Source organism: Strongylocentrotus purpuratus, unplaced genomic scaffold (assembly GCF_000002235.5).
Source record: "Strongylocentrotus purpuratus isolate Spur 01 unplaced genomic scaffold, Spur_5.0 spur5_scaffold_9, whole genome shotgun sequence".
Taxonomy (NCBI): Eukaryota; Metazoa; Echinodermata; class Echinoidea; order Camarodonta; family Strongylocentrotidae; genus Strongylocentrotus; species Strongylocentrotus purpuratus.
The window spans coordinates 16,851,061-16,995,239 of record NW_022145615.1 but is presented as its reverse complement, the minus strand read 5'-3'; the positions used below and the strand labels follow the sequence as shown (position 1 = coordinate 16,995,239).

Sequence of the window (144,179 nt, the reverse complement as noted above, 5' to 3'; positions counted from 1 at the left end):
ATGGTAGGGCCCGGAAGGTTCATCATTCACAGGTCACCATCTCCCAGCCAGGACTTAACTATACTAGGCCCTTATCTACTTATATTCAATAAAAAAAAAACAAGTTAGCCTTATTCGTGGGCTAATCATTAACAGGAAAACATTTCACAGCCAAATATTAAAAAAACTCCATACTATAAACCTACATGCATTATAAAAAAGAGCATCTGACTGGGCGTGCCGTTTACCTACAAATTAAGGGGCAGGGCCAGGTAGGTTCATCATTCACAGGTCACCATCTCCCAGCCAGGAGTTAACTATACTAGGCCCTAATCTACTTATATTCAATAAAACAAAACAAGTTAGCCTTATGGGTGGGCTTATCATTAATAGGAAATTAATTCACAGCCAAATATTAAAAAAAACTCACTACTATAAACCTACATACATTACAAAAAAGAGCATCTGACTGGGCGTGCCGATTACCTACAATTTAAGGGTAGGGCCCGGTAGGTTCATCATTTACAGGTCACTATCTCCCAGCTAGGAGTTAACTATTACTAGGCCTAAATCTACTTATATTCAATAAAAAAAAAGTGGGCTTATTGGTAGGCTCATCATTCACAGGTCACCAGTTCCCAGCTAAACATCAACTACATTTAACTACACTCACCCCTACTCACCCCTAAGCTACATACATTCAATAAAAAACGAGCATCTGACTGGGCGTGCCGTTCACCTACATTTTGAGCGGCAGGGCCAGGTAGGTTCATCATTCACAGGTCACCATCTCCCAGCCAGGAAGTAACTATACTAGGCCCTAATGAACATACATTCAATAAAAAACGAGCATCTGACTGGGCGTGCCGTTTACCTACAATTTAAGGGGCAGGGCCCGGTAGGTTCATCAGTCACAGGTCACCATCTCCCAGCCAGGAAGTAACTATACTAGGCCCTAATGTACATACATTCAATAAAAAACGAGCATCTGACTGGGCGTGCCGTTTACCCACAATTTAAGGGGCAGGGCCCGGTAGGTTCATCATTCACAGGTCACCATCTCCCAGCCAGGAGTGAACTATACTAGGCCCTAATGTACATACATTCAATAAAAAACGAACATCTGACTGGGCGTGCCGTTTACCTACAATTTAAGGGGCAGGGCCCGGTAGGTTCATCATTCACAGGTCACCATCTCCCAGCCAGGAAGTAACTATACTAGGCCCTAATGTACATACATTCAATAAAAAACGAGCATCTGACTGGGCGTGCCGTTTACCTACAATTTAAGGGGCAGGGCCCGGTAGGTTCATCATTCACAGGTCACCATCTCCCAGCCAGGAAGTAACTATACTAGGCCCTAATGTTCAATAAAAAACGGGCATCTGACTGGGCGTGCCGTTAACCTACAATTTAAGGGGCAGGGCCCCGTAGGTTCATCATTCACAGGTCACCATCTCCCAGCCAGGAAGTAACTATACTAGGCCCTAATGTACATACATTCAATAAAAAACGAGCATCTGACTGGGCGTGCCGTTTACCTACAATTTAAGGGGCAGGGCCCGGTAGGTTCATCATTCACAGGTCACCATCTCCCAGCCAGGGGTGAACTATACTAGGCCCTAATGTACATACATTCAATAAAAAACGAGCATCTGACTGGGCGTGCCGTTTACCTACAATTTAAGGGGCAGGGCCCGGTAGGTTCATCATTCACAGGTCACCATCTCCCAGTCAGGAAGTAACTATACTAGGCCCTAATGTACATACATTCAATAAAAAACGAGCATCTGACTGGGCGTGCTTTTTACCTACAATTTAGGGGGCAGGGCCCGGTAGGTTCATCATTCACAGGTGACCATCTCCCAGCCAGGAAGTAACTATACTTGGCCCTAATGAACATACATTCAATAAAAAACAAGCATCTGACTGGGCGTGCCGTTTACCTACAATTTAAGGGGCAGGGCCCGGTAGGTTCATCATTCATAGGTCACCATCTCCCAGCCAGGAAGTAACTATACTAGGCCCTAATGTACATACATTCAATAAAAAACGAGCATCTGACTGGGCGTGCCGTTTACCTACAATTTAAGGGGCAGGGCCCGGTAGGTTCATCATTCACAGGTCACCATCTCCCAGCCAGGAAGTAACTATACTAGGCCCTAATGTACATACATTCAATAAAAAACAAGCATCTGACTGGGCGTGCCGTTTACCTACAATTTAAGGGGCAGGGCCCGGTAGGTTCATCATTCACAGGTCACCATCTCCCAGCCAGGAGTGAACTATACTAGGCCCTAATCTACATACATTCAGTAAAAAACAAAGTGGCCTTATTGGTTGGCTCATCCTTTACAGGAAAAAATCTCCCAGCCCAATATATTTAAAAAACTCAGTACTATAAACCTACATACATTACAAAAAACAGCATCTGCCCTAATCTACATTCAATAAAAAACGAGCATCTGACTGGGCGTGCCGTTTACCTACAATTTAAGGGGCATGGCCCGGTAGGTTCATCATTCACAGGTCACCATCTCCCAGCCAGGAAGTAACTATACTAGGCCCTAATGTACATACATTCAATTAAAAACGAGCATCTGACTGGGCGTGCCGTTTACCTACAATTTAAGGGGCAGGGCCCGGTAGGTTCATCATTCACAGGTCACCATCTCCCAGCCAGGAGTGAACTATACTAGGCCCTAATCTACATACATTTAATAAAAAACAAGTTGGCCTTATTGGTAGGCTCATCCTTTACAGGAAAAACTCTCCCAGCAAAATATTTTAAAAAAAACTCAGTACTATAAACCCACTTACATTAAAAAAAAGAGCATCTGCCCCAATCTACATACATTCAATAAACAACGAGCATCTGACTGGGCGTGCCGTTTACCTACAATTTAAGGATAGGGCCCGGTAGGGTCATCATTCACAGGTCACCATCTCCCAGCCAGGTGTTAACTATACTAGGCCCTTATCTACTTATATTCAATAAAAAAACAAGTTAGCCTTATTGGTGGGCTAATCCTTAACAGGAAAACATTTCACAGCCAAATATTTAAATAAACTCACTACTATAAACCTACATACATTACAAAAAAGAGCATCTGCCCTAATCTACATACATTCAATAAAAAACGAGCATCTGACTGGGCGTGCCGTTTACCTGTAATTTAAGGGGCAGGGCCCGGTAGGTTCATCATTCACAGGTCACCATCTCCCAGCCAGGAGTGAACTATACTAGGCCCTAATGTACATACATTCAATAAAAAACGAACATCTGACTGGGCGTGCCGTTTACCTACAATTTAAGGGGCAGGGCCCGGTAGGTTCATCATTCACAGGTCACCATCTCCCAGCCAGGAAGTAACTATACTAGGCCCTAATGTACATACATTCAATAAAAAACGAGCATCTGACTGGGCGTGCCGTTTACCTACAATTTAAGGGGCAGGGCCCGGTAGGTTCATCATTCATAGGTCACCATCTCCCAGCCAGGAAGTAACTATACTAGGCCCTAATGTTCAATAAAAAACGGGCATCCGACTGGGCGTGCCGTTTACCTACAATTTAAGGGGCAGGGCCCCGTAGGTTCATCATTCACAGGTCACCATCTCCCAGCCAGGAAGTAACTATACTAGGCCCTAATGTACATACATTCAATAAAAAACGAGCATCTGACTGGGCGTGCCGTTTACCTACAATTTAAGGGGCAGGGCCCGGTAGGTTCATCATTCACAGGTCACCATCTCCCAGCCAGGAGTGAACTATACTAGGCCCTAATGTACATACATTCAATAAAAAACGAGCATCTGACTGGGCGTGCCGTTTACCTACAATTTAAGGGGCAGGGCCCGGTAGGTTCATCATTCACAGGTCACCATCTCCCAGTCAGGAAGTAACTATACTAGGCCCTAATGTACATACATTCAATAAAAACGAGCATCTGACTGGGCGTGCCTTTTACCTACAATTTAAGAGGCAGGGCCCGGTAGGTTCATCATTCACAGGTGACCATCTCCCAGCCAGGAAGTAACTATACTAGGCCCTAATGTACATACATTCAATAAAAAACGAGCATCTGACTGGGCGTGCCGTTTACCTACAATTTAAGGGGCAGGGCCCGGTAGGTTCATCATTCATAGGTCACCATCTCCCAGCCAGGAAGTAACTATACTAGGCCCTAATGTACATACATTCAATAAAAAACGAGCATCTGACTGGGCGTGCCGTTTACCTACAATTTAAGGGGCAGGGCCCGGTAGGTTCATCATTCACAGGTCACCATCTCCCAGCCAGGAAGTAACTATACTAGGCCCTAATGTACATACATTCAATAAAAAACAAGCATCTGACTGGGCGTGCCGTTTACCTACAATTTAAGGGGCAGGGCCCGGTAGGTTCATCATTCACAGGTCACCATCTCCCAGCCAGGAGTGAACTATACTAGGCCCTAATCTACATACATTCAGTAAAAAACAAAGTGGCCTTATTGGTTGGCTCATCCTTTACAGGAAAAAATCTCCCAGCCCAATATATTTAAAAAAACTCAGTACTATAAACCTACATACATTACAAAAAACAGCATCTGCCCTAATCTACATTCAATAAAAAACGAGCATCTGACTGGGCGTGCCGTTTACCTACAATTTAAGGGGCAGGGCCCGGTAGGTTCATCATTCACAGGTCACCATCTCCCAGCGAGGAAGTAACTATACTAGGCCCTAATGTACATACATTCAATAAAAAACGAGCATCTGACTGGGCGTGCCGTTTACCTACAATTTAAGGGGCAGGGCCCGGTAGGTTCATCATTCACAGGTCACCATCTCCCAGCCAGGAGTGAACTATACTAGGCCCTAATCTACATACATTTAATAAAAAACAAGTTGGCCTTATTGGTAGGCTCATCCTTTACAGGAAAAACTCTCCCAGCAAAATATTTTTAAAAAAACTCAGTACTATAAACCCACTTACATTAAAAAAAAAGAGCATCTGCCCCAATCTACATACATTCAATAAAAAACGAGCATCTGACTGGGCGTGCCGTTTACCTACAATTTAAGGGTAGGGCCCGGTAGGTATATCATTCACAGGTCATCATCTCCCAGCCAGGTGTTAACTATACTAGGCCCTAATCTACTTATATTCAATAAAAAAAAACAAGTTAGCCTTATTGGTGGGCTAATCCTTAACAGGAAAACATTTCACAGCCAAATATTTAAATAAACTCACTACTATAAACCTATATACATTACAAAAAAGAGCATCTGCCCTAATCTACATACATTCAATAAAAAACGAGCATCTGACTGGGCGTGCCGTTTACCTACAATTTAAGGGGCAGGGCCCGGTAGGTTCATCATTCATAGGTCACCATCTCCCAGCCAGGAAGTAACTATACTAGGCCCTAATGTACATACATTCAATAAAAAACGAGCATCTGACTGGGCGTGCCGTTTACCTACAATTTAAGGGGCAGGGCCCGGTAGGTTCATCATTCACAGGTCACCATCTCCCAGCCAGGAAGTAACTATACTAGGCCCTAATGTACATACATTCAATAAAAAACAAGCATCTGACTGGGCGTGCCGTTTACCTACAATTTAAGGGGCAGGGCCCGGTAGGTTCATCATTCACAGGTCACCATCTCCCAGCCAGGAGTGAACTATACTAGGCCCTAATCTACATACATTCAGTAAAAAACAAAGTGGCCTTATTGGTTGGCTCATCCTTTACAGGAAAAAATCTCCCAGCCCAATATATTTAAAAAAACTCAGTACTATAAACCTACATACATTACAAAAAACAGCATCTGCCCTAATCTACATTCAATAAAAAACGAGCATCTGACTGGGCGTGCCGTTTACCTACAATTTAAGGGGCAGGGCCCGGTAGGTTCATCATTCACAGGTCACCATCTCCCAGCCAGGAAGTAACTATACTAGGCCCTAATGTACATACATTCAATAAAAAACGAGCATCTGACTGGGCGTGCCGTTTACCTACAATTTAAGGGGCAGGGCCCGGTAGGTTCATCATTCACAGGTCACCATCTCCCAGCCAGGAGTGAACTATACTAGGCCCTAATCTACATACATTTAATAAAAAACAAGTTGGCCTTATTGGTAGGCTCATCCTTTACAGGAAAAACTCTCCCAGCAAAATATTTTTAAAAAAACTCAGTACTATAAACCCACTTACATTAAAAAAAAGAGCATCTGCCCCAATCTACATACATTCAATAAAAAACGAGCATCTGACTGGGCGTGCCGTTTACCTACAATTTAAGGGTAGGGCCCGGTAGGTATATCATTCACAGGTCATCATCTCCCAGCCAGGTGTTAACTATACTAGGCCCTAATCTACTTATATTCAATAAAAAAAAACAAGTTAGCCTTATTGGTGGGCTAATCCTTAACAGGAAAACATTTCACAGCCAAATATTTAAATAAACTCACTACTATAAACCTATATACATTACAAAAAAGAGCATCTGCCCTAATCTACATACATTCAATAAAAAACGAGCATCTGACTGGGCGTGCCGTTTACCTACAATTTAAGGGGCAGGGCCCGGTAGGTTCATCATTCATAGGTCACCATCTCCCAGCCAGGAAGTAACTATACTAGGCCCTAATGTACATACATTCAATAAAAAACGAGCATCTGACTGGGCGTGCCGTTTACCTACAATTTAAGGGGCAGGGCCCGGTAGGTTCATCATTCACAGGTCACCATCTCCCAGCCAGGAAGTAACTATACTAGGCCCCAATGTACATACATTCAATAAAAAACAAGCATCTGACTGGGCGTGCCGTTTACCTACAATTTAAGGGGCAGGGCCCGGTAGGTTCATCATTCACAGGTCACCATCTCCCAGCCAGGAGTGAACTATACTAGGCCCTAATCTACATACATTCAGTAAAAAACAAAGTGGCCTTATTGGTTGGCTCATCCTTTACAGGAAAAAATCTCCCAGCCCAATATATTTAAAAAACTCAGTACTATAAACCTACATACATTACAAAAAACAGCATCTGCCCTAATCTACATTCAATAAAAAAACGAGCATCTGACTGGGCGTGCCGTTTACCTACAATTTAAGGGGCAGGGCCCGGTAGGTTCATCATTCACAGGTCACCATCTCCCAGCCAGGAAGTAACTATACTAGGCCCTAATGTACATACATTCAATAAAAAACGAGCATCTGACTGGGCGTGCCGTTTACCTACAATTTAAGGGGCAGGGCCCGGTAGGTTCATCATTCACAGGTCACCATCTCCCAGCCAGGAGTGAACTATACTAGGCCCTAATCTACATACATTTAATAAAAAACAAGTTGGCCTTATTGGTAGGCTCATCCTTTACAGGAAAAACTCTCCCAGCAAAATATTTTTAAAAAAACTCAGTACTATAAACCCACTTACATTAAAAAAAAGAGCATCTGCCCCAATCTACATACATTCAATAAAAAACGAGCATCTGACTGGGCGTGCCGTTTACCTACAATTTAAGGGTAGGGCCCGGTAGGTTCATCATTCACAGGTCACCATCTCCCAGCCAGGTGTTAACTATACTAGGCCCTAATCTACTTATATTCAATAAAAAAAACAAGTTAGCCTTATTGGTGGGCTAATCCTTAACAGGAAAACATTTCACAGCCAAATATTTAAATAAACTCACTACTATAAACCTACATACATTACAAAAAAGAGCATCTGCCCTAATCTACATACATTCAATAAAAAACGAGCATCTGACTGGGCGTGCCGTTTACCTGTAATTTAAGGGGCAGGGCCCGGTAGGTTCATCATTCACAGGTCACCATCTCCCAGCCAGGAAGTAACTATACTAGGCCCTAATCTACATACATTTAATAAAAAACAAGTTGGCCTTATTGGTAGGCTCATCCTTTACAGGAAAAACTCTCCCAGCCAAATATTTAAAAAAAAACTCAGTACTATAAACCCACATACATTAAAAAAAAGAGCATCTGCCCCAATCTACATACATTCATTAAAAAACGAGCATCTGACTGGGCGTGCCGTTTACCTACAATTTAAGGGTAGTGCCCGGTAGGTTCATCATTCACAGGTCACCATCTCCCAGCCAGGTGTTACCTATACTAGGCCCTAATCTACTTATATTCAATAAAAAAAACAAGTTAGCCTTATTGGTGGGCTAATCCTTAACAGGAAAACATTTCACAGCCAAATATTTAAATAAACTTACTACTATAAACCTACATACATTACAAAAAAGAGCATCTGCCCTAATGTACATACATTCAATAAAAAACGAGCATCTGACTGGGCGTGCCGTTTACCTACAATTTAAGGGGCAGGGCCCGGTAGGTTCATCATTCACAGGTCACCATCTCCCAGCCAGGAAGTAACTATACTAGGCCCTAATGTACATACATTCAATAAAAAACGAGCATCTGACTGGGCGTGCCGTTTACCTACAATTTAAGGGGCAGGGCCCGGTAGGTTCATCATTCATAGGTCACCATCTCCCAGCCAGGAAGTAACTATACTAGGCCCTAATGTACATACATTCAATAAAAAACGAGCATCTGACTGGGCGTGCCGTTTACCTACAATTTAAGGGGCAGGGCCCGGTAGGTTCATCATTCACAGGTCACCATCTCCCAGCCAGGAAGTAACTATACTAGGCCCTAATGTACATACATTCAATAAAAAACAAGCATCTGACTGGGCGTGCCGTTTACCTACAATTTAAGGGGCAGGGCCCGGTAGGTTCATCATTCACAGGTCACCATCTCCCAGCCAGGAGTGAACTATACTAGGCCCTAATCTACATACATTCAGTAAAAAACAAAGTGGCCTTATTGGTTGGCTCATCCTTTACAGGAAAAAATCTCCCAGCCCAATATATTTAAAAAAACTCAGTACTATAAACCTACATACATTACAAAAAACAGCATCTGCCCTAATCTACATTCAATAAAAAACGAGCATCTGACTGGGCGTGCCGTTTACCTACAATTTAAGGGGCAGGGCCCGGTAGGTTCATCATTCACAGGTCACCATCTCCCAGCCAGGAAGTAACTATACTAGGCCCTAATGTACATACATTCAATAAAAAACGAGCATCTGACTGGGCGTGCCGTTTACCTACAATTTAAGGGGCAGGGCCCGGTAGGTTCATCATTCACAGGTCACCATCTCCCAGCCAGGAGTGAACTATACTAGGCCCTAATCTACATACATTTAATAAAAAACAAGTTGGCCTTATTGGTAGGCTCATCCTTTACAGGAAAAACTCTCCCAGCAAAATATTTTTAAAAAAACTCAGTACTATAAACCCACTTACATTAAAAAAAAGAGCATCTGCCCCAATCTACATACATTCAATAAAAAACGAGCATCTGACTGGGCGTGCCGTTTACCTACAATTTAAGGGTAGGGCCCGGTAGGTATATCATTCACAGGTCATCATCTCCCAGCCAGGTGTTAACTATACTAGGCCCTAATCTACTTATATTCAATAAAAAAAAACAAGTTAGCCTTATTGGTGGGCTAATCCTTAACAGGAAAACATTTCACAGCCAAATATTTAAATAAACTCACTACTATAAACCTATATACATTACAAAAAAGAGCATCTGCCCTAATCTACATACATTCAATAAAAAACGAGCATCTGACTGGGCGTGCCGTTTACCTACAATTTAAGGGGCAGGGCCCGGTAGGTTCATCATTCATAGGTCACCATCTCCCAGCCAGGAAGTAACTATACTAGGCCCTAATGTACATACATTCAATAAAAAACGAGCATCTGACTGGGCGTGCCGTTTACCTACAATTTAAGGGGCAGGGCCCGGTAGGTTCATCATTCACAGGTCACCATCTCCCAGCCAGGAAGTAACTATACTAGGCCCCAATGTACATACATTCAATAAAAAACAAGCATCTGACTGGGCGTGCCGTTTACCTACAATTTAAGGGGCAGGGCCCGGTAGGTTCATCATTCACAGGTCACCATCTCCCAGCCAGGAGTGAACTATACTAGGCCCTAATCTACATACATTCAGTAAAAAACAAAGTGGCCTTATTGGTTGGCTCATCCTTTACAGGAAAAAATCTCCCAGCCCAATATATTTAAAAAACTCAGTACTATAAACCTACATACATTACAAAAAACAGCATCTGCCCTAATCTACATTCAATAAAAAAACGAGCATCTGACTGGGCGTGCCGTTTACCTACAATTTAAGGGGCAGGGCCCGGTAGGTTCATCATTCACAGGTCACCATCTCCCAGCCAGGAAGTAACTATACTAGGCCCTAATGTACATACATTCAATAAAAAACGAGCATCTGACTGGGCGTGCCGTTTACCTACAATTTAAGGGGCAGGGCCCGGTAGGTTCATCATTCACAGGTCACCATCTCCCAGCCAGGAGTGAACTATACTAGGCCCTAATCTACATACATTTAATAAAAAACAAGTTGGCCTTATTGGTAGGCTCATCCTTTACAGGAAAAACTCTCCCAGCAAAATATTTTTAAAAAAACTCAGTACTATAAACCCACTTACATTAAAAAAAAGAGCATCTGCCCCAATCTACATACATTCAATAAAAAACGAGCATCTGACTGGGCGTGCCGTTTACCTACAATTTAAGGGTAGGGCCCGGTAGGTTCATCATTCACAGGTCACCATCTCCCAGCCAGGTGTTAACTATACTAGGCCCTAATCTACTTATATTCAATAAAAAAAACAAGTTAGCCTTATTGGTGGGCTAATCCTTAACAGGAAAACATTTCACAGCCAAATATTTAAATAAACTCACTACTATAAACCTACATACATTACAAAAAAGAGCATCTGCCCTAATCTACATACATTCAATAAAAAACGAGCATCTGACTGGGCGTGCCGTTTACCTGTAATTTAAGGGGCAGGGCCCGGTAGGTTCATCATTCACAGGTCACCATCTCCCAGCCAGGAAGTAACTATACTAGGCCCTAATCTACATACATTTAATAAAAAACAAGTTGGCCTTATTGGTAGGCTCATCCTTTACAGGAAAAACTCTCCCAGCCAAATATTTAAAAAAAAACTCAGTACTATAAACCCACATACATTAAAAAAAAGAGCATCTGCCCCAATCTACATACATTCATTAAAAAACGAGCATCTGACTGGGCGTGCCGTTTACCTACAATTTAAGGGTAGTGCCCGGTAGGTTCATCATTCACAGGTCACCATCTCCCAGCCAGGTGTTACCTATACTAGGCCCTAATCTACTTATATTCAATAAAAAAAACAAGTTAGCCTTATTGGTGGGCTAATCCTTAACAGGAAAACATTTCACAGCCAAATATTTAAATAAACTTACTACTATAAACCTACATACATTACAAAAAAGAGCATCTGCCCTAATGTACATACATTCAATAAAAAACGAGCATCTGACTGGGCGTGCCGTTTACCTACAATTTAAGGGGCAGGGCCCGGTAGGTTCATCATTCACAGGTCACCATCTCCCAGCCAGGAAGTAACTATACTAGGCCCTAATGTACATACATTCAATAAAAAACGAGCATCTGACTGGGCGTGCCGTTTACCTACAATTTAAGGGGCAGGGCCCGGTAGGTTCATCATTCACAGGTCACCATCTCCCAGCCAGGAGTGAACTATAATAGGCCCTAATCTACATACATTCAATAAAAAACAAGGTGGCCTTATTGGTAGGCTCATCCTTTACTGGAAAAAATCTCCCAGCCCAATATATTTAAAAAACTCAGTACTATAAACGTACATACATTACAAAAAGAGCATCTGCCCTAATCTACATTCAATAAAAAACGAGCATCTGACTGAGCGTGCCGTTTACCTACAATTTAAGGGGCAGGACCCGGTTTGTTCATCATTCACAGGTCACCATCTCCCAGCCAGGAGTAAACTATTACTAGGCCTAATCTACATACACTCAATAAAAAACGATCATCTGACTGGGCGTGCCATTTACCTACAATTTAAGGGACAGAGCCCGTTAGTTTCCCCATTCACAGGTCACCATCTTCCAACATGGTTTCACCTACATGTACATTAACGATAAACTTGAGTACTGGTAATGCGATTGCATTGTGAAAGGAAAGGTGTGAAATGGATCAGAAAAGTTGATCATATAGCATGTAAGTAATGGTGTGTAATGCAAGGTTCTAGAGTTATCAAAATCATCATAAATTTGGCAGAGTCTTGGTAAAGTAACAATCACTTACACAGATAGATGTATATGGGACAACACACATGGTGTCGGAGCTAGTACTACCCTGATTTCCTTATCTTTCTATGCTCATTAATCAGCCAGTATACATTTTCTTCCAAAATTGTTTGGCACATGACATTTATTTGTAATCTCGAACATTCTTTTTTTTACCAGAACTCAAGTTTATCTTTAAAGGGAAAGTCCACCCTGAAATTAAGTTAGTTTTAATAGGAGTAGAAAAATGAGAGAAACAAGTCAGTGAAAGTTTGAGCAAATTCTGAATGAAAATAAGAAAGTTATGAATTATTGAAGTTGTGATCAATCAAATACAAATTGGCAACTCTGTGACTTATTATACGAGCTCTCCTTCATTTGCTTTGTGCATAATATTCCATAAAATCATGTTTTCTTCGTTATTGATGATGGAATATATATTTGTTCCTTGCAGGGGGAGTATAGAAACATATTTGCAATTATTATATTTAGGGTGCATGTACGGTTGAAATTTTTCTTGAGGGAAAATGAAAATTTTAGATTTTTTTAGTACTGAGCAAATGGATGTTGAGCTCGCATGATACGTCATAGAGTTGCCAATTTGTGTTTGATTGATCACAACTTCAAAAATCCTAACTTCCTTATTTTTAATCGGAATTTGCTCAAACTTTCACTGACTTGTTTCTCTCATTTTTCTACTCCTATTAAAACTAACTTAATTTCAGGGTGGACTTTCCCTTTAAATTCACTATAAAGCACGTATTGAAGCCAATTACATTGTTCAATGCCAGTAAAGAAAAAGGATTTTTGGAACTGTATAATTACGATTAACTTCAACAAGCGCCATCTGTATGAGATGTTATAATGTTTTTTGAATCGCAAACATGGATAGAAATTTCCAAATCAATTTGAATACGTATACTACTCCTCATAATAACATTCGGTTCTTGTGCAGCGCATATCGTATGTAAACGTCTCTATGCGTTTCAAATTTGGTTATTAACCGGGCTTTAGCCTAGCTACCACATCAAACCGAAACAGAGGCATTAGGCCGTATGCATAAAAAGTAGCAATTGCTTGTGCTAGCCTTTTACTTGAATCCGTATGCATAAACATAAGCAATTGCTTGCAAGCAAATGCTTTTGCTAGCAAGCACAAGCAATTGCTTGATGTCCGCAAGCAATTGCTTAAAGATCAAGCAATTGCTTAAAAACGTATGCATAAAACGAACCTTTTGCTTGTTCTTATAAGCAATTGCTTACGTTTTTTTCAAGCTCCGTCATAGCAGCTTGAGCTCTTGCTTAAACTAAACGGGACGTTTGCGGTTAAGCATCATGTTTATGCTCGTTAGAGAAAAACCAAAGTTGTACAGGAGTAGAATAAATCGAGAAGAAATTGCTCCCGGGACCTATCGGAAACTATTCCGTTTCGACAAAGAGAACGTTGAGTGGTTAGCACACAGGTTCATACCTGAACATGATGAAAAACGGGGAGGATGTCATGTCAGGAAAGGCTACCCACACGCATGACATTTGAATACACTACTAGTATGCAAAACCCGCCTTTGTTCTCCCATGAATGATGTTCTCACCGGCGTGACGTCGCTATTGTTGAGATCGTAAGCAATTGCTTGCTGGAGGCAAGCAAAAGGTTTGAGCACAAGCAAAATGTTATGCATACGGATTTAAGCAATTGCTTGAGCTTGATCTTTTGCTTGACAAGCAATTGCTTGTGCTTGAAGCATGCATACGGCCCAGTGGTATGTAGCTTCACCAGAGCTGACCTTCTATTTTCAATAGACCATGCAATACCAACATAGGAGTTGCTATTTCAGACGTGCTGTAAAATCACCAGGAAAAGAAAGGTAATGTGGAGGTATTATATGAAATAATGCATTTCTTCTGTGAGCATGTGCTAAGCTAGGGGAAGTTACAGTTAGCTCACTAATGATTGACAGATAATGTCACAAGATGAATGAGATCGGGAGCATTTATTTAGGGTGGAGCTTAATAGGCCAGAGCAAATTATTTATAAAAATGTCAAAAAAACTTATGAAATCTATTTAGATGTTTGAATAACAAAATATGAGTTGTATGCAGCCCAGGATTTCACCTGATATATAAATAAAAAACAACAATCCCGTGGATATACAACTATACCAAAAATGCACCCATATAAATGTTCAGAGATGGCCCTACCATAATTTTAAGAGCTAGAGTTCCAACTGGCAACAAATTATTTCAAGCAGCTGACGTTTTCTAAGGTTTCCCAAAAGAATCTACATGTGTGATGTTATCTTTGATGTTCGAGGTTCGAAGCCGCCACATCATTGGAAAGCTTGAGTGGTGATTTTTTTCACAAAGAAATATCATTAATATTTCACCTTTTTTGGGGAACTAACTTGATTAAATCGAAAAGATGATGAAATATGAATTCAAAAGCCTAATTGTATCAAGAAATGTGTTTACTTTGTATATCAGTTTTAATTTGTGAAAAAAAGTAAAATCCTAAAACCGGCAATTTGACACTTTTCCGATTACTTCCGGCATACGAAAATAAAAAAGTGAATTTGTTCAAGAACAGTTCTTTATGATGTTATATGTCAGATTAGTGCCCATGCACAGTCGATTAATTTCGATTAATATTTCAGGACAATATATATCGCACCATTTCCTTTCGCTTGCCTCCTGTAAAGGTAAGCACTGTGTACTGCTCGTATTATCAGACGAGTGGTAGCGAAAAGTAATTATCATTACAAAAGCATATTTCCCTTTGAAAGTGGTCTGTTAGTTTGCAGCTAGGCAGGAATCTGTTGTCTACGTATCTGCATAAAGAGCCAGTTAAGCACATGTCTGACATATTTTCTCATGGCGGCATCGAAGATAGTACAACGGGAATGAGCTATAGATATAAATAGATATAACTCCATCTCTTAAAACTCCTTTGCCCTACTGTAGTGTAAGCCTTATGCAATACAGCGAATGTTGCCTAAATTTGTTGAAGAGCCAAGAAAATCACAGCTATACCAAACATTAAAATTCTCCTTTTATATAACCAGTCTCTTTTGAAAAATGACATCACAATATGACTAGGTTTTACACAAACATTCATAAATTTTGAATTTGGCACCCAAAAACAAAATATACCAATCACACAATTACGAGGCTATCTATCAGATAACATCAGCAAGTACTATACAAAATAATACACTTACCATCAAATTCTGATCCTACTCAAGATGACACATATCGCACTTATATAACCACCGTTATCAAAATAGCCATATTCCAGTAGATATTAGAAACTAAATCACGTAGCTAAGACAGGGCCAAAGAAGCTGGTGTTCACTTACCGAAAACTGTGCAACAAGCCAAGGTGGAAGATCAGTGAAGATTGTTGGCTCAATACCAGATTTTGATGAGAGACGCTCTTATATTGAACACGACCAATGGTACTGGAGAAGAACAATTGTCATCTTAACCAGAAGCTCTTTGGTCTATTCTGATCTTGCTTGTCCATCTCTGAAAGACGGCTTTGTCATGTTGGACGAAGTCATTGTCCCCGTCAGCTCTGACATTGTCGTACCCTTTCACATCCCAAATGATTGACCGAACACTGAGCCTGGCACATACCGAAGCAGTTCCCCAAAAATCGGAATGAAAAGAAAACATTCTGAAACGATTCTTATGCTAATCTTCTTAATCGCTGCCCAATCTGTGTTATTTTTTTCACAATGAATGGTAGCTTGTTGCACTCGATATAAGGCAATAGGCCATTCTCGTAATGTAACCAAATTTAATGCATACGTCTTTGTGAAGTGCCTCAATACAAATTATTTCATTCACCTGATAAAAATAATAGTAATTTAATAGTCAGAATGCAAACTGCATATATTAAAGGGTTGCTAGGTAGGGCAATCCACAAACCTTGTCCTACCTGGCAACGACGAATGTATGCAGTTTCTGTCTATTAACATACTAGTATCCTTATCAGGTGAATGAAATAGTTTGTATCGAGGCACTTCACAAAGACGTTCGCATTAAATTTGGTAACATTACGAAAACAGCCTATTCCACGGTACAAGGGTGGCAATTCCAAGGGACGGAGAACAGGGGGGGGGGGAGGGGTTTCGTAACGCAAAAAATGTATTTATAAAAACTTAGGGGTAAAGGCTGTAATAAAAAATCTTCTTAATCGCTGCCCAATCTGTGTTATTTTTTTCACAATGAATGGTAGCTTGTTGCACTCGATATAAGGCAATAGGCCATTCTCGTAATGTAACCAAATTTAATGCATACGTCTTTGTGAAGTGCCTCAATACAAATTATTTCATTCACCTGATAAAAATAATAGTAATTTAATAGTCAGAATGCAAACTGCATATATTAAAGGGTTGCTAGGTAGGGCAATCCACAAACCTTGTCCTACCTGGCAACGACGAATGTATGCAGTTTCTGTCTATTAACATACTATTATCCTTATCAGGTGAATGAAATAGTTTGTATCGAGGCACTTCACAAAGACGTTCGCATTAAATTTGGTAACATTACGAAAACAGCCTATTCCACGGTACAAGGGTGGCAATTCCAAGGGACGGAGAACAGGGGGGGGGGGGGGAGGGGTTTCGTAACGCAAAAAATGTATTTATAAAAACTTAGGGGTAAAGGCTGTAATAAAAAATAGTATTTAGGGCTTGAATTGCTTCAAAATGTTCCTATGTTTTCTGTTTAATCCCCCCCCCCTCTCTCTCTCTCTCTCTCTCGCTCTCTCTCGCTCTCTCTTTGCCCTCTCTTCTTCTCTTTCACATTTCCCCCTCTGTTTTCCTTTAGTCGCTTCCTTTTTCAAGGCCGCCAAAGAGGAGGGGGTCACCGGGATCCGCCACTGTAGTAGGAGAATTGATACGCATAAGATGCATATTTTAAGAGAAGTTAGTAGTGAGAAAATGGCCATCGTGACTCTGTCATAAGCTCATTCAAGCCCCCCCCCCCCCCCCCCCACTCCGTGAACGGAGGGATACCATGCGTGTTCACAAACTCTCCGGCTCGTAACAAAATAAAAAGGTCTACCCGTATTGACTTTACACACCGGACTTTTGCTGAAAGTAGGAGGGGGGTAGCTGGGAACACGCATATGCATACCCTAAATAACACTGAGTGGAGGGGGGGGGGGCCCTGGCCTTCAAGCTCTTAATTCGTCGTGATTTTCCTTTCCTTTTCTTTTATCCTTATCGTTTTGTTTTCATTCCATGATAGAATGTGTTTACAGTTCGCTAATTTTGCGTTGCAATAGCGATCGATACCATCCCCTTAGCTTGCAAACTAACTTGAAACTGGACCATGACAATTTTACCTCGAATTACTATCCTTATCTACAACTAGTTATTATGTGTCGATACCCTCTTATATGATCTTTGTTTCCTCTTCTATCTCTCTTATGTTGAGCGTTGAACTGTTATGTTCGGCAAGGTTACATGCCGGTATAATAATTATTTATCCCTATATTTTTCTAGCAGACGATGCGTCGACGTTGCCAATCACAAAATACTAAATTATATAAATATATTTGTACTCATTTTTTTTATATACAAATTATCATTATATATTAAGAGCTTACGTGTAATATTTATTTTAAAATATATATCAAAAAAATAAATAAAGTGACATTATATAGGTTCTACTTTATAGTAAAGATGCAATATTTCTTTAAACGACAAACCATTCCCTTTTTTTTTTCTTCCTTCAAGCTCCCTCCCTTATTTATGACATAGAGGAAGCACATTTAGGGTAGCGGACAGTGCTAATAGGCTAGAACACAGCCGGAAAGATTTCAAGAGGGGAGTGAAGATCCGGTCTCTCCTGGGCGACGACAACATATTTAAGAAGAGAAAAATTACCATCTCTGGAGGTAGGCCAAAAATTAAATATAGGTAATGTAAATAGACGTAGTCTGTAAGGCCGGGTGAGCAAAATAGGGAGAACAAAATAATGTAAAAGCATAAAGAGTCGTGTTTAATTGTTAAAAGTGCCTGGACGCGAAGACAAACAAAAAAGTAATAATAAATTTGTAAAAATTGATTACAAAGTTAAAAATAAATGAAAATATGAATACACGAACGAGATAAATAGGAAATCAACCAAAAGTTGTAATAAGTGAATAAATGATTATAATTATAAAAATATATTTATTGAATAAATATTTTTTGATAATAAATGTAAAAACTAAATAATTTATTTTGATTAGCATGACTTCTAAAAAGATGAATGCTAGGATACTACAGAATGGGTTAAACAAAAAAGGGGGGAAAATGTTTTCAATTTGACATCAAGCTCTTAATGAGAAAGGAATTGATTCGTAATGGAACAGCCCGTGATCATGCAATACGTTTTATAAGCAACATAAGAAGGCTGCTTGTCAAAACAGAATTGGTCCCAGTAACTTTGTCCTTTATGTTTCCAAAGAGATTTAACATTTTACATCTCAATTTATAAAAAAAAAAAAGTAGCTGAATTAATAAAATCAGATCAACTTGAAACGAAATATCTGAGGTTAGGCAAAGTCGTGAATCGCTTGAAGAAAAATGACTAGGATCAATTTGATCCTTAGCCTTGCTACATGTTACCATCCAAAATTAGTTGAAGTCGGCTGCTCAACTTGGAAAAGCCGCTTTGAAAGGAGACTAGATGAAGTAGAGGGGCAATGATTCAGAATTCATGTTTGAAGTAGATCTTTAAATTAGGCGAAGTATGCTGAGTGATGGGCATGCCCCTGAAATGAATTGATTATTACAGAGTTGAGTGAGGCAAGGTACGAAGCGATATACGTGTCCAAAAGTCACATAGAAACTCCTTTTACATGTACTTAGCGATTGCTGAATGGATCCTGCTGATATAATCAATTTTAGGGAACGCCCTATTATATTCTCGGCTCCAAGGTAACCAGAAAGGAATACAACATCGTCTGTTCAGAGCCAGAAGGGTATTTAATCAGTATTCAAGTATATGAGTTAGTGCTCTTCTCGCTCAAAGCAGACAATATGAGCATTAACATAGGGCGCTCAGGTACAGACAACAGAGTACTAAATGCCCTTTTGAAAATTAATTGCGTATCCTTGCGCAATATTATCTTATGAAAATAGCTTTAGACACAAAGCCCAACAAGTCCGTCTTTATTTAAATGAAGGTTCTTTAATCCCATGGAGATCCCGTGTTTGGGATTCGTGTTGTAAGCTTTGTTCTTGATTTATATTTAGCTGTCATGTTGAATTGTAATAGTCCCAAGTAATAAGTTTGAACAAAAACCTTGAATGCTTGTTTAGCTCCTACACTACTGCTCTTAATACAGCATGAAATAAAAATGAGAATAACTGGATTCATTTGAGGCAATAAAGTATATGACAATGATTAAAAACACTTAGATGGACAAAAAAAATGAAAAATTGATATTATTAAACAGATTCTATAGATCTTGTGAAGAAGACTTCAGAAACCAAATTAATATTAGATGAAACATCGCATACCGATGTCTGGAATGAATGAGACAATTAGAATGAGATATTATATTGTTAAACTAGCACAGAGGGCATATGCATATTATATTAAAGGGGTCTGAGCGATATGGAGAAATGTTACCGAAAAACACAAACTTATTAAACCAATTTGATGTGCCAATGCGGATCGGAGGTATAACAGGAAATCTATAGAAAGAAAAAATAACTCTACCGTCCGTCCTAGGAAAAAGAAAACCGAGAATTATCGATGTTTTATCATAACTTAATCAGAATTATGATTAACAATTGACACATATTTCTAAAGCTTAGATCCTCCCCTTTCATTTGATGCAACTCATAACAAAGAAGACAAAAGACTTCAAGCATGGCTTATCGTCAACGAAATTGAGTTTGTTGTTTGTTGCTACGACAGTCAGCCGGTGAAAACGAATTTGTTTAATAAACAGAACTCTGTTATTCCTGGGTCAGTTTTCCTGATTGAGGTGTCATATGAAAGGACAGAAAATTATCTTTCTGGAAATGTGATTTTTTCTTTGAAATTCAGATACAGGTCGCCAAATGACTTTTTGGTAACCGTTCTTCAAATTGTTTGTAATCATTCATGCGTGAAATATGCATCATACGAGTTGCATAAAATGAAAGAAGGGGATGTAAGCTCTACAAATATGTGTCATTTATTAATCATAATTGATAAAACATCGATAATTTTCGGTTTCGTTTTTTTTCTGGGACGCACTGTATATCAGCAGTGAACAAAGCAAACTACATGTATTTTGTACTTCCAATATCTAAACATAACAAACATTCAAACGCATCCTTCCGCCTAAACGAATACGCCATCTGCATGACCAAATTTAAATGCATTACATCATGTCTCGTCATCATACATGACTTATTATATAGAACGGGATTTGATTAGATATGATTTTCAAGGATAATAGGTACCTCGAAATTCTGTTCATGATTGTGTCACTTCCGTTCGAATGTGAACCGATGACAAAACAGATTTATTTTTTCGCAGGAGCAAAATAAGCTGATCATATGGGATCCTTATTGGCCCTGTTTTAATACACAGATTTTAGGTATTTTTTTTCTCGAAAAATAGAAAATCCGTCAACAGAGCTAATCTTTGTGTCTGTTCCTATGTTTTTACACTGTTACTTCTTAGTCTTTAATGCAGTAAAATTAAATTTATTATCATTATTATTGTCATTATTATCATCAATATTACTATTATCATTATAATCATTATTATTATTATCATTATCATCAATAATAATCGTCTCTAATCAAATTGTCATTTTTACAGCTACATGTATTGAAATACACAAATATGTAGTGGAAAATATTTTAATTTCGTTTAAAACAGGAGGGAGAGAGAGAGGGGAGAGAGAGAGAGAGGGAGAAAGAGAAAGCGACAGAAATAGAGAGAGAGAGAGAAAGAAAGAAATAGAGAGAGAGAGAGAGAGAGAGAGCGAGAAAACATGGACGGAGAGAGGAGAGACGAGATAGACGAGAATGAAAATTAATTTGTCCGGACACGTCATCAAATAATGAATATTGTATCAATTAATATTTGCTTTAGTGAAAATATCCTTACTTATCACTGATTATTTCCATTGATTTTCCCCCCCCCCCCCCTCCCCTCTCACTCCATTCTGTTTACTCTTTTATTCCTCCCTCTCCCGAATTTTCTATCATATTTCTCCCTCCTTTATAATCACCATCTTCTTTTTAATCATCATCATCCTCATCACCATTACCATTATCATAATTTCTTTATGATACACATTATGCAGTTTTTCTCTATTCACATTCACTTTTTTAATTGATTGATATTTATTTTTCTTTGGTGAAGAAAACAAATATCCTTCCATATAATTTTCCCTCTCACTTTCCCCCTCTCTCTCTCTCTCTCTCTCTCTCTCTCTCTCCTTGAATTAAATTATGTTGTGGAGTCGACAATACTGCTGCCCAGGCTGCTGATAATAAGTTACCCCTCCCAATGCACAGTTCCTTTTCATATTTCTCCTTCTACAGTTTAAGGCGCCACGATAATCCCTCCCTCTCCCTCAAACCCGTATCGCCCCCTCCTTTATACCCTCGATCTCTGTCACTACATCATAGCCGCGAGTATGTTGTGAGTGCACATGCAGAACCGTACTGTTATCTATAAGTTGCAGGGGGCTTGTGCAACCTATTAAAAGCTCGTCCACGAATAATTACATGTTTATCAACTCTAATCATGTGGTCATGATTTGTCTTTGGGGGTGTAGGGATAAAATGAAGCGTGCAAGGAACATAAATAATACTCCACATTTACAGCGAACCAATTTATGTATCTGGACTGTGTCCAATTCAAAATCCACATTTTTAAAGCAATAGCTTGCCATCATATTTTGAGTGACAAAGAGCTTTCGTGAGAATATGACATTTTAGACCTAGTTTTCTAAAACTTTCTCCTTGGCCTTTAGGAAAAACATGATTAAGAATATCAAGCTTTACGATGATGCATACTTCGAACTACACAAAGAAGGTAAAAGATAATATAATTTAAGGTAGTTTTTACATTTGTGTCAATATCTGTAATGTTAACAAAACCCTTACTTAACTTGATCTATTCGATTATTGGCTAAAATCCCAACAAACAATACAGGGATTGATACGATTAGCAATTGTTGGTATTTATGTTCATTGATGAGTGCCTCCACTAAATGCAAACCAATAACAAGAAGCAGATTTTCCAAAAATTGTTAAGTTAAAAAAAAATGTTAAAGAGTCTATAAAACAGCCACCTTGTATGAAATGATTCTAGACGGAAATATCTTATGTGTTGACATATTTGTTTATGTGATCTTTGGTGCATGCATTTATGTGAAATTACATCTTACAATGAGGTTTAGATTTGATACGTTTGTAAAAGATTGTGAAAATAAACTGAAGATGTACTAAATGTCGATCCCGGTGTGTTGTCACCGGTACACTGAAAGTGATTGAGCAAGATTACTCAATCCTTTATTACGTCGTTGGGCATCACAATGACTATCAGGAAAAGTGAAAAAACAATTTGCTTGCCCAGGCCACTGTGTACTTTAAAATAACGTTTTCACCTCGATTTTATTTCACCCACAACAAGAATCCGCATCAACCAACTCACATTCAATCAATGTTACTCAAATAGGCACCGATTACCATCCAAATATAGATTTTGATGAGGCAGATTTCGTTTAAAACGATACCAATTATCCTGATTTAATTATTACCGTACTCCTTGAGATTAAATGCAGACAGGGAGCTGATCTTTGTGCTATTTTTTCCTCGTTGTGTTTATGGGGCTTGGTTGGCAGCCCCAGAGATCTTCCCGTAAAGGCAGCACGATACTGATGATGACTCGTGGTGTATTTCTAAGACCCTGTTAGATGCTGAGCATCCTTGACATTTAAAGAGGGTTTATTTTCGACTCCCTTATTTCCACACATGCATGACGCTGCGATGAAGTACATGATATCCATTAAAGGGAAATCCAACCTTGGTAGTAAACTGCACGAAAAGAAAGCAGAAAATCAGAGAAGCAGACTGGTGAAAGTTTGAACGAAATCGGGCAACAACAAAAAAGTTATGAAGTTTTTAAAGTTGTAATCGCTATGCGTATGGGAATTCCAAATTGGTAAAATCGACAGTGTTACTGTGACAAAGTGCTGGACAACTTTCCCATTTGTTTCAACAGAAAAAGGACTAAATGTTATTTTTCTTAAAATGTATCAATTTGGAGGGTCTTGACCCATAGACCTTTAGAGTAGTGTCCAAAGGGAGAAGGCACTTGGGAGAAAAACATGAATTAATGATAGCTTTTTTTAAACTTTCGCCATTCTGTTTCTCTTACTTTTCTGCTTACATACACATGAACGTATTTATACAGGTTGGGTTGCCCTTTAAAACTCTTCTAATCATTATAATCGTCGGAGCAGTCTCACCAGGGCTACTTACAAAATTAGACTTTGCGGTGGGGTCGGTTTTTTGGCACCTTCATCTTCTATAGAACCTATGTTTGGGTCTTTTTCTTCTATCTTTCATTACTTGCCGTTCCTCATCCTGGGCGTCTTTTCGTTTTGCAAAGATACTTTCAAAGTTGTTTCCAAAGCAAACAGCTACAATAATATTGTGGACTTCGCAATCTGAGAAGTTACGATCGATTGGCAAATATTGGTTTTCAAACCCATCCTTCAATATACTTTTGGAATACGATAGCTGGAGGTAACATATCTCAATAATTGAAACTCCATTTTAATCGCAAATTTGGGATAGTGGGGCCTCCGTATTTCTCCCTTAACTCCATCGCTACTTTTCTTTATAAACTTGCCTTAATAGCATGACATTAGAAACAATAAATAATAATAATTACCCCTTTTCCTCAACTCTGTTCTATTCTTGATTTAAATTCTCATAAGTGAAATCCTTTTTCTCTTTGCTTGCATCTTAAAAAATGTCTTGCTTGTATTGATGACTACCATGACTACCAAATACCTACCATACTCCCAAAATATCTAGTTAAATACTTTAACATGTTGTATATGTTCTCCTGTTATTGTTTATGTACAAATATGATATGATCGTCATGATTTTATGTATGTATTTTGTATTTTAATATGTAAATTTAAAAAAAACAATTGCAATTCGACCTCTTGCCGTGATAAATTATATTATTAAACCATTTCAATTATATGTATATATATTATATTGAAGTTCCTACAGGGTTTTTTGAATAATGAAACTTTCATAGGAAATGTGATAGTTCTTCGGAAAAATGGAGCAATTATAGGAAAATGGACAAATCACCACATTGCAACTTTTAATGCGAATGTTGGTTTGAATCCGGACCTAATATACTATTATGAAAGTTCATGAAAGATTCAAGCTTCCTAAAAACTGGTCATGGACAGTGTGCAATTTACCACGAATAAAAGGAAACTGTGAAATAATGCCCCAGGAAACCTGATTTGACAGAACAGGGGAGTGTTTCACAAAGACTTAGATCGACTTTAAGTTGGACTTAACTATGGCAATCCGTTCATGCAACTGTTTGCTCTCATCATTTACTGACATTGGTATCTCAAGGGACGTGTAAATCATGGTCACAAATCTACAGAATTTACAATTTTTTATAGTTCATTATTGAAGAAAAAATATTATCTAAACATCATAATTGTGAGATTAATAGCGAGAGCAACCAGTGGCATGAATGACCTGTCATAGTTAAGCCCAACTTAAATTCGATCTTAGTCTTGGTGAAGCACCCCCCTGTTTTAATAAGTTCAATCAGTACTAAGTTAATCCCAACACAATGGTTTTCAACAAAATACAATAAGCGGAAATCCAGCAAATTAATTTCAACGTGAAACTTTGGTTTAATTACATTATTAGACAACACATTTGACAATTAAAGTACAAATCGATCATGCTTTACAGAACAATATATTTCTATATGTTAGAACAATTTCATGTAAATAACAAAGAATAGGCCTGTTGAAAATAATTTCACTCAGTATCAAGAAAGGGCAGTATAACATTTTAAAAACGCATTACAAATATAAATATAAATATATTACAATCAGTAATTCAGTATCATAGACAAAGCTTAGTAGGTTCAAATCATAACTCTACGTTGCGTTTACATGGAGGAAAAGAGCTTACACATCATATTTTGTTTAAAGTGATAAATTGCGTGAACCCATGCCACATAGACGAAAATAAAAACTATAATAATAATAATAATAATAATATGTCTTGTTTATCCAGGGTAGCCTCATCAGTATTCATACTGTTCTCTCTGAGGGCCCTGCAATCATATTATTAATAGGGATCGATGCTAATACAATTCGTAAATTAAAAACGGGTTTTAGAAATAAACAAATCCTCCACAAGTTTGAAACGCATGATTCATAGAACGAATGGGAATGTTCGCGCAATGAGTGCCGAACAAAAATATGATATATAACCCTAAAGCCCATAATACTACGCGATCGTCCTGCGATCAGATTTTCAAAGAAATGACAATCGTATTTGATAGTACATCTAATCAAACATCATCTACCTGATTTAGCTTCTCAATAATGATGAGAATACTTACAATCGAAAAGTTAATGTATTGAACTCTTCTAGTCAGAGTCGTCTTCAAATCGTAGAAAATTACACTACGGTTCTGAGCGTTTTTAGCTTTTCCTTTCCCAAGTATGCATGAAATAACTTGAAATTTCTTAATATGTATTGAAAAGTTAACTTAATGTGAGGGCAGTCCAAGTGATTGTGGCAACAAGTTAAATAATTGTTCAGACTCTCATTTGTCGACAGGCTATTAAATATGGAGACACTTTTGATTTTCTTTTGAAGGGGAGGGGAGGCAGTTGCCCCTACACCCCCATCCAACCTTAGCTATGATAGTGTCCTTTCTGACCTTACAAGGGAGATTGCATGGACATTAAACCCTGTGTTAATTGATGCAAGAGGAACCCATTGAAAGTCATGAACTTGCTTCATCCCCAAGGGATATTTACAAGTATCAGATTTAGATATCCTTAGCAGGGAGAGAAAAAAGGGCAACACGTCTCAGGCTCCACCCAGGAATACCTCCCAGGGCCGGTGATATTTAAGAACATAGTCTTATCTCTGAACTTGGCTCTAATCTTAAGTCTTAAGGCCGGTTTCAGAGAAGACCTTTGAAAGAAGATAGGCCTAGACATGGATTCTTAGATTATCAACAACTTAAGAATTTCCACTCTCAGGAAGAGGTAGCCACTTCATTCTTGATCTTTCCCAAAACAGGATTTACTTGGTTTATATTGGCGGAATAACACTAAGGAAAAAAGCAGCTTAGGAGATCATCGGTTTGTCTCCTGTATCAAGTTATTATGATGACCCCTTTCTCTTTTCGAATATTTGTTCATGCAAACGACAATACGAAACAATAATTTGATATGATAATGCGTAACATAACTAGCACACTGTTTAACAAGATATCTGTTGCATTTAACATATTTTAAGCTACATTTGTTAACGATACCCCTCACAGGGCTAATGTAATATTATTGCTATCATGCACACCAATGCACTTTCACTACATACTGAGCAGTAATGCCATCGATGTTGTTATTTTGCTTCGCTTTTGTATCCTTTATTTTGAATGGAAGCTTGGATAGTCAACAAATATAAGTACTTCTGATGTCAGGGGTGTCTGATGCCCATAATATTCTCTTTAGAGTGTTGCAATTTCAAATTACATTTCCTTCCTGCTGTTTGTGGTTCATTTTTGATGTTTTTCATTTCGACCAAACCATCGCCAAAGAAGATTTGCAAATCGTTCTCATCACTGGAAATGCGTTCATGAAATCACCTACAACTCCTAGATCACCTATACCTTGTAGTGTCACATTGCCCTCGAGCATGCTTCCCATCTGCGCCAGTGTGAAGTACACGAATCCTAGTACTGCGCATTGTACGAAAGACACTTAAAATCCTCAAGATCTTCGCATACGTTGTCCTCTCCCCTTCCGGTGGTGGCGCAAAGACCTGTCCACCCTGTATCTCACCCAAGTCCAAGCTCGCGTATACCAATGTCCCTCCAGCTCGTCCACGAGGTTTACCGCTACTGTGAGATGGCAAATGGCCCTTGTTTTTATCAGCGACATTCTGATTCACGTACGTCTGATTCCCCTTTTGGTTACTGATGGTTCTGATGTTAATATTCTCATAATCATCATCAGCATCGTACTGACTGTAAGCGCGACGTAGGGTCGGATTTTTCCCCTTTTTTCTTTTTCCAGACATGTCCATATATCCACTGTATTCAGCCTTTGGCGGGTCAGCGGAACAGGGTCGGATGGTGTTGTACCCGTGTTCTTCCTCTGCGATGGCACACAAGGAAGCTGGATCGGTGTTTCGTCTTCCTCGCTTTGTCCTTGGCGGCGGGATAGGTCTCTTGTTAATGGCGTTGGCTTGAGTAAGACAGGTGTATTGGGGAGGGTTGTTGAAGGCTGGTATGACGGGTTCCTGATAAGGATCCTCACCTCCCGAACATCTCGTAATCCTAGACTTCCTCGAACCGAATTTGTTTCCCAGCAACTTTGAACTGATTCCGAAACTTTTGTAGCGTCTACTTTTTTTCAGTTTGCGGTAAGCGAAAACCAACAACAAAGCTAATATTGCAAAAACGATTAACAAACTGGCAATCGTGGCACTGGCATTTCCTCTGCCTCTCCTTTCTGTAGGTCCTGCTAGTAATGCATCACTTGTCATTGGATGTGTCGTAGGCGTGGCCATGCCTTTATTCCCCGGAAAACTAGGAACGACTAGAATCCTGGCCTTGGCCTTATTACTTGGCCCTCCTCTACACCAGACCGAAGTGTTGTTATCCGATATTTGAACATCGTAAATTTCGAGCGTATGTTTGTCCTCGCTGAAAGTGTATCGTTGTTCTTGTACGATATAAGGTGCTGCTTCCCACTCGTATAATAATGATCGGGTTGATTCGTGTCCGGCGCTGTCGTATACAAGACACGAGAATGTCGCTGTTGACCCAAGCATCACCTCTTGTACAGGCGGATTGATCACTGCCTGGAGGGACGCCATTTTCACCGCTATCTGTTGGACAATGTTCTCTAAAATGATACTTCCGTTCGAACTAAATCCCTGAAATCCAGTCCTGGTTTCTGCGCTGCTCTGTCCATAGAATTGCAAACTATCTCAGAGCAAAAAGCAAGTATTATGCCGACTACGAAATCGACATGCAGAGTTAATGTTCAATTATGGTTGGCCGGTTACGTTTCAAATTTCCAATGAGAAGGCTGACAAACTATGCATAAAGTAAAGGAAAATGTTCACGTAATTGTTGTACTTATGTTAACTTCGAAACACATTTTCCAACGAAAGGTTCACGGATCTGAGCTACAACACGATACATCGTCCAAGACTTCTAATCAAGTCCCTCTAAATGTCTGGAAGTCGTAAAATAATCGCTCAAACAACGGGAAGAATCCAGCACGAAAGTGACTAATCACCGAGCTTGAGCCCTCTCCCCAAACGACTTCTCCTCTCTGCTATGATCCAGCAAGTGTTCACTCTCTCGCTCTCTGATTTCGAATGAAGCAGGCGACAGCCGAGTCCTAGAATATGTACTTGAATCACGATGATCAACCAGTAGCTAAGGTGACGCACTCGCAAAGCTTTCCCGTGTTCTGCAGATGAGGACGAAGCGACACCTGTTAAATACCCCAGTCTCTTGCCGTCAGGCCCTTTCAGTTTACGTTCGATCAAGGAAGGAGTGCTTGTTCATAGTGATTCAACAACTTGTATTACTTGTAGCCTGACAAGATGGAACATGTCGAACAAGAGAGGGCGCATATCATTGTGAAGAGAGGATGATGTTGCTCAAACTTGCATTTGCTTGCTTTTGTGTAGCTCTGTTGTTTTAGTCATACAGTGGCGTATTTAGTCGGCGCCCCTCCAAATTCGAAAGCCATAGAAAAATATTTACATCGATAAATTGATTACATTATTATATAAAGTTTTGAATATACGATATAACTTACAGTGGGTACGTAGTAGGTCTACGGTGTGCGGCAGTGGGCTGCATTCTTTTTTCTTTCTTTTTTATAAATATGGATACGGTTGGTGTATTGTATACATTTTGAGGGAGAATTTCTATTGAATAAATAAAATTTACTGATGAATATATGGGCCTAGGTCCATGATGAAACAGATAGTCACATGATATATATAATTATACATAATGGAAGTTCAAAGGAGGCTATAGAAGAACCATTAAAAGTCTGGAACCTATGTCTGGAATTTGTAGACAGGAAAGCAATACAGTCATGGGACTCACTTATTGTTTTGTTTGTCTTGCAAGTAGGCCTATATCCTTGTCTATCGTCTTTAAGAATGGCATAGAAGGAAAGAGAGATCGAGAAAGAGGGTGATAGGGGAGGGGAATGGTAGAGAGAGAGAGAGAGAGTAGTAGAGAGAGATAGAGTGGAAGAGAGAGCTAAACAGACGGAGAGAAAGAGAGAGGGGGATAGAGGAAGAGAAAGAGGGAGAGAAAAAAAAGAGAGAGAAAAAGGGAGAGGGGAGAGGGAATAGAGAGAAAGACAGAGAGAGGGAGGGATAGAGAGAGAGAGAGAGAGAGAGAGAGAGAGAGAGAGAGAGACAGAGAGTAGAGGCTTAGAGGGAGGAATGGAAGAAAAGAAATGATTACAAAAATAGAGTGAGAACAATGAAGGAAAATTGACTTACAGAGAACAAAACAACAAAAAAATCGGAAGGGAGAGAGGGTGGATATAGAGGATGATACAAATTGAAACAATGATATCACAAATTTATCCCAACAAGTGAAACTACTGTAATCAGTGAAAAACAATTTCACTCTATTAGTTTCCCACGCGAGGGCATGCCCCCCAAAGATAATATTTATATATCATGGGATGACTCGTAACAAAAGGTCATGAACAGGGCTAGTGTCACACGGAAATCCGATGTTTTGTGCCATCTTCTTTTGGCAGTGGTATCGTGGTCTAGTTTAAAAGTATTTATTCAACTAAATGTCAAATAAGGTTATTCAACAAAATACTTGCAGGAGTGAAAATATAAATGTGTACGGTTTTTTCTTCTTCTGAATACTAAGCCAGTAGATTAATTCAGTGAACCTAAACGCAACCAGTCCATTTTATAAGTAGGTTCACTTTTCATTTCTGTTTTAAATGATTTATAAAAAATTATCAAATGTTATAAATTCCTATGATTCCGGATTAATTATTTCCATACAACTTACAGATATGAGAATGTATCATACTTTGCTATTTTTTGCATGGAATATTTATAAAAGCAACCAATTAATCAATATCACACACAACACTAAGTTTGACAGCAACGTTCATGCATGCGTTAGGAGTGAGCGGTTATGCGAGCAGGTAGTGTATACTATATCCTCGGTTTTTTGCAGGTATCAGGGGCGGATCTAGGGGGGTTTCGGTGGTTTAAATCCCCCCTCCTTGGGCGGCCAAGTGAAGAAAAAAAAAAGGGGGGGGGAGAAGAAAAAAAGTAAAACAGTAAAACGGCGCGATTTTTGAAAAATCCTGGATCCGCCACTGGGTCACCCCCCCCCCCCCCCCTTGGCAAAAAGCTAGATCCGCCCCTGGGTGTTAACATTGTGTGGAAACGGAACGTTGGACTAATAAGGTTCTGAAATTGTGTAAATGTACCTGCGAACATTTGTAGTATTTGTTAAGGCAGGTGAACAACGTACAGATTCAACGCTGCGAAATATGATCAAAATTAAACGATGCTTACCATTAATCAAAACCCACTTCGTTAACCAATTTAAAAAAAAAGTAATATATACAGTGCGTCCCAGAAAAAACGAAACCGAGAATTATCGATGTTTTATCATAACTAAATCACAATTATAATTGATAAATGACACATATTTGTAAAGCTTAGATCCTATGAGTTGCATCAAATGAAAGAAGAGGATCTAAGCTTTCCAAATATGTGTCATTTATTAATTATAAATGTGACTAAGTTATGATAAAACATCGATAATTCTCGGTTTCGTTTTTTCTGGGACGCACTGTATAATAAATTTCAGTTAAATTGTATCAAAATGTGAAAGAGGATGTCATTTAAGACACACTTCAGTCTGCAAAGGTCCCCCCTCAGGAAAACACCTTTAGAGTACCTTTTACAATATAAGGTCCATTTATATAGCGCAGCTACTACATGAATATACTCTACTGCGCTGAATACAAGGTATCATATCATTACCCCGTCTGTGGCTGAGCTGCCACAATAAGGCGCTAAAGCATTCAATGAGTAGAATGTAAAATTAAAAATGGGTAAAATGTAATAAACTGCTAGATATTTGGTATTTGACCTTTCATCCTTATGCAATTGTATTATAGTTTTGTTTGTAATCAGCTTCAAATGTGACATTTCAAATTTGTTTGTTTATTCTATTTATTGTTTATTTGTTTATTCTATTTGTGATTAGCTTTTCAGCTTTTAGCATCTGACAAGCACCCGTCCCCCTATTCAATTAGGGGAAACAGTCCTTTATTAATCGGGCATAATCTTCAAAGAATTCTTCATCCGCTTAATCGCATTATTTTCACCTTTTGAATGGGCATTTAATTTGTGTCGAGTACGATGATTTCGGATTTAATTTTGTTTAATTTCCATTTTTTACCATTAACAATTGTACAGAATGACGTTGGCCAATTTGCTCAACAACCAGCCTCTTTCTCTCTCTCTCTCCCTCTCTGGATGTGTGTGAATCTTCTTTTTCTCTCTCTCTCTCTCTCTCTCTCTCTCTCTCTATATATATATCTCTCTCCCTCTCTTTCTTTCTCTTTCTTTCATTTATATATCTCTCTCCCTTTCTCACATTCTCTTTCTCTCACATCTCTCTCTCTCTCTCTCGCTCTCTCTCTCTATCTCTCTCTCTCTCTCTCTCTCTCTCTCTATATATATATAAATATATATCTCCCTCTCTCTGTATCCCTCTCTTTCTTTCTCTCTCTTTCATTTCTCTATCTCTCTCCCTTCTCACATTATCTTTCTCTTTCTCTCCCATTTTCTTTCTTCCTCTCTTTCACTCACCAGCTGTTTCACTCTCTCTCCTTCCCCCTTTCTCATGTCAGTCCATTGCGCTTCTTATCTTGGGGGGGGGGGGGGTATTAAAAAAAATATACCTAATAATATGTTAATATATATGAAGCAATAAACCTCTCGGTAAGAATATACCACCATCAGAAATGTCATTCTACCAAATGAAACGATTCGTTAACATTATTTAGCTACATAATATAATTGTTTCACTCATCGTAACAAACATGCTGCTACTATTACAAGGGCGCATTCTGGCTCAGTTTCATTTTCTACTTTAATTTATTCGTTTATAATAAATATGATACATTACTTTCGATCTTACATGAGCATGTTGAAGCTGTAGTTATCAAGTAGCCATTTATGAAGAACATGGCCATTACATTATATTAATGGCACTAAATAGAGCTATCCAGTGGACTTGCCCATTCTTGATGTGTTAATTTGTTTATATTCCATTTTCTATGGTGATATAATAACTCGCCATTTCGATTTGCAATACACTGTCTATTGCATCCGTTTAAAGCAATTAATAGTGGGCTTGTTTTTCTTGTTAATGCACAGGTAAATACATCGTTTTGCTATTAGTGAAACATTATTTATTATACTTTGCGGGTGATATATATATATATATATATGCATCAATTATGAAACATATTTATTGTATCGTCAATGGAATATGTTTTGTGACCGGAAAAGTATCAATAAAACATCATTGATTTTTTTTACGAGTTCATATTTGTGCATATACTTGAATTAGTATAAGGAAAATAAAAACAAACTGTACAGACCATTTTACCTGCATCGCAGAGTATCCAGTGTATTTGTAAACTACAAGCTTTACATCTTATGATTTCTATAAGGATACAAAAAAAAAGAACAAAACAAAACTTAACAAAATGTACAGACGGTTTTACATAAATCAAAGAGTTTCAGTGTGTAATTTTCTGCTACTGGCTTTCATTATTCAAAACAAATCTTGAGGTTATGATTTATTGAGGCCTGCTCATACCATTGGCTTTCATAGTTTAAAAAAAATATCAATATTATACTCTACATAGACCTCTTCTGCGACTGTTTTTTGTTGTTGATTAGTTTATGAGGTATTTTAAGGTATTTTTTGAGGTTATGATCTACTTCTTCTGCTTGAGCGAGTCAGGGATGATGTGTGGGACGATGGTGTCACAGAAGGCATCTCCCGTAGGGTCCACGAAATACTTCTTGGCGTAGTCCAGGCGAAGTTTGCTGGTGGCGTAGCGTAGATGGGGTTTCTCATCTTCAAGGGCTCCTGGTTCCCAGAAAAAAAGCAAAAAGGGAAATGTTAGGAAATATAATATATCGTCTTCCTTGTATTGCTCTATTGTTTTACATTAATCAAATTACATGTTAAGTTTGCATATTTTTGTACAGACAGAACCCCTCGGAAGGGCAATACTCATTATTGAAAACGCTTTCTGTATAATATTTGAATAAATAATTGTATAAGTGATAAGCATAAGTACGACCCCTTTAAACAAATTATGTCTGCAAATCCAAAATCCAAAATTAGTTTCAATTTTCAAATCGAAAACATTCCTGAAATGAGAATCCAAGTGCATGTTTCTTTTCAATTTGTTCATAGAATCTATTTCGACGGCAGAAATTTTGCCCGACTTCCTTCTCATTTCATGAAAATGGTTATCAATGTATAAGTTACTACATAAACTACTAAAACCATTGTATTTGATTGGCGAAGACTAAATTGGTCATAGAATATTAGCATAGGCCCCTAGTCTAAGGAACCCTAATGAAAGCCCCTCTCCCTCCCCTCCCCGAACCCCGAACTATTCCCGTACCTTTGATGACGCTGGCGATTTCTTCGGGTGTTTGTTGCTCTTCATCATGGGTTGGACTGTTAATAAGTAGCTTGAAGATCTTTCCACACACTTCTTTGGACTCTTTGTCGATGTTCTTCTCTTCAGTGAGCTTAAGAAATTCGGGTTGGTTGTTGGCTGATCCCATGTTGGCAATGAAAGCAGTCTTCACTGGACCCGGTTGGCAGCTGCTTACCCTGTAAAAACCAACGTCAGAAGAAATATCATTCTAATATGATTTTATTTTATTTTATTTTATTGTTTTATTCATCACTATAGGGTTGGATTGCCCTTGTGGGCTTATAGATGTTTTTCAAAGTGGTCCAAGCCCAAAGACGAAAAAAAAAAACAGGACCAAACAAATACACTTATTACAAACGCTCATAAAATATAAATCATGTGCAAAGTAACACAGTAGCTGTCATATTTCAGCAAAACAAACTATATAAAAAAAAAAAACAACACGATCGAAGCTATTTTTGAAAAATCAACCTAATTGGATATACAATAGGGTATTGAAATTGCTCTTAAGTTGACTTTTCGAGAAGAAAAAAATTAAGATCGTGTTAAATACACAGATGATTGTAAAGAGTCAAACAACAAAAATAACAAAACAGTACAAACAAATTCCTAAGAAAAAGAGAAAGAGTGGGTGAGAGAAAATCTATATATTGAGAGTATACAATTTTAGCGTGTTTACATATATCTTTTATTGACTCAATCATCAACATAGTTACTCATATAGTGAACGAATGAATAAGACGTTCACTAATGACATAAACTATGAATGCGAGAAGCGTATAGCCAGTTTGGGGGGATTTAAGAAAACTTGTTCTCTGTCGCTTTATATTAGAGACTTATTATTACTAGTGAGGCTATGAGAAATCCATTGTTTTTTTTGTCATAGCCTATAATATGGTACCGATGTTTCAGTATTTTTAACAAGAATGTAATGTAAAGGTAGTTGAATTGTGTTTAAAAACTCCTACATTGTGTAAACCTTAATGAGGTATCGTTATGTTCAAAGTCCAAATATACATGGGTTGTTAAGGCTGATTGGTTGGAAGGTACCTCTTTTAGCAGTTGAGTGTAATGTCATGGTAGTTAAAAGGAGCAGTTTTAGTGTAAAGCAGTTGAGTGTAATGTCATGGTAGTTAAAAGGAGCAGTTTTAGTGTAAAAAGGGCACACTTTTTATATATAGAGATGGGACATTTGATAACTTTAAAAACGAGCACGATTATATTTCTTATTTAAAGGGACACAGTCCGTTTTAATGAAATTTGGGGCATTGAGCGCCCTGCCCCCTAGCTCCCCTGCCTTCATTGTGGTGGTAGAAAAGGGCTCTTTTTACTACACAAACTGCTCCGACTTTAAAAAACTAGATGTGGCTTTTTAGATGACCGAAAAAGGGTACAGCATTTTTTGAAAGCGACAGCGGGCAAAATATGTAGGTAAAATGGGGTACTTATCAAAGGGAATTACTTTAAAAGTAAGAGGAGGAAAGTATCATACTTGAAAAAGAGCACAAATTGGACATGAAAAGAGACACTTCTTAGAAGGGCAAAATGTACTTAGAACAAAGAAAATCGGGCACTTGTCAGATTTGGATAGGGACAATTATCAGAGTCGAAAAGGGACAGATATAAGAAAGGGGAAGTGGCAAGAGGAAAAGGAGGACTTATCAGTAGGGAAAAGGGCACTTGTTAGAAATGAAATGGTGTATATGTTAAAGTATTAAAAGTGGCAATTATCAGAGGTAGAAAAGGCACCTCTCGCGCTGAAATAGGGCACTAATAAGAAGGGAAAAGGAGCATTCATAAAAAAGAAAAATGGGCACCTATGAGAATAGAATAGGGGTACTTTTCATAGGTTAAAAGAGGCAAAGTTATGAGAATGGGGAATGGGCACTTGTTATAAAGAAAAAGTGGCACTTATCTGAATGTTTAAAAGAGACACTTTTAGGGTACTCGAATAAGTGGCCCTTATGCCCCCCCCCCCCACCCCCACCTCGCCCTCACTAGGAGCGCCGCCTCTGCTCTCCATCCAGCTAGGGTAATGATAATTACAGGGCCTTCAGGAAGAACATCACAGAAGCTGACAATGCTTCTCTGGGTATACAAAGTTTAATATTATTATTAACTTACCAGATATTGAATGGTCTGTAGCCAATGGAAAGTGACTCGGTGAAACCTTCAAGTGCGAATTTGGAGGCAGCGTAGATCTCCCCAAAAGGCCAGGCTATATTATGAAACAGAATTTTTACAATTCAAAGAATAAGGGCTTTCATTTTATCTTAACAATTTTTAAAAATAAATCTGATAAATTACAGAACCATTTGCAGAGCGTAATCAGGCGGTGTGTCGGTGAGGGGTGGAATGTTCATCTAGCCTTGTCGGCAAATCGCAGAAGTTGATACACCTTTTTTTTTATTTGGTCTGACATCAGCCCTCCCCGACCTCCCCGAATCCACTCAGTCTTAGTGTGACTTAAATGAGTGTCTGAAGTGTGATACACCACTTCATATACACTGTGCTCGCCAGGGTCTGACAGAAGAGATAGGTTCAACTCAATACTCTATGGAATTGGGTGTAAATTATTAATCAGACTTTATAATGTTTATGCTTGTATTCTTGGCATTTGAAACCAGTTTTGTCACTGCTGTTCTTTTGGTTACCGTGTATGAATAAATACAAATAAATAAATGTCAAATGAGCATCTAGTGACTAGTGTAATCATTCTATACCTGTTATACCGCCCACACTGCTAACGCTGATGATGCGACCTGAACGTTGCTTCTTCATGATGGGAAGTACTTCTTGGGTCAAATGCACCACGCCGAAGAAGTTGACATCGAACAAGGCACGCATCTGTTGATCGGTGACCAGTTCGATGTAGCCTGATGAGCCATGGCCTGCGTTATTAACTGTAGATGAGAATAAGGTAAAGCCGGGCGTTACACAAGGGTTGTCATTTCGATTACGTCGGTACGAAATATATATATATATATATATATATTTTTTTTTTTTTTTTTAAAGCGTTTTTTCTAAAACTTTAGAAACTACATTAAATTTTGGTCTGACGTTACATAGTAATACTGATGATTCAACATTTTGGCGCTTGAGGACACTTGCACTTGCACACACACGCACCACTTGCACCCTTGTTTTTGTTTAGTTTCTCTCTTATCTCTGTCATTAACGTATAATTAGTAGCCATATAAATATGAGATTCATATGCCAATTCTATAATTATTTATATTGAATACAACTGTCTATATTCACATTTAATTGTAATATATATCATTTGAGTATCATGGCCCCTCTTCTTGTTAATTTGCCAATATTTCACATCTCATTTTTATTTTAGCTCGGTTGACCGTCTACTCAAGCTTTTGCTTATAACGGCGACCTTCTGCTTTCTTTCTTTATACACGCAATGGCCCAACGTATAAGTTTATTCTTACTCATGTATTATACATTTGTTTCTATATTTTGTATATTGTTTGCATACCTTATGTTTTATATAATTATCCATATTTGTTGTATAACTGATTTGTTTGATTGCAGAAAATAAAGTCTTTGAAATGGAAATGGAAATGGTATTAACATGTACACTCTAATCGAGTCCGTGCAGACAATTAGCCCATACATCAGCTGTACATAGGTCTACTCTATCTAATAAAAAGAATCGTTAAAAATGCCTATTTGCAATCTCTTTTTCTTGTATGATGTCACTCTGACATTGCGCGTCAAAGACCCCCAGCAGTCACTGACGCAGCCCTGAGCCAGATAAATGACACATCGTGTGCAACGGGCTTAATATAAGTGGTAACGTGCTCATTTGTAAAAGCGTAACCGAAGGAAGTGGAGCGCAGCCACCCTTTCCATTCACCGACCTCTTAGTACCCACTTATCTATTTTTTAATATACTTGTGCAGCACTCATTTTCGCTTACTCACTATGTGACTTTTGACTTTTTAAAAGCAAACAAAGTGTCGTTTTATACCGCGTATCACAAGGCACATAATGACCAACGATAAATTTACTTGACAAAGAAAGTTTGATCGACAGGTCAATTTAGTATGAAATCCAAATCAAATATTGGGATTCGGTGCAATTGGAAAAAGTTGCTTCTTGAATATTCTCGGCAAATATGTTACTTTACCCAAGGTGGATCAAGCAATTTGATATGGAGAGGGGGTTAAATAGGAAGCGTACATTATGACATTCTTTGTTCTTCGCAACTGGTTGATGTGTATATTGTAGGAGATTACTGAAAATGTCAAATACGATGTCCATCTTCTGCGCCCCCCCCCCCTCCCTTAACCAGCAGGTTTGTAAAAGGGGGCCAAGTTCCAGCAACAAATCTGAAAAGAAAGTTATCAGAATTTCCAGGTGCCCTTTGGCAAAGTTTGGTTTATTTTACTTTTGTAAGGTATGCCACAATGGTATTAAAAGGGGATACAAGCCCACCCTACCTTACAGTCAGTAGTGCTCCCCTTCCCCCAAGGTCCGCCCCTATATATACATAATATGCTGAACTAACCTAGAATGTCAATACGCTTGTGCTTTGTGAAGACATCTTTGACAGCTCGCTTAATGGAATCGCCTCTGGTCACATCAAGCTGGGTGATGAAGAGTGTCTTGTTCAGCGTAGCCCCCGCTGCTTTTTCCAGGTCGCCCTTCTTGGCCAGGTTCCTCATAGTGGCGTAGACAATGTAGCCCTTGGAGGGGTCCTTAGCCATCATGACAGCGGTGGAAAGACCGATGCCAGAGGAACATCCAGTGATGATTGCTACGCGTGGTGCCATCTTGGTTTCTGAGGAATCGCAAAGAAAAAAATTAACAGGAAATAAACTCAATAATGTTAGTAGTAAGATCCCAATAAAAGTGTAACATCTCGTTTGTTATTTTCTCCAGATATGAACGAGACGAAGTGTGTTCAGTTCATAATAAGTCACATGATCAGAAACAATAGCTTATCCAAGAATTAATAAATAATAAAAGGGATGAATTCACCCGACCCGACTTGACCCTACGATTGTTTCGCCGCTGAAATTGTTGAATCATTAACCAAGCTGTATATATTTGTACAAACTCCATGATCGTACTTGAAGGAGGCTACGGGCAGTTTGCATGCCCCACCCCTGAGAGATTTCCAACCATGAAAAATAAAGAAATATATTTCCTCTATATTTTCCTCCATTGATGTGAATTGGGATCGGATTATATTGCCCAAGAGTTAATCTTGTAAGATGGTGACATAGATTGATTACTATTGAGAGACAGAGCATAGCATTTCAGATGAATTACACCATGAAGATATAACATTAATATTTCATAACATTGATAGAATTCCATAGCAAGTCTGATAGTGACTGTATTATGTAATGTATTGTACCAAAATCATCTGTATCATACAGTCAAACCTGTCTTTAAATAGTGGCTACCTCTCTATACAGGCCAACCGTCTATAGTGGCAAGGTATTTTGTCTCCCTTGAGAAAGAAATATGTGTTGAAGAACCTGTCTAGAGAGTCCACCTGCCTACAGTGGCCACTTTTTCTGTTTCCCTTAGTGACCTTTATAAACTGGTTTGACTGTATATATATTTTTTTCTTCAATGAAAATCTAAATTTGAATCAGAATCTGAAGTATATTTGTTCAACAAATTCTTCGACCAGCAGGAGGCCCGACCTTAACAAATGAAATTCATGGCCTTTATCATTAATCTTTGTCATTTTGTAGTTAACTATTAACGAATCATAATGAGATATATTTATTTTATTAAATAATTGTTATAATCAATGTAAAAAAATAAATTGAGAGCTGCAGACACACAAGATACTGGCTCACGCCATAAGCCTTTAATTTAGGCATTGTTTGATTATATTGATATGATACACATACATGTAGTTGTACATAATCATACATAAATCATCAATTAAATATCAAATAAATATACATGAATGCATCGTCGTAATTCCAACAAAGAAGGCCGAGTGATAGAATTCAATATTTTGACAACGACATTAATTTTGTCGGTATTTTTATACACAGTAAATATAGATCTCTCCAAAATCCAGAGCCACATCATCATCATGCCAACAATGTATCTCTCCCATACACATAGCGTTATTGATAATGTATTCTTACCTGTTTTGAGAGCGATGTTTTAAAAATAAACTATAATCAGCATCAATCGAAAAACACGACTGATTCAGAACACAGGCAGGAGCAGAGTGAAGAGTGTTGTACACCTTTCATGAATATATATATACAATTTTTTCGCAATTCAAGATAGGGGAGAGAAAAAAAGAAGGGTCAATAGAGGATAATAATTACACTGGTATGAAAACAAATGATGCGGTGCAAACAGCGCATAAAGGTGAAGTTGACTTTGAGACGGCTAGTGCACAGAGGGGAGGTGGCTAATTTCATGCCAGCATTTAACATTTCTAATGAATAGCAATTTTTTTTGCATTTACTTGTTGAACATGTATCGAAATGAGTGATAATTATTTGGTAAGGTTTTGAAACAAAATTAGTTTCTTTGAAATTAATTAATTTCTTCCTATTTTGAATAGTCTAAACAAATTCAGTCTGATTTATAGTTATATAGGTCATAATTTGGTTGTTTTAAATTCGTGCTATTACTTAACTTTATATCTTACTTTAGAATTTATTTTAGATAAATAAATAAATATATATATATATATATATATATATATATATATTAGGTAGTATCTATACAACACATAACAATAGGTAAACATAAAAGGAAAAACGGGACCGTAAAATAGCATGAATGCGAATCAAGTCATGTTCGCGTCAGAGCCAGGGTTTAGATTGATATAGATTAGATTGATAGATTATATTGATATCTCCATCTAGAGTAGCTCAAGCTGAAAGGTGGCGTCACATTTCGGGCCATAGCCCCCCCCCCCCCAATCCAGGAACGGAGGGACAGCATGCGTGTTCCCAAATCTCCGGCTCGTAACAAAATAAAAAGGTCTACCCGTATTGACCGTAGTGGAGGGGGGCTGGCCTTCAAGCTCTTAATTCGTCATGATTTTCCTTTCCTTTTCTTTTATCCTTATCGTTTCGTTTTGGTGCTGGAAAAGCTCGTATAACAAAAGAAAAAGGTCTACCCGTATTAACTTTACACACCGGAGTTATGCTGAAAAGGGGGGGGGGGGGGTGCTGAAAAGGCTCGTATAACAAAAGAAAAAGGTTTACCCGTATTGACTTTACACACCGGACTTATGCTGAAAGGGGGGGGGGGGGTGCTGGGAACACGCATATGCGTACCCTAAGTCTTTATGAAATGCTTTCCGTTGAAAGGCTGCTGAACAAAAGGATGAATGGTGGTTACCCTTTCCATCCTAAGTATTACGATGAAAAGGTAACCACCTTTCCATCGTAATACTTAGGTTAATTCAGGGATACATGCAGGCACGCATGCAGCGACCACCAGTCACTACGGTGACACGACATTTGCTCCTGCGACAATTGCTCCGGGCTTTATTTCGTCTAAGATGTGGGGTTAGGGTTAGGGTTTCAATAGGGTTTTATGTTAGGTTTAGGGTTAGGTTTAGGGTAGGGTATAGTGTTGAATCCAGGGTTGAAGTTAGCCATTCGATTAGTGTATGAAATTTACAGCGGAGCAATTGTCGCCGGAGCAAATGTCATGGAATCGTCACTACAGCTGAAGGAGTCCCATTGTGTCCAAGATTCTGATTCAGAGCCTATACTTACACAATACAATCAGTACACATACTCCACTGACTTTCGCAATAACCATGCGATTGCAATTTTTAGCGATCTTAAAATTTCGAGAACATTCTCTGCTCAAAGAAAACAAATAACTGCAGTCACCTAAAATGTAAGCGAAAGGTTGGCCTAACAGCATGATGGGGCATCAGAAAATCCATTCATTGTGATGTGATGTCATATAATATCAATATTATCATGTGATGTGATGTGATATGATATGATGTGACGTGACAAGATGTGATGTGATATGATATGATGTGACGTGACAAGATGTGATGTGATATGATATGATGTGACGTGACAAGATGTGATGTGATATGATATGATGTGACGTGACAAGATGTGTTGTGATATGATATGATGTGACGTGACAAGATATGATGTGATATGATATGACGTGACGTGACAAGATGTGATGTGATAGGATGTGATGTGACGTGACAAGATGTGTTGTGATATGATATGATGTGACGTGACAAGATATGATGTGATATGATATGACGTGACGTGACAAGATGTGATGTGATAGGATGTGATGTGACGTGACAAGATGTGTTGTGATATGATATGATGTGACGTGACAAGATGTGATGTGATAGGATGTGATGTGACGTGACAAGATGTGATGTGATATGATATGACGTGACGTGACAAGATGTGATGTGATAGGATGTGATGTGACGTGACAAGATGTGATGTGATATGATATGACGTGACGTGACAAGATGTGATGTGATAGGATGTGATGTGACGTGACAAGATGTGATGTGATAGGATGTGATGTGACGTGATGGCCGGATGCGTATCAGGAAAGTTATCCCTGGACAACCACTTCCGAGGACAATCACCCCCTCCTACAAATTAACCCCTAGGACAATTCCCCCAAGGAAAATAATCCCCCTAAGACAATTGCCAAAAGACAATCTATCATTTACGAGCCCCCCCCCACCCGCTTTCCCACACACACCACATACACTTTGGGTGATTGTACAGGGGTAATTGTCTGAAAACCGATGATGTGATGTGATGACGTAATGTAACTTTTTGGTTAGTAATTAATTAAATGTAGGTAGGTACAGAATGTAAGAAAGCTCCACATATTTTTGCTTGAGGTTTAGGAGTTTATTCTTGCAGCTAAAAGCATCATCCTTAGGCTGTGCATGCTAGTGGTCAAGTGCAACAAATCACATGTACAGTACATACAACAGTGCATAGCCAATTAACTCATATATACATCACACACTCTGTGTGCAAAGAGTCTGCATGGTTGCTTCATAGTAATATATAATTATATGCATGACTGTTTCATAATGAGCACATAAAATTATGTTCAAATTAGGAGTGCTGTATAACTTCATCTCATAACATTACAGTAATGTGATGTGGAAGGATGCGATGTAATGTGATGTGATATGGAATGATATTATATAGTATTTTGTAATGTCATGTGATACGATGTGATAAGATACGAAATTATGAGATCTGGAAGGAATTGGTCCTGGGAGCTGAAAGTGACCAAGCTTGAGAACAAAAATAATACTTTGATTTACAATAGTACAAGGGAGCTTTCAATCATAATCTAACATAATATTTTCGAAAACATCTTTCTCTCTTTCATTGTATGCGTGGTTTTCTTTTTTGCGTCCCTCTCTTTTGGCGTTGTTGCACCCCCCCCCCTTTTTTTTTTATTGTCACAGGAACACGTGTGCCTTTTGCATCCCATATAAACGCCACTGATTTTCGCAATAACCATGACATTGCAATTTTCAGCGATCTTGAGATTTCTACAACATTCTCGATTCTCCTCCACAAACAGGAATATCTCAATCACCAAAAAATGTAAGGCATAGGTTGGACTTACAGCATGACGCAGCAAAAAAACCATTCATTGAGCGAGTGTATATATCCAGGTCACCAGATATTTTTCATCCAAGCGAAAAAGCGAGGCGTGCAAAACATGCATTGCATTGAGCAAACAATGAAGTTCAAATATTGCCATCGATCACACTTCTGTGATTATTCTCCCTCCTCAGACTTTGTACTAAAATTGATGTTTTCTTGTGAGAATGTAATTGCTACAGTATTTCCTCCAATATTAAACTATAATGCAGGATAATTACCTCATTTAGAAAATGTTTATAAATATCAAATTGAGGTCGATCAATACAGCACATTTGCAAACTATTCAGTTCTTTTTGTTCATGTAATTCATAATTTGGTCATTTAATTTAAAAAAACTTGTGGGTAGCCTGAATATTTTTTTGGGATGAATATATAACGATTGTATTAAGTTTGTGAGACATGTTCATATACTATCAATACATATGTTTAGATTCCATATGTTCAGAGACATCTTAGAGGGGAAGATGGATAGTGAACGTGAAAGAGGAAGACTTAGAATTGGGTAGGTGTCAGATTTGATAGGTGACAGATCATTATGACATAAAGAAGAAGGAGACTAAATAATAGATAGGGATAGAACTAAAGAGGGATCTGGTGTGGTTCTAACCTAGGCGGAACACAAGAGAGAGACATACATACATAATATATATATATTTATTTTAAAAATATATTCTGAAATAGGATATAAAGTTAAGCAATAACACGAATTTAAAACCATCAAATAATGTAATATATAACTAACAAGCAAAAAATAATAACATAATAAATCAGACTGGGTTCCTTTAATGAGACTTTTCAAAATCGGAATAAATAACAGTTAATTTCAAAGAAATTATTATTTTTTTCTTCAAAAAATTGCGAAAATAATTACCACTAACTTCCTTATATGTTCATCATGCAAATGCAAAACGAATTGCTATTCATTAGAATAGTTATTTTGACCAGCTTATTTAGAGATTATATGCTGCCGTTATCCGATAATTCTCTAGGATGTAAAGTACCAAATCCTTTAGATGACAGTATTGTGTTATATTAAAAACAGTGTAATCTCTAGTTAATATCCTCACTGGAAAATATTAATCCAGATGTCCTTATGTATAAACAATATTACATCGTGTCATGTTGTTATACGATGTATACGTTAACGAAAGGGGAAATCGATATCCCAAAACAGATGTGATCAATACTGGCATGACATTAGCCACTTCCCTCTGTGCACTAGTCGTCTGAAAGTACTAGACTATCAACTTCGCATAATATGCGCCGTTTGCACCGCATCGTTTGTTTTCATACCAGTGCAATTATTATCCTCTATTTACCCTCGTTTTTTTCCTCTCTTGAATTGCAAAAAATTGTATATATATATTCATGAAAGGCGTACAAAACCCTTCACTCTGCTCCTGCCTGTGTTCAGAATTAGTCGTGTATCTTCGATTGCTGCTGATAATAGTTTATATTTAAAACATCGCTCTCAAAACAGGTAAGAAAACATTTTCAATAGCGCTATGTGTATGGGAGAGATACATTGCTGGCATGATGATGATGTGGCTCTGGATTTTGGAGAGATCTATTTTACTGTGTATAAAAATACTAACAAAATTAAAGTCGTTGTCAAAATATCAAATTTTATCAATCGACCTTCTTTGTTGGATGTCCTTATTACAAGCTTAATTCAAGCTTACGACGATCCATTCATGTATATTTGAATTGATATATAATTGATGATTTATGTGTGATTATGTACAACTACATGTATTTAAGTATGTGAATCAAATCACAATCTAATCAAACAATGCCCATATTAGGGGCTAAGGAGCGAGTCAGTGTCTTGTGTGGCTGTATCTCTCAGTTATATTGATTAACAAGTATTTAATGAAAAAAATATATGTCATTATGATTCGTTAATAGTTAACTAAAACTGACAAAGATTAATGATAAAGGCCATGAAATTCAATTGTTGAGGTCGCGCCTCCTGCTGGTCGAAGAATTTGTTGAACAAATACACTTCAGATTCTGATTCAGATTCAGATTTGTGTTTCATTGAAAAACAACAACAATATATACAGTCAAACCTGTCCATAAAGGCCACTCAAGGGAAACAGAAAAAGTGGCCACTGTAGGCAGGTGGACTCTCTAGACAGGTTCTCCAACACATATTTCTTTCTCAAGGGAGACAAAATACCTTGCCACTATAGACGGTTGGCCTTTATAGAGAGGTGGCCACTAAGAGGATTTTGTTGCAATACATTAAATAATACAGTCACCATCAGACTTGCTATATGAAATATTCTTTTGAGTCGTCATGATGTTATTACTCTGAAATACTTTGCTCTGTCTTCCAATAGTAATCAATTGTCACCATCCCACTTGATTGACTGTGTATAACCATAACCATCACAACGCGTGAAATTATAGACATGTATTTCACTGCGTTATAATAAAAGGTTTAGAGTATAATATTTTGTTTTGACAAATGTAAATATTGTTTGCAGAGAGCCATAATGCCGGGGTAATAATATGAGTGCAGTGCCCTCAAGGATAACAGTATTAATACGGATGAGGCTACCTGGGTAAACAAGCAATATTATTATTATTATAAATTGTTCCCTTTACATCACTGAAAAGTCAGTCTTTTTATTTATTATTATTTTTGCATGGTTGTAAATCTATTAGGAGTGAGGCATGCAAACTGCCCGTAGCCTCCTTTAAATACGCTAACGGAGTTTGTACAAAATATACTCAAAGCTCGATTAATGATTCAAAAATGTCTTATGTCAGCGGCGAAACAATCGGAGGGTCAAGTCGGGTCGGATAAATTCATCCCTTTGACTATTCATTAATTCTTGAATTAGCTACGTTTCTAATCATGTGACTTATTATAAACTCAACACACGTCCTCTAGTTTATATCTGGAGAAAATAACAAACGAGATATTACACTTTTATTGGTATCTTACTCCTAACATTATTGATTTTATTTCCTGTCAATTTTTCCTTTGTGATTCCTCAGAAACCAAGATGGCACCACGCGTAGCAATCATCACTGGATGTTCCTCTGGCATCGGTCTCTCTACGGCTGTCATGATGGCTAATGACCCCGCCAAAGGCTACATTGTCTACGCCACTATGAGGAACCTGGCCAAAAAGGGCGACCTGGAAAAGGCAGCGGGGGCTACGCTGAACAAGACACTGTTCATCATCCAGCTTGATGTGACCAAAGACGATTCCATTAAGCGAGCTGTCAAAGATGTCTTCACCAAGCACAAGCGTATTGACATTCTGGGTTAGTTCAGTATAATTATAATTATATATATATATATATTTATATATATATATATAGATATATATATATATATAGAGAGAGAGAGAGAGAGAGGGAGAGAGAGAGAGAGAGTGAGAGAGAGAGAGAGAGAGAGAGAGGCGGACGGGGCGGGGGTGAGCTCTACACTGCTGACTGTGGCATACCTTACTTAAGGAAAATAAACCAAACTTTTTCAAAGGGCACCTGGAAATTCTGCTAACTTTTTATTTCTTTTCAGAATGTTGTCTGGAGCTGAGCCCCCTTTAGGGGATGTGGGAGGTGGCGGGGGGGGGGGGGGGCGGGGGTGGGGCGAAGAACATGGTCATACCCATATACCAGTTTCGAAGAACAAAGTATGTCATAATCTGCGCTTTCTATCTTAACCCTCTCCATATCAAGTTGCTTGATCCAACTTGGGTAAATTTACATATTTGCCAAGATTATTCAAGAAGCAACTTTTTCCATTTGCACTGAATCCCAATATTTGATTTGGATTTCATACAAATGACCTGTCAATCAAACTCTCTATGTCAAGTACATTTATCGTTGGTAATATTCCTCGAGATATTAAGAGACGCGGTATGAAACGACACTTTGTTTGCTTTTAAAAAGTAAATCAACATAGTGAGTATGCGAGAATGAGTGCTGCAGCAAGTTATTACAGGTAGATAAGGGGGTACTAAGGGGTCGGTGAATGGAAAGGGTGGCTGCGCTCCACTTCCTTCGTTTACGCTTTTACAAATGAGCACGTTACTACCTGTATTAATCACGTTGCACACGATGCGTCATTTATCTGGCGCAGGGCTGCGTCAGTGACTGGTGGGGTCTTTTACGCGCAATGTCAGAGTGACATCATACAAGAAAAAGCGATTGCAAATGGGCATTTTTTAACGATTCTGTTTATAAATAGAGTAGTCCTATGTACAGCTGATGTATGGGCTAATTGTCTGCACGGGCTCGATTAGCGTGTACATGTAAGTACCGACGTAATTGAAATGACAACCCTTGTGTAACACCGGGCTTTACCTTCTTCTCATCCACAGTTAATAACGCAGGCCATGGCTCATCAGGCTACATCGAACTGGTCACCGATCAACAGATGCGTGCCTTGTTTGACACCAACTTCTTCGGCGTGGTGCATTTGATCCAAGAAGTGCTTCCCATCATGAAGAAGCAACGTTCAGGTCGCATCATCAGCGTTAGCAGTGTGGCCGGTATAACAGGTATAGAATGATCACACTAGTCACTAGATGCTAATTTGACACTAATTTAGTTGTATTTATTCATACACGGTAACAAAAAGTGACAGCAGTGACAAAACTGGTTTCAAATGCCGAGAATACATGCATTTAATATTATAAGTCTGATTAAACATATTAATAATTTATACCCTATTTCATAAAGTATTGAGTTAAACCTATCTCTTCTGTCAGTCCCTGGCTGTAGTACAGGGCATATGGAGTGATGTATCACATGCGGGGAGGGAGGAGGGGGAGGGGGAGGGGGGTGGTGGTGTCAGACCAAATTAACAAAGGTCTATCAACTTCTGCGATTTTCCGACAAGGCTAGATGAACAATCCACCCCCTCACAGACACACTGCCTGATTACGCTCTGATAATGGTTCTGCAATTTAGCAGATTGATTCAAAAGATTTGTTTAGATAATATGAGGGCCCTTATTCTTTGATTTTTTTAAAATTCTGTTTCATGATATAGCCTGGCCTTTTGGGGAGATCTACGCTGCCTCCAAATTCGCACTTGAAGGTTTCACCGAGTCACTTTCCATTGGCTACAGACCATTCAATATCTGGTGAGTTAATATTATTACGTACATTGCGTCCCAGAAAAAAACGAAACCGAGAATTATCGATGTTTTATCATAGCTTAATCACAATCATTATTAATAAATGACACATTTGTAAAGATTAGATCCTCTTCTTTCACTCGATGTAACTCATATGATGCATAATTCACGCATTAGTGATTAAAAACAATTTGAAGAGAGGGTACCAACAAGTCATTTAGCGGGCGGTATCTGAATTTCAAAGAGAAAATCATATTTGTAGAAAGTTCATTTTCTGCCCTTTCATATGACACCTCAGTCAGGAAAAATGAGCCAGGAAAGACTAAGTTCTGTTTGTTTAAAGTAATGCTTGCATATCATATTTTGATTAAACGAATCCGTTTTACTGGCTGCCTGCCGTAGCAACACACCGAGTTGATAAAAGACTTAACTCTGTTTCGTTGACGATCAGCTATGCACAAAGAAGACGAAAGACTGAAAGTTTGTTGCTACGGCAGGCAGCCAGTGAAAACGAATTCGTGCAATCAATCCAACCCACGGGTGATGAATATAACAATAAAATCATATTAGAATGATGTTTCTTCTGACGTTGATTTACAGGGTGAGCAGCTGTCAACCAGGTCCAGTGAAGACTGCTTTCATTGCCAACATGGGATCAGCCAACAACCAACCCGAATTTCTCAAGCTCACTGAAGAGAAGAACATCGACAAAGAGTCCAAAGAAGTGTGTGGAATGATCATCAATCGACTTGTTAACAGTCCAACCTTTGAGGAAGAGCAACAAACTCCCGAAGAAATCGCCAGCGTCATCAAAGGTGGGGGAAAGTTCGGGGTTCGGGGGAGGGGAGGGAGAGGGGCTTTCATTAGGGTTCCTTAGACTAGGGGCCTATGCTAATATTCTATGACCAATTTAGTCTTCACCAATCAAATGCAATGGTTTTAGTAGCTTATGTAGTAACTTATACATTGATAACCATTTTCATGAAATGAGAAGGAAGTCGGGCAAAATTTCTGCCGACGAAATAGATTCTACGAACAAATTGAAAAGATACATGCATTTGGATTCTCATTTCAGGAATTTTTTCGATTTGAAAATTGAAACTAATTTGGATTTTGGATTTGCAGACATAATTTGTTTAAAGGGGTCATACTTATGCTTATCACTTATACATTTATTTATTTAAATATTATACAGGAAGCGTTTTCGATAATGAGTATTGCCCTTCCGAGGGGTTCTGTTTGTACAAAAATATGCAAACTTAACATGTAATTTGATTAATGTAAAACAATAGAGCAATACAAGGAGAGGTGTCGTGGACGAGTGGATATGTCACCGGACTGTGGATCACAAGGTTCGCGGTTCAAGTCCCACCGCGGCACTAATGTCTTTTGGCAAGACATTGATCTACATTTGCCACTCTCCACCCAGGTGTTAAATAGGTACCCGGTAGGATGCGGAAGCTAATGTGGTTAGATTAGCATGTGTGCGCTTGTAAAAAAGACGCCTGGCTGGAATGCTCCCAGGGAGTGGAGAATGTGCATACATTGTGTGCGGGTAAGCCTGAATCCTATGACCGGGGTAATAATATATACATCTGTAAAGCGCTTTGAGAGGGCCTCCGGTCCTGAAAAGCGCTATATAAGAACTAGCTATTATTATTATTATTAAGACGATATATTATATTTCCTAACATTTCCCTTTTTGCTTTTTTTTCTGGGAACCAGGAGCCCTTGAAGATGAGAAACCTCATCTTCGCTACGCCACCAGCAAACTTCGCCTGGACTACGCCAAGAAGTATTTCGTGGACCCTACGGGGGATACCTTTTGCGACACCATCGTCCCACACATCATCCCTGACTCACTCAAGCAGAAGAAGTAGATCATAACCTCAAAAAATACCTTAAAATACCTCATAAACTAATCAACAACAAAAAGACCAGTAGCAGTAATAGGTCTATGTAGAGTATAACATTGATATTTGTTTTAAATATGAAAGCCAATGGTATGAGCAGGCATCAATAAATCATTACCTCATGATTTTTTTTGAATAATGACAGCCAGGAGCAGAAAATTACACTATGAAACTCTTTGATTTATGTAAAACTGTTTGTACATTTTGTTAAGTTTTGTTTTGTATTTATGTTGTATCCTCATAGAAATTATAAAATTTAAAGATATTAGTTTTAAAATATACTAGGATACTCTGTGCCGCAGGTAAAACAGGCTGTACAATTTTTTTTTATTTTCCCTTCTACAAATGCAAGTATACGCACAAATATGAGCATTAGAAGAAGAAAGAAAATCAATGGTGTTTTATTGATACTTTGCCATTCACAAGACATATTCCATGGAATAATACAATAAATCTTTCGCATAATTGATGCATATATATATATATATATATATATATATATACATGTATATATCACCCACAAAGTATAATAAATAACGTTTCACTAACAGCAAAACGATGTATTTACCTGTGCATAAACAAGAAAAACAAGCCCAATATTGATTGTTTTAAACAGATGCTTTTTACTTCGTATAATGAAGATTAATATATAGTGTATTGCAAATCGAAAAGGCAAGTTGTTATTTCACCATAGAAAATTGAATACAAACCAAGAACGGAAAAGTCCACTGAATAGCTCTATTCAGTGCCATTAATATAATGGTCACGTTCTTCATTAAGGGCTACTGGATAACTGCAATTTCAACATGTACATGCAAGAACGAAATTAATGCTGTATCCTATGTATTATAAATGAATAAATTAAAGTAGAAAATGAAATTGAGCAAGAATGCGTCTTTGTTCAAGAAGCAGCATTTTTTGTTTGAATGACATTCCTGATGATGGTTTATTCTTACCATGCAAGAGATTTATAACCTGATATATATTTTCATATTATTAGGTACATTTTTTTTAATAATAGTGAAAGAGAGCGAGAAAAAAAGTGGAAGAGAAATAGAATGTGAGAAAGGGAGAGAGATAGAGAAATGAAAGAAATAGAAAGAAAGAGAGTGATACAGAGAGAGGGGGAGAGAGATAGATAGAAAGAGAGAGAGAGAGAGAGAGAGAGCTACCGGGAGAAATGTATAGATATGAAGAGAGAGAAAGAGGTATAGAGAGGGAGAGACACACAAAGATACAGAGATAGAGAGAGAGAGAGAGAGAGAGAGAGAGAGAAAAGATTCGCATACACACACACACACACACACACACACACATATATATATATATATATATAGAGAGAGAGAGAGAGAGAGAGAGAGAGAGAGAGAGAGAGACTGGTTGTTGAACATACTGACCACCGTCATTCTATACAATTTTTAATGGTGAGAAATGGATTGAAAAAAATTAAATCCGACATCATCCTACTCGATACAGATTAAATGCCCATTCAAAGGTGAAAATGATCTGATCAAGCAGATGAAGAATTCTTTGAAGATTATGCACGATTAATAAAAGACTGTTTCACCTAGTCGAAGTTTCGGAATTGCCAGATGCTACAAGCTAAAAATCTAATTAACTTGAGAGAAGATAGTAAGTTGATAGAACTGTTCTTTAAGTCCCTAATTCAGAGTGTCCTAACCTTCAACCTAATTTGCTATTATGCAAACGCTAAAATTGTTGCCAAGAAACTACTCGAACGTCCCAGAAAGGCAGCAAAACGTATCACAGGAGCCGATCTAACATCCATAGAAGATCTGTATCAGAAAAATGCCCTCTCTAAAGAAAAACAAATAATGCATGAACCCTCGCACCCACTGAATGAGCATTTCAATTATAACAGATCTGGAATACGCCTGTGCACACCACGAACTCAACGTGCACGTTTCCGAAGATCCTTTATCCCCGACTCTATTCATCTTTTCAATTCCAAAGCAAAACGTGTTTGATTACTATGAACTTACCATGTCAATGTATTAATATCAATGTAATATAATATAAATTTCAAATATATGCCATGAATATTGCATCCAACTATCAATTACCGTTTGAGCCAGTAACTACAATCTATGTGTCATCAATAAACTTAACAATAAAAACGATGCCCATAATAATTATACTACTCAAAATGGTAATCGATAATAATAATAATAATAATAATAATAATAATAATAATAATAATAATAATAATAATAATAATAATAATGATACAAATGACAATAAAAATGATTTATGTATTTATTATCATTTTAAGATTTACTATGAAATAATCATTGATATTAAATAATTCAGCTTCATATTTTGTAAAATGGAATCTGATATTACCTCTTTAACCACCATATATACTGTGGCTTACATATATATTACCTCATCTATTGTATGTTTATCATATGTGTATGTTTATCTCTGTCATGTAATATTTCATTTATATATCTGTATCGCAATACTCTGTAACCAGTGGAAAACAAATTTCCTGAAAAGGACAATAGACTATTATACTTATACTTATACAAATAGAATAAGCAAACAAACGATTAAGTTTATAGAACAAACAAACAAATTTGAAATGTTACATAATTATAAAGCTAATCATGAGTAGAATAAACAAGGCAATTAGCTAACAAGCTAATTACGAATAAAATAAACAAGGAAACATTAAGCAAATTGAATTTGCAAAACAATTTGAAATGTGACATATAAAGCTAAATATAAGTATAATTAACAAGCTTATTAGCTAAAAAGCTAATTTCAAATAGAATAAACAAACACATTTGAAATGTTACATATAAAGCTAATTACAAATAAAACTGATACGATTGCATAAATGGATGAAAGGTCAAATACCAAATATCTAGCAAGTTGGGGGAGGGGGGGGGGGGGGTAGTGAGCACTTTTTTGGCCCTCGAAAATTTGAAAATTTGCACCCGCCCCCCCCAAGCTAAAAATCACTTGTTTTTACATGTTTTTTTCCAAAGGGGGGGGGGACGGCCCCCCTGGATCCGCCACTGGTGGTATGTGTGGGAAAGTGGGGGGGGGGGGGGTCTCGCACATGATATCTTGTCTTTTGGCAATTGTCTTAGGGGATTATTTTTCCTTGGGGGTAATTGTCCTAGGGGTTAATTTTCAAGGGGGGGGGGGGTAATTGTCTTTGGGGTGCTTGACCGGGGGTAATAGTCCTCGGGGTGGTTGTCCAGGGGTAATTGTCCCCGCGGGTGGTTGTCCAGGGGTAATTTTCCTTGCGGGTGGTTGTCCAGGTGTAATTGTCCTCGCGGGTGGTTGTCCAGGGTTAATTTTCCTCGCGGGTGGTTGTCAAGGGATGTCCTCGGGAGTGGTTGTCCAGGGATAATTGTCCTGATACGCATCTTATCACTTCACATCAAATACATGTTATCAAATACCACATCACATGATAATAATCATATTATATCACCACACAGCACATCAAATCACATCACAATGAATGGATTTTCTGGTGCCTCATCATGCTGTTAGTCCAACATTTCGCTTACATTTTTAGGTGACTGCAGTTATTATTTTTTTTGAGAGGAGAATGTTCTTGAAATTTTAAGATCGCTAAAAAATGCAATTGCATGGTAATTGCGAAAGTCAGTGGCGTATGTGTACTGATTGTATTGTGTAAGTATATGCTCTGAATCAGATATTTGGGCACAATGGGACTCCTTCAGCTGTAGTGACTGGTGATTGCTACATGCGTGTCTGCATGTTTCCCTGAATGGACCTAAATATTATGATGGAAAGGCAACCATTCATCCTTTCGTTCAGCAGCCTTTCAACGGAAAATATTTCCCATAGAGAGTGGTTTCATATATAGCCCGAAATATGACGCCAACTTTCAGCTTGAGCTACTCTAGATAGAGATAACAATCCAAACCCTGGCCCTGACCCGAATATGGCTCGATTTGCATTCATGCTACTTTCCAGTTCCTTTTATCCTTTTATGTTGCCATAACTGTTTATACCTACTGTTATGCGTTTCAATATCACTTTATCAACACTCATATATATTTCATCAAGTTCAAGCTCATTTCCATCATGCGTTTCAGAGAAGCTATCAGTAATGATCAACAATACATTATATTAAGACAACAGGATGCAGACGTTTATTTTTAAAACTATGATACATTAGATAATGGTTTTGCACCAAAACATAAACAGTGATACATTATGCCTAAAATTTCCAGGCCAGACAGATTACAGAAATTAGTAATTACTACATGTGATTATTACTCATTGAAAACCGTTAATAGTTTTACAGTCCTACCGTGTTTTGTTTTCTCTGATTACCTATGATATCAAATTATCATTACTGACTAGATGTTGTGGTTACAATTAACACTGTTTGTTCTTTTGTCTTTATGTCATTACATGTTAACATAGTTTATATTTGTTTAGCAATGTAAAAATATTTGAACCATTTTCTGTTCTGAAATTACAAAAAGGGTGTTCTGTATTACTTTCCCCGATACAAAAGATGACAATCTTGATACCAATGATTTCAGAAGAAACCTAATTTTCAGTGGGGACAGTGATGTATCCTGCAAGGGGATCAGCAGTAGTAAGACTCCCTTATAGAACCACTCCCAGCTTTCGACCCTTCTTCCCTCTTTACCATTGCACCCTTAGCATTGGTGAGGGCTCTTGCCTTCCATACAAGAGATCACAGGTTCGATCCTCGCTCGGTGCTTGCATCCTTGGACAAGATGTTTTGCCTTCATTTAGCCTCTCTTCCCAGGTAAAAATGGATACCTGTTAATGCTGGGGTAATGATTGTAGGGTTCACAGTAGGAGCAGCGATACTCATGTGGCGACCCTGATATTTCGCCAAGCATAACCTTGAGTATATACATAGAGGGCGCTGTCATAGCTGCGACCGACATTCTTTTCTCTGTTTCTCTTCTGTTAATTTCATCTTTTCTTCAAGATTTGCTCTATAATCACAATCGTTCTTTCGTGATGTTTTTCCCACTTCAACTTATTAATCAATTTTTAAATCCACTGATTTTTATATGATACAATGGGAACCAAGTACTGTTAGTCTTAGGACTTTTTATTTGGTATATTTTTAATAAAACCAAAAGTGAATTGAATTGAGTACTTGTCCTGGGGTAGATGGCCGAAGTTGTCGTTTGGATGTAATTGTCGTATGGATAATTGTCATAGGTAGTCATCCAAAGAGCAGTTATCATAGAATGGAGACAACATAATGTCACCAATTTCTAAAAAAATTATCAAAGATTTAGAATGATGCATATCTAATCATGTATAATACCTCTAGAGTATAGCTCAGTGTGTTTGTGAAGAATGCAATCAGAAACCAGACATTAAATGATATTATATTGAATACCATTCTAAAAGGGGTTGATAAAAGAGATATATTTTAGAAAATAGCATCAATTGATTCAATAATAAGTATTGAATAAACAATAGGTGTAATTTGACGAAATAGCTATGTTTGATCACTTCAGTGGATTCAATAAAAGGCGACAAGTAGTAAATGAACAGTTGAATTAAAGTTGTAAACTCTTGAATTTTTTATTTTTATTTTTATTTTTATCATACGCACAATAAATCCAGACAAAATGACTCAACATTACCTCCTTCCAATATGAGTCAAGACATATCAACAACTCATGTTAACAATGACGTCAATAGGTGGAAATCGTTAAAGAGAAGGTTGAGTTCTGGGAAGAGGTAAAAAATAATTTGTGAGCGTCAACGATTACCGACAAAACTAGCCACTAATTACCGACAAAATTAAATGTCCCAATATCTACAAATTTAACCCTATAAACCCGGGGCCGAAGGCTAAATTGTTTTTCCTATGGACTATTTATAGTGCTTGCGTATGCGCAAATGGTCATTTTCCTCGACGACATAAATATACGAATTATTTCGTCAACTTAGTCAGCATCATAGCTATATATTTTAATGCAAGCGCGGAGCTAAATCTTATTTTAGGGAGGGGCGGTAGTGAGCAAGCGAATCACTTAAAGGTACTATGTCCCATTTGCAGGCCAAAAAATGAAAAAGTTAAATTCCAACTGCATTTGAAAGATAATACTAATTTAGAACTTCCCTATAAAAGGTGGGCTTGAAAATGTCTTCAAGCGGGAAAATAACGACTATTAGTTATCAAATCAAACTGATTCTTGCTTGTCTATATTACATCTTAATGTTAGAAGTCTCAACAAGAATTATGAACAGTTTCGTTCGTTTCTAGATAACACAGGAGTTCCCAAAAATACAGTATTAGGCGTAACTGAGACGTGGCTTTCAGATCAAAATAATACACTGTTTTCTCTCCCTGGATATGATATACTTACAAATAATCGTACAAACAAAATAGGTGGTGGTGTTGCATTCTTTGTGCCAAGTCAATTTGAATATGTTGTAATCGAAGACATGAAAGTGATGAATGAAATTGCAGAAACTTTGTTTATTGAAATTACTGATCGCAATAGAAGAAAAACTATCTTGGGAGTTGTTTATAAGCCACCTCAGAGCAACCATGCTGATTTTCTGGACACTTTGAATAATTTATTACACTATCACTCCGTTCAAAACAAAAAGTGTATCATAATGGGAGATTTCAACTATGATCTCTTAACGAGTGATGCTAATATTCATGCACATGATTTTTTAGAGACATTCCTCTCTGCCTCTTTCTTGCCACTTATTTCTAGACCCACTAGAATAACCAATACTTCGGCAACTCTTATTGACAACTTTTTTTCAAATGTACGCTCTGAATTTAAAGCTGGCATAGTTCTGTCAGATATTTCTGATCATTTCCCGATTTTCATGTATTATTCAGAACGATTTCAGGCAAATAACTCTCCTAGTGATGCACCTAAAAGACGTGTATATAATGACGAAAACCTATGTGGATTGAAACTAAGCCTAGAAGAAGAATCTTGGGATGACGTATTTAATACAGATGATGTTAACCAGTCGTATGAAATCTTTATTGGAATTTTTATGTCTCATGTAAATCGAAATATTCCTTTTTCTAAACCCAAGTCTAAAAATTATAAGAAGTCACCCAGACTACCTTGGATAACGAATTCGATTCTACGTTCAATAAATCGAAAAAATAAATTATACTATAAATATATATCTAAATTAACTGATCAAACACGGATCCAGTATACTAATTATAAGAATAAACTTACAGGAGTGATACGTACTGCTAAAAAAGATTATTATCATGATCAATTCAATCGTTGCAAAAATGATCTTAAAAGAACATGGAAGATCATCAATTCTACCATCAACAATGGATCAAAGCATTCTAAGATTACTAAGCTTAGACATAATGATGCAATAGTTGAAGATGAAGTTCAGTTGGCAGATATTTTCAACAATTATTTTTCTCAAGTTGGTTTTAATCTTGCTAGGCACATACCATCCACGTACCGTTCATTTCACCACTATTTGGGGGAGAGAAATGAAAGTTCTATATTTTTCTCTCCTACGTACCCACAAGAGATAATTAAGATTATATCTGGCCTAAAAATAAATAAGAGTGCAGGATTTGATGAAATTGATAACAACCTTTTACAGAAAACTATGAATTATATTGTTGATCCTCTCGTTTATATATTTAATTTGTCATTATTATCTGGACATATTCCAGAATCAATGAAAATTTCGAAAATAATCCCAATTTTCAAAAAGGGTGACAGTACATTAACAAGTAATTATAGACCAATCTCATTGCTTACAACCTTGTCTAAAATCCTTGAAAAGTTGGTCCACATACGGACCATGAGTTTCTTTAAAAAGCACAACATCCTCTCTGATACTCAATTTGGCTTCCGAGAAAAGAGTAGCACTACTCATGCCATACTTTCTTTAGTTCAAACGGTTGCCAAAGCTATCGATCAGTCTTCTAATACGGTTGGTTTGTTCATAGATTTTTCTAAAGCATTTGATACTGTTGATCATGATGTACTTCTTTACAAACTTTCTCACTATGGAATTAGGGGAAAACCGTTGACGTGGTTCAAGAATTATCTTAAAGGGCGCTCCCAGTTTGTTTCGCTGAATGGTAATTTCTCTGAAAGTAAACCTGTCCTTTGCGGAGTTCCGCAAGGAAGTATTCTTGGCCCACTTTTGTTTATTATTTATATAAACGACATCGAGAGGTCATCTTGTCTGCTTCAATTTATACTTTTTGCTGACGACTCAAATATTTTTTTGTCACATCGCGATCCAGAGCAATTGACGCAAATACTAAATAACGAACTTAAAAGTGTGGCAAATTGGATAAAAGCAAACAAACTGTCACTTAACTTAGACAAAACTAGTTACATGCTATTTAGTAATAAGGTTGCAACTTTGCCTAATTGTATAATTTTTGATGGTACTGTCATTCAAAGGGCCCGAACAACTAAATTTTTGGGGCTAGTTATTGATGAAAAACTATCTTGGAAAGCGCACACTGACAATATCTGCAAAATCATTGCTCGCAACACTGGTATCCTTAGTAAATTAAGACACTTCCTACCCCATTATATTATGTTATCCTTGTATTCTACGCTTATTCTTCCTTACTTGAATTACGGACTTATTGCCTGGGGCAGTGCAGCAACTTCCCAAATTAATAGACTCTTTATATTACAAAAAAGAGCGATTCGTATTATTAATAATGCAGATTTCCGGGCACACACGAATAATCTTTTTCTGAATAATAACATTTTGAAAATTAAAGACTTGTATATTTTTCAGCTTGGACAGTTAATGTACAAGCTCAACACTAAACAATTACCTTTGCCTTTTAATGATATGTTCGTAAGAAATGATTCGATTCATAGTTACCTCACTCGCCAGGCGAGCTCTTTTCATTTACCATTAAATAGAACATCTTTTGCACAAAAGACATTTGTTTTTACAGGTCCAAAACTGTGGAATTCTCTTTCAAATGATATTATACAGTGTAATTCGATACAAATTTTCAAAAGGAGACTTAAAAGCTTTCTTCTGAATAGTTACTAGGCTATTGCATTCCCCAATCAAATATAATTTGTAGTGTGACTTTATGCAACTTTGATTATTTCTTTTTATAAACATGTATGTATTTATCAATGTTTTGCGTTTAAAAGTTATTTTTTTTTGTATTACTGAATCAGTTACTGTTATTATTGTTGTTTTTGTTTTGTTTTCTCATAAAATGATAATTCATGATAATTACTTTTACAGGGGGGCTTACACCCTACAAGCTCTGCTTTTTAGTCGGCCCTCCTTCCCTTTCAATTTCATGTTTATTTTTTAATGTATTGTATTGTGCAAATTGATCTATATGTATATAAATATGTGAATATGTTAAAATATACCATCATTGTAAATATGAACGATTGAAAGAGGAAAAATAAATGAATTGAATTGAATTGAATTGAAATCGACTTTAGGGCTATAGAGCCCAAAAGTAATAGTCTTGATTTTCAGAAAATTGTACCGAATGGCCATACGTTTTATGCTGCGCAAAGATTCAATCAGTTTAATCTTGGCCATCACAAGAAGTGGGTTATTGATGTAGACAAATGCTCATGTACCCTTTACAACTCTTTTCATGTATGTTATTACCAAAGAAGAAAGAAAGCCAGTCAGTCACTCAATAGTGTCTGACAGTGAAGTCTAGCAAGTAAACGGGTTTCCTTGCATAATTTGAATATGAGGACACTGCTAAGGTTTAAATTTCACAGATAGGACATACATGACATATTCATAATTCCTGCAAAGTTCTACAGCATTTGAGGTTGGCTGCAAAAGGGACATAGTACCTTTAAAGAGCGGGCGGAGTTACGGCTAATAATAAGACTAATTCACGTACCCTTTTGGTGTTCTTGCTTACGACCAATTCACACACACACACACACACACAATGTATAGTATCCGCGCTCGCTCAAACCAATGGGTATTTCAGCAAGACTGAACTATTTTCCCGGTAACTGGAATTTTGCCGGGATTTTACCATAGAACTAGTATTACATGGGTTTGGCATTTTTCGTTTATTTCGTCAACTTAGTCAGAATCATAGCTATATATTGTAATGCAACCGCGGAGTTAGGATCTTATTTTAGGGAGGGGCGGTAGTAAACAAGCGAATCACTTAAAGAGCGCGCAAAGCGCGGAAGCTTAGACGTTTCCTTAAATTATTAGGACAAGAAGATTATTTATTGTTTCGTTCTCGACTGTAAATCCTTGTCTGAATGAAGTTCCCCCCCCCCCCTCCCGCGCGAAGCGCGAAAGCTTTTACGTTTCATTAAATTATGAGAAAAAGCAGACGATTCGTTGTACTGTTCTCGACTCTTAATCCTTATCTGAATTCAGTTCTCCCCCTCCCGCGCAAAGCGCGGAAGTTTTGGCGTTTCATTAAATTATTAGAGAAAGTAGACGATTCGTTGAACCGTGCTCGACTTAAAAGGATGCCGAGACTAAAAAAGGGTTGAAAAACGCTGCCTATTCCAGGTAAGACTAGTAAAACTTTCATCAGTTCAATTGTCCCATTGAGTATGAACAAGATCACCTCGTTTGACTGCCATACTAGTTTTTTTCAACCCATTGTTTTTCCTCCAATCTAGGTTTTAGTTGGCTTCCAAAGGTACACGATCAAGAAGAACCAAATATTTTGAAATAGTATTGAGAGAAATCGAGCTTTTAATATTCCACTTGCTTTAAAAAAAAAAAGAAGAAGATTTTAATAAATGCTTGGGCGATGATAACCTAAGAGAGAGTAATGCTGTTTAAAAACAAGGTTATTGGTTGACCGTTGATGGTGGATGTGGTGATGAGGATAACGGTTTGTGGTAGTTGTGGTATTGAAGATGATGATGGCGGTAGTTATGATGATTATGGTGGTGATGATGATAATGTTGGTGGTGATTGGTGGTGATTGGCGATTCCACAACGTTTCTTTCACAATGCAATCGCATGACCAGAACTGGTCTTTATCTTTAAAACGGTGACAACAAACAGTGGCATCAGTGAACAGCCTGCCATAGTTAAGTCCAACTTATAGTCAATAGGGACTTTTAGATTTGCACGTTAACAGCTTCGACTGCAACGTGTGACGTCATTTTAAGGCACTGCGCATGCGTCACGTCGTCTCAGTCGGCGATAGAGAATGCGTCAACCTTGATTTTCCTAAATCTAGTACGGTACTAGTATATATGCCGCGTGCGCATAAAATATTCAGTTCCTCAGGTAGACAAAGGAACATCCCTTCCCTGCTATTATGTACAAATGTGTAGAACAGGTGTCACATGCATATTCACCTGTTCTACATATTTTTATATAGCAGTGAAGGGATGTTCTACCACAGCAATAGGCCATTTTCGTAATGTAACCAAATTTAATGCAAAAGTCTTTGTGAAGTGCCTCAATACAGATTATTTCATTCACCTGATAAGAATAATAGTATTCCAATAGACAGAGTCCGAACTGCATACATTAGTTGTTGCCAGGTTGGACAAACATTATGGCTTGATCTACCTAGCAACACTTAATATATGTAGTTGCATTCTCACTATTGAAATACTATTATTCCTCTCAGGTGAATAAAATAATTTGTATTGAGGCACTTCAAAAAGACTTATGCATTAAATTTGGTTACATTACGAAAATGGCCTATTGTTGAGGGTAGAATGAGGAACTGTATATTTTGTCCTCTTTCTTTGTCTGTCATGTTCATAGTGTTACTTCTTGCATGCATGTATACCGTCGAGTGAAATCTAAAAGATTTCTAATTGTAGTCAACATGGGCAGTTGATTACGTTGACACGCATGATCAGTCGGCGTTCGTCGTGTTCTCGTCCACTCAATCTAAAAGTCCCTAATCTTTGTCTTTTAAACACCCCCTCGCCTGTTTTTTTCCTTTCTTCTTCATATGTCTCAGTGGTGTGCGCGCCTGCTCACATACTTCAAATAAGTACAATAGAATTACGCACGAGTTTATGATTTCGGGTACGTTGGATGAGCTAGCGCACGCACTCAAATGTAAATAATTGAAACGACAATTAGAATCTAGTCTGTATGAGTAGCAGAAGTAGGATGTGATCACGCACTCTAATAATGATAACAATTTTTATTTTATAAGACGGGGCCTTGCTCTCGATCGTTTTTTTTAGCACAATATTGGCCCGTAACTATCAAAGAAATCGTATTCAGAACTGAGCATGCGTAATTTGTTCCCTTTTAAATCTTGTCTCGCATCTCCAATGGTGAAAGATAAAGAAGTGAAATCTTTTTCCTACAAAAAGTTATAAAAACCGATTGGTAAGGAACAAGATATGAAAGCAACTTGACATTTTCAGCTCTAATTGTGTGAATCATATCAGCCTACAAGCAAGGGAATACCATGTCTGGCGTACAGAATACAACAGGATCTCCTAACGGTCTGACCAATTCGAGTACTTTGGTTTCATTTACGGAGGGCGTCGATGACATCGTCCCGTCGAGTCCCTACTCTCCCGACGTTATTATAATATTATCAGTCATCGTAGGAGTAATTATCTTCATAACGGTCTTTGGTAATCTTCTCGTCGTCGCGGCGTTTTTTACGACTCCGAAACTCCGCACTTACAACAACTATTTCATCCTGGGTCTCGCCATCGCCGACCTGCTTGTTGGTGCGGTCGACATGCCCCTGTTAGCCATCGTCATCATCATGGGACAATGGCCGTTCGGCGAGGTCTTCTGCGACATCTTCACCTTTCTCGATCACGCTTTCACTCATACCAGTGTGCTCCTTGTCGCCCTAATCAGCCTCGATCGTTGCGTCGCTGTCTCCGCTCCCTTTTGGCATCGTCAACACTGGCGACGACGCCCCCGGGCGATCCTCATCATCGCCATCGGCTACATTATCCCCGTCATCATCTGGCTGCCAGTGACGACTCTTTGGCAGATCATCCACGGGAACGAACAGCGACCCTTTCCCAAAGACGTCTGCGAACCTTTGTACTTTCAAAGCGTCGTCGCTGGGTTCGTTCTCCCCGTCGCGTACTTCTTCATCCCGTTCGTTTTAACCGCCGTTCTCTGCGCCAGAATCTACATCGTCATCAGAAAATTCTACGAGGGGCGGAAAAAACTGAGACTTGCATTGGGAATCATGCAGCCGACTACCTCTGTAGAGCTACCGAATGACCTCGGAACTCGTGCACCAACGACATCGGTTTCCGTCTCTACGAAGACGGGTGATGTTGGTAAGGAAGAGAACGCCAAAGACAACAAAAAGAAAGAAATAGGTACAGAGAGCATGAAAGGTATGTTGACAAGGTGTTAAAGACATATTTATTCAATTTTTTTGTTAATGATTAACTTACTCTGTTCATATTGATGTATATTTCATATGCATCGTAATTTATAGGTTTATTTGTAATTTCTTGTGTTGTTTGATATGTACATATAGTTGTTTATCATTGTATTTTGCTTTTTATAGCGCTTTATAAGCACTATTGTTATTATCATTCATTATTATAGACTGTAAAGAAATTGTAATTATCAGCCATTTAAGAATAGAAAGGAATACCCCTTGTGTTATAGCCAAAGGAAAATAAATGTTTCAAATTTATTAATATTTTTGGGATTGAGGATTTCCAGTCTAATCGTGTAAAATAAAATGTTACATTTTATTGGTATCGAACCTTCATTAGAGGGTGGATGGGAGGGGCAAATTAATTACACGACCAGCGTAATTTCCTTCCATTCTATTCATAGTGTATCAAAGAAATTGCGGTACTCGGCAATATCACAGACTTGCCACGCGATATATTAACAAAAACAAAGAGGATGCGTTATGTAAATAATTTATGAAATTCAAAATGGAATGATAATGACATATTTTTTGTTTAAATTGCAATGAAAATTAGTTATGTTGATGTAATCAAAATGGATGTAGGCCTATTTTGTATAATTTTCAAGTGGCTTTCGCTCGGCGTTTAAAATAAAAATCATGACAGAATGTAAAACTTTTATTGACAATTGAAAACTAAATATTGTCACGAAGGCAGATGACAATATTTTATATGGCATTCTAGGGGTACGAGACTTAATACACTGTCGCTCATATAGTTGGAACTTTCCCCTACCCTAGCCCCCGCTGCGTACAGTCATGGGTCAGTGGCAAAGCAATGGCCTCGTAACTGTGAGGCCCCAGGATCAAAACCGTGTCGATGTGCCATATTAGTGCCCTTTTGTAGGGCATTAATCCTCATTACTGTCATTTATGACTTAAGGGCGTAAGTCCCCTATTTGATAAGCATAATAGCATACACATGATTTAGCAGTCTCGCAAAACAAACACTGGCAAATTATTATTCAATAAAATACGAGAATGTATACTATTATTTAGACCTATTAGGAATAAATCATTGTCAAAATAATTCCATAAATTCGTGTAAAAAAAAATATTCCAACTATATGAGCGACAGTGTATTGACTTTCCAATAGATCCAGCGAAGGGCGGGTATCTGATAAATCTTTCATCTGGAAAATGCATTCCAGGGTGCAAACGGGTTAGAAGTCAAATGAAATAAACAATGATTCACTCAATAAAAAAAATCAAGAAATGTTATAACGTAGATAATTGAATCGCAATAGTAATCAGATGAAAACAGTTTGCTTGAATGAATAAGGGAGAGAAAAACAACAAAATGAAGGACAGTAATGAATTGCAAAAGTGCTCCCTTGCCTTAAAAATGTCCACCTATCCTTATTAATGATCGTCACTGTTGAAATAAATCCCGATACTTTGACCCAGAATAAACCACCTTGCATAACCGGAATTTCACCGTGTATCGCAGCTTTCCATTTGTTTTAATCATGGGATTAAACTTCCTATCTGAAATGAATAGTAAGAAATGCAACTAACCGAAGTAATCCAAAACTGTTTTGGCGAGCAGACATTACATAAATGGTGATATCATTGTTATAGATTTGCAGGAGATATAAAGACAGGGACGAAGATAATAAGTTGTAAGATGGTAAATTTATACTTTAAAAAACTACCTTTTTCTGTCAAGGAGCAATTGAAAGGGCAAGCCAACCCAGTCCAAAAGCAAGAACATAAGATAAACAGAATGGTAAAAGTTAGACACAAATCAGACCAATAATAAAAGAAAAATGTATAAATGATTGAAATATGATATCACTAAACGTCAATTTAACAGTCTGTGTCAGTGGATTGTCACGTGGTCGAGAATAACTCTCCCGTTTGTCGTGTAAAAACATAAATATGCATTCTAGTTTTTAGCCTATGTGCTTTCTCCCTTGGAACACTATTCAAAATATACCGTGGACAGCATAAAATATTGTTATAAAGAGAAAGCGAAAAGACCCACTTGAGTAATCAATGTTTTACCGATCAATATTGTAGTCATTTTGTGTGTGGAACGAACGGGAATGTGTCCGCCACAGACATTACCGATTCAACTTGTGATAACACATTTTTTTAATTCATAACTTTCTTATTTTTCGTCCAATTTCATTCAAACTTCCACCAGTTTGCTTTCCTTTAAAGTATTCTGTTATCATGGTTGAGATTTCCCTTTAATGACTGTTGTAATATTCAAAGAGTGATATTATCAGGTTGTCTCGACTAAACTGTTCCGGATCTGTTGATTGTTTTTAAAAGTAATTATCGCCATGTGTTTCAGAGTCGTCTGTGCCTGGAGGGATTAGCTGTTTTTTTAAGTGACCCTCGTGCCTCTCCGGTGCTTTGACAAAGTGTCCGGCTACATTAATTATAAGTTGTAATTAGTTAAAATTATCGAGAAGGCTTTTGGTTGAATCGTGTTTTAGGCCAAATTTATGTTTAGGCTTGGTATTCGGTTTAGAGTAAGGTTAAATGCAAAGGGTTGGTTTAGAGTTGTGATTTTTTTGTTATGAATTACAGCGGAGTAAACATCCCTTGAGCTTTTAAATTCAGTAAATTTGAAGGAGAACAAAAACATGTGAAAATGTTTGAAAAAAGTGGAAACCATCGCCCTATTGCCTTCGTTATTTATAAATTATTATCACCATATTATTGTCTATTCAGCTGTAGCATTTTAACATCGTTGACCCATCTGATTGTGCACGCAGTGTGTGCGGGCAAGCACTGAATCCAATGACCGGGGTAATAGTATATCTGTAAAGCGCTTAGAGACATTATTATTATTATTATTATTATTATATATAGGTCATGCCAAATATCTCTTTCATCTAAACCTTTTCTTTCTCAGGCGTGCGTATCTTGACTTTCATTGTCACTGCGATGTGGATTGCCTGGTTTCCATCAGTCATCGTTGCCGTGACGTCACCTTTTTGCCAAACATGTGTGCCAAGTATCATCTATTCGGTGAGTAGAAATATATTTCTTGCCAATGTAACGGATTCATAATTGAGTTTCAGCTCGCGCGATGATCTGCTCAAGATTATTACTTAATTCAAAATAGGTCACTTTCAATGTAGGTTATTTGTATTTTTCTTTCTCGTAAAGTATTTGATAATGAGGAAAGAACTCCATGGTTTTGCTATTTGAAGAGGAGGTTGAGTTCTGGGAAGAGGTGACAAATAATTTGTGAGTTTATCATTGTATTATGCAAGTGTGGAAGAACATCAGAGAAAAAAATCTTCCCTGAAAAGCATGGCTCTTCAAATGCCTTAACATTCTAAATAGGGTTGGGGTAGGGAATTGGAGACCCTTAAGCACATTTGCATAATTTACATAAACATGAAAAATGTTACACGTACAGAAAGTTGTGTATTGTCTTCAGTAACTTCTTCTCTTTATTTGGTAACAAAATTGTGGTCATGATGTAACTGATTAATAAGATAACAATGATTAATGACGTCATCCTCAAAGGTCTCTCATTACCTACATGTGTAGGTAATAAGGGACAGTTACAAATCAAGACATTTTAAATACTATTTAAATGATAATGGGATTGTTAGAGTGAGTTCAAACACTTTTTGAAAGAGATACATGTTACTAGTGACCTTACTGTAATTTTGAAACGACTTTTAAACAATGTGGCCCACTTGGGATACTCCCAAAACCTGTTTTGTATACAAACAAAGGTTTACAGTCTATATAAACCAGCTCGCTGATCTCACATTTTTATTCATATTGTCCAGAAACCTCGTGAGTCTTCTCGTTATATAATACATCCCAAGTTGGCCACTCAATATTCAAATGTGCATCCTCTTTTTTATCTTCATATATCAAATTGAAATCCAACTACATTGTACCACATACATCTGTGAATCTTGATGTACACCCCCCCCCCTCTTTCTTTTTTCTTCCCTCTCTCTCTCTCTCTCTCTCTTTACCCATTTACCAATATTTGTTCCACCATATACGTATTATTAAGTATCCATTGAGGTTAGTCATGCTATCAAGCTTTGCTTACTTTGTCAACCCTCCTGTTTGATGTTTTCGATTAGTTACTTTATTCGACATTATATTCTTTAAATAAAAATGGGTAAAATTTGCAATGTTTTTTTTGTTATATGTTTGTAAAAATGCAAAAGAAAAAAATCAAACAGAAATAAATTAATTAAATGTGGCCCAAAATATTTCTGTACATGGACAATTAACCAACCAGCATTGGGTCATTGACTGTCCTCGGCATACTCGACGTTCACAACAAACGACCCCCATCTTGGACCTGGTGTCCCCCATTGCCTGCACACATTTCTGATCAGACACCATTCATAATTTGCATTGCAACACCTATTCACAACACACAATGGCCATAAGTTTTATGTGATGGTTGGCACACTTCATAAACTTCCTTTTAAAACTACTTTTTAAGAGCCACCCCTAAGTATCTGCATACACCACAACCTTCAGTGAAAATTGTGTTTTTATATCAGAGCAAAATGTTACGATCAAAATTGCATACCTTGCTCAATTTTGCAAATTTTCTCGGAGAAAGAACGCATTGAAGTCTTCGAAATGAATTGGATATATGCAGTAGTGTTGTTCAAGGCCACAGATGGCTCTATAGCAATATTGGAGCCAACACGGGGAGACGATAGTGATGGGTTCAAGCTCGGTGGTCTCCAATTCCCGATACCTACCATATGGCATGTAACATTATACAATCGGGACGGATTTTTATGCAACATGGTTTTGTATTCCCATATGCATCGTTCTGTGACCAGTGCTTGTGACTTAACCAAGACTGGGCAAAATTTCGTATCATTTTGATGATTCCAGAACCTTGCCGTACACACCAATACTTATATGAGAAGGCTTCAGTAAATAAATAATAGAATATACGAAACAAAACGCTTTGCCCAAAAACGAAAACGTGTATACATAGAAGTTATGCTGATCGCCTCTAATCAATTGATATAGGGTGCATTTTTTTTTTGCCAGATTGCCTTTTAAAAGAGTTAATAGATAAAAGCAACATGAATCATGTTGCTACCCACTGTAATCGTACTGGCCAAATTCGGTGTAAAATTGCTTCGGAACCTATCTGCATCACTCTGTGGCAGGTTTACCAAGGGGTGGTTCAAACCAGTTCAGAACAGTACGGCAGAAATGAAGAGAAACTAGATATTAGATAAGACAAAAATAAATAAACATGACAGAAGTTGTAAGCTTAGCAGACAATGATAAACAAAAAATTGCAAAGTGCCGAATAAAGAAGCCTACTCTTTAATACTTAAAAACAAATATTTAGAAAACAGTCACGCACAAACAAGAAAGTTTGTGACCCGGAAAGGATAGAAGTCTTCTCGGTGAGCCAGAGTGAGACTGTGAGACTGAGAGAGAGGGAGAGAGAGAGAGAGACATAGAGACTGAAAGAGAGAGTGGGATAGAGAGAGAGAGAGAGAGAGAGAGAGAGAAGGAGGAGAAAGAGAAGGTAATAAGAAAACTCTTAGTTTTCTTGCTTTTCTCGCTTTCTTAAAGTCTTCCTTCGTTCAATTTCCATCATGGCAATTGATACATTTTGTTTAGTCTCACAAGGCCTCTTTAAGAAAGATAAGGAAAGAGAAAAGTAACGATTTCTTCTAGTGAAGTATTTCTTTGCGTTATAAATTTTCTAAAACCAAAGTTAACCGTAGTACTATATCGACTATAATAGGAAACTTATCTTTCACCAAGCCACAGAGCTGTCGTTCAGTTATCGAGGTTTTTATTCATGGGGAAAGGCGAGATGCGAAAAACGATGGTTGGATAAATTGAAATCATTTCTTTGCCGAGATATAGATCCCACGTCAACGACATTTTGCACTAAAAAAGATATTTGAATACATTTTTGATTGATTTTTAAGTGGCATATCCATTTATGATCTTTTCAGCATGCTCAAGGATGGTAAAAAAACGCACTTTCAAATATTATCAAGCAAGCTTTAGAATCCAATAAATACATGCCAACCTTGTCATCCGTTCTACGTTTCACGAAGAGAGTGTTTTATTGTTCAATAAACCTTGTGTTATCATAAAACTTAAAAAAAAATCTTCTCATATATGGTATTTTTACTAACCTTTTCTTGCGATCTCTTCATGGCATTTACTTTTCATAATCCAGATATATCTGGATTACGGGTCTCATCACAAGAATCCTGAATACCGTTGCTTTCTCACTAAAACGTTTTTGAGAAAAAGCAGCAGAAGCTATAATATAGTTTAAATATTCCATAAAGATATTTTGTTCCCAGGCTTGAGAATGTCTTTCAAGTTTCAGACTGCAAATTTTTATTTTTTTTTTTTTCTAAATATCGAAAGTTTGAAGTCTTGCTCTTCCGTCACAACCTATTTGCTTTTTAGATAACCAGTGTTTAATAACTTGTCAGCCATTTCTGGTACGAGATAGCTGACTTTTATTTCAAATATATCCATAAATGTTCAAGTTTTTTCATGTAATGTATTTTTTTGTCTTCAAATAAATGATAATGTAATCTGTTATATTATCATAATGAAATTGACTCCAAAATTCGTGCCTTTTTGTTTGGAATACGAATTATATTGCAGTGATTGACATTGTTAATAATAATAATAATACCTTGTTCTTATATAGCGCTTTTCAGGACCGAAAGCCCTCTCAAAGCGCTTTACAGATATATATATATTACAGATATATATTATCATATGTTATTGTTCATTACCTCTATTGTCAAAGACTATACTAAAATCAACTATATTTTTGGGCCTATAACTCTGAGACACAAGCATAGCTTTAACTAAATGACCCTCCATGTTTTACTCTTTTAGTAAGTTCAGTCTTTTTATAATTACTGCATGCAAACAAACCTTTAAAGAGGTACTAACTTTCTGTTTTGTCCCTGTAAATAGAATTCATTTTTATTTCTACTATTTAATTTTTGAAGCCATATGGTTGGAATACTCCCAGGGAAGTGGAAATGGTGTACATTGTTCGTGAATGAATCCGATTCGGTAATAACAACATCTGTAAAGCGCTTAGAGACGGTGCTTATTACTGAGCGCTAGTTAACTCCAGGGGGTCTTTCACAAAGATCGTAAGTTGAACTTATCATTAAGTTGGACTTAACAATTATGGAGAGCCTTTAGCATCTTTGAAAACATTTTGTTATTTGATATTGATATACATCAAGTTATTTCAAAAGGCATAACATGTCGATTCAAATCATTCATATTTTCTATTATCGAGGAAATTTAATGTCCAGACAAAACCTTTTCTTGTTTTTTTTTTTTTTTTTTTTTTTACAGCTGTACCTTATTCTGTTTTGTACTAATTCATTTCACATGTATATGCTATCCCAATTTTGTTTTATATTTTACATGAAATTGCATGTTTCTACTTTGTAAAAATGTTTTTACAGATGGAAATCAAAAAACTTTTATGAAAAGTAAAAAAAATGAAATCGTCGCTTTTTGTTATGTTTTATTTAAATGCTACAAATTGCTCTCCATAGTTTTTAAGTATAACTTAGAGATAAGTTCAACTTGGGGGTCTTTGTGAACACCCCCTGATCATTATCCTTATGTTTAACTATAAACCTGCACTCTCTCTTGACATGCAGCTGGTGATATTTTGGGGCTATATGAACAGCCTGATCAACCCGATTTGTTACGCTCTTGCAGACGAGGCTTTCAAGGATGGGTTCACACGGATCCTGACCTTCAGATGTCTCCAGGGTAACAGGAACCTGCCTACTCTTAGAGCCGGCGACTTCTAGACAGATCTACCCTTCTCCCATTCGTAACGTGCAGAGGCGCTGATTTTTATTTTCTTCGCGGGGGGGGGGGGGAAGGAGGGTGTGGGGGTGCTCAAGTACCGTTGTTTGATAATCTGGATTTTCAGAACGGTGATAGAAATTTGCCTTTTTTATAGAGCGAGTGACTTCGAGCAAGACCAGTAAATTTAGATAGAGGCATCGATGGGGCGTGTACGATGGTAGCCTCCCGCGCGAAGCGCGAAAGCTTAGACGTTCCTTAAATTATAAGGACAAGAAGACGATTTATTGTACCGTTCTCGACTGTTAATCCTTGTCTGAGTGAAGTTTCCCCCCCCCCCTTCCGCGCGAATTAACGAAAGCTCTCACGTTTCATTAAATTATTATAAAAAGAAGACGATTTGCTGTACCGTTCTCGACTGTTAATCCTTGTCTGAATTCAATTTCTCCCCCTCCCGCGCACAGCGTGAAAGCTTCGACGTTTCATTAAATTATGAGAAAAAACAGACGATTCGTTAAACCGTTTTCGACTCTTAATCCTTGTCTGAATTCAGTTTCCCCCCTTTCCGCGCGAAGCGCGAAAATCTTAGACGTTTGATTTAATTATAGAAAGAAGACGATTCGTTGCACAGTTTCCGACTCTCATTAAGCCCTATTTATCTGAATTCAGTTCCCCCTTCTCACGCGAAGCGCGGAGGCTTAAACGTTTCCTTAAATTATTAGAGAAAGCAGACGATTCATTTCACCGTTCGCGACTCTTAACCCTAATTATTTTGTCTGAATTCAGTTTCCCTCCACCCGCGCGAAGCGCGGAAGGTTTGACGTTTCATTAAATTATTATAAAAAGAAGACGATTTGCTGTACCGTTCTCGACTGTTAATCCTTGTCTGAATTCAGTTTTTTTCCCTCCCGCGCACAGCGTGGAAGCTTTGACGTTTCATGAAATTATAAGGAAAGAAGACAATTTATTGTACCGTTCTCGACTGTTAATCCTTGTCTGAATTCAGTTTCTCCCCCTCCCGCGCTCAGCGTGGAAGTTTTGACGTTTCATTAAATTATCAGAGAAAGAAGACGATTCGTTGTACCGTATTCGACTCTTAATAAGTCCTTATTGTCTGAATTCAGTTTCCTCTTTAGCACGAAGCGCTGAAGCTTTGACGTTTCCTTAAATTATGGAGAAAGCAAACGATTCGCTGTACTGTTCTCGACTGTTAATCCTTGTCTGAGTGAAGTTCCCCCCCCCTTCCGCGCCAAGTAACGAAAGCTCTGACGTTTCATTAAATTATTATAAAAAGAAGACGATTAGCTGTACCGTTCGCGACTGTTAATCCTTGTCTGAATTCAATTTCTCCCCCTCCCGCGCACAGCGTGAAAGCTTCGACGTTTCATTAAATTATGAAAAAAAAACAGACGATTCGTTAAACCGTTTTCGACTCTTAATCCTTGTCTGAATTCAGTTTCCCCCCTTTCCGCGCGAAGCGCGAAAATCTTAGACGTTTGATTTAATTATAGAAAGAAGACGATTCGTTGTACAGTTTCCGACTCTCATTAAGCCCTATTTATCTGAATTCAGTTCCCCCTTCTCACGCGAAGCGCGGAGGCTTAAACGTTTCCTTAAATTATTAGAGAAAGCAGACGATTCATTTTACCGTTCGCGACTCTTAACCCTAATTATTTTGTCTGAATTCAGTTTCCCTCCACCCGCGCGAAGCGCGGAAGGTTTGACGTTTCATTAAATTATTATAAAAAGAAGACGATTTGCTGTACCGTTCTCGACTGTTAATCCTTGTCTGAATTCAGTTTTTTTCCCTCCCGCGCACAGCGTGGAAGCTTTGACGTTTCATGAAATTATTAGGAAAAGAAGACAATTTATTGTACCGTTCTCGACTGTTAATCCTTGTCTGAATTCAGTTTCTCCCCCTCCCGCGCTCAGCGTGGAAGTTTTGACGTTTCATTTAATTATCAGAGAAAGAAGACGATTCGTTGTACCGTATTCGACTCTTAATAAGTCCTTATTGTCTGAATTCAGTTTCCCCTTTAGCACGAAGCGCTGAAGCTTTGACGTTTCCTTAAATTATGGAGAAAGCAAACGATTCGCTGTACTGTTCTCGACTCTTAATCCTTGTCTGAATTCAGTTTCTCCCCTCCCGCGCACAGCGTGGAAGCTTTGACGTTTCATTAGATTAGGAGAAAAAACAGACGATTCGTTAAACCGTGCTCGACTCTTAATCCTTGTCTGATGAAGTTTCCCCCTCCCGCGCGAAGCGCGGAAGTTTTTGACGTTTCCTTAAATTATGGAGAAAGCAAACGATTCGCTGTACTGTTCTCGACTCTTAATCCTTGTCTGACTTCAGTTTTTCCCCGTCCCGCGCGAATTTGCGGAAGCTTAGACGTCTCCTTAAATGATTAAAAAAAGAAGACGATTCGTTGTACCGTTCTTGACTCGTCTAAATGAAGTTTACCCCGCCCGCGCGAAGACTCTTAATAAGCCCTAATTGTCTGAATTCAGTTTCCCCTTTAGCGCGAAGCGCTGAAGCTTGACGTTTCCTTAAATTATTAGAGAAAGTAGACGATTCGTTGTACCGTTCTCGACTCGTCTAAATGAAGTTTACCCCGCCCGCGCAAAGCGCGGAATTTTGGGCGTTTTACCAAAATATAGGGAAAGGAAGACGATTCGTCGTACCGTTGTTGACTGTTAATCCTTGTTTGAAAATAGTTTCCCCGAAAATTTTAAACCTCCGATTTCTTTAGCTGATATTATAGGAAAGGGAAACTCCGAGAAAATACAAGTATTGTAGTTGTAGTCACACTCGTCGTCACAGCGGATAAAAAGTCACAGTTCGTAGGGAAAAAAAACTTGTCGGCCGACCGACAATATACATCTCACCGACTTCAAACTTCTGCTTTGATATAGTACGAGGATCGAGCAAGAATACCGACACAGTCTTTCTTGCTCCCTCGACGAGACGACTCCACCCAACAACCCCTCTCTCTTTTGCTCCCACTCCTCCTCTCTCATGCTCTTACCTCCCCTCTCTCTCCTCTCTTTCATCCTCCGTTTCTTTTGTTTTCCTTTTATCCTTTTTCTTCTTTTTTTCCTTTTCTTTCTTTTCTTTTTTTCCTCTCCTCCTTCTTTTTTTCTTCTCTTTCCTTCTTCTCTTTTCTTTTCCTTTCTTTCTTTTCTTTTCCTTTTCTTTTTTTCTTTTCTTTCCCTTTCCCTCTCTTTTTTCCCTCCCCTTTTCTCTTTTTTCCCGACGGCAGCGCAATTTTACCGACAATATCCTGACAGGTGGGAAGGGGGGTGTCGCACCCCCCCCCCTTTGGCGACGCCCCTGCATGGGCGCATATCCCTCAAATTCCTGTATTATGTGGTACGTACGTTTAAGATTCAGCGAGGGCCCCCTTACCTCAAAATATTGGATTTTTGAGTTATCTATAACAGTCCTTATATTTGGAGCTTCTGTATCATTATATTGTACAAGCAAACTACTTACAGCCAACATCGGATTCAGGTTCAACAAACCTTTTCTATACCATTTATAGAATGATAGGCGCCAGGAAAAGGAACACCAAAATAAATGTTTGGTTTCTCTATTGTTTTTGGCTAGACGATCGACATTAGGGTGAATAACTTCTCCCTTTGACCTACCTTATACGTCATGCTAGCTGGCATTCGGGTTGAATTAGTTGCATGTATTTGAAGTATAATTTAAGATGAGGTTTTTGACCTCATATATTCTCTCTGAAATTCTGTAAACACGAATGTAGCTATTATTATAAGATGGGTAGAAGAATCCCTGCAATCGGATTGGTCAATTACCATGTAATTATTTTTAATGGATGCACGCGATATCGGCGATCGATAACACTGATATCCTTTTATTTGTTTTTCGTGTTTTTTTATTATTATAATCTGTTTAAAAAAAAAAAAATCTATAATCTAAAAAAAAATATATATATATATTTTTTTTAAGTTTACAGTTTTTTGTGCACTGACAATTTTTTTTTTTTTTTTTTTTTAAATTTCATGATAACTTTCATGAAATCATGCTTTCCGGTTATTACCGAAAAACATGATTTGCCATGCACCCGGTAAATCTGTAAAATAACATTGTTGACGATTTTAAGGGCCCCATTTTATAGAAAAGGTGATGCACATGTTCAATTTGTGGGTCGGTGGAATTGTGTGCACGTGGTACCTTTAAATTTGGTCTTAAACCATTTAAAGGTACCTTGTGCACACAATTTCCACCGACGCACTTAAACCTGTGCATCATCATAATATTGTTATACGTAAAATATTGATAACGAGATGGCAATCTTATATTACGTCACAGTACATTACTGTGCGCTTTTGCGTAATTCGTTTACTATTATGTCGTCAGAGATATGCAACTGGCGCGCTGGCAAATCAGCGCGTTGTCATGGCATTTTGGTGCGCAACCTAAAAAGTACACGTGTCAATAGCATGTGCTGCGCGCTAACTAGATTGAAGCACTTTGCTTTGAATTTGCTTTTTCTCGTTCATTCTTCTATTATTAATTTAAAGGAAAGTTTTACTTCAAGTTGGAGCTTTATGACAGTCTAATCTACAATTTACAGAGTTTACGCTTTCGTCTGTGTTTTTGCCTCCCGTTGCTGACTGCATCGGCTTCTTAAGAACAGTTTGAAGAAACAAGAGAGAAAAATCTCACTATGGGGGACGCCGACCACTTCTCTCAGTCGACCGACAGAGATATTTTGACTGATGAGGATGAAGTCAAATGCCAAGGAAGTGAAAAGGAAGCTATCGCCACCACCTCGACCCAATCTTCAATCTGTCAACTAACCACCCTCAAAACCAAGAAGACACCACGTGGAAAATCGTCTCGCAAGAACAACCGGAAACAAGCACTGGTTTCAACTGAATACCAGTCCACTGAGTCCGGGTATGTGAACGCTGCTGAACATGAGGAGCAATTCTGCAGTCACATCAATCTTTATGTGGACCACCTTCTGGTGCGAGCTGTGAAAGAGCTGGTAGAGAACGGTCCATTGTGGAAGAAAGCGCAGGAGGGCGATTTATCCAAGGTGGACAAAGAAGCAGGTATGAATGGTTTTGAAAATGAACCTGTTTTCACTGCTACGGATGATTCATACATGGAATTGATTTCTGAAGAGATTCATTCTACTCTATCGTGTAATGAGAGACACTTTGGAGGTGATAGCGAGGAAGGTGATAGAGAGAAGGGATTAGTAAGGCTGCGAGGTAGAATTGCGAACAAGAATGTTGAAGATATGAGTCCTCCACTCGACGTGTCCATGACGGAAGGAGAGAGAAAGTTTGAGAGGGCAGCCGAGAATTATATGAACACATCCTTTCCCGAAAACGATGACGTCATGGAGGATGAATATGACTCCGAAGACGATGTCTTAGAAGATAAACCGTCTTCGACTCAACCCGATGTTTCAGAAACCATGGAACAACGGCGCAAGCACCATAATACAGGACGGCGCAAATACGAATTTGAAGTTGATTGCGAAACGGGGATGGTCTTCAGTTTTGAGATCGTGGAACCAGAAGAAGATAGAAGTGATGATGAATATGAGGACTGCGACGAGTGCGATGAATGCGATAGAAGGGACGCAGAGTTTGATGATGCTGATATTGAGTCGAACTGCATTGTGGAATTCGAACCAGAAGAGGACAGCGTTGTGTTTCGAGTTATCGATGAGAATGACGTCGTTGAAGAAACGGTCTATACGGTTGTCGATGAGAACGGCGGAGATACCAAACTGGCAAAGAAGACTTCCAACTTCAGGGCAAGGTCACCAACAAAATTGCCTCGGGCCATACGAGAAGGGACTGAGAGTCACCGTCGCCGTTGCTACAGCACGGGGGATGCCGAGCGATTTGAAAGCTTGGAGAGCTCGTCCAGCGAATTTTACTCACATGCTGACACCATAGACAAAATTCTGACCCTCCCAAGCCCTCCAAAATCTAGTCCTGGAAGCTATGAAGTAGACGACAGCGAAGGGGATATGTCGAGTTCTCAGGAAGAGCTGGAGGGAATACTAGATCCATCCAGTCTGAAGAACAGGAAGAATGTCAAGCTTGGGGCTCTGCAGGAAGATGAGATGACGGATACACCCGATACCTTTGATGGTGACCTGATTACCAAAGAATCCGATTGTTTTGTCAAATACAATCAGGAATCACGGAGCGACAATGATCAAGACTCGGATCCCCCGAAGGAAGATGAGAGACACTGGCAAGATCTTCTAGCCAGGCACCAGGTGAAGCTGAATGAACTACATTTGGACAACCTCTATAACGGTGAGGTGTCTTATAACACAAACCACCGCTCAACAGAAGCATACCCAGCTGTCGATACTCGATTTGAGGACTCTCCCGAATTGCCTACACATTACTCTCAAACTTTGGATGAAACGAATTCATTGGCAGTCAAACATACAGCTACGTTTAACGTTAAAAGAGATGAAGATGGAGATGAAACAAGAAAAATACTGACACAGAGAGGTGGTATTCCTCTGGATGCTGGATGCATAGACGATGTCAAGGCGCTGGTCGGACAGAAGAGTGATGTGGACGAGAATCACTTTGAATACGTAAGTCGTCAAGTGGTATCATTAGCAGTATTACCTTCTGTGGTCGTTGTGCTGTTTTACAATACTTCATGAAAAATAATATAGACTATGTTTGAAATTATATTCATAATTCAAAAAGTCGAATTCATTGTTTTACGGGATATCTTATTTAAGAGTTGTTAGATACATTACGTGAAGATCAGCAGTTACAAGTATAATTTATGCATATTTTTTCTTCGTATAATTGTATCCCAACATGCTATTACGAATATATTCATTTTTATAACACCCAGGCCAAGTTAAGAAAATGTTTACTAATGTATTTTACAGACCTTAAATTTAAATCCATTCTATGAAAATTGCTTGAAGAATATTCATTGACCCTCTAGTAATCTAACTAGCATTTCATTATATGTTCTTGTATCGTTTAAAGGTCCGTAGTCGTCGAGGTCGCCTCTGTCGCCGTGAAGTCAACGAGCTCCTGACGGACCTTGCCCGGGAGCAGGAGGCGATGGATCGCATGTTACAGGACGCGTATCGAGCTCAAGAAGAATTCATTCAACTCAAGAATGGTGTCAGGAAACTTCTAGAGCGGTTAGAGTCCTGCCAACCAGCCTAAAGACGTCTGGATACAGAGGTCTTATTGACATGGAAACCCGTGGTGTTCACTCTGTTTGTCAAAGATGTGAACATGACCGTTCGAGGATATCAAAATTAACCCCCCCCCCCTGTTTTGCCCCCCCCCCCACCCCCTCGATCACCAACACGCGCCGTTATGCAGTTGGTGATGCTTTGTGGGACGTGGCTGTCGATCACATCGGGACATTGTGAGCAGCAGATGGCAGAATACGTAACGCTGAGGTAGTGTCATATACTTTGCCTTTAAAAGGTGTAAAACATGACTGTTCGAGGACGTCAAAATTACCTCCTGTTTTTCAGAACACAAGTTGAATTCTACACCAATACCCCCCCCCCCCCCAACTCCAGCTAGCTAACATAATAATTTGTAAACTGTAAATTGCACAACAACCAGTTTTTGCCCTCTTTTAGGCATTTCTAGGTGGATTTCAGATCGAACTGGATAATTTTATTCAGATAATTTTCTTAGAAAACCTTCTTATTCGTGGAATTTTGAACAGTCTTGTGAACACCTTTTAAGTTTGAATATCAAACACCCTGGGCATTAAAAGTAGAGGCGGCGTTGGAACATTGAACTTGAGAATGGTTCGGGGAGAACACTTGCCCAGAAAGTGGGCCGATACACTTAACGCCAAAGAGAAGGTGAAATAGGTTTTCTGTTTTCTCCATTCTTTTGAAATAAAATTTACAAACTGTCAAAATTTTTAATTTAAATGAATTTGATTTAATTTAATTAATAAATTAAGTAATTTAAAGGAGGATCACCCCACACCTCAAAATCTCCCCCGACGCCCCTTCATGGTATTATCGAGTACGTCCAAATGACGTTTGTTATGCATAAAAATTATACCTAGCATATTTTTGCAAACAGTGTATTAAGATGGTTTGATTGTAATTCGCTGCCAACCACATATTTTAAATGCCAAATATTTGTTTGAAAATATTGACGGAAATCATCTGCGCATTTGTCCATTTTTGTCTTGAGAGGGGCGCATGTGTTGATTTGAAAAATGAAGTACATCAGATGTTAAAAGGAAATACGACCCTAATAGTATACTACTAAAAGAAAGGAGACGAATAAGAAAAGCAGACTGGTTAAAGTGTGAGCGAAATCGGACCAAAAAAAATGAGAAAGTCATGAATTTTTTCGAAGCTTGTAATCACTAAAGGTATGGGCGCTTCAAATTGACTGAATCGGTATTCACGGTGACGAAGTACCGGACAACTTTCCCATTTGTCCTAACACACAAAATGACAAAAATGTCAACTTGTCAAAAGCTATGACTCTGAAGTTTCTTTTCTGTTTACATAACCTTTAATAATATGATATCCACAATATATTTTGAGTGCTGCCTCAAGGGAGAAGGCGCTTGGGAGGAAAAAGGGAAATATATGGGTGTTTTTTTACCCGACAAACGGCAAACGTCACAATCCAGCGACCAAATTGCCGATTGAGATTCGCATATCTTATCGATCTCATATTTCAAACACTGTTAAATTTCTTCTTATTGCTGCGCTTAATTTCAAACGGTCGCCAATCTGTTTCTCTTCTTTTTCCGTTTTCATACAGTCGAATGAAATTATCACAAGGATTGGATTGCCTTTTAACCTCATTACTTCTCAGGTGGTAGGAAACAGTAAAAAATGTTATTAAGTGAATGTATTCACTCGTCAAGTCGTCATCAAAAGCTGTATTTTTTAATGATAATAAAATAAGCAAAACATTGAAACGCAAAATGAAATAAATGTATAGCAGACTAAAATCTTTGTTGGAAAGTACTTTATATTCTTATTCAATTTTCCAAACAGAAAGAAGTACAGATCGATAAAAAGTCAATTAGAACAATTAATTATATGTTCATACGTAACGCGTTCATAAGCATGATAAAGATAATCTATAGATAAGATGTAAGATTCAGGAAATGTCATCAGGGACAATCGGTAGAAGTCAGAAAATGTACAGTCGAAAAGTTCAGAATAAGCATTTGCAACTTCAAAGGGGGAGAGCATGAAGCTAAGGTAATGAATATTTTTCTTCTCTATTTTGTGCAACCAAACTAATGGACCCCCCCCCCCCTAGACAAAACAATGATCGTCTTCATTTTTTATTTCAGGATTATTTCATTGTTGCATTATTTCGAGCTCAATATACATTTTTAGAATGATTACAAAATCATATTTTAGATACTTGAAGTATAATTAATATTTTGATTAATGTAGTTTAACTAACGTACATTGTTCTTTTCAATCATTACAAAAACTGCTTTTCTCTGAAACTTGTTGAATATTTATGTTTTTTTTAATTTGACCTAACAAATAAAGTTTCACAAAATCTGTGTTTAGATCCTTTGAATATTTCAATACATTTTAGGGCTGTCGTTGAGTATTAAAACTAATTTCAACACAAATACATGCACATTTACATTGTCTAATCATTCTCAAACATATGTACAATATGTATAATAAACAAATTAATAGATAAATTAATTAAATGACACAAACCGGATGTCGCCTAAACCCTGCCCTATTCGTACGTCTGTACTTACATAAAGAAGTAAAACTCATCAATTGCACGATAAAAATATTACATATATCAATATCAAACAGGTTTGTGACCTTAGTGATATTTCCATGTTATAACTTAAATTTATGTTTAAGCTGCGTTTCTATATCGATTAAACTTGCCTCTTTAAAATTGTATTAATATCATCATAATGTAATTAATATTCAAAACATAAATAACTCTTTTGTTCGCTTGAACACTCTGACAAATTCATTGATTCTTACTTTATTCACCGTCATTTCACCACATGAGCTGGGTTTAATTTCACCTTTACGATAAGAAGAAAAAATATAAATTCTATATTTAAAAAATTCTCAATTATTCCTTTGGGTGTAAATCAACCATGTTTCATACTGAATTAGCGTACTTTAGAAGAAAAATATTCAGAGAACGCCAAACAATCCTTTTAGACAAAACATAGAGTTAATTAAAATATATTTTATGAAATAACAAGATCTAAAGATATCGTAGAAGAAAAAAAGGAAGAAGGAAAAAAAAACGTTTTCACAAAGTTTACTTTTCTTTAATTTCTATGAAAGAAGTCAAATACATAAATCTATAAATCAAATAATATTTTTCTCAAGTACTTCCAACGCAAGGTGGCATAATAAGAAAAAATCCTGATCCAGGAGCAGTTAAAAAATGATTAGAATACAAGTTTTACACTTTAATTTTTACACTCTGCATAAAATATTTCTCCTTTCCTATGCAATCGTCAGTGAGATTGCTCTTAAAAGTTCTTCGGCTATGAATTAAGACCATTCGTCAATTCGGCAACAAACTGCCTTCCTCTCTTCTTAAAAGCATCATACAAATGTAAATCCTAATATCAATGATCCACGTCAAGTCAAATTTTGTGCAAATTACAGGTAAAAATGGGCATTCGGCCAGTGACTAAATTACGCCAAACTCCCCCTCGTCCTGACGTCAGAAATTAGGAGTTTTTTCGGTTGTCCAGAAGTACATAATTAAAGTGTTACTCTTCTTTCTGTAAAGGTTTGTTGGATGTTTTACGATGATGGCTTGAATACGATTTATATTGTCGGCAAGTCGCTTTCAGGACGGAGATGGTTTCGCCCCTCAGAAGGTAACACCCTCCGGTATATCATCTGTCAAGGGAAAAGAAATTCAGAAAGTTGCGTTAATGGAAGAGTAATGAATTCTAAATTCAAATCATAAATATCAAAGAATTCAATAATGCACCTAAATTGGCTCGTTGTTAAAAGTATACTGGCATACGTTGATTGATCAGGGAAATATAAAGGATTTCGCTTATGTAAAACTAACCATTGTGGGCCTACCATGTTCAACATAGAATGACAATATTTTTATATGCATTTTTTACACCAGGGGGTGGGGAAGGTGCTCCCTAATACCCCCTCCTCAATCTCAGTTCAGCTCTTAAAGAAAAGGATAAGTTCTGGCAATGGTAAAAAATAAATTATCAAATAATCCAACAAAACTTACACTGAATATTCAAGATTACAAATAAATAATATGGGCCGACCGATTTTGTATAGGGGCTGAGTAATGAGCATATAGAAAGATAAGAAATTCAAGGTAAGTAGACCCGACACCATGTGCTTATAAACACAGGTCACTACGTGCAATTGAGAGTTGTGGTTTTTATTGAAGATGATTTCCAGCAAGTTTTGAACGGTTGTTTTTATGTTACTGGTTCAAACAGTCAATCCCGAATGAATTACAGTGCATAGAGACATCTTGTGATATGCGCTAGATAAAGTACGGTATATTATTATTATCATTTTTATGTTCTCCCGACATAAGTATGATGCCCATACCAGAGCTCAAGATTAGCTTTAAGATTGGGACATAAACGGCTTTGCCATTAATTTTGCTCCCCGCTGACGCTTGTTTTTGCACCCCTTCGACACCTTGGACACCAATGTCTAGAGATCGGACTGACTTACCATTACATTTGTAGGTTATTCTGGCCCAGATGATATCTTCTTGTGAGAAGCAGAACAGACCGATCCTTCCACCTCTCATCGTTGTGTCTCGGAGGAACCCAGAGTCCGCTACCAGACTGTCTGCTTCGTACAGCTTTACCCTGAAGAACAATCAACAATACGTCATCAAGATCCTTATTACACCTTCTTCCATTCGATTTAATTCATTTTATTAATTTACGGAGCTTTGATTAATCAGTGGCTGCTGTACAAAGAAGCCATTTTGTTCTTTTGTATAGTTTTGGCATCATGATTGAAACTTATGACATATTTCCTGGATAAGGCTTCAATCTTATCTTGACTAGCTTCATCCGTTTGAATGTTGATCTAGTTGCTACTTGTCACTTGCCTGTGAATATTGTGGAGTTGTCTGAAAGTAATTCGATGTAATTTATCAAGTTTCCTAAAAAAAATATCATCCAGATTTACTACACAACCATAAAACTCAGTGTATATATATATATATATATATCATATCATAATGGGCCTGAAATAACTTTGATTCGACTGCAACTCAATTTGAGTTTGATGTTAATAGCAACTCCTACCATAAGTATAAGAAAAAGATGAGTGTAATTTGTGATGGATTGAAAGACTTGCGATCGATTCAGTCGCGAATTCTGTAAAAGAAAGGGCCCAGAACCCAACATCATCTTAAACCTTGACTGACTTATCATTAACATCGCAAAGACTTTCGAAAAATCAACTCAAGTTATAGAATCAATAACGTCATTTGGGATTACGTAATACGTCATGATCTCATGATCATGTTCGTACATTTCGATAGGTGATCGACAAGGCTATTGATATTGCCTTAGTTTGATTTTTCGAACGTATTTGCGATCGTGTACATGATAGAAGTAGAAAGATAATCAAAGGTGTATCTATATTATTAATACGCAAAATCGCCGCGGGGGTCCAAAACGGGCCAAAACGGTTCCTCAAAAACGTCTTTCCCCGACCCCGCTCGCCTCCGCCGTGGCGCGGGGACGGCGGCACAATTCCACGAGGTCTGTCTCCCGTAATCCGCGTGCCACCTCGACCCCGCGATCGACGTCCATGCCGTTAAACGCGGTTTCGGGGTGCCGGGGAGGACGGGCGGACGAGAGCACGGCGGGCGTCGTGGATTGTGAGGAGGCGACGAACCCGCGAGAGCGAGTCGGCAAGGCGTGCACCCGCCCTCTGTCTAATTATCAAAGAGAGACGAAGAGACACACGATAGACGAGAATCCACTCGCGTCAACGGGTGTAGCAAGTCTCATTGTAAAGGTTGCGGCGTATCTTGAGTAAGGCCTCTTGCTATAGGATTCGCTTTGTAGCGTGTAAGAGAAATACACATTAACAGATGACTCACGCAGGTGAGGGGGTGTAAGAAATACACGCTCTCACGGGTTGGGCTTACCCGCGTTTTGCGTCTTTCTATAGGATATGCTTTGTATAGGCCAGGCGCCCATAGTATACGTGTATTTCACGCTCACCGTCACACACGTACACACACTCGATTCGAGTCGTGGCGATTGCGACAATTGGCGCAAACCATGGACCTATTTTCGCGTAAAATCTTTACTCTGAAAATAATTATACAAATTCTGTGATCTATGCCAACATATTCATAGTCAAAGCTTCTGTTTTATTGGTCTTTTCATGAAAACTACCTCGAAATAACAACAATAATAACGCAAATAGATCTGTGATAGTACGCCTGACCAATCTGCGATTTATGCACACACACAGAGCAAACAGGATTTCAAATGCCTTCCAGCCCCCAACTCAGGCGTGTCATCACGGCGCTCAAGCCATCGTTTTACGCTGCGCCGCAGTTACTGCACTACACTGTATAGATTTGATTTCCGTATGTTTGATTTCGTTTAGCGTTGGTTATTTGAAACTTTTGAACTCCGAAAGACTGTAAATATGTTAAATAGACTCTTGATGTTGGATTTCTTTTCTACTGACCTGTTAATGAAAGCATGAGGGATAAACAAAAAAAATAAGGACTGCTCTGCAATTGGATGGTGGTGGAAATTATCACTCCCTCGATTTCGTTCAAATACTGGCCCTTCTATTACCCCCTCGGCTTTGCTTCGGGTGATAGAAGGACCGGTATGAACTCCACCTTGGAAATGATAATTTCATCCTCATGAGCAGTCAATATTTGTATATTTTCACTGAGACCTCTGGGACCTCTCTGAAGTTCTTTGTATAATCCATGCAAAATATCATTATGTTTAATAGAACATTTAGTTTTAATAATGTATGTTAAGCCAAGTTAAACAATTATTGTTACTCATGTTTTGATTTGGGACAAGTTCTAATTAGAGATGAGTGAAAATATGAAAAATGAGAATGGGAGAATTGAGAACAGTATTCGTAAGAAACTGGACGGGAAATGGATAATGAGAATAAGGATATATATGGGAATGAATGAAAAACAATAATCATAAATAATGAAAGTGAAAACGAAAGTTAAAGCGTAAAATAGTTTGCATCAGTTTGTTTACAAATTACTTATTTAATTTTTTCTTTCAATCTTCAAGTTTTATTATATGTTACAAATAAAAAAAAACATTTCAAAATGATATATGAAACAGCAAACAAAAGGTTAATATTCTATCGAATTAAATATTAATAACAAGAGTAGAAAAAGAATAAAATGATAAAAAGTAGGCCTATACCAAGAGGGAAAATGAAATTGAAAATAAAAGGGGGAACAAAAACAGAAAAACAAACATGAAAATTAAAAAAATCGATAGCACATTATTAACAACCACCCACCCCCTAGAATCCCGTGGATTTTCCACGGGTCCTCCTAGTGTATAGTTTAAACACAATTGATGACACCAGACGTTGGTCGAGTCGAATTCAGGGGCCCGTCTCACAAAGTTATTTTTTAATGACAAATGACGAAAATCGGTGACAAATCTACTGATAACCAATCATAAGCAGGGATTTCACTATCTTATCACAAAAACTGTCACTTGTCACGGATGACAGGTTTTGTGAAATGGGGCCCAGCTCTTCATTCAGACAAAACCAGAACTCAAGTGCTAGAGGATGTAGCTGCCAAATCAGACGCCATCATTAAGGTGGCGCTAAACCTTAAAGGGACTTAGTGACATTGTTCAGGTGAGAGAAATGGTGCTAAGGTAGTGACTTCAATGATAGATGTGCAATTAAAGATAATTTGAAAGTTTGAGTCACAACAGACCATCATTAGTGATAACAAATCGGGAAAAATGATCTGATTGATTCCTGAATTCTCCCAACTATATTATTATAATTGTATTGAATTGTAGGTGAACGTAAATCGTCACAAAGCAATGAATTGTTTCTACATACCATTCCAAACATTTAAGTGTTGACAGATTTTGTAAAAGCCTATTTTATTCCTTATTTGCATGGAAAAACGGTTAAGAAAATTCAAAACTTGGTCGGGAGAATTTACTGTTAAAGGGTGTCGCACAGTGACGCCTTCAAAGAAGACCATTACTATCTTTGTGGCTTGAGAATATTTTAAAGGATTTTTTCAGGAATAAAATAAGTAATATTTCATACAAAAATTGCACATTTTTTCCATCAACCTTCAACAATGCTACCGAATCACTTTAACAATTACAAATAACATACTGGCTTGAGGGTTTACCTGATGAGACCTATCGAAGGCCTGTGGACGACTCTCCACCTGTAGGCCACGTGATCCTTCCAACCATGGTTATTCGGGTCCTTCCACAGAAGACGTGACTGAAAAGAAAGTTCGACATCTTTAGAACTATGTTTCTTTCAGTTTGACATACACAAGTCAGCAGAATTGTCTCTTTGGTCAAGATGTTTACCATACGGTAACAGCGTAACTAATTTAAGAAGTCATTAATACTTCCTGTGGGTGTCTCACAAAGACTAAGATCGACTTAACTATGGCAGGCCATTCATGCCACTGGTTGCTCTCACTATTGGTCTCTCAATTTACGATCTTTAGATAATATTTTTTCCTTTAATAATGAACTATCAAAAAAGGTAAATTCTGTAGATTTGTGACGACGATTTGTCCGTCACTTAAGAGCAAACAATGGCATGAACTGCCTGTCTTTGATAAGTCCAACTTAACGTCGACCTCAGTCTTCGTGAAACATTCCCTAGGACGTTTGTTTTACATTGAACCCAGTAAACAACCCTTGACGTTCCGAAGACGTCCGGAGACGTTCAGAGAACGTTAAAATGTTAATAGATTGTTTAGTTACATCCTTTGAAGTTTGTTCCTATAGGGATACTCAAGATACACTGTATCATAATGAGTTTGACTGGGCAAAACAATAAAATGAAATAAATTATATTACGGAATTCAATTTGCTTTCTCTTCCTTATGTACACAGTAACACGTCGTCTAATCGGACTCCTAGGGTCGTGACTATTTTCTGAGCGTCCAACTGATCCAACGGCCATAGAATTACTTCCTACTACGCCTTAGGGGCCCTGTTCCATAAAACTTGTTATCTATAACAAATGCTAAATTTCTATGACAAATTTGCTCTCAGCCAATCAGTTGCCATGATTTCAGTAGCTTATATATAACAGTAGCTTGTAACTTCTTATTGGTATCAAGTTTTATGAAACAGGGCCCTGACCTTACGACAAGACCTACCTGTCCCGGTGTATCTCCCGTATGCCACAGAGCGTTCCTCATCATCTCACCTGGACCAGTATCGGATTTGATAACCTGTGGCAGAGAGTAATCAAGTCACTTGGACAGTCTGATACATCTAAAGAGGTCGAGCGAGTATACTTAAAGGAATTACAAAGTTTTGGTATGGGGTCATGAATTCGGTTCAAATTAAAATATTGGAAGCATATGCGTTCCTACGATATACATTGATCGTTGTCGCAGTTGAAATCGAGTCTGAAGTTATGAAATTATAAATAATAAACTCTTTATGTTGTATAGCTCCCTCTCAAGGTCAAGATGTTAATTTAGCTTTGAAACAATGTTTCTTGACTAAAATCGACGGATTAGCTATTCCCGTTTGGAAATTATATAATACAACTAAATATTCTGAGATTTTCATGGTCGCAGCTACCATTGTACGGCCATAGGCGCTATTTGAAATTTATCAAAATTTACCGGGAGCACCGGTAAATTTTTATATTCAATTTTTCTCGAAAACAGTAGTGTTTTAGGGGCTATTTTTTTTTAGTGCTTATAATATACGCACAGGAGCATCCAAATATATCAAAATTGTAAAGATTCACTATCCACCCAATTTTCAAAATTTCCCAAAACTTTGTATTACCTTTAACCAACGAATAGATATCATATCGACTGGTCATTTTATATATAAAAGGTCAATAGATATGGGGGGATTCACAAAGCCATTTTTTCAATGAAAATGACAACAATCAGTGACGAATCTGCTGATAACCAATCAGAAGCAAGGATTTCACTAGCTTTTAACAAAAACTGTCATTTGTCAATGATGACAAGTTTTGTAAAACACCCCCTGGAGAATGCCCTGGTCCCGCTATCATCTTTAGAGCCCAGAGGAAATACAACTAGAAGTGGACCCATACTGCAAGGGGCTGTCTAGATATTATGTCCCCATCCTTTATCTATCCCTGTTTGTTATAAGCCTATAATATACAGTGTGTAATTATGATGATATCCTTCGAAGACAGTACATCTACTCATCATGTAAAGTCTGATATGCTTACAATAGTTCTAAATTTTGAACAGCACCTGTAAATGGCAGCTTCTAGTTTAATACCCTGTGATCTAGTTCTAAAAACATTTAAGTCCGTATCTCTACTACCGGTATTTGTTTTGCCTGCAAAGAACATTTTAGACAATATCAGTCTGCCTCTTTGAAAATATACGAAAAATTACAATCTTAACTATCACATTCTGCAACAACAAATGTGGCCCTCTTGAATCAGATTTCGTTACCATTAACCTTCTCACATATTCGCTATCTTACATACATATATTTAAGAATTTGAACAGTTTCTTTTATATTAATGTGACCAGACGATGTAAATGAAAACTTTGCTGTTTGTTTGTTTCCATAAAATGATTTAAATACTTTTAAATACAACCAATTAGCCCTCTCACCTTAAGTTGGAAGCCCGGTTCACCGACGGCCCTGAATGGGGAAGCTTCCCAATAGGTCTGTGGACCCTGCTTCCACATCAGGACGTAGAAACTAGCCGAATCCTGGTAACCAAAGACAAAACCTGCGAAGTCATCATCAGTTCGGGTGTTCACAAAGAAGGTTCCTTCGAAGTCCACACCGTCGAAGGCTTGGTAAGAGATGGCTAAGCCGGGATCGCTGTTGATGGTTTGCATGATCTGACGACCCTGTTTTGAAACACAATGGACAAGTAGTCAGTGACTGTATTGCTTTCCCATATTTTGTCGATGCATTGTTTTTAAATATTCTACAGCGCCAGCTTCTACAGTGTGGTGCACAATCAATGCGTGTCAGTTATCCACACATCAAGCAGTATACATTTAGAACAGGCCGATTTCTGAGAAGATAACCGGGTGTGTTTGGACTGTTTCAAAGTCCCGATCATAATGATGTGTAGTATCTGTTTGATAAAACGGTAATAGGAATCTTTTTTCATTTGATAAATTATCATCGTCACATATTTAGAGATCTCGAGTCAATTCACAAAGCCGTATTTACAGAGGATTACCCATCAGATTCACTATTAGGTATTCACTGAATTATGAATACGGTATGTGTATTCGTAACGTAATTCGTAACGTCTATTCAGATTATCCTCTCCCTTTTCGTGGTAATAGGGACTTTTAGATTCTGCACGACGAGAACGTGGACCGCCCTTTTAAGGCAATGTGACATCCTTTTAAGGCACTGGCAGTGTCGTCATATTGCCTTAAAAGGGCAGTCCACGTTCTCGTCGTGCAGAATCTAAAAGTCCCTAATGCTTTCTGTCGACGCACGTGTATCAAAAGAAAGATTCCCTTTGCTTTTGCAAAATAAGTGACACCTACCTCGTCAAAGACAATCCACTTAGGATCGACTTGAGCTTCACCCTCTGGATCTAGGACCACAGTCTGATAGGTTCTGAGATCGGTGGTGAATATATTAGGGTTCTCAGGACAGGCATCATATTGATCATCCACGCCGTCACGATCGAAATCACTGTCGCACATATCACCGATGCCATCCTCTATTGTACATTGATACATTGATGACAAAATTAGATAAATTGATGGACAAGTTATTTACATTGATCAATCAAAATTCATGCGGTGACGATAATCATGTTTTTTTTGCAAGCTGTCATTTTGTCCCCAAGCCTTGTTTTTCAATGATTTCACAGATTCATCCTCGACAAATATATTACAAATTCGAGGTGGATATAATTGACTAAACTTCTTTTATACTAAACAATTAAAAAAAAAATAGAATATAAGTTTTGATTATCACAGGCAATCTTAGGATCAAGTGATAGTAGCCCTGTGCTTAACTAGTTTTCCAGATATATGTCTAATAATTTTTACTTTAAAAAATTAGAATGAAAAATTTAGAGCTTACGATTATAATCTGCTTGGTCAGGGTTATGAATGATCCTACAGTTGTCTACGATGTCATAAACACCGTCGCTGTCGTCATCGTCGTCGCATGCATCACCTTTAGAAGAAATGCGATTAACATTAAATCCTTTTGTTCAATCATAAGCATCATTGATCAGAAAGGCATCTGTGTGAAATGTTATTTAAGATAATTTGAAATCCGTCGACTAGTTACAGGTACGAAGAGCAAGTAGTTGACAGACTAATAGACAGATACGTGTGTGTGAATTATCATTTAATAGACAGATGTATAAAGATATGAAAATATAAAGAGATGGAAACATAGCTACAAAGAAAAATGCATAAATAATATAGAGCATAGAAAAAGATTAGGACAACGACACGGAGACAACTCCATCAAGATTATAAATCAAAACGTGAATGGGAGCACGAGCGGGGTGATATGATACACCCATATGTTGCCAAATCTCTTTCTCTTCTATTGCTGCTTAAAATTCACAACAACTATGAACCAAATGTCGAAATGTGATAACCTTGTATTTACTCAATGGAAGTATGATAAAGCTGGGGTAATAATCTCCCTCTGCGCCTCAACATAAGTTTACTAGATCGATGGCGCATAACAAATGTTATAAAATGGCTCTAGTATTTTAAGCATCGTGATTAGTCAATACGCGTTACATGACATTGACAAATTTTTGATGTAGTATTATTGTTATTTATACTTATCGGGCAACTTTTTAAATCTTGTTTAAATCTTTCCGGCAAATTTGGACCAACACATCTCCCATCTCGATTCCCAGTGGTCTAGCGACAGTGAGTGGCTTTTATCTTACCCCTGCCATCACCGTCGGAGTCTAGCTGAGGGTTGTTTGGGATTTTGGGGCAGTTGTCCAAGTTGTCCTGAATACCATCGTCGTCCCTGTAAGGAGTTAGAAGCAAGGATTGATATTTGTTCATTTTGTGTACAATCTGTATACGAGGCGTATGGTTACATTTTTGTGGGGAGGGGGGGGGGGGTGAAGCTTCTTGACCAAACATGTCAATTTAATTTGAAGGGGAAAAAAAGAGGAAAATTCTAACGAGTATTTTACAAATCTAAATCATTTTATGGAATCGAACAAACTGCCTAGTGTACAATTACATCGTCTAATCACATTCATATAAGGGGAATATCTAGATATGTTTTATAATTTTTATGCAAGATAGCGAATAGGTAAAAATATAAAATGATAGTAATAACTACACGATGAAAATAATAAAGGCTTTAATGGTTAGAATTCTTACTTTGTAAAATTATGTTACAATTAGTGGGAGATTGATGCCTATTTCTTTCACGAAATGATTACTACTGCTAGTTATTTGTTTATAACACTCCAAAAGAAGGGGAAGGAAGAATCTGTGTATGACAAACCAAATCTGGCATCTAGCCATTTAAATACAACTTAATCTTTTTCTAATATCTCACTTATTTACACATTCCTTTCCCAAACAAGGCATGTTTAAAAACTGATTTAGTGTTAAAAAGTACTTCCTTAGTTGTCCAAATGATTTGATTGCTTATCAAATACTTCTAAGTGAAGTGTTTCTTAAAGACAACCAGATAGTCAATGTACTATTAAGGCAATGTTGGTTGGAAAGCGTCAACATCATAATTAAAAATAAAACATTATTTACAAAAAAAACGATTTGGTATAAATACTTACGAATCCTCATTGTTATCGCAGATATCTCCAAGCAAATCAGAATCCGTGTTATTCTAAATGGATAGAATGTTATTAAAAGAGTGAAATATATATAAAAATAGAAGTTTAACAACTTATTTTACTCAATCATGTTAATGAACTCTTAATTTCCTGTTATATGTTTTCTCGACATGTTGTTGTTTTCATCTTTTCCTTTGTGTTTCTTTTCAGACAAATGTCATTCCGTTACAAAATAAATTTGTGCTGAGCAAAACGGTTTAAAATATAATCCTAACACTACTGCCGACGGTTGACTAACCTGGGGGCGTTTCATCAACATTTGTTCGTCGACAACTGTCAGCCCTGACTAAATTTGACCAATCAGAGGCGTGGAAAATAGTCGGTGACGATAGAATTGTCGGTGAAAAAGATATTAGTCGGTAAAAACCTCCGACTAATTGCTTCATGAAACACCCCCTCTGATCCCCTCCATCGGATAGCGATTACAATTTGTTAAAGAGTGTTTCAATTAAAATAAAATATTGACGTTATAAGTAAAACAAATTCGATATTTGACATTGACGTTGTAAAATGTAATAAATTCGTATAAGAGACAAAAAATAAATATTGAAGAACGGAAGATGACCTTAATGTATACATCGAAACGGAGGGACATGCTAAATTGTCATAAATATAAAGGAGAAGAAGAAAGAATAAAGAAGAAACAAGACACTGAGTGATGATCAATATTTATTTTGATGCTGGATCGCTGTGTCCGTACCTGGTCTGGATTGTATTGCATGGGACAGTTATCACAAGCGTCACCGAGACCATCCCCATCAGTATCATCTTGCATCCTGTTCGGAACAAGTTCACAGTTATCGTAGATGTTTAGGATACCTGAGAGAAAAAAGACAGAAGAAAAAATTGCCTTTTTTGAATAACTTATTACTGTTATACCTTTCATTTACTGACTGTCCTATCAGCATTGTCGTTTATATGTCGTAATATAACTTTCTTATTATCAAGGAGTGTTTATTAAGCCCTCATGAAGATGAATGCAGCCTGCATGCTAGCTTTCAACATTTGCAGAACTAGAATAAAAAGAATTCCTCTATTTAAAAAATGTATTGGAAAACATTTAATGGTGATAATCAGTTCGGGGATTAGAAATAAAATCATGTTGAAAAAGGACTTGCAACAATCTTTCCCGAAAGGTAGGCTATATATTGTATATTGTTTTGTGCAATCAGAGACTAATCCTTAAACTGTCTTGATGATTTTCGTCTAAATGGTAATTTACAAATCACGTTTGATTTTTCCCAGTTCTTCAATATATCTTTTGATCATACTAACTAGATAACTTGTAATAATTAATTGTCTTGGTCATCTGCTGGTCATCATAATTACCATCATTGTCCTTATCGTCGTCGCACTCGTCACCCTTGCCGTCTGCATCGGTATCAATCTGCTTGGGGTTAGGCGTCATCGGACAGTTATCACATCTTTCGCCCACCGGGTCATCGTCTTGGCTATTCACTTGATCAGGGTTCGCCACCAGAGGGCAGTTATCCTAAAATGAATATAATGACCGAGGACCATTGATCAATCTCATTTCGATGGTAAGAAAAGCAAATTTAGAAACTTTAAAGTAACATGATTTAAGGTTCTCTGGAAGAAGCTTCGGAATGTGTAGGGATTTTACACAGTAGGGGGGGTAATTGGGGATGCTGCAAAATATTCGAACGGCTGATTTGAATTAAAATTCGTTGCTTATTTTGTATGATGCACTAATATTAATGTAATGACAAAATAAAAGTCTTGGCGAAAAAAAGGTGATACAAGGCAATTTCCCTTTACCCCTTAAATATCGGGTGCTAGAAAGTAAAATTAGTATCTGTTTTTCTATTACTGTGTGAGGATACCATTTCCTTTCTATTTGAATTAATGTACATCAGCACAATAATTTGAATTCATCACCTCAGCACAATAATTTATGAACTAACTAAAATGATCGTGTTGTTGGGGGGGGGGGGCGAATATGATTTCTTAAGATAACCCGTACACGATTAAGCGGCATCACGGTAAAACTTCCAAAGGAGTATGATTACATGATGAATATATTCAGTGTATCACAAACTACGTAATCCTCTTCCTTACCGGACCATTAGGAACTCCATCATTGTCTGCATCCGGGTCACAAATGTCACCCATTTCGTCGCCATCTTGATTCTCCTGTCCGCTGTTAGGAATATATACGCAATTGTCCTGAAGAGAGAAATATATTAGAGATCATAGTCAAATCAATTCTGCATTTAAAGTTAGTAAACAAACAAACTCAGAGTAAATGACTAAAAGTTGCGACTGGCAATGAAAGCGTTGACCCATACTTATAAAAGGGGATTTAATGACTATTTTTTTCTATTTTATTTTAGCTTCAGATGACTTCAAAATATTTGCGAAGATAAAAGCTCGTATAAGTTTGATCGTGTATATCCGTATTCGGATAGAAATGAACTTCTATCCTTTTGAAAACCGGGGAGGGGGAGGGGGATGGTCTATAACCGTGCATAATCATTAACGTCATTTTTTTTTAGGGAAGACGCTTATAAAATTGCCTGCACACGTATTCATTTAGATGTCAAGCGTCAAATTTGCATTCAAAACTTAATAGTGTCTCAGGACAATTACCTCCTTGACAATCACCCCCCCCCCGGACAATATCCCACCCCAAGGACAATTACCCCTTGGAAAATTACCCACTTGGACAATTAGAACCCCAAAATGGAAGCATAGTTAGGAGAGAATAAGAACTTACAGCTCTGCAATGCTTGTCGGTACATGGAAGAGCGTAATCAGGATAGCCGTCCAGATCGGTATCAAGAGCGCAATCGTAGCCGTCACCGGCCCACCCAATGATACACTAAAATGAAAGAGAGAGAGAGAGAGAGATCATCGTTATTTTAAACTCGAAAAGTGACAAATTAGAATGATAACCAAATTACTTGAAAAAAACATTTAACGTTTCTTTTCAACTTTGTTATGTTGTTTTATTTCTTTTTAAATGCACCATTTATATCAAAAGTGATTCGCTGTCAGCTTGAATCTGAAGTGTCACACAGAGACAATCGATGGGCTAAAACATAAGTCAAATTCGCCGGGCTATTTCATTTTTTTCTTTCTGATAGCTGTTTCACACGAAGCGTCATTTGCCTGAGAAGCTAAGGCAATAACCAGTCGAAATGACGCCCAGTGTGTGACGGCGTTGTGCCACAAATTTAGAAAGGGAAAGGAGCACGTGTCAAAATAAAAGGGGCACTTATCAGAAGCGGACCAGGGAACTTATCAAAGAAGAAAATGAGCACTTATCGGAAGGGGAATGGGTCATTTATTACAAAGGAAAAAGGGGCACTTGTCAAAGTAAAACATGTACCTGTCAGATTTGAATAGGGGCAATTATCAGAGGTAAAGGAGACACTTCTCCTACCTGAAAAGGGGCACCTACCAGAGATTAAAAAGGACACTTATGAGAATGGAAAAGGGATAGCTAAAAGGACAAGGGGCAGTTGTCGAAAGAAAAGGGGCACTTATCAGATTTTATATGGGGCATTTATCATAGGTTAAAAGGAACATTTATGAGAAAGTGAAGGGGATCTTATGAAAACAATGGGGGTGCACTTATTGCAAGGAAAAGGGGCACTTATAAGAAGGGGAAGGGGCAGTTTTTACACAGGAAAAGGGGGCACTTTGGGTGTACCTGGAAAATTGGGGGCACTGTGCTCCCTGCCCCCCCCCCCCCCCCCCCCGGAGCGCCGCCTCTGACTAAGCAAACATGTTTGGGTCTTGTGCTTAGTATTTTTTTTTTAATCGTAATTTTTTTTAAAAATTAATGCATACCGACTTATTTATCAACTTTTTGATTCTCATTAAAAATTAACAATATAGATGCTAGGCTTTATCAAAAAGACAGTCACGGCATAATATAGCTTGGTAGACACATCGCAGGTGCATACAATATGTCTTATCAATCAATTAGTGAATTATCTGAACACGATCGGATAAAACACAATCAATAATAACAACAATCCATAAAGGATTAAAACAACAAACATCCCATACAGGATAAACACACCAAATCTGATCATCAGCCGGCGCCGGACCGATACCAACACTACACATTGCCTGTAACCGCCAGGTGTTAGAGCACTGAAGATATATCTATATACCCCAAGTTCACGATACAAAGTTAATTCACGGTTACAAAATGTCGATTATTTGTTCTTCTTCTCGCTCGAAATTCACTTCTGTTCATATGATTTGTAGAAGGTTGTGATGACGATAACCATAACAAAACAAGTACATTTTGGTGAGTTTTGATCTGTGAGGACTGCAATAAGAACGCGTACATTATGAATTCATGGTGGAAAATGTAGAATTTCAATAATCGATTGTCGGTAGTAATATGTTATGAATATTCATGAACCCAAAGCATGATTTTTGTAAACAGAGTCCTTATCCACAGAACTAAAAATAGAAGAAAAACACAGTCAGACCGCAGGTCGTATGCTAATGAGCAAAACCGGCCTGTTTTATTTCCAATCCCGCGAGCGCTCGCTCCTGTCATCTAACATCTCGCGAGTCACGAGATTTTTGTACCGTGTACTGCGAGTGCAGTTTAAGAGAAAACCAAGCTTTCTGCGGTCGCAATGTTTAGGTGAGTACATAGTCCGTTTTCTTGTGTCTATTATCGTTCTTTTTCTGTAAAATTTGAGTAAAATTTCGTATACAAAACACGTCATAACCACACGCCTCTCTTTAGGAACTGTTTTTGCAAGCCTCTAAATGTTGCTGGATCCTGACCCTGTCATAAAATGTAGACTCTACGATTTTAATTTGTTTTTAATTGCCATCTGCAGATGTTGACGATTCCATCGATGTATAATTTGTCCCGGCTCACAAATTAACAATATGAGTATTTGCCCCCCTAAAGTTATGAATATTTAATTAGTTGATCGTCTTGAAACCGTGAACGATGTGCACAAAGTCACGTGTTACCAGATTCCGAACTTAAGAGGCCATTTTCGATGAACGGTCAAGTTTTTATAGTGTAGTCCCGCGTACTTACATTTTTGTGTTTAAACCACTCGTTAGGTAACCAGTCGCAAACATTGAAAGAAAAGATCGTAGAGTCGAATTCATGAGGCAAATATGTTATGAATTTATCAAATTTACATATATAACCGTAAAAAAAATATATGGTTAATAAAAAGGTCCTCCAAATTCTATATATTTTTGCTAGATCAAGGTAAGGAGATTGATGTAGATTGTGTCTTGACTTGACTTGAGACTGAGAGTTGAGTGATTAGTGATGGTGTGATGTCTGATGGTGATGGAGCCAAATTTGCACTTGGCTACTTGCAGTTCTAAACGTCTAGTAACAGTAAATTAGATCATGACATGGGTGAGAATCTATGATGAAAATCAAGCAAGACCCAGTTTTTTATTATCAAAATCAGTTTGTAATTAACTTGGGTCACAGCATGCAGCAGCCTAGCCTTAAGGGCTCTCTCGAAATCTTTTTTTAATGATATTATTCGAGAGAGCCTTAAACGGCTCCCATACCCCTGCACGGAGAGGCATGTAAACAAAACTCAAAAGTGGTCCAAAATCACACTTTCGCGCACCCGACCAATATTGGACAGTGGCTTTGATAAATTTTGTCCTAGTTTTGGTCTTAATTACCGCTTTAATTTCAAAATCGGATCTGAAAATAACAAAATAAGAGCAATTTTCTTACCAGACCGATACAGCTCAGCTCCCTTTTCACGTGTACCGTGTGAATTCACGATGTCTACACAATGGTGATGACCTCTGACTGGCACTTCGTAAATGTGCTGCTTCCGTATAATGCGCTGAATAACACTCATACAGCGCATTATACGGAAGCAGCACAATTTACCCACAATTACGGAAGTGCCAGTCAGAGGTCATCACCATTGTGTAGACATCGTGAATTCACACGGTACACGTGAAAAGGGAGCTGAGCTGTATCGGTCTGGTAAGAAAATTGCTCTTATTTTGTTATTTTCAGATCCGATTTTGAAATTAAAGCGGTAATTAAGACCAAAACTAGGACAAAATTTATCAAAGCCACTGTCCAATATTGGTCGGGTGCGCGAAAGTGTGATTTTGGACCACTTTTGAGTTTTGTTTACATGCCTCTCCGTGCAGGGGTATGGGAGCCGTTTAAGGCTCTCTCGAATAATATCATTAAAAAAAGATTTCGAGAGAGCCCTTAAGGCTAGCCTGTGCATCTGCCATGTCTGGGCGCTGCGCCTGAGCTGCGGTGACTATTCAGACTAGTTTATCCTATTCTCAAATTCTTTCAAGTTTCATATCTCACTCTCAGATTCAAAAGTTTCAATTGTCAGAGCAAGGTCATTAGCTACCAATCTTGAAAGTTAAAACAGCCCTAGAATTCCATTTATCATGGTGATATTGCAGTGATCCATTAAATTGAGCTGTGTTGAACCGAGATTGAAGGCACTGAATTTTACCAGTCTTTCTGGTGTAGATTTAAACGTAGTTAAATTTCTGCTTTTTTTTTTTTTATCAACAGTCACTCATTCTTAGTTTCTTTTGTTTCCCTTTTTTTCGTTCCATGTAGGAGATGACAGATTCATGTATATGGTGACTCAATTGTTCGTGGTGTAAGTTTTGATCAGGATCAGTTTGGTGGCAAAATATTCTGCTATCCGGGTGCCACTGTTAGGAATCTTCGACAGATAATTAGAGCACAAACAGACTTTGACTCCACAGTGGATGCAGTTGTAATCCATATTGGAACTAACAATCTTGGCAATAGTGTCTGGGAAAGAACTGGAGGACAATATAGAGATTTGATTTTTAGTGTACGTGAGAAGTACAGAGAATCAAGAAGCTGTGAGAATGTAAAAACAACACATTTACAGAATCCTACCTCTGTGTCTTTAATAGAATCTGATAACAGTGATGATTCTGATTATACATCTAGTGATGAAAGTGATTTGGAAATTAATGACAGAGATATGCAGGTTGATGATGATGTACATGTCTTTGATGTAAGGGAAGCTGAGATAACAGATTTTTCTGAAGATGAAACAGAATTGGCTTAAATACTGACTGATATTACTTGTCGGAATGTTTAAGAGTTATTGCTCGGCATTTGTATTCTATTTTATATATGTTTGTATTCAGAGTTTTATTTAGTTATGTACATGTACATGCTGCCTCAATGACGTAATTACTGGTTATTACAACTTAATATGTATTAGAACTTTTGTTACATTACTGTCAGCTTTTTATCAAAGAGATTTACTAGTAGATATGTTGTCTTCATATACATGCCAGGTGTTTTCAGTTACACCCATATTTATAGTGGTTATTAATTCTAGATTGTTTTCTTGAGCACATGCATGTTCATTATTATATTATATTCTAGAGTTGAAGGAAGTGTAAACAAAATGTTACACTGCTATCTAGTATCTACATGTATCTTGTATTCTGCTTTTTAAAATAAGATGAAACTTGCCAGCTGACGTTTTGAATGCTATGGAGACACTTTTTTCTACTAGCGTTTGTACAATCTTTCTTTTCTTGCCAAAGAAGGTTCTATCTTTTTGTTTGAATAGACTCTCTGAGATATTTAAATACCGGTGATCTGTATGCAATTATGTTTATGTTTGGATCATGGTATGCTTTACTTTTAACAAATGTTTTGTTTGCATTTGCTGTCATGGTGATAAGTATTGGTCACAGGGAGTCTTTCTTTATTTTGTCATATTGTACAACTCTGCATAATGTATGTATTTCCTAGATATGTTGTCTTCATATACATGCACGGTGTTTTCAGTTACACCCATATTTATAGTGGTTATTAATTCTAGATTTTTTTCAACACATGCATGGTCATTATTATATTTTTTTCTAGAGTTGAAGGAAGTGTACCGGTAAACAAAATGTTACATCTACATGTACATGTATCTTGTATTCTGCTTTTAAAATAAGATGAAACTTGCCAGCTGACGTTTTGAATGCTACATGTATGGAGACACACTTACATGTACTTTTTAAAATTTTTATTCTACTAGCATTTGTACAATCTTTTCTTGTCTTGCCAAAGAAGGATTCTATATTTTTGTTTAAATGAACTCTTCAAGATATTTGAATACGGGTAGTCTGTATGCAATCATGTTTATGTTTGGATCATGGTATGCTTTACTTTTAACAAATGTTTTGTTTGCATTTGCTGTCATGGTGATAAGTATTGGTCACAGGGAGTTTTTCTTTATTTTTTCATATTGTACAACTCTGCATATATGTATGTATTTCAAGGAAGTAAATTATTTTCAACATTGTTATAAAAAAAGGTCATGTCACTACTACGTTACTCAAATTGCCATTTAGCATAGATGGATCAGGAAATGCAATTTGTATTAGTTCATTAGTTATTCATAGTACCATTCCATCACACCTCACTTTTAATTACTTTGTTTATACTCTTGCCAAAGAAAGTAAATAAACCATTATTATAATCATGTACACATATCACTTGATTATGGTTTATGAATATGGAAATCAAAAGGAATTGTGAAATATTATTTTGTTTTGGGAACAAGGCAGTTGCTTCATCTCCTTGACACATTTGTATTGTATTTTCACATTTTTTCTTTATGGTGGTAGATGTCTATTTCAACATTATTGTTGTCAGTTTTTTTTGGTACTAGACTTTCAATTTTGTTGATAAAAAAGACCTTGCCAAATATTTGTGTGTGACTTAAGAACAAGCCTATTTTATGTGTGTGATATTTTTTTCACATGATATTGTATTTTTAAAGATGAAACCTGTACATATGTTTTTATATTAAAAAGCCTTTCATAAGTTAAATTTTTTTTCTCATGCTCCTTGTAATTCTGTAAATATTGTTTCAAGAATGAGCGGTACAGAGGCCTACGAGTAAAAATGAGTGGTAGGTGTTATAGTTGGAAGAATAAGAGCGAGATGGATGCGAAAGCATGGAATATGAAAGGGAGAAGTAATGAAGTGATCAAGGTTAATGACCATACCTTTAAATTCCAACAATAACTCCAGCAGTGCAGTCATTAAAAAATATATATATTATTTTGTGATTTTGGAGGATGAGTGCTGTAAGTCTAGGTTACTGTTAATATAATTAGACTCCAAAAAAGTCCAAATAAATTAGAGTCTAACCCACTCGATCTAGTAATTGCTGAGCAGCAACTTGATTTCACTAAGGGCAAATAAATTCATAATAATGACAATATCTTTGACGGAATAATTCACGTAACTGCTGCCTGTGAGCTGTGGTCCCATTGTCCTTACTGAGTGACTGCGACTGAGCTGAGATTGATGTGTTCACGCCATTCACGCAGTTCTGAACAGTACACACATTTAGTAGAGTGGGACTGATTCGGTCACATTGGTGTCGGTAAATTCAAGAGATATATTTAGCCTACGGTATCAAAATGTATTTCTTTTCGAAGCACCTAACTTTTTCAATGTATTATCCTGATTTAAATGAGAATAGTTTGTAGGTGAAATGCACAATTACATGGAATAAATAGCGGACTGTAGCAGACAGATTCGTTCCGGACCGTTCTGAGTAAATTACGTCATTGTAGGCTGCTCGCTCAACCAATCAGGGTGCAGGAATCGTTCGCGAGGGCTCGTTTTGTTCGAGAACGTCTTTTGGTGAATTTTTCGGGGACAATGTTTAACATTTTGCTGGATCCTGACCCTGTCATGAGATGAATCATCAAATATTTAGGTTCATTAGAAAGGTGAATATATGTGGATTCGGAATATTTATATGGCAATTACGTCTCGGGGGGTTTAAACAAAAATTATAACGGTAAATATAAAACCTTGTGATTTGTGAATGTTTGGCAATATCTTATTACAAATATGAATCCTTTCCGATAACCAATTTCATTAAAAATATATATGTACAGAAATGATGGGGTTTCATCTTGTGAAATCTAAAGACAGAAAGAGAAAAAAAATAACTAAGAGCGAAACTATGAGCGTTTGCAAAAGTGTGTTTCACAGCGGCTTCAGAGGTCAGCCGAAGGTCACGAGATCGTCGCTGGAAATAAAAGAAGCACATTTTTTCGAACGTGCGGACTGACTGAACATGTTTGGTCTTGTGGTTAGAATAAAATAAGGGTGCCTATGAAGGATTACCCGAACGTAATCTTTTTTCAAAAATTAATATATTAACCGACTGATTTCTAAAAAATTTGATTCTCATGAAATAGAAAGTTAACTATATTGAACGTGCTGTATGTTTAAAATAGACGATCGTGAAACAATGTAGCGTGATTACATAGCCACCTGGATGACGGACCTCTTATGTCCCTCAAAGAAACCGGATAAGTACTAGTAAAATGTGACCTGGCGCCGGATGCCAACACTACATTGCCTGTAACCGCTGAACATTTAACGCAATGAACATGTATATATGTAACCGAACTTCATGATACATGTACAAAGTTAATTCACGATTACAGATTGTCGAATACTTTTTCCTCTTCTCGAAATTCACAGATTACAGTTCACATGATTTGAAGAAGGTTGTGATGGCGATACCTATAACAAAACAAATTCATTTTTGTTTACTTCTGATTTGTGAAGACTGCATTAAAAACGGGTACATTATGAATTCATGGTGAAAAAATATTGAATTTTCAATAATCGATTGTCGGTAGTAATATGTTGTGAATATTCATGATCTTTGTAAACATGCATAGTCCTTATCCACAGAACTGAAAATACTAAAAATCAACAGGAATTAAAGACAGAGTTGCTCTCCGTCGCTTTTGATTAGGGGTGCATGTTATGGAAAAAGCGCCTTGAGCATTTAATTAAAATGGATAATGGCGCTATATAAATATCATGTATTATTATTAAAAAGGAAAAGGGGCACTTATTAGAAGGTAAAACGGCACTTATTAGGAAAGAAAAGACTACGTGCCAAAGTTTAGGAAAGGGCCCCTATCAGAGGAGAAAATGGGATACTTCTCGCACATGAAAAATGGCACTTATGAGGATGAAAATGGACACTTTTCATTGGTATAATAGGGCATTTATGAGAAAGGGACGGAGCTCTTTTCTAAATGGGGGCACTAATCATAAAAAGGGGCACTTATTATAAAGGGAAAAGGGCACATGTGAATATGAAAGATGCACTTATCCGAGTTGAACAGGGGTAGTTATTAAAAGGGGAAGGGGCACTTTACAAAGGAAAAAAGCACAAGGGGGCACTTATCAAAAGTGAAAAGGGGCACTAACTAGAGATTAAATAGGGCACTTGTGAGAATGGAAAATGGACACTTATTGCAAAGGAAAATAGGAACTTGTCGAAGGAAAAGGGGCATGTGTCAAAAGGGGGGCATTTACCAGAGGTGAAAAGGGAAAGGGCTCTTTAACAAGGTAATAGGGGCACTTGTCAAAGTAAAAAGAGGCATTTCTTACAAAGTGAATGGGGCACTTTTCCTATGTAAAAAGGGGTTCTTTTCATGTACCTTACCCCCGGAGCGCCGCCTCTGTATGAAAGACAAATGTCACGTTGTTGCGTTTCTTACCTCGCACGTATAAGCGTTATTCCTGTGTATGATGCATTTAGCCTTGGGGTGACAGGGACTGCGTTCTCCATTAGGACATGTATTCTTCTGCTTACATCCAACCGTTTGGTTGCCTTCAAACCCGTGCTTGCAGTCACCGCAGATGTGTGAACCCTGCTAACAAACAGATAATAACCTTATAATCTCGATCAAACCTGCTCCGCCATTGGAGAAAAGACAGCGTTCATGATGATACTTAATTCTTTTCTTGAATGTGATATTCCTTCTTCAATAGAAATAGTAGAGAAATATTTACAATCTCAAATGAAAGGGAGAAACATGTTAAGAATCACTTCATCGTGTGATATCGTTCTATCATTGAAAGAAATATTAGAAAAAGGCTTGACGGAACTATATCAAACGGTTTAACAAAGAAAGGGCATATCATAAAAAAAATTCTATTGGTTAAATGTAACGAAATGTATATGCAAGTTACACGTCAGAATATTAATAGAGGGGGAAATGACACTCCTGTATGATTTCCAACAATGTATTTAACCTGTTAAGACTTTAAAATGAATTTAAAATCTGAAATTGACTTTTCCATATACATTATTCAACAGCTGTCGAGACAAATATATCATTTTATGCTGTAACAGAGAATAAAGAATCCTATTGTAAGTTTACATATGATTGTATGCGGTTAATTTGACAATATATATTTAAGACTTACCCTTGTGTTGATGCAGTAAGAGTTTGGCACGCAGTCACCATTGTTTCTTTCGCACTCATTGATATCATCGCAAACCTTGGAAAATAAAAAATAAGACCATTTGTTGTAAATGAGAATATTTATAAAGGATAACAAATTTCATTGACAGTACTCTTATTTGCATATATTTTTCTGTAATAAAGTATTATAATCAATACAATTTCTATATTTCCAAATGAATTATATAATATTCTTTTTGAATGTCATTTTTGTCCACTTTGCGTATAATCTCTGTAATGTTTTATTTTTTCTGTAATAAGTTCGGATGATTTCTTTTTAATGCATTTTCCCATAATTCATTTTTCTACTACATAATTTATGCATCAGTTTTTATTGCCCTCAAATTCATGAAATTTCTCAGTTTCTTATATATTCAATCTTTCATATTTTCGTCGTGATTTGTTCATACATGTTCTCAAACAGTCTTTCTATAGTAATGACAAATCATGCAAACACCAAAGCACTGATACAAACGAAAAGTTTAATATGTGCGTTGGGGCATGGGCCCGTTCGCATCTGCATCAATTTAGAATGTACCAATCCCCAGGAAATGTTTAACTATGTATGTTAGGGGTTCTAGATTGCTTACTACAAAATATCAGCTTCAAACAATACTTCTAAAAAGAGTAATCGCATATTCAAATGCACTTTACTAGACACAAGGGCAACCAGACAGTGAGGTCACTAGTCGACACCCCCGTACGTGGTCGCACTAGAATATATCGCGTAGGGTATCCATGGGTTCCGTATGCGCCATTTTATGCTCATCTTTATTTTCTTCATACTTCTAATAAACCATTAACCCACAGAATGCCAGGTTAAGTGTTTTTTAACTTGAGTTTATACATGCAAGCTGTACACAAATTATTTTTATAATGTGATTGGTATACTTTTAAGGACTCATTAATTTACCTGTCTGTTCCTAACAGCAGCTTCAAGACCGATTCCTTCTAATCCAAGACCGATGAATCCTTCAGGACATGGTGGACAGCGGAACCCTGGGACTAGGTTGATACACTCTACTACGTCTGAACACGGGTAAGCTTCAATACACTGGTATGAAGATAATATCATAACTAAACTTTAGTTTAAGTTACAAGGACTACGATCACATTCACACACGTGAAGAATGGGCCTTCTTCATTATGTGCACGATCCTTTCTTGATATTTACAATTAAGCACACATAATTATGAGCTTATTTTCAAGATTCTTCCAAAGCAGTGTGACTATCGTTTCGTCGTCGTTTATTTTGTCGTTTTCATTAAAGTTCAGGTTCAAATTAAAACGAAAATTTCTCGACAAGTTGGAAATGGATTACTGTTACATATGGTTTAATCATCAAATATGTTTCTTTTGTCATCAATCTAAATCTTTTTTTTAGCGAAATAGAATATCGTCACACATATCGAATCCTTTTATATCACATCTCCCAGTGACCCAGTCGTAATAATGAGACAACGAGACCGAATAGAGACCGAGCAAAAAACTTACAATATCCTTAATAGCTAAATGGTTAGTTTGGAGTTGGTTTTGTAGTTTGACTGAGATGTAACTCTCACGGCCAGACCAGCTCCAAATCGGGAAATTGTAACCTTTATTCGGTCTGTTGATGGTGTAGTGTCGGTCTAGACTCGATATAGCACTCAAGTGTTATGGACTTGCCTCGTTGATATCGTAACAGTAGGAGCCGTTTCCTCGGTAGCCAGCGGGGCAAGGACCGCACCTGTATCCCAGACCATCGGGCTCATCAAAGCACATAACATCGGGGAAGCAAGGATTCGAGCTACACCCATGTGTGATGATTGTCTGAGGACCTGAGGTAAAATAATCGGTTCGCTCTGTCATGTCGAGTGAGGGCGACAGTTGTTGAGTTGCGGGTTAACGAAAAACGGAAAGGTTAGAGAAAAAGCGTTAATATTTCAGGCATTGGTGTGCTGTTTGAAATAAAATATAGGCCTTCGATGCGCATCGGTGTAATAGACTATTGAGTAAGTTTGAAATGAAATAAATAGCATAAGTTTTGACTTAACATTAGTAAATAAAGTCTAAGCGAACTTGATAATAAGTGAAAAACTTATTATTGCCGAAAAGGGCTTATTGAAGATTAATGCAATTTTAAGAGAGCCATGTCGAGTACAAAGTTTTGTAGTTTAAGCAGGAATATTTTCGAAACACTAATGGTGTATATAGGGTTTATTATATATTTATTAGTCCAATAAATAGTAAATTTACTTTAAAAATAATCAATTTATTGCAATTTTCAACAAAACATACTCCATTCACTTTGTTGTTAAGTATTCAGCTTGTTTATGTGTCAGAAGTTTCCTCCTGTTTAGTTCGTCACTCTGTAAATGATGGATGTTTATTATTGTAGCGTCTTATTTTCTTTTCTTTCATGGTTAATTGTCAATTGTTGTTAGGTCTAAACACTTGATGAGAATCAAAATGATATTTATTTCGTAAATAGTTAACAACTGATATTTTACTTGTTTCAAAGCTTGAAAGATTGATATAACGGAATTAAATAAAAGCCTTGGTTAAATATGCAATATTATATTCATTTTTACTAATATATTATATTTGTATGTGCTGTGCGGTAATAAATTTATTTGAAAAACAAAACACTTCAAATCGTTAACACACAACACTCGTCTAAGTAGACACATTTTCTGTGAGGATGTTAAGCAAAAAATTCACGTCAATAAAGAAAATTAAAATAATCATAATAGACATTTCATGGAATTGTGTGGACGTATGCAAATAAAGCTTATCAGGAGATAACATATCTTATCCTATTCAACCTAGTTTGTCAATATGGGGACAGGATTCCACATAAACAAATATTGACAAACTAATTATCACAAATCATTTTCTGGTTTTGTCATCGATGCAACTTTCATACCAAAGAGGTGGTAGCCGGTAGTAGATTATGACTCTCTTTCCCTTTGACATTTTAAGTGAATCAAAAGGAGGTTCTAACTTTTGTTCACGTACGAAGAAATTGCATCGTGTAAGTATGTTTGATAAAAGTAATCATAATCATTAACTGTACAGAGAAACAATTATTAAATACTTACCACACATTCTGCAGTTTTCGAGGGTATTCCTTAGATGTCGGATCTCACGGGTCTGTTGGAAAGGGAGAAAAGTGAGTGAAAGGTAGAAAGTAAAGAACTGAACTTGGATCACATCTGTTATGAGCTTAATATAAGTTTGTCCTTAACTACATGTGGCAAAGATTGTAGATTCGACCAGATAGATGACATGAATACATTAGAGTCATCTAGATCGATGTGACGAAGACATCAAGCTTGTCAAGTTGAGTGTAGGGAAGAAATTAGACACATCAAGGCGAGACTCGTCTACATGAATGTGACGAAGATATTAGACTCGTCTAGATGAGTGTGACGAAGATATTAGACTCGTCTGGATGAGTGTGACGAAGATATTAGACTCGTCTGAATGAGTGTGACGGAGCTATTTGACTAGTCTGGATGAGAGTGACGAAGATATTAGACTCGTCTAGATGAGTGTGACAAAGATAGTAGATTAGTCTGGATGAGTGTGACGAAGATATTCGACTCGTCTGAATGAGTGTGACGAAGATATTTGACTAGTCTGGATGAGAGTGACGGAGATATTTGACTAGTCTGGATGAGAGTGACGAAGATATTAGACTTGTCTAGATGAGAGTGACGAAGATATTAGACTTGTCTAGATGAATGTGACGAAGATATTAGACTCGTCTAGATGAGTGTGACGAAGATATTAGACTCGTCTGGATGAGTGTGACGAAGATATTAGACTCGTCTAGATGAGTGTGACGAAGATATTAGACTCGTCTAGATGAGTGTGACGAAGATATTTGTCTAGTCTGGATGAGAGTGACGAAGATATTAGACTCGTCTAGATGAGTGTGACAAAGATAGTAGACTCGTCTGGATGAGTGTAACGAAGATATTAGACTCGTCTGAATGAGTGTGACGAAGATATTTGACTAGTCTGGATGAGAGTGACGAAGATATTAGACTTGTCTAGATGAGAGTGACGAAGATATTAGACTTGTCTAGATGAGTGTGACGAAGATATTAGACTCGTCTGGATGAGTGTGACGAAGATATTAGACTCGTCTGAATGAGTGTGACGGAGATATTTGACTCGTCTGGATAAGGGTGACGAAGATATTAGACTCGTCTGGATGAGTGTGACGAAGATATTAGACTCGGCTAGATGAGTGTGACGAAGATAGTAGACTCGTCTGGATGAGTGTGACGAAGATATTAGACTCGTCTATATGAGTGTGACGAACATATTCGATTCGTCTAGATACAGACACAAATATTAGACTCGTCTCTATGAGTGTGACGAAAATATTAGACTCGTCTAGATGAGTGAGACGAACATATTCGATTCGTCTAGATAAATGTGACGAAGATATTCGATTCGTCTAGATACAGACAAAAATATAAGACTCGTCTAGATGATTGTGACGGAAATATTAGACACTCCTAGATACATGTATATGTGACGATGATATTAGACTCCCTGATAGTGCGACCAAGATATTAGCCTCCTCTAGATGAGAGTAACAAGAATATTAGACTCGTCTAGATGAGTGTGACGAATATATTAGATTCGTCTGGATTAGTGTTACGAAGATATTAGACTCCTCTGGATGATTGTGACGAAGATATTAGACTCGTCTAGATGAGTGCGACGGAGATATTAGATTTGTCTTGATATGTGCTTGTCCTTCCTAGAGAAGCGACGCAAAGCATTATATTGTCTAGAGAAGGATATGAGAAAGATATCGAACTCAAATAGATTATTGTAACGGAGACGTAGAAGTCCAGTCCTTTCTTTCACCGATTGACTTACCTGGTCATCCATGCCGTTTTTCAAGACCATGAGTGTACTAGACAAGGATTGAAAGGCGTCCATCAAAATAGTCGCTCCAGGCCCTTGAACAAAATGAAAATATCGATTAAACTAAAAATAGTTTGTATAAATTTGATATTTAGAGTCTTATCCCGTAACTGGGCATTAGGGTAAATGGACGTTAGGCTTCAATGCACGATGGGATAATAGCTGACGTAATAACATCTTCATTCAAGCAAAATATAGCACATTTTTCTGATAACAGTATCATATGTGTAATTTGCTTTGCTGCGTTATGGAGTGTACCTTCTTGGCCAGTATACATACAAATGATTATGAGGGTCCGATCAATATAGGTCCTTTTTAAATTCGGGAAATTTACGCCCGACGAAAAAAAAAATAGTACAAAACAATACATTTCATGATGAATAGCGCAAGGTTTATTACTTTGGACACATTTGGTAGGCCTATATGTTGTATTATGATTTTTATTAATTAAACATTATAAGGACAGAAGAGGGTTAAAAATACTAATATTTGGAATTTAGCTTACATCCATCAGCATCAAGTGGCTTAGGTTCCGTAGACAGACTGCATGAGAGTGAGTGGAGCACATCTCCTATTGGACCTCCATACATGAACCTAACATTCTGAATCGTACCCTGAAAAAGAAGGTGATATTTTTTATTTATTCCATTGTTTAAAAAGTTAGCGCTGATCTCTTGTAGCGTTTCGTCTTGCAGAGGCTCCCACACGGTGTTACCACATTATTAGTATGATGATACTCCAACATAAATAGTCATGCAAGAGCTAAACTATGTATGTACAGAGAAATGCTCTGGCAAACTCACGAACTTCACTTCTAAAGATTCATATATTGAGGATTGAGGATTGCTGTCTTAAAAGGTAAGCTATAAAGCAATAGAATGGGACATTTATTATTGATACTTCAGTCACACCGTCGAGACCGACACCAGACCAATTGTAAATTTACATTACCCCCAATGGCTAAGAAACGGTGGGTTTGGTGGTGTGTGGTACGTGTAAGTATGCCAATTATGATGTAATAAGAGCACTATAAATTTCATAAGGAAAAATGTTGAAACCCTATGGTGAATATTTGATGAAAACTTAATAAAAGACTTTAACAACAATTTCTCTTCAAAACCTTCTGTATTAACTTTATCGCAGTTTTTACCACGTTACAGTTAATTGTATTCCCGTATCTGTATATATTTTATTTTATTTGTTTTGATTTAAACATTTACTCAATTTTGCTAGGAATATTTTATATCGTTTTTTGTTTCTTTCTTTTTTTGGATACCGCTTTGATGTTTTGATGCAAACATTTATTCATATATATTTTTCCCCATTTACTATGTTTTCTTTATATATAAATATATTTTTTTGAATGCTTTTTAAAAATATTATTGTATGTTTGATGTAAACTTCCATTTTTAGTCTTTGGACTTTTTGACAAGTCGTGAATAAAACCTCATTTGAATTTGAATTGAATTGAATTTGAATTATCTAGGTATCAAGACAAATATTATGATCTCTGCAGTTTCTGTTTTACCTTCAGTGGGTTTGCAGTCATGCCGTAACCAGCCTGACCCAGCCTCATCTCTGAACCGTCGATCACCGTTCGAGAGAAGACCCTGGATAACTTATCCCCTATCTTCATCTGATTAGCGAGCCGGCAGTCGACATAGAGTGTGAGGGTCGTGCTGGATCGTTCGGTGTGGAACTGGAGGATAATGGTGTGCCAATCACCGTCAACCACGAGGAGGTTGGGGAACTCCGCCTGGCGTTGCTGATCTCCGACGCGGTATTTGAGGACCACTGTGACGACGAAAATGACATAGATACATGTGAGGATTCTAGTAGCAATAATACTATTTCGCTCCTGTTTTTTGGCACATCTCAGTATTATGATATAATCATGATAATGTCTCCACGGGCATCAGAAGAGCTTATTCACCCCGCTAAAACTAGTACTGGAATTCTGCCATTTAGAGTTGAGATATTCTAAAGAATATTAAAATAATCGGGTTCAATTTGCACTGAATTAAAACAAAGGACACTTTCACATCAGATGATGTACCATTTTAACAAATTCTCTTTGTAACTAAGTAGCTTACATATTTGTATATATTGTTATAAAAATGAGTAAATTTCCACTGACATAGCGGAACAGGTATATTTGTAATTTTTATATTTCTCATCACGGTTAATAATTCAGGCAATGCCCCCAACTAGGTTTAAAGGGTTTTTGCGAATAATCTTAATCACTGAACCTAAAGATAATCATCTGATATTCAGTACGAGTAATATAGGCTTACATTTTCCTCCATTTGTGCCATTGTAGGACAGCTCAAACCTAAGTGGCGTTCTGAAGGTGTCCTGTGAGTAGTAATTACTCGAGTACACTCCGAATAAGACTCCATGATGCCGAGGAGCAAGCCGTGATCGAATCACGAAGTATACATCCTCATTCTTCCGCATCTCCTTAGCGAACTTCTTGAAGAATTCTTGGTTGGCGATGATGGGATAACGAATGCTTATGCCGTTGAAGAAGAAGGCATCGCCGTAGATGTTAGAGTTCTCCTGCGGGGCGGGTGAGACCCCGGGGATTCGGGAGTTGTAGATGCCGAAGCCGTCGAAAAGATCCGCTTCTGTACGAGATAAATAAGGTATTATTCATGATAAAAATTTAATGTGTAGCTTAGATGTAATGATATCATCAATTCAAATAAACCTACATCTTATTGTTGTGTAGTACAAATGATTTCTTCTCCAGAACTGATGTGACAATAAGATAGCTGTACATGAAGAATTCGTAAAATTCTGTACATCATGAACCAAATGTTATTAATGGTAATAAATTTATCTGTAATGTGGCTATCAATGCTTAAAGGAAAAGTCGTAAATGAATAGCCCTAAGCTATCATTAAAGTGCCGAAAAAAAATCCAAATTTATTCCATCTTTACATTGTGGTTGCAACCACCTTTACAAAAATAAAACCATCTGCAAATTGTAAACACTTTTAACAAGTATATTGTAAAAATATACATTAACTGAGCCACAGCCAGCCTACGTAAATGAATAACCCTAAGCTATCATTAAAGTGCCGAAAATAATTCCAAATTTATTCCATCTTTAAATTGTGGTTGCAACCACCTTTACACAAATTAAACCATCTGCAAGTTGTAAACATTTTTAAAAAGTATATTGTACAAATATTTATTAACTGAGCCACAGCCAGCCTACTTTCACGCATGTCTCTTTATTATTCACTGCCTCTGTGTCTCTCGATATCAATGGATAACTTGATAGTTGCTCGACTGTCTTCTAAGATTAGATCAACATGACGCAACATTCTCTTAAATAGATCTGACACTCTCCGGAGAGAAACAAGTAAAAGTATTCACAAATTGAGGCTTTCGAAAAAGTATGTCAAAGTCAGAATTAGACCAACATATCTTACATTTCGAACTCGTCAAGTCTACTTACTAACGCGATACTGGATGTGTTACTCAATACATAGAATTTCTTTGTCTTTTTAATTTCTTAGATTAAGATACATTACGTTTAAAAATGCTGCGGCATCATGTTAAACCCATTTCATGTCAACCAATCTGACAGATCTGTGTTTTTCAGTAGGAACGGTCATTCTATTTTGACCTACATTTAACTCGGGCACACTATAGTATCTAGGTTATTAATATAATAGTTCGCCTGTCATTATTCAAAAACTAATCCTAAGCTTGTTTTGGCATGGCCGAAATATCGATTACTCCTTGTGTTGTTTCAATACCCAGATTCGGTAGTACCTCTGAACCCCGTTGATCAAATTAGTAGATATGGCTATAATATAGATAATTTTATATGGCATGTAAAGACAAAACCACAGTACGACCTAGATATACATCTAACTCGGGCAAATTCCGAAACATAGGCTTGTCACGACTGTCTTTCACAAACTAATCGTAAGGGCGTTGAATCGATGGTAGATCAGTGGTTTTGCTAATGAGAAGTTCAGGGTTCGAAACCCGGGGGATAAACTTGTGACCTTTGATGACGGTTTAGTCCTCAATAAAACTTTCCCCTAATAGGAAGCTGTAGGTCCTCTTAATATTTGCAAGCATATATCTGTTTTCATATCTGTGAGATAAAAAAAATATCAAAACCAACATCTTGTATTCCTCATCGAGAACCAACCTCTGGACTGCTAGACAGTGTCATTCTTTTGAATTTCCTAGTTCTTCCAGGTTCTGGTGGCGATATCACTGAAACAAAGGCTTATTTGTGGCTGATAAACCAGTTTTAGGATAAATTTGAACCAGATTTCTTGGCGAATATGTCCATTTTTAGCCGCCGCCCGATGAGTTTGAAAAACCACCATGACCACGTTGTCTCAACCGCCGAACCTAGTTAACGGTCATTGCACTTTTATGACACCTCCTTCCGATACGATTTATTAATATTTTGATTGAATTGAATTCAAATATTTCTTCTCCTCTTTCTTTATCTTTGTCGTCTCTTTGTTCTTCTAGTCAATTCTTTCTTCTTCTTTAGCACCGTCTTTATTATCGCTATCTTCTTTCCTTCGTGTTTTCCCTCTTCTTCTTTTTTCTTCTTCTTCTTTTATTTCTTCTTTACCCTCTCCCTCTCCTCCTCCTCCTTCTTCTTCTCCTCCTTCTACTACAGTCTTCGTCTTCTTCTTCTTTTTTATTGTTGCTTCTTCTTTGTCTATTTCTACTGTATCTTCTTCTTATCCTCCTCCCACTCCTCCTTCTTCTTAGTTTAAGAAGATCGCCTCTTGTTTATTCGGGTATATTTACCACATCTACTCAAAATATGACTGTATTGCAAGTTTTGACAAGAATGTAAAGCTAATACTCTTAAATCTGAACAACGTTTAATACTAAAGTCGCATAACATTTATTGTTTATACACATAAAACTATCTTAATAAATCGTGAGAATAGGCGGCAATTTAGTTCTTGTTTATCGACAAGCTGGAATGTCATTTCAGCATTTTTTCATGATTTGATTTAAAAGAAAAAAATCTGTTCCACTCTATAATACTTGACATTTTGATGCACTCTTATTATTAGATTATTGAATTAGCTTTGTACAGTTTGGGGAATGTTTTCGAAAACATATTGAGGTAAATCGCACAGGGCTCATATATTTGTCGATGCTCGGGCATTGTTCTAAGAAATATGATGCAACATTCTTTCTCGCTGGTTGAACATTTGCCAAAAAGCAAAACGTTCCCGTCCCCACGATTTCTCTTTTGTAGTCATATATAGGGTATGTTATAGCTTGAGTATGTTATGCCTGCCTTGCCCTGCCCATCCGCTTAAAACATGGCTCTTTAATTTTATGCACACACATTAGTAAAACTTCTCGGTGGGTTCTAGTAATATTTTCTCTCAGACCTTATTTCTTTAGTCAAATTAGGGTGTGTCCCTTACGACAGCTTTGCGCCACCCCACTCTGCTTTCAAACATAATCTGCGTCACACATCCGTGTCAGTGCTATAGCAACAAACACGATCTTCAACTTCCTTGCCGCAGTTCTCTCATCCGTCTTTATAATATCTTTGTCTCTTTCTTCTCTCCCGACTTGTTTCTTTTGTAACGTGTATCACCTTGTAGCTTGGCAGAGGTAAGGGTCTAGATATAATGTAATAAACGTTGAAAATATTCTATTACAAACTAACCAGTGCCATTTGATGGCTAGCTGTGACTGTCTAGACTTTTTCCAAGCCTCTTTCTTTTCGTGATAATTATTGTCAGTATGGAGTATCATGATTACCAATATCGCTATTTCTTTTGAATCGACTTTCAAAGAAATATTTAAGTAATTTCTACCTTAGATTGTCGTGTCGTGTCTTAATGAAAAATTGCAATATCCCGCAGTCAAGCGGTTGTACATGACAATTTCGGTTTGTCTGGAAAATGTTACGCAATCTTTGAGTTCTTAATTGCACATATGTAACAAACCCTTTTTTCAGAATAAAATAGAAAACAAATAGTTTTAATCGCCCAAATCACAGAGCTTTTCCAAAAAAGGTTTGTACAGTTTGATCCAAAAGGCATTTGCTGTAAATACAGATGTTCGATTTGATCACTCATTAACGGAAGGTTATACTTTTTACTGAAATAAACTTAAAAATTTTAAAATAGAATATTGCAATGAGCCGCTTTCCTTCACATTAAGAGATACAAAATATACTTTTTAGTTGCAAAAAAGTGAAATACAGTGAATTTTCTATAACAAATCATGAAAAGAAAGAAGGTTTTGAATATATAATCTTGACAAGAGGCTAATAAGACGCGGTATGGCGCTATGCGGTGCCACCAATGGTGTCCTGTTACCAGGTAAATGAACAGAGACCAGACAAGGACAATTTAGCAGACAATTTGGTTCCACCCAGGATCCACCCAGGTCAAACCGAGTTCACTGGTTCCCGCCTCGCAAAGTCGAGGCACCTTTTGGGTCTCTTATAAAGTCTCTTTTGTTCTTAAAGGCATAATAGAGTACTTACAATCCATGAAAATCTTTAAGTTATGGTTACGTGGAGTTGGAGATTTGATTTGATGTAACGTCAAACCGTGCTGGTCGAGGGGAGGGGGCGCCATAAAACACTCATGTGCTTCTGTCACAAAATCACTCCAAATAATTGATTTATTTTTCTTCACAAAAGCAATTTTACGATGTGATTTTGTCATGACATGAATGTTACGGACTGACACCGTCACGAAATCAATCTCACAGAGTGATTTTGTCACGGAATCCAACCCGCGAGTCATTCTGTGGACCAACCACTTTGTGAGATTGATTTCGTGACAAAATGACATTGTGAAGTTGCTTTTGTGACAACATCAATTATTTGGAGTGCTTTTGTAACGGAATCACACACGTGTGACATTGCGTCTCATATTCGAGATTGAGCATGCTCATTGAGAAGCATATATACCACGTGAATGACATTTTAATTGGGGTCAAGCTATATATCATAAAAATTCAAAGCTCACGAAAATCATGTAATTTAGAGTATTTATATAGGATACAACTGATCGCTTCATGTCAATGCAATGAAAAAACCCAAGTCTCAGAACACCTATAAAAACTTGTCTATTCAAGATTATTCGAAACTATTAGCATTATGACTAAACTTAGGCAGGATAAACGGGCAATTAGAGCTAACAGATTACTGATGGGGATCATCAAAATATCACCATAAAATGGAATAAATACAAATGAACTCGTGCTCAACCCATTCCCTGTCAAAATGGGGACACTTTCAAACTTAAACAGGGAGGCTATTTGTAAATGGGCCTGATAAAGAAAGATTGCACTGAAAAGTAAATGGTTCATACTAGAACCTCCAGCATGACCATTATTATCTAGGAAATTCAAGAAAGACTTGTTTCAAAAGGTGTAAAACGTCTACAAACAAGTTGATTGAGCTTTAGGTTTCAAAATACACGCCTTAAGGCGATAGGTGACCATATTGACAATCCCTGTCTTAATGCGGTGACTTGAAACACCCTCAACGGCAGACTTACCTTGGATGCATATATACAGTGCAATTGTGAACAATGTCGACAAATTTTAAGTTTATTTATCATTCCATGTAAATATTTTTGTTTAACTTTAAAGTTGTACCATAGTGATATTTGAATTGCAAACTATACTACAGTCAACCTGGCGGCCATGTTGTCTTTATCATAGCACTTTTACTTCATGTGATATAATGTGGAGTGGATTTCTATAAATCACACATATCTCGCATCTTTAGGGGGAAAGTTTTGATGTAGATTACATATGATCGCACTTATGGCTTTCGCGTAGAATATAGCGCAAGAAAGATATCGGCGCATGCAATTTTAATTTTCGATCGGGTCCGCCCATATGAACCTTGATTGCTCCTGCGGGGTTAATGTACAGTCTCCGATAGCGGCGCAGCATCTCCAATGGATTTCCACAGCGGCTCTGTTTGGAGGATACCAGGTTGCGGTTTCTTGCATCATGTCATGGCCATACAAATTAAATGAAAGGAAAGGAAAGAGAGACTCTCCTTGGGTGGGAATCAGTGTTTTCTCCAAGTGATCTAGGCCAGGCTATTAACCTGAACTGGGATATTCTGTTCCCCTATCTGTGCCTCATATGAGTGATATGATATGGAATATCTTGATTGGCATTACAGGATAAGTGGAACATTAAAAGTGCGAAAGAACACTAACAAATGTTTTAACGTCAACCTTAATTTAAGGCATTAAAATATCAACAGCAATTACTTCAACTCAAATTTGGAGAAAGATGTTTTATGAATGATATCTCTGCGTCTGTGATCCGTTTATACAACAAACCCCTCAACTTATGTATGTATCTTCAGATAATTCATAACGCTATGGATAACCTCTTCTTCGTCAACTATAGTCCTATCCATTGACAAAATTACTGATTCACATTGTTATGCAATACCTTAAGGAATTCCCATGGATAGTGTCCTCAGTCCTTTGCTATTCATTTGCAACATATAGCGCTTATCATCGCAAAATGAATAGGCCTATGTATTTAAATCACAAATTTAAGAAGTAGCCCTTATTTGAAGGGTAATACTCCAAATAAGTATGAGGTAACAGTTACAATTAACAAACAAAACCACTGGCGATGTACCTTCTTCGTTTGTAAAGCAAAGATTATTATATAGTTTCCCATTATTTCTATCAATTCATTTTTATATTTTACCATTCATGAAATGATTTCAGCTGTATAACACTGTGAGTGTCGGCCATTAAAGGCATCATCAGCCTCGTGGAAAATGTCTTTATTGTCATTACTGCGCATCGAATAGCCACAAGCACTGCATGATCGCGTCAGCTGAGCGCACGTTATTGTCATTCAGCCTGTTTCGAGCCTTGTTTATCCTTCGCCAAGATTTAACAAGTAATTTTCGCTGTCATGTCCAATTTCATCTCATGCTGCGCCTGAGGCGCGACCAACATACAAATCGATGCAGAATGGAACACGAGTCGGAGGATCGAGACATGACCTTACGCATAACTCTGTGAAAGGTGGTGTCTTTAAGAGAAACAAAAGAAAACGGACGAGGATGGAATTTCCATGAACATAACTGAGGATAATGCGGTACATCTAGGAATGCACACCGAAATTGCATTTTTGCCAAGATCGATGACAAGAAATAATGCTTTTCTAGAAAACCCCAAACGACACCCCATATACCTGTGTTAGAATGTTCTCGACGTTTTTAAACAACGCAGTTATCAGGGAAGATATGAGATCTGGTGACAAGCTTAGAAACGGTTTATTTTTGTATCCTCATTTGTATCAGTAAGAGAAAGGCTAGAGATAACTTCACCAGGAATGTGTCCTCTAAAGAAATTAGGAATTTCCGAGAGTAAAGCTCCATGGGTTTGTTCACAGATGGACGCCGATTAGTCAATTAAAGTCACAAAGAACCGCAAAAATGTCTACAAGGTCTGTTGAGGCGCCACAGGGTAGCTTAATTGTAGTTGACCATCAGCCAAAGGTCACTCAAGTTCGATGGCCAAAATTCAACAGTTTTATTAATATTCGACCATCTGGTTTGACCCCTCGTCTTTAAACGATCACTTGATTAATCAAGTAATATTTTATTGTCCATAGGGTGAAGAAGAAAGAATGTGAGGAAATAACTAATGAACTTTACAGGAGGGAATTAACTCCTAGTGGTCAGTATCGTTCATAGGACCCTAATTCCATGTACTTTATTTTGATTAATCTGTTATCCTATTAATCATACCTGGGGTGTGGGGGTAGACAACTTGATGGTGTTCATAAAGGATATAATAGGAAGAAATTGATTTCCTGTGGCCAGTTTTTTTTCTTCAGAATTATTCTCTCAAGTCATAACATTTCATTTCCTATCCCATTATTGTACCTTGGGTGTTCCTGGTGGAATGATTATTTTAAAAAACAATCGAAGGAGCAAATTGATCTTCAGTGGTCACTTTGGATTCTTTCAGACTTATCACCTTTGTTTCGTCAAATTTCATTTGATTGATAAATTATTCTCACTATTTCCGCTGGGACAAGAGTATATTAGCAGTGACGTGCTTTAGTGAGATAGGTACTAAATTTCCCTTAGTCAGGGTGGCTAATTTTGCACCTACCGCCCTCGTTTCGTCAAATGTCATTTGATTTGATTCGTTATCCACTTTGCACCTTAGCATAGGGCGGTACAAGTGCGTGCCTGGGAAAGAGCTGAGCATAGACCACTGGGGGATGTAATTTACTTGAGATGCCACATAAGATGCTTGAAGTTTCATTTCACTAATCTAGTATCATAATTATTATGGTTATGTTGGGCGTAACGATTTATAGAATTATAAATCCCTTAAGTCCTCGATCTAAGGGAAATCCTTTCCGTATTTTTTACGTAATTATGGAACTGCTAAACTTGTGACGAGCCATTAGTTATTTCTTTCACTTTTAAATTGATAGAAAATCGGCATCTAATTACATTATCGCAATAAATCACGACGAAATACAATTAAATGTAGTATGAAGTAGAAGGGAATATATGTATTTGTCATTATTTTCTTAAGTAATATTCAATGCGTTCAAAAAACATTCTTTCGAGAGATTATCTTCTTTAGAATGCTTATTGAAAAATTCTCCATCTCCCTGGCCAGAGAACTCATTTTGAATAGGAGGTCAAACACCCCCACCTAGCGGAACAACCGTCGATATCAGAGACTGAAGCTTTCGTTAAGACAACATCTGATCCTAACATCAAAACCAATTTACATCGATGTCTATCTTGAGTCTCAAGTTTGAAAACTGACACTCTGCGTACATTTAAATATACGATCTTATTGAGATCTATACAGTAGCATGTTATATGACCAATCCTCGTCTGACTGGCAGAAGGACATTAGCAAATGCCATAAGTTTCTAGTTACTTGATACTATGGTTCTGCTCATGTTATACCTTTTTCTACATGGCAAGTGAAAATAGATGGTAGCATCCTCATACCAGTAGTTTCGTTTCATAAGCGCATAGTTAAAGTTAAGGATATTTGATTGCTACCAGCGGTTCTTCATATTACAACATAGTGTGCCTCCATGTTAAGTGCAAGCAACGCGCTTACGCCCTTCTGCCAACCAAACAAAGAAATATTGTTTCTCTATTAGTTTTTCTGGGGGATGGGGAGGGGTTTGGCTACGCCGAAGATGAATGATTTACATACCGACGCCCATAGAGACTGGTATCTGCGATGACGTCACGGATAGCATCAGAAGGAAGGCGATGGAACACGTGCCGAACTGCATCTGGAGGGGGTTAAAAAAAAACAGACAGACGTTGGGTCAAGGTGGGGACGTTCTCCCTACAGCTTCATAGATAGATTAGAACTTATTAATGCTATACATTCATCTGATATAAATATCCACTGCATTATCTGCCATTTAAATTCATCTGTCATTGATATTTAGTGGCATCATGTATATACATGTATAACTGTGTGTGAAGAACTGTTGACCAATTATTTATAAATCAATTAGTGGAAAGTTACAATTATCTTTCTCTGGCCTTATCGAAAGTATGTTTTTTTTTTTGCATCAAGCAAAATGTATCATATTCACAAGCCTCATATGACTGGACTGTTGCACTACTTCATCAAGATAATTATAACGTCTATGTGATATTCATCAATATTTTTACACTACATTATCAAAGATACAACAATAATATTTGGAGGCGACAATATACTTTATGTGAGTATATGGAGAGAATAAAAACGTTCAATTTTGTATTCCTCTTGCTATGCATTTAAGGTCAATTGAGCATTACATTACGAAACAACTAAACGTTTCTTCGATCATCAAACAGCAGATTTGGATGGGCTTCTTCGCGTAGAAACATTCAAGAGTATCTGTGCATAGAGCGCAAAACATTTCTATTTTGACACAGAAGTTTCAGCAGAAAGTCTGAGAAAGTTAATTTGTTTGGTGAGTGTTTCGCGTGCCTCTTGTTAGTCACAAACTACCCTGTCCAATAGCCTCGGGGTCCTAGACTACTTCAACCTATAGGCTACTCGGTCAAGATTTACAAAACCCTAGACTAGACTGGGCACATGTGTTTTATGAAGCCTCAGTTGACTAATGTTGTGGAAGTTGTATATATATATATATATATATATATATATATATGTAAGTCATCTAGGTGCGTCGAAAGAAGAAATAGCATTATCTGCAAGCAATTTGGCCCTTCGTCAATAGCACCGACTGACGTCATTCTCCAAAGCAGGAAACGAACAGCACTTTTCATGTCATGAATAATATATAGATTAATAATAATGATGACGCCAGAGAGCATAATAACGATACTACATGCTATCTTATGAAAATGGAAGATTAACACTTCAGTGATAGCCCAATTTTATTCGAATATTTTTAAGTGAGTAGACTATTCAGACTTGTTAACTTATTTCGGAAATGAGAATGGCGTAGGATGATGCGCGTCGCAGATTGTTTTGAATGAGCATAAATTTGTAATGTATGAGTAATTCTCGCTAAATTTGACAACTCTTATTAGGTGTACTTATGGGACTTCTCCGTTTTCCAAAGAAAGCTATCAGTCAAAAGAAATTGAACAAAGTTATAACTGAAATCAACAATTCAATGTTTGTCTATTGATGAGGAGAATTCCTCAGAGATATGATACTGTATAGGAATGGTTTGCAGGGTTGTTAACATACACTTTATCTGTGAGTTACATTTCATCAATTGTTATTAAAAAAAATATAAGTATTATAATAAAGTGTTTTAAAAAAGGGTTCAAGATGTGACTTACCGTGCCGTTGAAAAATTCCCTCACTTTTTTAAAAAGCCAAACCCTTATAAATTCCTTTTACTTGTCACAACGCACTGGTTTCAAAGATTCTCTCCGGCAAATTGTACGTCTTCTGCTCAAAATCAAGTATATTTGGCCATCTAAAAACAAAAATGGGAAGAAGTCCAAAATCGAACATTCATGTAACGCTGCTCCTTCGTCAATGCGATAACGTCGAACTGTGACGGTGTTTGGCTTTTGAATGCGCTCGCATGCCCGTTATCTGCGAGAGCCGGGCGAGTGCGTATGGGAGGGTTGCCAGAAAAGAAGAGGTGGATAGATGCTTTTGCTGATGAAGTTTGTTGGTAGCCCGTGGAGATGGTAGACGATGGAAGGAGAGGTTCCTAGTGTGGACGTCCTGCTTTCAAGAGCGTCAGCTGAATGCCGCCTGGTCTGCTCTGCCAACCGGTCTAAATATATCCGGTACCGGTCCAGGTTGGGCCGGGGTCATGGCTTGTTGCTCACGGTATGGGTTCGAGGAAGAGGGGAGAGAGGTGACAAGAATCATGCGTTTTGAATGGACGGATAAACTAAGAAAAGAAGAGATGCAGACCAATGGAGTATTGAATCGGAAATTAGAAAAGAGAGTAAAACATTTGAGACGATACAATTTAATATCATATACGTGGGAAGCAGAATTAGTAAGAGACAAGATGAAGAAAAGCCATAAATGCCCGATATGATTTCCCTTTTTTCTCCCCTCCTCCTCCCCAACCCCCTCTCTTTCTTCTTCTTTTTCTCTTCTCTTCTCTCCCCTTTCTCGCTTGTTCTATCTATCTCACCCTCTCTCTGTTACCTCTCACTTTCCTATATGTTCTTATAAACCCTTTAAAATAATTTCAATGCATTTTTTCTACCACCTCCTATTTTCTATTCCTATCCACAAACAATATAGCATTAGTCTATATCTGCCATACAATACAAATTAAAAGCTGACATTTCCTTAAAACAATACCTCATGACAATTTTGAAATTTGTATCATGAAGGTTATTAAAAGTCAAATTTGCAATGAATTTCTAGACTTAAATGTGGTGATGACAGAACACAACTCCTAAAATTGTCTGTGAAATGACTGCATTTTTTGTAAATCACATTTAAAAATGGAATTTAAAAATATTTTTATATTGTGTCTTTATGACTATTAGCTCAGTTATAGACATCGTATGGATGACATCGTACACGGATTGAGGATTAACAGACAATGTTTTTATTCGGGCTTAGACGTGTATGATACCATTCAACTAACCATAATAAATAGCAATACCCAGTCTTTAATAGAACCTTAATCAAACAAAGCCATTTCAATCAGAATCGTCAAAGAGCCAATGAAGCCTTCAGGGAACGTCCCAATCACACACCTCACATAACCATCATTAGAGCCAACAAGGAAAACTTTACAAGACCATGTTCCTATGGCATACCGAACCCTGCGGGACGCCATTCTTACCCGCCCATAGGCACGTAGGTTCACAAGAACGACTAGCTTTACAATATCCAGAGGTATGGAAGATAAAATGGGTCACATGACACGCCCTGATACATGATCTTCTAAAGAAACTTTAGATGTAGTATCCCTCTTCTGACTTGTCAATGGGAATGGCATGCAGTAGTCCGGTGGTGGAAGAAAATTTGCCGTAATTATTATCCTTTTCAGACAGAGATGATGGACAATCTTGAAGAAATGGATCTGTGATATGTGTTAAAGATCATTTTAGAAGGTTGCCTGCCTGTCTGTAAATTTATTAAATATTTAAAACAAAACGTCTACCATCGTATTTTTGTAATGGTACATATGGATTTATTCTGTTTTCACATTACTTTTTCAGTATTTTGTATTGGACTGTATCGAATGAAAAGCAACTCTTCGTCATGTTCACATAAAGAATTTAACTAAGGTTTTGATATCCATCTAAACAACTTACTGCAAATTTCAAGTCTTTATCAATAGGGTCCCGGGTTTTTATTTTTACTTAATTAATTCTAGCCATCTCACAGGAATACTACCTTTAGCAAGAGAAGTTATCTTCAACTTAGTATTACAAATAACGGAATCATATGTTTTCGTAGGACTTGATCGAAGAATAAAACCTGGATCCCCCAAATGGATACCTCAGTTTTATTCATACTTCTTTTTTCAATACTCTTTCGTTCTCCTCTCCTCTCAGTGACGTTTCTTGCTTTTAATGTTCAGAGGGGTAGATTCTCTTCCATAGTGGGAGGGAGAAACGTTGGTGGATTAAATCTGGTGTCGCCGAATCGACTAGCCCGTCTCTGTTGTCTAGTTGTTGAGGCATTGGCGTTCTAAGCCATTGACTCAGGTTCGATTCCCGGTGGAGATATTTTTCAACATTTGCCAAAATTTACATTTAAAAAATGCAGGTCAGCAAAGAGGAATCTTTATGTATGCCACGCAACCATTAATCTCTCATGTCCTTATTTATATGTATTGTTTTTATTTCCGCAAGAGTTGTCAAAACTGTTGTATATGTTATTTCCTAATAACATTGAGATATATATATATATATATATATATATATATATATATATATATATATATAATGTTTTCATTAGGGTATACATTGTTATTTCTAATCAGACAGGTAATGACAGGAAGTATTTCTTACATGTCGCATTATTACAGTATTTTGACGTCACAAAAGTTGTTTCTAATGCACCATGCTATGTCTTTCAGCCACAAAGCAGAACCCCACGATGGCAATTGATAGCAAGAGCACACGATCCAAATCCAAGAGATTCATTCAAAATTCAGAAAGCGAAATACGAAGGCATTTAGGTTGCGGTCGACTGCACAGTTTGTGATCTGTTCAGGAATATAAGAAAATAGGACTATCTATAGTTTCGTGTCACCACATTCCAATTGAAAAAAGTGTGTTTTGCTTTTCTTTTCATAAGCCACAATGGTATCACATTTCATCATCCTTGGCGATGAATCATAACTCATTCTAAGGAATAATGAAATTGGCATGATTCAAAGCAAATTTTGACTGACAAGAACATGTCATTTGGACTAAAATATAAATTCGATTTGGTTAAATATCATAACGAAATTATCACTTCATCTAAACAATTCATCATTTGTTTGAATGTGGAGATAATTTTAAATATGTTTTCATCATGTAACCATGTAATTTTCTGTTATGCTCCTCTTTTGTTTCGGCATCTGGTTATTCATTTGATTTATAAAAAAATAGTTTCAACTATCAATTTTAGAAAATACAAAGACATAACAGTAATGTATAGTATAACTGTGTTTGGGAAATTGCATTAAAAAGCCAGTGTATTGCATAATTAAAACACAGCGGTTCCCCTTACCAACAAAGTAATAACAAAGCACATACAGAATACAAACAAAGCTTAAAACGAAACGAAAACCATAATTTGCTGCATAAGAAAGTTGGAAACTTACAGGATGCTGTTGTGTCCAGTAGCCTAACCAAGTACGAATGTCGGGAAGGGGGCGTGTTATTATCTTTCTACTTTAAAACCAATGCTTAAAACAAGAGATAGTTAATAAAATATTTGTAAAAACATATCAAAACTTGTACGATTTTAGAAAAAGTGTAAATTAAGTGCCTGGGACATGATTTCTTTAAAGTGTTTGGAGTCATATTTTATTTAATAAAATGGTGTGGGGGAACGTGCTTTATGTGCCCATACACCCCCCCCCCCCTTCCCGACATTTTATGCAATTACATGTCATCACACCTGCACAACATCCATAACTACCGTACAAAGTGTTTGGTCTTTGAAGACCTCTGAACATCCACTTGGTCGACTTAAACTGTTTTAATCTTTGGTGATTCCTCCGTGCAAATTCACCTGTCTGCATGCGGCGAGGAAACATCATGAGGATAGTTGAAACACCTTATTACTGGTAGAGAAGCAGGTGGGAGGTACAGAACTGCTGACCCACTTCTACCGATCCTCTTTCTGTGTCTAGACGTCAACATGTCGAGGTTACGAGTGCCTTAGCATGTTGAGTAACGCTGGAGTTAAGAAGTAAATTGTAAATATAACTCAGCTTGCATCCTCATTGAAATTCTAGAACTTGCTTTATTGCCAATAATCTTCCACTTCCGAGTCTATGTTTGTCATACGGTTCATGAATTACATATTGTAATTGTATTACGATGTTTATCTCATATTTTATACAAGCAAAACATATCGGAAGACGTGGAACTATCTTGCGTCTGTAATGTCAGTGTTTCGGAATAATAATGCAAACAAAATATTACTCGATGTACCGCTTTATACATGTAGTATTTCCGACTTTTGAAATGCTTGTTTTGATAATTCAAGGAAATGTGTTTTTTGATAGCCCATTAAATAGATATTCCCAGCGGTAGTTATGGTGCAATTTCCACACTCTTCTCTTTAAGTTTGTTCTTGTCTCCCTCTAAATGTAATTATTTTCACACGATAGTTGACTACCAATTCATTTAATTCTGTATATGCCACATCGTATCTATCATGGGATAGATATACGAAAGGTTTCAATATCATTTGACTGTTTCCCGTTCAACATCAATCTATGCCGTTATTACAAGGGTCGTCATGGATCTAATCAAGACCGATAGTGAGTAATTATGCAAAGCCACTGCGTAGCACAAAGCAATCCTTTCCTTAATTGTTGGTGCCTTATGTTTTGTGCAAGATAACACGTGTGACAAACGGGCGAACGTGCAAAGAAAGCAACAGATTGAAGTGGTAACCGTTCACAATACAGAACGGAAAAGAGAACTTCAAGAAATAAACAAAAGTATGTTGTTTCTTTAATTCATCATACGGTAAGATGTTTCTGAAATATTTCATATGGTTTACAAACATTCAGTAGTGAGAGCAAAATACATCTTACTGGCTAAATCATCTGCAGCTGCAATAGTTGGGGCTAAGCGAAATAAAAAAAAACACACAAATCAAATTTAAGCCTACTAAAGATTTACGAATGAATTCGGTGTTACGTTTCGAAATATTTAGAACAAACCAATGAAAACGATATTTTCCCATTTTTGACCGTATTTGATGTTTTCATTCATTTGCAATATGTTGTCCACATGCCCGTCGGCTGTTGGTTTATCCCAAGTGATGTTATTACGTGAAATATTTCGTTTGATTTGCAGTGTCTCCCACAAAGCATAGTCCTTTGACAAATTAGTGTACTCTCTGAATATAGGAATCAACGCTTTCTGATTTCACAATTTGTCAACAGAGGTTCAGAGAATTATGCAATAAGCAAATACAAATTTGTAGGCACCAGTAAGGATTAGACCACCATTGATTCAATAATGTGTATGATTCAATGGAGTATCGTCATGATGTATATTCATACATTATAACGACAGATTTAAAGCTCACGAGCTGACAAAATATTTCAAGAAAAAATATAGATTGCGAGGTAGAATGATGTTTATAAGCCAAAAGAAGTTTAAAAGCAAACATCAAGAGGCATCGCTTGAAAATGTCTGTCACCTTATCCGTAACTGTCGGCAAATAAGGGCCCCCTTGTCAATCTTCTTTGGCTAATAATAAAACCTAGCGATTTTTTTTCTTCTTTTGCTACTTTGATTTGATTTGATTTGATTTATTTTCCACTCAAATATCCACAAGTTAAATGGCATATATAAACCATACAGTATTACAATATATAATAGAAAAAAAATAATTATATAAGTAACGAAATACTGACAAGTATGTTCGCAGTAAAATAAGTTTACAGAGTACATTTAAGTTTGAGCATAAGACAAAATATTTTATATTGCTTGATTTAATGCAGTTGTAGGAAACATTTTAGCAAATTTGGTTCGACGCAATTAAAATGTGTGTTCGTGCCACGTCTTTTAGACCCTCCTTACTTTTATCTGCAAATTATAATAAATGGTTATCTCTGTTTGTGAAAAATTTTTGTGCAAAAACTCAATAAAACTGTGTCTTGGTACTGACAAAACGAAGAAATGAATGCTTCTCATGTATTTGACTCGAACGGTTTTTTGTATAGCAAAATAACAAGTAGAACCAATGCTGAAATGGCTAATGGTTATCCGTCGTTTACGGAAATAATTCCGAGCTTAAAGGTACTATGTCCCATTTGCAGGCCCAAAAAATGAAAAAGTTATATTCAACTGCATTTGAAAGATAATACTAATTTAGAACTTCCCTAAAAAAGGTGGGGCTTGAAAATGTCTTCAAGTGGGAAAATAACGACTATTAGTTGTCAAATCGACTTTAGGGCTGTAGAGCCCAAAAGTAATAGTTTTGATTTTCAGACAATTGTACCGAATGGTCATACGTTTTATGCTGCGCAAAGATTCAATCAGTTTAATCTTGGCCATCACAAGAAGTGGGTTATTTGATGTAGACAAATGCTCATGTACCCTTTACAACACTTTTCATGTATGTTATAACCGAGGAAGAAAAAAAGCCAGTCAGTCACTCAATAGTGTCTGACAGTGAACTCTAGCAAGTAAACGGGTTTCCTTGCATAATTTGAATATGAGGACACTGCTAACGTTTAAATTTCACAGATAGGACATACATGACATATTCATAATTCCTGCAAAGTTCTACAGAATTTGAGGTTGGCTGCAAAAGGGACATAGTACCTTTAAATCAGGTTTTAATAATGGTTTGTACCCAAAGGTTTAGGTAATCATAAATGTGTAGAACTACCATATTCCTTTACGGTAAATATTCACACTTAGAAATTGAACTCTGTGAACATCATTTGCACATAGAGTCCAGATTATACAAATTTTCGCTTGTATCGACAACGCAGCAGCAAAAGTAAGCCCCAATCGGTATCCGATTTGAATGCAAGATGTGACCCCTGTTTGATGGTAAGGTCAAAAGACCTGTTGACTTGGAATGTTGACGAGAAACACTCGAGATACCAGAAAATATTGTTCTTCTGAATGAATGAAAGTATCTCTACAATATCATACTAAAACGTGTTTTTATTTCTACAATTATATGAAGACCACATGGAATTCAAAACTCAGTCTGCAACAACATTGTCAATTGAGAGAATTGATAGTGGAGAAGACAGTTTCTTGATTGGCAAATGAGTGTGGATTATAGAATCGGAGGAAACAACACGGGCTCTAGAAGCAATTGTATAAATGAATATCCACATCCAAACTTATTCATGTAGGCCTATATATATATATATATATATATATATATATATATATAAATGTATATATAACAAATAATTCAGTTCGGAAAATCCTTCGTCACGGTAATATACAAAATTAATTTAAACAGTTGAAATTAAAATCCTTCAAAATTCTTCACTATTACCCTTTTTAAATCATATATATAATATAAATACACCTGATGAGAAAAATGGAAAGCGCTTGTGAAGTTCAAACCATGCTTCTTATGTATTCCATGCAGCGTTGTGAATTAATTTAATTTCTGCTCTTTAAACATGTATGTGTGTGTGTGTGTGTGTGGGGGGGGGGTATTTTTATTTTTAATTTTACGTGGGAAATGAGTTTAAGTGATAGTCATATTGTGTGGGTCTAGGGTTGAAGTTAGAAATGCGAGCAATTTAAGCAAAGATGCCTATAAGCGTATCAAAGTTAAGGATGAACTTTAAAATCCATTGAGAAGCAAAGGCGTATTATTGTTAAATTAGAAAAGGATAAAAATGCCGAAACTCCAAGAACGGCTTTCGCGTGTGAAAATCATGATAGCGATGGCAAAATGTTTGCTGTATAATTCTATTTATAACAGCCTCCTTGTTTCATTCATGCTATTTGGAATGCAAAGTATTGCAGATTACATCACTTCCGAAAAGAGATGCCGATAACTGCTCCCAGCACATTCTTGGGAGATCTTTGAAACAAGGAAATCATTCTAAAAGTTTTGATTCGATTTGCTTTCCAAACAAATCAAAACTCAACACCCACCAATCAAAGATCTCTGCTATTTCAAACTCAACGCGTCAGTTGCCGCTTTAGGGAATGTTCAGTAGATGTACAGGGGGGTGTTTCACAAAGATCCTAAGTCGAACTTATCTCTAAGTTGGACTTAAAAGTTATGGAAAGCCATTAGCATCCTTGAAAATATTTTGTAAAAGTTATTTTAAAAGGCATAAAATTTTAATTCAAATCATTCATATTTTCTATTATCATGGGAGATTTCATGTTCTTGATGTGGAATTTATGAAAAGTCTAAAATACTTGATTTTTCGCTTTGAATATATTTTATTTCAAGGCTACAAATGGCTCTCCATAACTTTTAAGTTCAACTTAGAGTTAAGTTCGACTTAGAATCTTTGTGAAACACCCCCAGGAGTAATATAATTTGGTGGTTAATCACCCTGTGAATTGGCGGGAAAGAGAGTAAAAGTTAAGCTTGGTGTTCTAGTTTCGAGTCGTCTGCTACATGTCTCACGGCATGGGATCATCACGCTAACGTCACGGATCGGTATGTTAAGGACATCAGTAGTTGCATCTCAAGACGCTAACAATATGAAATTTAGTACGTCCATCATTGTCCTGCGCAAGTGTGTTATGAAGTTCAATCGTTACTGAGATAAACTTCATTCATTTTATTTTGAGGTTATAGGGTTTATTTTAAGAGTTTCAAAGGGAGATTATAACACAAAAAAACAATGTTATACAATTAAGATTTTAATGCAGAGGATGATATGGATATAAGAGAATTGGCAAACTTCTTCTTCTCTGCCCTCATAAATATGATAGAAAACATCCTATAAAAATAAGTATGTATAGTCAGAAAATACGTACCTTTAATTAAAATATAGAATGATAAAATAAGAAATTCTATTTTAAATTCATGATATGGGTATATCGCACAGAGAATTTTCCAGCTAACGTACGGGTAAAAAAAATACTGTAAACGGCGATATGTAATTTTTTAAAAAGTATTATTTTTTACATTAGGGATAATTTTGTTGAAATCACGAGTTGGATTAACGCCATGACGATTGGTTCTGCAAGTTTATATTTCATTGATAATTATATTGATATATATTAATACTGTAGAACAGATCCTGTATTACTCAGTAGATTGTTAAAAATGGGGTCTGAACGTATTTCAAACGAAAAGTCATAAACGATACTAGAAATCAATCTTTATTTTAATTTTTTTCTTCAGAAGTTTCAAATTTCTATTGTTTGAAGAAAAGAGAAGTTGAATCAATTTTATTCAATGCTATTACAAAGTTCAATTTTAAGGGCTTAAGACATCTTTTTAACAAAATCGCAACCCGTCTATTAATTTCGTTCCGTTGGGGCATCTTCGATTGAAACAAACCCTTGAATGAAATCCAACACAACTGTTACATCAACCAAATGTCTGGTAAATGTCGCGTTATAATCAATGATCATATCAAAAATCAAGACAAAGGGGTCGAGACAATACATTGGTTACCAAATACTCCGACGTCTCTCTCATATACTCGAGAAACACAGTAAGTTGTTTACTCAAATTACATTCATAACTACTGCTGATTAACGATCTTGATATGAATGAAGAAACTCGAAATATTTAGACGTTCGGAAGTCATAATTGCCGATTTATCTACCCACTCGTTTCTCGATAGGAATAGCTTAAGTTTAAAAAAATATATAATAATTGCAATGCTACGTACGGGATTGTCTCTTGGCATCAAAACATGTTTACGACAACTTGCAATTGGCGGCCATACTTGCCATTCCAAACACGACTTGAAAAAACGCGCCTCCCGACCTCCACAGGCGAGCAGACGACAGCTACGTCACACGACGTCACAATTTCTGCAGTGAAAGCGCAAGGTGACGCGTTCCCGCCTAAATTGACGGTGACACTTTCAAATCAATGCGAGGGCGGGACGTCCGACTATTTTGGTGCGGAATTAAATTCTGTTCACGGCATCACATCTCAGGCTGGCTTTATTCTTGTCTTTCTTTCATGAGATGACTAGCTTAATCGTCGGAGTCTTTTTTCGATGATCGCTTAATACCGTTATATCATGTTCGGTGAATAAAATCTTAAGTGGTTAATGTGTTAGATTAGACGACATAATGAATGAAACCATTGGAGGGGTCGTTATTGATAAAAGTAAGCATCTGTTAAATACTTAATTTGTCTTCATTACACAAGCTTGTTACCCCATTCCCACTGGATAGAGATCTTTGAAAATGCTTACAGCGATATAGCCTATCAATAAGGCCTAAACCATTAGTTCAATTTATTGCCAGGCGGGCTCGTAACATTTCCTTGATTAAGATAGCACGTGCTTTTTACATACTATAGGTATTTTGCTTTTTTTGGTATTGGTATTGATATTTATTTACCATATCACAATATTAAAAACAATACAAAGAAAATGCATGTACATAGTAAAATTAATGGTATAGTGAATGGCTGGATAACCCATTCAGCTTTGTTATTATAACAAAACTGTTCTTCCCTGAGGTTCAGGAATTAAAATATTAACAGTAATTTATTACAACATACAATACAACATTATATGAGCATAAACACCCTTGACTTTTCGAAAGCATTGTTGATACGATTAATCATAACATTTTACTGCATAAACTCTATTATTAGGGACTTTTAGATTTGCACAACGACAACATGGATTGCTACGATCGACGTCCTTTTAATGCACTGTCTTGGATGGACGTCACACGTATCAGTCCACGCAAATCTAAAAGTCCCTATTATGGTATCAGAGACGACGGGGCATATATGGCAATTACTATCACAAAGGCTTTTGTCATCCTACAATGTCCCCATTTCTCTCCTGGGTACGAAGTGACAAATGTAAAGTAATTCCTTACCAAGAAATGATGTCAGTATTAAAGCGGAAATGTTTGACATGGATAATAAACCGTGAATATCGTAAGGAGCAATTGAAAGAACGGGATTATTTAATCTTAACAATAATATTGATGACTACTAGACTTAGTTTTGTTTTTCTACATTATAAATGCAATGATTATAGACCTTGTCGAATATGACAAAATGAAGGGATTGGGCAAGATGAATAGTAAAAAAAAACATGCCATTTAAAACGATTAACATGCATCGAAATATCATGAATCCTTTCTTGTTCGTCTTCTTCTGTTTAGATGGGCGACAGACGTAGGAGTTTTTACATGTCTGAGAAAAGACAAAGTTCAAAATAAGATAATTTGCACACACCGTCACTTGTTGTTATGTTGCCACTGTGTCTGAGTATTTCTCTTCTTTTTATCTTTTCTCTTTCATTCTCGTTTCTTCTGAAGTTCTCTTGATAAATTGGATTGCATTTCACCCTCCCATGTCACCGACATTGTTATGACCTTCAAAGCCGACTGCTAGCAATCCCGGGGTGATGTAGGCAGGTACCTAAAAAGATGTGTGTCTTCTTCGCAGTAGGACAACTGAGTTTCCTCCACCATCATGCCCACCCTTAACCCGGAGACTGCCAATATTCAGGATGGAGGCCCAGTTTTGACTTCCGTTGAGCATGGGTAAATTTTAACCAATATTTGTATCCATTTGGGAGTTACATTTTGCCCAAATTTGTGTTATATATTACAAAACAAACATGCATAAATTGATTTTTAAAGTGCATTACAAATTTCTTACTACTGCACTCTACTAAATGTAACCAAAGTATTATACATGTAATTAACTACGATCGCGTTTCCATTCTTTCTTCCCCCCCCCCCCCTTGAACCCCGCCCCCCCCCCTCCCCTCTTGCTCTAATCAGTGGAGAAGAGTGGGTACGGGGGAGGGGGCACTGGCATCCTGTTGGTCCTGTGTGATGGACGTGTGCTCCCGATTAAAGTAATGTTTGAAAAGGGGTCGTTTCAACCTATTTCACAAACCTTTATTCTGTATATTTCCCTCACATCCTTTCCGAGGTTTCTTATTTTTCGTCATTTGGTTTAGGGGAAGCACGTGCCCCTTTTGTTCCCTTTAGGCATTCAAAGGAAGTTTTTTTTTTAATAGTTTGTTAGAAATCTATAGTTTTATTTTGCGAGAAAAAAAAAACCCTCCCAAAGTATATATTCTTTGTCTTCTGTTGACGTGTCTAATGGCAGACGAAAATATAAACATACCGAGGCATAACACTTCCCATGGTAATCTTTAATTATTATTTGTTTACGTTGCTGTCCGTCACACTAGTTTTGAACTAGTTTTGTGACATGATAATAGTGCACATGAATAGGTATTATTGAAAAGCCATTCAATCATGATTTGGACTGAAAACGGCTTCTGATATTCACCAGTATGATAGGAATACGATTTCCCCTCAATTCCTTCGCCCCGTGTATTTTCCTCCATCTTTCCTGTTTAGCATCGTATACTAGTAGATGAATCCCTATTTTGAGTAATTTATGTTAAGTTATTAGTCATCAAGATGAGTAATTTAGAATTACTGATCATAATGAAAAAGGAACACAATGTACGTCAATCTTAAAAGAGACTTCCCAACACTGCAAGGGTTAACAAATCACGAGTTTGTCTGACTCTGTAGGATCTTCTGCTTCAAACAGAGAGCTTCGCTGTCGTGTTTCGGTGAAAACATTGAAACAAGACTGAAAAATGTTTATGCTTTTGTTTGATGTTTCTCCTCCCAATTCGCCCACGGATTTCTCTGATACATTTCTAGTATTGTATGCGTCACTCACGCAAGATCAGTTATCTGGAGAAAACTTCTCCATAATCACTTGTCTGCATGCAAACAAATTCAGCGAAATTCATGCTAAACCATGGCCCATTAAAAAACACAAATTGATTCTTTGAATGACAGGCTTTGTTTTGCACGGTCCAATTCTGGGTCCAAGCTTTTAAAGGGACTTTGTAACATTGTTCAGATGAGAGATAGTGGTGCTAAGGTAGTGACTTCAATGCTAGATGTACAATTAAAGATAATCTGAAAATTTGAGTGAAAACGGATCATTATTCATGGTACAAATTGGGAAAAACTGATCTGATCGATTCCTTAATTCTCCCAACTATATTATTCTACTTCTATTTTGCTAATTGTCAAAGCCTGTTCAGCATCAAGACAAGGACAATTTAATTACAGGTGAATGTAAATCGTCACAAAGCAATACAATGGCTCTACATTCCATTCCAGACAGTTAAGTGTTGACAGATTTTTATAGCCTGTTTTATGTATTTTTCTCATGGAAAAACGGTTGGGAAAATTCAAAAATGGTTGGGAGAATTTACTGTTAATCACTAGTAGAGGGTACCTCACATCGACGCCTTCAAAGAAAACCATAGATATCTTTGTGGTTTGAGAATTTGTTCAGGATTGTTTGCATGTCAGAGGGTTAGTATAGTAGAAGGAATATAGTAGGTAACATTTTATACAAAAATTAAACAATTTTTGTCATCAACCTTCAACAATGTTACCGAGTCACTTTAAAAGGACATTCTATAGTCCGTATTCGTTTGCCCTTGTTTGGAAGGACTTCACATGATTGTATCTTTAGCCTGTGTTAGAATTAAAGTAAAATATTTTAATTCTTATGTTTGTTTCATCACTTATCACTAGTTAGCAAGAGTTTCGATCACACCATAATGTAAGCAAGATCATGGTCCTAAGTACTTTTCATTATATTCTTTATTTCATGTGAATGATTTCAATAGAGGCTCCTCTCTATCTAGCTCTTTCTCTTTCTGACTGACTCTTTCTGTATCTCTCTCTCTCTCTCTCTATTTCTCTCTCTCTCTCTCTCTCTCCTTCGATTTTTCTTTCTCCCCTTCTCTTTCCTCTCTCTTTGCATTTCGTCTTTTCAATTATTGTATATTCTGTATTTTCTTATTTTTTTGTCTCTTAATCCATCTTTATTTTGTTCTTTTCTCCGAATTTCTCAGCTTTTTCTCTTTCCTTGATATATATATTCTACCTATCCTCCGCCTGTGTCACTTATTCTGTGTTTCTACCTCTTTATGTTTCTCTCTTTTCCTCTCTCTCTCTCTAGCATGTCCATCACTTGCTTAGTTCGTGTATCTTAACAACAAGGCACCCAACCTCGCACCCAGCAGGTACATGGTGCCAATCATATTTGTGGTCAGAAAAATGGCATGAAAACAAAAGTGCTTAAACTTGATTTAATTCTGTCAATTTTGGATATCCTTCTTGACCGATACTACGACGTTTAGTATGTGTGCGTATGTGTGTGAGGAAGGGTTGGTGGGGTTTTAAATATGTTTAGGTAGTCTAGGATCCACCCGACATACACGATGGAGGCTAGGCATGCAGGCCGCGGTGTTTTTGTGTGGGTGTTATCGGGAATTCGACTAACTCAATAAATAGTTTTCTTATTCAATTTTTTACTTAAAAAAACACACTTTTACAGAGGTAATATTTATCATTAAAGGCTATGGATTAGTTTTCCTTTCTTGAAAATTCCTACAGCTCCCCATATCTTGCCATGCTTTAAACATTAAAGTGGAATATTGGTGCTTTCAAAGTAAATAATTTTACATTAGTTGCAAAGGGAAATCAATCTTCCCCCTAACGTTATAAAGCTGTAGTCAAAATACAGTTTCCGTCCCATATTTTTCCTCATAAAGAAGTCTCTTTATAATTACCACATAAGCGTTTGAGTGTTCACATATAACTCAAAATCTAATGATTCTTTAATAAACAGCCATCACCATAGTCTTGGTAGCAGATCGCTCTTTTGATACGACTCTTTCCATTCCATACAAATTTTAAACATACTTAATGAATTTTTGCTACAACCCATGGTAAAAAACAATGCCGTCTGGCGATCATTTCTTCCTTATTTCAGATCGGCTGCAGAACAACTAATTCGTCAGCAGTACCGACTTCCAGTCTAGTTATCATAGTTGTTTTGTTCACGTTTCTTTGCTTTCTTTGTATTTGATTTTATGTTTATAAAAAAAGGAAGGCAAAAATTATCTGAATCGTATATCATTTAGAGCAAGATATTATAAAGCAGGCAGATTTCCACCTTGAAACAGGTGTTTGTTTTTTTGTATCTATTGATATTAGCGTGGTAACCCACATTAATCACATTATACCCTCATAAGCTACACAACTTGCATTATGATGACCCATTCATGGTTATATGTCACCTGGTACTGCATGTTGGTGGATGGAAAAACATCTTCACTGTATCTTAAAATGAAACAGATTGTTACCTTCAATAGATACATGTACATGTACTTATTTCAAAGGTAATACAAAGTTTTGGTATGGTGTCATGAATTTGGTTCAAATGAACATATTGGGAGCATATGCGATCCTACAATATTCAGTGATCGTTGTCGCGGTTGAAATCAAGTCTAAAGTTAAGAAATTGTAAATAATAAACTCTTCATGTTGTATAGCTCCCTCTCAAGGTCAAGATATTAATTGAACCATAAAACAATGGTTCTTGACTAAAATCGACCACTTGGCTATTCCCGATTGGAAGTTATATATCATAACTACATATTCTGAGATTTTCATGGTCACAGCTACCATTATATGGCAGTAAGCACTATTCAAAATTCATCAAAAATTTATCAGGAGCACCGGCAAATTTTGATATTTAATTTCTCTCGAAAGCAGAAGAGTTTAAGGGGCTTAATGTAAATTCACCGGCAGGCGCGGATACAGGGGGGGGGGGTTAAAATAGGGGGAATGTAAGTGCTCACAACCTCCCACCCACCCCCCCCCCCCCCCCTGATTTCAGTGGGGCCACGTCCTTGTCATAATTTATGATAAATGCTGCAGGGAACAAGTCTCGCGACATAATTGCATTCAACATTTGTAAAAGTATATCAAGGTTAGTATACATGTATCTATTCATATTTCGTTGTTATTTCACATTACTATAGGATTTCTCGGTCACTTTCGTAAGTTGGCCACACAAATTCATTTTATGTTCATTCAATTTCGCCGATTCTGTCACCGCAGCTGTTATTTTTCGTTCAAATTCGTTTTTTAGCATTTAAATTCCTAAAACGATCATTCAAAAACATTTCATTTTTAATTCGAAATTAAAACGTGTTTCTTTTTCGTAAAATTTTCATTCAATTTAAAGCGAAACGATTCGCGATTACGTTATAGCGTCTTCCGTGAATTCAAATTCGTTCCTTTGCATACAGTTTCACACGTTTTGCAGACAAATTAAACATGTTAATCTTACCCAACATGATAGAACCCCGCAAGCAGGCGCGTACGCAGGGGGTGGTTTTGGGGTTAAACCCCCCCCCCCCCCCTCGAGTTTTTTTTTTATGTGTTTTTTTTTTTTGTATGTTATTTTGGAAAACCCTCCCCTTTTTATTTATTTATTTTTTTTTTAAATTAAAAAAAATAAATTATTAAAAAAAATAAATAATAATAATAAAAAATAATTGCCAATAGGTGACCTTAAAAAGGTGACCTTACCCCCCCCCCCCCAACTGGACAAAATGTAAAATTTTCAAATTTTGAGACCCCAAAAATAAAATAAAACGTGTCCTCTTACACCATCTCAATTACAATCACGATCACGCTACACAATCATTAATGAGTTTGATACATTGTTTTCTCACTGCGCGCACATCTAAATAGCTCGTATCATGCGGACATAAAATAAAGAATACACGTATACAATCTGAATTCTTGTTTTGATTATATATATTTTAATGATCATAATTACATCATGCATGATATTATCATGTTCGTCTACGTAATATCACTTCCAAAAGGTGACCGAGTACGATAAAGTCCGTGATGAGAACATCAGTAAGATGATGTCCAATCTTATATCTAGAGTTGTTTAACCCTCAAACATGTTGACGGGCAAGACATCTAGGCATGTTATATAACTCATTTGTTTGATTTAGATGAGAAACATGAGCATGTGCATATACCATGTATATCATAGGTTTGTAAAGATAGGCGAATATGAATGAAAACTTTGTAATTTAGAATGACCCAAAGTGAAATTGAACGGTACGGACGTCCGATTTGCCATTGTTGACGAAAATGAATGCAAACTGCGCATGTGTAAGTGGTTGTTAAATTGAATGAAACAAGTGCTAAATCCATTGACCGAATAAATAAATCAAATGAAAAAAGTGTTATTTTGAATGAAATTTACACGCTGGCAGCTTTATTTCGCGAATCTGAATGAACTTTGTATCAAAACGTATGGAAAGTTTACGAAAGTGACCGAGAAATCCTATATTAGACGTCGTAGCCTATAACAAAGAAAAGCTATAATGATAGGAACTCTACCATGTACAGAGCCCCACCCCGCTCTGTACCGTGATGGTCTACCTTCGGTTAATACCGATTATTCCATCTCCGAATACTTAGAAGTTTTCCGAAACCATCCAATATTGTAAGGAAATTGTGAGCAATTGATTTTAAATGCTGTGATTCGTTTTCCTGTTCAATTCTTAGGTCAAAGACAAATATTGTTTTCTTTTTAATGATTTAATGTCATTCGATTACAAATGATTGCTTTTTGTTAAATGGAAAAGAAAAACAAACACAAGTATTTCCAAGTTTGACATAACTCTGTGTGTCATTTGAAATTGTTTTGTGTTATATCGTAACATTTTTTCAAATCTTGCTCAAACTCGACAGTGTATTCGTTTGGTTCATATGATTTGAATTTCATCCTGACAAGTTTTTCATGAATTTATTCCTTTAAACTGACGTTCATCAGTCAAGACATAGTAATGCCAGTAATTTCTATTTAGAGCTATCATCATAAATACATATACAAAAGATGAAGAATAGAATGAATATTTACAATACTTACCTAACACTGTATTTCGAAAAGATATCAAGCATTTCATTATGACCCCCCCCCCCCTCCCAAGAACAAAAAGATTGACTATTTATATTGCATGAATTAAAAAAGATACCAAACCAGCGCATGTAGGCCTAGGTAATAACCGCAAATACCAATTTACTACTCATAATTATGATATTGTAAATATTTGCGATTTCCATTTTAGTTGTGCTTTTCTTAATTGCAGAAATTTACAAATCGCAAAATGTCCACTGCTGTAAAGTTTTGACAAACTATTGCAATATCATTGTTTATTTTGTCGGTGATACTAACCTTTCTACAAAAAAAGTTATTCAATGAACGTCATTTGGATTAAATTTATTTTCACTTTAAAGAGCTTGTAATAATATGTTGTTGGTTTAATTCGACCCTTAGTAACAACGGCTTTTGAATGCATGAAAAACGCATTGCGATTTGTAAATTTCTGAAATTGAAAAATGTAACATGGAAAGAGAAATTAAAATTGAATTAGAATCGAATTAAATTTGTTAAAATGATATCTTGTCGAAAACAGTGTTTGAATACAACAACGTCACCAGCTCTTCTACGACCTTTTTATATTTCGTTGTTTTGCCACATTCCTATTGAGGCCTCGTAGCCTATAATAAAGGAAAGCTGTAATGATAAGAACCCTACCATGTACAGAGCCCCACCCCGCTCTGTACCGTGATGGTCTACCTTCGGTTAATACCTATTATTCCATCTCCGAATGCTTAGTGAGTTTTCCGAAACTATCCAATATTGTAAGGAAATTGTGAGCAATTGATTTTAAATGCTGTGATTCGATTTCTTGTTCAATTCTTAGGACATAGACAAATATTGTTTTCTTTTTAATGGTTTAATTTCATTCGATTTCAAATGATTTCATTTCTTTTCATTTGAATTAATTTAATTTTTCGTGGTTTCGGTATTTACAAAGTATGTCCGTGTATTCCATTCATGGGACCGTCTTGCAGTCGGTTGTATTGCACAAGATTTTTCTCTTCTTTTCAAATCAGACGGTACTGTGTTTAGATTTCACATTGGCGCAGCCTGCTTTTTGGTAAATGGAAAAGAAAAACAAACATAAGTATTTCCAAGTTTGACATAACTCTTTGTGTCATTTGAAATTGCTTTGTGTTATATCGTAACATGTTTTTTCAAATCTTGCTCAAACTCAACAGTGTATTCGTTTGGTTCATATGATTTGAATTCCAACCTGAAAAGTTTTTCATGGACTCAAGACATAGTAATGCCAGTAATTCCTGTTTAGTTCTATCATCAAATACTATACAAAACACGAAAAATAGAATGAATATTTACAATACTTACCTAACACTGTATTTCGAAAAGATATCAGTCATTTTATTATGACCCCCCCCCCCCCCTCAAAAAAAATGATTGACTTTTTATGTTGCATGAACTAAAAAAGATACCAAACCAGCGCATATAGGCCTATATGTAATAATGATACTGAATAAATTTGCGATTTCCATATTAGTTGTGCTTTCTTAATTGCAGATATTTTAAACCCGCAAATTTTCCACTGCTGTAAGGTCTTGACAAATTATTGCTTTATCTTTGTAGTTTTTTTTTTTGGTGATACTTACCTATCTCCAAAGATAAATTATCCAATAAAAGTCATTTGGATGTCATTTATTTTCACTTTAAAGAGCTCGCAATAATATGTTGTGGGTTAAATTCTACTTTTAGTACCAACGGCTTTTGAATGCATGAAAAACGCATGGCGATTTGTAAATTTCTGGAATTTGAAAATATAACAAAGAAAGAGAAATTGAAATTGATTTGAAATTGAATTGAATTAAATTAAAAAATAAATATGATATTTTTCCGAATACAGTGTTTGTCTACATCATTCTCTCCAGCTCGGCTACGACTTCGTCGATGCTAGGTCGGCAGAGTTGAGAGCTCTGTCGACAGATGTTGCCGATGGCGGTGAGATCGGCGTTGGTCGTAGCACCTCCCATTAAGGTGAGAAGTCGGCCGAGCTGGAACACGTCACTCGAGACCGAGGTCAGCACGTCATCGAGGACGCATTCGGGCGCGATGTGGACGTACACCTCCTGTAAAAATAAGAGGGACAAAATGACGATTGAAATTCTTTCAAATAAAAGGGTATTTGTTTATATTTTTAACTACCTGTACATCAACTTCATTGCACACCGAGAAGATCCCAAGCTACCGAAATACAAATGATATAAACTTGAATGAAATAATATGACATAATGCGGGTAGATGGCCAAGAAAGGGAAACGTCCGGGCCCAATTCTGCATATTTTTGAGATCCTGTGGGTACATTGTCTGTGATGTCAACAAAAATTTGAAAAACAATAATTAGTCAAATAATCCTGTTTGTAATGTCGATCTATTCCCTTGTTCTGCCCCTTCCTCTTTTTTTCACACACACACATAAATGATTTACCAACTTTCATAGAAATCACATTACACGAAGAAAAAAAAAAGAAGATAATAATCAGCATACCCTTCTACGGTACTTCTCCTTGACTTCATCGGAAAAGCGGTAGAAGTAAGGTTTATCGCAAGGACACGCGAGCCCGAAGTCAACGATAACTGCTTGCCATCGGCCAGTTGGTGTCTTCCGGAGCAAGCAGTTATCTTCTTTAAGGTCGTTCATGAGAAAGCCTTTCTCATGGATGCGACCGAGGGACTTGGCGATATCGAGAGCCAGAGCAAACCTGTTTGAAAGAAAGAAGGACAGTAATTGGTTATAAAAAAATGCTGCATTATTTTATAAAAACTGTCTACTGCGCTAAAGTACAACGACATCATCATCATCGTTTAGTTTTCCTGGGTCGAAAGTGACAAATGGAGATCAATGTATTTCCACAGACTGCTGTCATATCCACTAGGCCTCTATCAAAATAATGTAGCACTCACATAAAGACTTTTGATCGTTCAAGGACTTAAAGGTTTAAAGAGAAACTCATCTGTACTCACCAGTCATGCTGACTAAGGGCTAGCTTTCGCATGCCATGGCTCAGTGTCCAGGACTCTCCCGTCATCATATCCCCGACGAAATCCATCGCAAGACCAATCTTACCTGTGC

At 37.2% G+C, this 144,179-nt stretch overlaps 4 protein-coding genes and 1 long non-coding RNA gene across 6 annotated transcripts; 3 read left to right on the top strand and 2 right to left on the bottom strand.

Annotated features, from left to right (window-relative positions):
* Window positions 1-32,933: 32,933 nt before the first annotated feature.
* On the bottom strand, window positions 32,934-40,496 carry LOC574716 (retinol dehydrogenase 8). Its single transcript, XM_775081.4, has 6 exons — window positions 40,386-40,496; window positions 38,777-39,049; window positions 36,975-37,154; window positions 36,376-36,469; window positions 34,213-34,427; window positions 32,934-33,665 (listed from the first exon to the last, which is right to left on the bottom strand). The coding sequence occupies exons 2-6, from the start codon at window positions 39,039-39,041 to the stop codon at window positions 33,511-33,513; spliced, it is 909 nt and encodes a 302-aa protein (XP_780174.2). The 5' UTR covers window positions 39,042-39,049; window positions 40,386-40,496; the 3' UTR covers window positions 32,934-33,510.
* A 4,706-nt stretch (window positions 40,497-45,202) lies between these two features.
* On the top strand, window positions 45,203-51,040 carry LOC105436638 (retinol dehydrogenase 8-like). Its single transcript, XM_030977128.1, has 6 exons — window positions 45,203-45,387; window positions 46,917-47,189; window positions 48,251-48,430; window positions 48,924-49,017; window positions 49,612-49,826; window positions 50,737-51,040. Exons 2-6 carry the CDS (start codon window positions 46,925-46,927, stop codon window positions 50,889-50,891), a joined length of 909 nt encoding a protein of 302 aa, XP_030832988.1. The 5' UTR covers window positions 45,203-45,387; window positions 46,917-46,924; the 3' UTR covers window positions 50,892-51,040.
* A 12,302-nt stretch (window positions 51,041-63,342) lies between these two features.
* On the top strand, window positions 63,343-72,140 carry LOC574776 (muscarinic acetylcholine receptor M3-like). Its single transcript, XM_030976352.1, has 4 exons — window positions 63,343-64,246; window positions 67,205-67,320; window positions 71,519-71,545; window positions 72,012-72,140. The coding sequence occupies exons 1-4, from the start codon at window positions 63,343-63,345 to the stop codon at window positions 72,138-72,140; spliced, it is 1,176 nt and encodes a 391-aa protein (XP_030832212.1).
* An 8,989-nt stretch (window positions 72,141-81,129) lies between these two features.
* Window positions 81,130-124,006, bottom strand: LOC576669 (cartilage oligomeric matrix protein). 2 transcript variants are annotated; one of them, XM_030976847.1, is made up of 24 exons: window positions 123,286-124,006; window positions 121,682-121,763; window positions 112,751-113,083; window positions 111,985-112,250; window positions 110,962-111,070; window positions 110,409-110,491; window positions 108,608-108,659; window positions 107,193-107,368; window positions 106,441-106,581; window positions 105,490-105,564; window positions 104,778-104,930; window positions 95,953-96,057; window positions 95,295-95,402; window positions 94,545-94,707; window positions 93,916-94,034; window positions 93,156-93,208; window positions 92,286-92,371; window positions 91,451-91,546; window positions 90,904-91,082; window positions 89,998-90,243; window positions 88,537-88,611; window positions 87,541-87,638; window positions 83,859-83,998; window positions 81,130-83,036 (listed from the first exon to the last, which is right to left on the bottom strand). In XM_030976847.1, the coding sequence occupies exons 2-24, from the start codon at window positions 121,761-121,763 to the stop codon at window positions 83,008-83,010; spliced, it is 2,967 nt and encodes a 988-aa protein (XP_030832707.1). In that variant the 5' UTR covers window positions 123,286-124,006; the 3' UTR covers window positions 81,130-83,007. The 2 variants fall into 2 exon arrangements, with proteins under 2 accessions (XP_030832707.1, XP_030832708.1); XM_030976848.1 differs by having other exon boundaries at window positions 107,193-107,344.
* On the top strand, window positions 97,635-100,225 carry LOC115920626. The gene is made up of 2 exons (XR_004062436.1): window positions 97,635-97,848; window positions 99,802-100,225. It is a non-coding gene; the product is annotated as an uncharacterized LOC115920626 (long non-coding RNA).
* Window positions 124,007-144,179: the final 20,173 nt, after the last annotated feature.

Excerpts from the sequence above, each read along its gene's own strand:
- LOC574716 (XM_775081.4), bottom strand. The coding sequence starts at position 39,041 with ATGGCACCACGCGTAGCAATCATCACTGGATGTTCCTCTGGCATCGGT. Across the intron at positions 36,470-36,974 it reads CAGTGTGGGCGGTATAACAG|CCTGGCCTTTTGGGGAGATC; the intron begins GTATAGAATGAT and ends TTCATAATATAG. Across the intron at positions 33,666-34,212 it reads AATCGCCAGCGTCATCAAAG|GAGCCCTTGAAGATGAGAAA; the intron begins GTACGGGAATAG and ends TCTGGGAACCAG.
- LOC105436638 (XM_030977128.1), top strand. The coding sequence starts at position 46,925 with ATGGCACCACGCGTAGCAATCATCACTGGATGTTCCTCTGGCATCGGT. Across the intron at positions 47,190-48,250 it reads CAAGCGTATTGACATTCTGG|TTAATAACGCAGGCCATGGC; the intron begins GTTAGTTCAGTA and ends TCTCATCCACAG. Across the intron at positions 49,018-49,611 it reads TACAGACCATTCAATATCTG|GGTGAGCAGCTGTCAACCAG; the intron begins GTGAGTTAATAT and ends GTTGATTTACAG.
- LOC574776 (XM_030976352.1), top strand. The coding sequence starts at position 63,343 with ATGTCTGGCGTACAGAATACAACAGGATCTCCTAACGGTCTGACCAAT. Across the intron at positions 67,321-71,518 it reads TGCCAAGTATCATCTATTCG|GAAAACATTTTGTTATTTGA; the intron begins GTGAGTAGAAAT and ends TTTAGCATCTTT. Across the intron at positions 71,546-72,011 it reads TTTTGTTATTTGATATTGAT|AGCCTGATCAACCCGATTTG; the intron begins ATACATCAAGTT and ends GGCTATATGAAC.
- LOC576669 (XM_030976847.1), bottom strand. The coding sequence starts at position 121,763 with ATGCAGTTCGGCACGTGTTCCATCGCCTTCCTTCTGATGCTATCCGTG. Across the intron at positions 107,369-108,607 it reads CGAAAACTGCAGAATGTGTG|AGCGAACCGATTATTTTACC; the intron begins GTAAGTATTTAA and ends TCGACATGACAG. Across the intron at positions 104,931-105,489 it reads CTTACTGCATCAACACAAGG|GGTTCACACATCTGCGGTGA; the intron begins GTAAGTCTTAAA and ends GTTTGTTAGCAG.